Here is a 141,818-nt window from a genome sequence, read left to right on the forward strand (position 1 = left end):
CTTCATGATCATCCCCAGTGTCATTACTTTCAGTATCTGATTCAGCAGAGTCACAATCTTCACTAACTGATTCACTGGTTCTATTCTGAGAGCTGTTAACCTCTCTAACTGGTTCACCTTCATTTCCTTGTATTGTACTGTCATTTTCTTGTGACTGGTCTGTTTTCTGACTAGAATTTCCTGGCACAACCTTCATATACTTTCTAATGTCCATTGTTCTGTAATGTATAAATTTCAATAAACACACTGGGAAAAGTGAATTTCTTTTGTAAAGTACATAGTATTAAGCAAAATCACAGACAGCAATAGGCTACGGCTTTGCTGGACAACCTGGACCCATTTAGGTCTAACGTCAATAACTGTCTTCACTTGTATTATTCTTAACTATAACTTATGAATCCTAAATAATCCTAAATTAAGAATGTTTTTGCTTCTTTGTGCATTCCCTTAAAATTGCAAACTTGTTGAGCAGTATAATCAAGTGGTGGTATTATGACATGCTGAAACACACTTATTTTCCTTTTGACACACAGTTGGCTTACTTTGCTTCTCTTGTAGTCTTTTAGTTATGTAAGCCACAAAATGAAATGTAACACATAAGAAACAAACAAGGTATACCTGGGGACTATATAATTACCCACATTTCAGCTAGTTTGTTGTAATACTTGTAAACACTGGTGGGCGATAATAGGTTCCAGTGCACAATAACTGCCAAATATAACAGGATGTAAGATTTTATCGCTCCTGAATCTGCACAAAAGAGAATGTACATATGAACTAATGAACCAGAATGTACATATGAACTAAGAGTCCCCCATCAGGGGACAACAAGTATTCATAATAAAATAAAATTCATTGCTACTTTAACAATAAAAGTAGAACTGCCGGACTAGTCATGTATATTAACTATTTTTTTGGTTAGGACTAACCCCTTGGGTTCATTAAAAAATAATTTGGAACTAGCCCCATTGGGTGAGTCTACTCTCCCTACTGGATGGCACTAATTCACAGGTGGATTAGTTTACAGACTTTCTCCTTTCAAAACTAAAAGCCACTCTTCTTGAACTGATTTTCCTTCAGTGAAGTGAAGGCTTCACTTCACAGATTATAGAACTGGCTCTTGTCTTGCCTTTCTTTTAAGATGATATTTGTTGAGTTCAAGATCAGTTTTCAGCATTTTAACCCATGGCAAGATGTTGTATCCAGTGGGGCAAATTGAGTCTTCTGTCAGTTGAAATCTGGAATTCCTGGGGCAAATTTCTGACAGAGCTTCAATATCTATCTGACTTAGTTTGAGCCGTGTTACCAGTTCTGGCATCTTGTTGGTGATAACATCAATGTTTGCTGTCACAATGTTTACAAGTTTTTGTGTGTGTCTGGGCAACTTTTGGTTATAAACACTATTATTCTCACTTACAGTTGAAGTGGCTTGATTACAGCTGAGGTACGCAGAGCAGCTATTGAGGGACAATGTAGAGGGGCATGGGGACATAACTGTTAATTCACTATTTTTTACTTTCACAGAAGTTTGCTGTTACATTGTTATTATTACTCACATATAAACTATTTACAGGGGGGGGGCTTAAATGGTAGGAGGTAGTGGCTATTTTTCCATGCTCAAGCAGCTTGCTATAAGAATTGCTTGTGTTTGCCCATTTTTGTGATTTTTCTTTTTTAATCACTAGGTCTGTTTCTCTGCATGCCAGTCTCTTCTTCATCTTTTCCAGCAGGGTTTTTCTGGTGTTGCAACCTTCGTTGAAACTGTTGCTCTAGAGTCGATTTGTGCTGGTAGGATGCATCCAGGATAAGCTGCTTTTAAGTAGAGCCGGCTACTACGAATAAGACTGGTGGGTCTTGCAGTGGTTGCCCAGCCGTGAGGGCTTAGGCTGGTAATCTCTTCACAGTGAAAATTTTGGTTGCTATTTTGTAGGTATCCTGGAAATATTTGGCAAGGAAGTCTTTGTCACTTGCTTGGATTGGAATTCTGTATCTGCTGATGTTGAGTTTTTATTGCTGCCTGTCTTGCTTGCTTCTGACTGTGTGGTGTAGGTGTTCATCTAGTCCATCTGGTACAAGCTCTATCACTTGTGAAGTCATTGCCAAGTCAACAATCGCTTTTACCTTGCTAACATTGCATTTTGTGGCAAGTTCCTTGTGAATCTCTTGGAGGCCCTTGTTGTCAGTTGACATTATGCTAGCAGTATGTCAATATTTGGCAAGGAAGTCTTTGTCACTTGCTTGGATTGAAATCCTGTATCTGCTGATGTTGAGTTTTTATTGCTGCCTGTCTTGCTTGCTTCTGACTGTGTGGTGTAGGTGTTCATCTAGTCCATCTGGTACAAGCTCTGTCACTTGTGCAGTCATTGCCAAGTCAACAATTGCTTCTACCTTGCTAACATTGCATTTTGTGGCAAGTTCCTTGTGAATCTCTTTGAGGCCCTTGTTGTCAGTTGACATTATGCTAGCAATGTCGTCATGTACTTCTTTTTTGAAAGATTCATGAGAGAATATAATTTGAGTTTATGCTATCAAGTATTTCTAGTATACCCTAGTGTTACCAACAGAACTTGAACAAAATTAATGGTTTTACTGCTACTGCTACTAGCAACTCACCACAACACCAAGGCACCTGAGGCCAGCACAGCTGCACACTCTCCTCAATCCCAATCTATTCAAAGTCTTCCTCTTTTCCTCTTTATACCCTCCATTGAACTTCCAATCTCCCTTAAATCTTCTTTATAACATCCTCATATCCCAACTACAGACAACCTGCTTTCCATTTAGCCCTGGATGGTTGGCCAACAAGAACTATCTATGGCAATCTTTCATTACCAGAATGTGTCCTGGACAAGTCAACCTTTATCTCATTACAGCTCTTGAAAGTGGGATTGAACTGTATTTTTTAATGTTGATTGTTTGAAACATGGTTAGTCAGCTGGCTACCCAGAACAATCCATTGGCAATATCTGTGGAAAACATATTGCAAATTTTCATCTAGTTTTTGGAGTGCTTGTGCTTCAGAACCATATTTGATTACTGTCATCTCTTTAGCTTCCAAAATTCTAATGTTGGTTAACAAATTTATCTTCCTAACTTTTCAAACTTTTTTCAACTTAAAAAAAACACCCTGAGCCATGGGTAGTTTACTTTTAACGTAGTTAGTGCTCCCACTGTTTTTTCTAATAATACTGGCAAGGGAAGTGAAGCTGTTCACCTAATCCATTTTTTACTACCCATTTTCACCTTTTCATCTTGTCATATTTCTAGCCTTAGTGACCTTGTCTTATTAACTTTAATTTTTAAACCTATTCTAGCACACCAAACTTGCAAAACCTATTAAAGCTCATTCATATTGCTCAAACATTCATTTAGGACGGATGTTTTTCCTTCCCAGTTGATTCCGTGTTCTGAAATTGCCTTTCTTGTGCTCCTTAAGGCAAAGTCTATAAAATTGATCCATATTAAGGGGGATAAAACACAACCTTGCTTAACTCCCAATTTGATATTAAACAAGCTGCTAATCTCATTTCCTACCTTAACCACAGAAGTATTATTCTTGTACATAGCACTAATCACTTTAATATGTTTGTCTGGTATACTATACAAAGATAATACCTTCACTAAAGCTCTTCCATCAACAGAGTTGAACGCATGATCATAATCTATAAAACTGAAGACCAAAAAAGATAACTTCGAAGACAACAACTGAGGACCAAATGTGTTTGATAACTCAGGCTCTCCTCAATTACAAAACCTAAGGTTGGAAGTTTGGTTGGTACATCCTCTACCTTTTCTAAAACTGCACTGTTCTTCTCTTATCACTTGGTATATAAAAAATCTTAGTCTAAAAAGTATCATATTACTAAGTATTTGTTACCTACAGAGACCAGACTAATGTCTTGATAATTACCAAACTTACTCTTATCACTTTTCTTATGCAGTAGTTTATTTAGGATTTCTTAAAATTGCTAGGTACTTCCCCTTTTTCAAAAATCATTATTTAGTAAAAGTATTTTGTATAAACTTTGTATTTTGTATAAAAGAATTGATTGTACAAATTTTGTAGGGGGTTTATTGGATTCCTAGTTGGAAGTTGTAGTGCCATCTTAACCTCATATTATCCTGCAATGCATTGGATAGAAATTTGGAGATGGCCATTTGTTGTTGTAGAAACTTTGAAAACAAATCATTTGATTGGAAATCAAAAGGGTTAGTACCCTTTTTAATACTCAAAAGTGATTGGAGGGAAATTAACCACCCTCTCCTGTCCACCATTTCTCTAAACACATCCAAATTTTGAGATAGTCATTTTGTTGAATGCAACTGAAAGGACTGGAATTTAAGTCTTGGAGGATGACCCCCCACAGTCCCCAGGACAAGGTAAGTTATGTTCTGGGGGCATAAAGGCTGATTGCATGAACTTTGGAGAGGGAAGGGGGGGGGTTGATTAGTAATCAAAAGTTGCACTGCCATTTTTAAGATTAAAACATAAAATCACAAAGAAAGGATAAAACAAGGACAATAAACAGCTATTTTTTTAAATGTTTTTCACTGGGTTTATTCTGTCCTTGTTTCATTCTTTCTTCAAAATTTTATTTTTATCATGATTAGCCAGGGTGATATCCCCACCCCTGAAACTTTGTATTTTCCCGTAATACATTTTGAGATGGCCAGATGTTGTTGTAGAAAATTTCAAGAATACTCATTCAATTGGAAAAGGAAAGGGCTACTGCCCTATTTATTAGGCGAAAGTGATTGGAGGATAACAAGTCTCCTTTCCCTGCATGCCATTCAATTCCAAAAACACTTAAAATCAAAATTTTGAGATAACCATTTTGCTCTGTGTTGTTGAAAACTCTGGAAATTATGTCTTTGATAACTCCCACGCCTTCTCAAGATTAAATAAAAAAGAAAACAAGTTTTTTGAAATGAAAATGATATTTTAACCCATCTAAGGGCTAGAACTATCTCATATGTGGAGTAGTAATACAGAATCCACATATATGGGTTAGTACAGTACCCAGTTTTGAACCAACTCAATAATAGGGGTTAGTTATAAACAAACAGTTAGCAACTTAGCTAATGTACATAACTGCGTTGGGCTGGGACGTTGCATAGCAGTTGGCCCTCACATTACAAATTTGTTTGGAAAATTTTACCTTAGTTGGTCACATTTGAAAATACATTCGAAATTCTTGCCTGTCAATCTGATAACTTGCAGTCGCGGATTTTAAAAATCCCTAGAAGGCTAGAAACAACGAAGTCGGCACGACTTTGAAAATCCCTAGCAGCGAAACGAAACGATTTCGACTTGACTTGAAAAATTACCGAAAAAGTGCCATTTTATGGACAAAAAAGTACTACTTTCACAAAAAAGTATTAAAAAAGTACTACTTTCACGTAAAATATCCAAAAAGTACTACTTTGATCAAAAAGTACTAATAGTAGTACTTTCGTACTACCCGTGGCAACCCTGAATGAAACATTACCTCAGTTTATTAGTTTTTTTATAATAGAGTTTTACAAAGAGTTTATTGTAAATAATTTCTTTTTCTATCTCAAAATTTAATTCAAAAAGTGTACGCCGTTGTGTTTTATTGTGCAAAATATTTTTTTAATAACAATTTTTATAATACAAATTAAAATCATCAAATAAAGAGATTTTTTTAGTTTATTGCTTTAAACTTTGGACATTCGAAATGTTCAAAGTAGAAATTCTCAGGGAAATACACGGAATAGAACTTCAGAATGAAAATATGGGAGTTCAAACTGGCTTTAGCTTTGTTTTCAGGCTCCAGCAGGAGTTGGATCCACGTAGTGAATCAAGCGTTTTACTATGGTTTTTCTAGAGTTAAATTGCTGATATTGCAATTTGCTTATTGCTATTGCAGCAATTTATTGTTGATATTGCAGCAGAAACTTCAAGTTTGTTTTCAAAGTAAAAAGAAAAATGGCCGAAATACACTCTGATACTTAAATGACAAACTACCAGAAAGACTGGAAAGTATATTACTAGCTAACCATTAAATTAGATATCTGCAAATAATCACAGCTGCTTCTTCCGCAGTTGCATTATCCTTAACGCTTTTGTTTTTGTGTTCCCAAAATCAGAAAGGGAATGAACAGTTCGAAAAATGACAAACTACCAGAAAGACTCAAAAAGTGTATTACTGGGTTTTTTTTTTTCATTTTTGTTTCTATTGATTGATTATCCTGAAATTTTAAAATTCATAAAGTAAAAATGATGAGTGTATGCTTGTTTATGAAAATTTTAAAGTACTTAGACTGTTTTTCGGCAGAAAAATCGCATTAACAACAACATAAAGGTTTCTATAAATTGTGTGATCTACACATCTGAAGCCTTAAAAGCATCAATCCCTCCCTAATATCCCCCAAACGTACAAGTTCTTGACAAATTATTTTGACAATGGCTACCACCAGGTAACAGTGTTTGAAAATTACCCATGTGCAGTTGCTATTCCTTTTCAAGTTAACGATTTCCCAGAAATTTATCCTCCGACATTCTTTTCTCCAATGTCCTATCCAAACCCCTACTATAATCCTGCTTCCCAAATAGACTCCGATTAAAAAAAAAAAAAAAAAAGTTGGCTATTCTCCTTATCTTTCATGTTCCCCTAATTCCCATCTGGCTCCCGCTATTAACAAAGAAAACACTGCTCGTTTCAGCAATCATTATACTTTCCCAAACTTCCTTTTTACCAATGCCAAAAGCCTGATTTTTGACAAATTGACCTAGCTAGAGGCCCAATCGCAGTAAACATAATTCACATTATTGCTGTTACAGAGGTCGAAGTGCAGAATCTTGAATTATTGAAAATTAATAATAATAAAACTAAATAAACATAAGAAACTAAAAGAAAGCACTCATATAACTTCGCCCTCATGACCACCCCTTGGTTAATTTAGAGAAGACAGAACATTTTTATCTCTTTCGAATCATTTTCCCAAAAAACATAATACCCCCAACCTGTCAGATCATGATTAAATCTTTTCAATAAATCCTGTATATTTACCGTGTCCTTTTAGATTGATTGTGTTTTGCTGTTTTGTTATTTCCCAAATCCAAACACTGCACAAATAGAGTGACTCAACCAACAGTTACATAGCAGTGCTAACTTTGTCCTTTGTATATACCCAAATGTAGATGCTTTGTGATAGATGATGCTAATGATCTAAAATTAATATTCATAAGTAATTCACTTAAATTAAATCAGGTAGTAAAAAAAAACAATATCCAAAGTTAATTCTCCTCTTAACCTGATTTGCACAATTATACATACTGTTTATTGCCCACCAGTCCCTTTGTACCTTTTAGAGGGAAGCTATCATTTTTGTTTATTAATGAAACCTCTTTCCAGTTTTAACCTAACATTCTCTGTTTCTGAAGTCTTGTATCTGCCAGTTACCAATGAGGGTCTTCTTCGATTTTGGAACTTGGATCACAAATTAAAACTGATGTCTCTAATGGGGAATAAAAAAACTATTTTTTTTTTAACGGCAAGTAAGGAGCGATTTTCAAATTTAAGACGAACAGAAATTATTCCTCATATAAAAGGGGTTGTCTCCTCCTCAACTCCCCGCTCTTTACGGTAAAGTTTGACTCTTTCTCACACCTTTGCTTTTTAAAAAAATAAACAACTTCGGCGTAAAGAGCGAATTGTTGAAGAGGGGACAACCTCTTTCATATACGGAATAATAAATAAAGAATAGTTAATATTAAATTAACGGAATAGTTAAATAAAGAGCGACATGACATGATATTTACCGAAAACTAAACCTTGGTCGGTAAATATAGTATTTTACCACTCGTGCAGTGATTTTACGCATTGTGTTCGAAACAGACATTATACTATGTATTGACACAGAACTGCCGGTAAAAATGAACAACCAGAGGGGAAAATTCTTCGAAACCCCCTCCCCACATATTTGCCAGTGGCGACCTTAGATATGAACAGTATATTTTAAATTCGTTATAAAAATTCTGTCTAAGATACTTACTATACCAATACGCCTAATAACATTGCGCTAATACCGATACGCATGATATCGATGCGTCCGATACCGACCCAGCACACAGCCCTTTCCCAAAAGACTGTGGAGGGTCATATAAACACCAAACCATCGATATTTGACTTTAAAATTGTGTTGAACGAAATGGCTATCTCAAAATTTTGATTGGAAAACGTTGGATAGAGGGGGTCTTTTGGGAGGGGGGCTAGTTACCCTCAAATATTTTCGTTCACTTAAAAAAGCAACTAGAAAATATAATTTCTGTTCAAATGGGCCATTAAACATCTCTCTATGATGTTCTGGACTTTCGCTAGACCTGGTGAAAAAAAAAGAAAGAAAAAAAGTAGACATGCAAAAAATTGATTGACCTTAGTTTTCAAGATGGAGGACTGTAATTTCCCAACTAAAGGTTTTCAACCATACTGATTCTAATGGTGCCCTGTTTATTTCCATCTGACGCCATTTTCAAGATTTTTCAGGTCCTTTTTCGAATCACCATAAATTTCTTTCCGCAATAAACTTTATCCTTTAAAATTAACCGAAACTACAGTTACCATTCCTTTTTTCAGTGTAAAATGGCCATTTTTTTTTCACTAGACAGTTCTCTTAAGAGTTTGTTTTTCAACTTTTAGTTACTACGGGCCGCGGCTCGCTGTTTACTAGGTTGCAGTTACTGCTGCAGCCATGATTTTTTTATTCTTTTGTTTTTGAAAAATTAAATTTAGTAGCAATTAAGAATGTTGCTCCAGGCAAGCAGCTTCGGCACAAAAGGTTAAATAAGCAGACAGTTTGTATATCCAGCCACATTTGTACCAAATTTAGCTGATTTTTTATACCCCTAGTCTTCCATGTAACCAGTAACGTAGACAAATTCACACGAAGCAAAACCCTTTTTCTTTTTCTTACGACCTGGAAGAAAACCTGAATGACAATTTTTTTTTAGTTTTTTATAGTTTTATAAGACAATTTCATTATTTTTATAGTTTTCTCTTCCAAGCCCTTCTTTTACACTGAAACGATCAATAAACTTAGCATATCTACACGTACATGTGCATACAAGTCTATTCTTTTCCATAAAACGACCCGAAGAGCTTCTAAAAATTGTCCCTCAATTTTTTCAGGGCTTGAAAACAATCCAGGTGTCAAAATTTTTGGGTATAATCTCCCCACTTTCTACTAAAATATTTTTCTTAAATCTTTGAGTAACACCTCAAAACAAATCAAACTGTCAAATAAAGTTGTTTTTATCATAAAATTAAGAAACCAATGTTTAATAAATGCGAAAGAAAGTTTTGATTTTTGCAATTAACTGAGCACCGGATCTTCTTTTCTGATAGTAATCGGTCTGATAAATTTTCTTTTTTTTTCTCCTTATGACTACGTAATTTTACACAGTAATTTTACAGCATATAAGAATATTGACTAACTAAAAATTCTCTTTAGGATTTTTGCAAGTTCCTTTTACTTGTCAAGTGTAACAAATCTCAAGGCAGAGAAATGACTTGTTTTTTTTTTTTGGGGGGGGGTTAAGATTAATGTTGAGCAATTTTGGTTTCCCTGGTACTAAACACTGCACGAATGAAGAGAGAATCAAAGATCATTATTTTTTTCAATATTGTATTTACTATACCAGTAGTGATAGGGACAATACTACTACGAACACACCTTATTTGGGACTAAGGATAGCTTATACTAAACTAGAACATCCCAGACAGGTATCTCACAGTTTTGGGTGAATGACCTACATATTCTGCCAAGAAATTATTAGCAAATTTTCGATCTTCAGAGAATAAAATCAACGTCTAGTTACTATAATACTTAATATTCAAGTTATGACAATTGTAGGAAAGCATAGTTTGGCTTTTGAAAATATTGTTATGCCTAGAGCTAAAATTAATCAAGTCGTATATATTTTAAGAAATGATATGACAGGCCTTGGTCATCCTTGTACCAACCTACTAGGGTCCCAGCGCCCCCTCAAACTTTTTCCCACTTTTTTGTATTTTAAATTTTAACTTTAATCATTTAAAATTATTTTTTTTACTCAACAACTTTTCAACTTTTTTTTCCTGTCTTATAATGACATAAAATATACTTAAAACAAAACTTTCACTTGCGATATTTCCGAAACAAGAAACAAAGATGATGTAGATATGTTATTGGTGTTTTTCCTATTAGAAAAATAATGTTTGTAGTAACAATTTTTTTTTTTTACTTAAAATTTTTGGGACTTTTTCATGTCTTAAAATGACATAAAATATAAGTAAAAAAAAATATCCTTTGTGTTATTTTTGAAATACGAAATGAAGATGGTAACGATATATTAGTCGTGATTTTTTTATTAGAAAATAGCATTTGTATGGAATTTTTTTTACTGAGAATTTTTTGGAATCAGAATTTTTAGGCTTTTATATTACAAACAAATATTGGTCTAATAAGAGAGGCACACTTACTCCCGCTGTTTACCCGTGCCATTTAGTGAAACACTTGCAAAACTATAGGTTCCATCACTATCTTAGCTCTATGACTATCTACCTTTATTCTACTGACCTAGGGATGACGTATTGACGGAAGAGATATACTGATCACTATCAATACTGCATCTTGTATCCACTTGCTTTTACAATTATATTTTTAACATTTCGGTTTGATCCGGCCATAAGGCAACAGCTTTTCATTGTCAATAGCAGTTGTCAACAGTAAGCTTTTCACGTAAGTTGCAGTTTTTTCCTTGGATAAGCCTCAAATGATTCTTCTGACTCTTCAAAAGAATTAGCATCATTAACACTATTAATATTAAAATCATTTTCTGGTCCAGAATTTTCTTAGGTACCTAATTAAACTACATCACAAATTGGCTTTCTTGACTCTCCTCTTGTGACAAAATAGATAGACATATAATGTTTGTACTATAACTCTTTACAATAAAATTATCCTGCGTAACTGTCTGAACGCTCGTATTTACAGATAATTCTTCAAAAGAGTAAGTTACCTCTTTAACATCTTCAACAGCCTCACTTATAGAATTTTCACCAGGCCTTTTGCACAAAGTTGTTTCTTAAAGGGAACATTCAACAGGACTGGATTAGAATGCTTTAATTGTTTTAATAATAGTTTTCTTCCAACCTGACTAACTCTTAGTTTAGCAGCAGTGTATTTTTATATTCCTGAGCTTCAGCTACCTTCCCATCCACTCTACGCTCAAAAATTATTTCAGGTTTTAAACTTTGTAAAACAAATATTCCAAAGCGTCAGGAATTGTTAAACCAACTACTTTTAAACCAGATTCATCTATATTTCCAAACAAAAAAAATATAGTAACGACCTTAGACTGTCAGCTAAATAAACATAACTCTGGGGCATAATTTAGGGTATGGGGTAATTTCTGAAAGTTTGACTCTCGTATTGCAAATATTTTCTAAGGTACTGAGAAATCCCTCATCTAGAATTACACCTAATCCAGAAATTACTCCATTGCTACTTATTATAGTAGTTGCTGACTATAAATATGTATATAACCCACCTACTTGGGTGTTAAGAAGTGAATATAGGCAAAATAGAAATAATGTCTTTTCGCACCTGCAACAAACTTAAAACGGTGCTGCGTGTCATAGATCCTGAACCGTTTTCTATTACATTTTCTTTAATTTTTTTTCTTTGTTAATATAGGTTGTACGGCTTATGGTCAAATCCCCTTATCTTCTATTTTGAAGTTCAAAAAATTTGCTATTTACTGACAATCAAATCTTTTTCAACTGATTTGATTCTTAGTTTCAACAGATTTTATGTTTCAACAACAACAGATTTGTTTCAACAGTTGCATTAATAAAGTCGAAATTAAAACAGTCATATTTATTTTACGCAATGATACGACAGCCCTATTAAAGAAATGATACAATAAAGCATTTTGAAAGATATTGCTTAGTATTGAGGCATCCATAAAGTCAAAATTAATGAGGTCACATATATTTTAAGCAAATATACAACCCTATGAGGGAAATGATACAATAAAGCATTTTCGAAGTATTGCTCAGTATTGGGGTATGAATAAAGTCGAAATTAATAAACTTTTGTATTTCAAGGTAAGAGGCGACAGCCCAAGGAGAGAAATCACGCAGTAAAGACTTTTGAAAAATATTGCTTAATGTTGGGGTATGCATAAAGTCGAAATTAATAGAACCAGTATATATTTTAAGTGATGATCTGACAGCCCTGTGAGGGAAATGATCTAGTAAAGTAATTTGAAAATTATTGCTTAGTATTGAAGAATTTGTAAAGTAGTATACATTTTAAGCGATTATCCAACAGCCCTATGAGGGAAATGACTGAAATAACCTTTTGAAAAGTATTGCTTGGCATTGAGGTATGTCTAAAGTCGAAATTAATACAGTTGTATATATTTTAACCGATTTGAAAAGTATGTTTTATTATAAGTATATGCAAAAAGTCAGAATTAATAAAGTCTTATATACTTGAAGCGATAATACGACAGCCCTGTTAGGGAAATGATAAACTTAAACATATTGAAAAGTATTGCTTAGTATTGGGTATACATGAATTCAAAATTAATAAACTCGTATATATTTTAAGCTATGATACGACAGCCTTGTGTGGAAAATGATACAATAAAGGTTTTTAAATATTTTTTGGACTAGTCAATACGTTTCATTAATTTTAGTCTATGCAGCTACTCACGTAGTGCGCTATGTCTGTTCGTCGAAACAACCAAATTTATTGTTTGTTTTCAATCAGTAGTTTTTGTTCTTTGGAAGGATAAACACTTGCTTCATATTTTAAAAAGTAAGGATGGAATATTCAAAGAACGTGAGTGCACCTGATAAAGTTGTCGTTGCATTGAACGCTAATAAAGACAAATATTTGAATTAAGGAACAATTACCACTGGTGAGGCTATTGGAAAAATATGCGTGCGTTGTCAAGACAGCGAGGTACTAAATTCCTTTGGACTACTGAAAAAATTCAACATTGCTGAAATTGGATATGTGAGAATAGTTTTCCCAGAGAAACTATTGTTCAACGAGAATGCGAGCCTTAAAGTAATAGTCGATAATGAAAGGAAACATCTTGCTGAATGAAAGTTCTTGCTAGTGGTTATGTTTCCACGTTATCCGTTGACAAAACCTATCACCATCTTTCTGGTATTAGCATTCAAATGAAAGGAAAAGGGAAAATTAAGGCATACTGCTGAACCAATGTCATAATACATATCTTTTGTATTTTCCAGAAGTGAATCCTATTAAAAAAATTTGTGGAAATAGACAGTGAATTCGTAAGCAAAATAAAAAGGGCATTGGCAGATAATATAACAGGAGATAAAGAGGAATATAAGAAAAACAAAGTACATGTGAACATTTTCACTGCCATTGATCGTGTAACAGCGGATATGGTCAATGAATCCAGAAATACAAATGATGAAATGTGTGATGTGCTTGTAGCTGACACCATGTCAAAACTCATGTCTGACCCAAAATCGAATCAGTGCCATATCAAGAGAAAAAAAACGAAGTATTTTATGGAATGGATTCCTAAGATTAATTTTTATTTTTTTGATGAAATTCTAAATGTAGTTATTTCAATCAAAATAATTTATCCAATACCTTGTCGTGTCACCATTTTTTAGGGTAAGCCATCAAGTATAACGTTTAGAATGCTCATTAAAAATTCGGAGGTGTAAGAAAAGAATCGTCAGAGACATAGATACTACTAGCAGGCTAATCAGGGGTATATTAGGATCTGAGAAAGGTTAACAAGGCTTTTACCAAAGTCTAAGAGATGGGAGCTGGATTTTTTCCAACATACGCATAGGTAAGCAAAAATCCTGTCAGACATAAAACACACAGAGACAAACACAGAGACAAGCAAACACCTATTAAAACCACACAGGCGAACAGAGACAGAGAAAGTATAACACATACAAACACACAAAGTCAGAGAGACAAAAAAAAACAGACACAGAGACAAGCAAACTCCTGCTCAGACCCAAAGGCAAAGAGAGGCTAATAGAGAGAGAAACAGAGAAAAAATAAATACAAACATACAGAGCCGGTCAAAAAATCATGCAAAAACAAATGCATAGGCACCAAAAGAGAGTGAGAGAGAGAGAGAGAGAGAGAGAGAGAGAGAGAGAGAGAGAGAGAGAGAGAGAGAGAGAGAGTGAGAGAGAGAGGGACAAGCTAACAGCCACTCAAACACAAAAGCACAGAAAAGGGATAGAGAGAAACACATAAAAACACAAGAAAATTCCCGCTCAAACACAAAAGCACAGAAAGAGATGGAGAGAAACACATAAAAACACAAGCAAACTCCCGCTCAGACACACAGGCACAAAAAGGCTAAGAGAGAGAGAAATTGAGAAAAAAACGCATACAAACACACAGAGTCAGTCATTCAAACATGCAAAGACAAATACATTGGCACAGATGGAGAGAGAGAAATACAAGCTAACAGTTGCTCATACACAAAGGCACAGAAAGAGAGAGTTAGACAAAACACATAAAAACACATAGTGAGATCACAAGCACACAAAGACAGACACTGGAGAAGCAAAACCCCGGCCTATTATGTAATTATAGGGTTAAAGAGGGACGATCAAGCAGCCGCTCAGAAACACAAGAACAGAGAGAGAGAGAGAAACACATACAAACATAAAGAATCTGAGACACAAACACACTAAGAGAAACGAGCAAACAGCGGCTCAGACACACAATTGTACAGAGAGTGAGAGACAAAAACATATACAAATATACATATTCAGACATAAAAACACACAAAGATAGACAAAGGGACGAAAAAAACCCGGCTCAGACACAAAGGCACAGGGAGAGAGAGAGAGAGGGAAACATATACAAACACACAGAGTCAGAGATAAAAACACGCAAAAGTCCGCTCAGACACATTGATGTAGTGAGAGAGACAAACAAACATCTGCTCAGCCCCACAGGTGCAGAGAGAGAGAGAGAGAGAGAGAGAGAGAGAGAGAGAGAGAAAGACATAGAGTCAGACACACAAACACACAAATGAAATTTAATCTAGATTACATTGAGTGAACTGTTTGAATTTAGGTTCGTTTAGGTTCACTTAGCGTGGCATGTTGTGCTAAGTGAACCAAAACAGACCTAGCTTGAAAGCAGTTTGTTTAATGTAGCCTAGCGTCTGACTCAGGGAGTTTTCTCTGTCTCTCTGCGCCTGTGGGGCTGAGCAGATGTTTGTTTGTCTCTCTCACTACGCCTAAGTGTCTGAGCAGATGTTTGTATGTTTCTGTGTCTTTCTTTCTAAATTTGTCTGTCTCAATCTATATTTTCTATACAACTTTCTCTCTCTCTCACTATCTCTCTCTCTCTTTCCCATTTCCCCTCTCTCTGTCTCTCTCTCTCTCTCTCTCTCTCTCTCTCTCTCTCTCTCTCTCTATCTCTCTCTCTCTCTCTCTCTCTCTCTCTCTCTCTCTCTCTCTCTTTCTCTCCATCCCTCTCTCTGTGGCTATGTTTCTGAGTGGATATTTACTAGTCCCGCTATATGTGTTATAGTGTGTTATATATTCTGTTATATTGTGTGTTTATATGTGTTTTTCTCTCAGTCTCTCTCTCTCTCTCTCTTTCTCTCCCACCCTCTCTCTCCCTCTCTCTCTCTCTCTCTCTCCCTCTCTCTCTTTGGCTTCTTGTGTGGCTTTTTGTGTGTTTCTAGATGTTTTTTTTGTCTGTCTCTCTCACTCTCTTTCTCTCTCTGTACCTATGTGTGGGAGTGGCTGTTTGTTTGTCTCTGTGTCTGTCTTTGCGTTTTTATGTGTCTGACTCTGTGTTTTCATTAGTAGTTTTGTCTCTATGTGCGTCTGTGTGTCTTAGCAGGTTTGTGCTTGTGTTTGTGTCTTTATTCATGTGTTTTTCTGTCCGAGTGGGTGTTTTGCTTATCTGTGTGAATTTTTGAAAAATTTCAGCTCATTTCTTCCAGACTTTGGTGAAAGCCCCGTTAACCTATCTCAGATATTCTCTCTCTCTCTCTCTCTCTCTCTCTCTCTCTCTCTCTCTCTCTCTCTATGGCTTCACATCTAAGCAACTGTTTACTTGTCTCTCTCACTGAGACTTAGTGACTGAACAGGTGTTTAAAAGTCTCTTTGTCTGTCTTTGGATGTTTTGTGTCTGAATCTGTGTGCTTGTATTTATTCCTCTGTCTCTCTCTCTCTATCTCCCTCTCTCTCTCTCTCTCTCTGAGCCTGTGTGTCTGAGCAGATGTTTACTTTTTTGTCTGTATGTCTTTAAGGGTTTGGTGTCTAATTCTGTGTGTTTCTAGATGTTTTGTTTGTCTGTCTTTCTCACTCTCTCTCTCTCTCTGTACCTGTATGTGGGAGTGGCTATTTGCTTGTCTCTGTGTCTGTCTTAGTGTTTTTGTGTGTCTGACTCTGTGTGTTTATAAGTGGTTTTGTCTCTTTGTGCGTCTGTGTGTCTCAGCAGGTTTTTGCTTGTCTCTGTGTCTTTATTTGTGTGTTTGTCCGCCGAGTGGGCGTTTTGCTTATCTGTGTGAATTTTTGAAAAAGCTCAGCTCATCTCTTTCAGACTTTGGTCAAAGCCCTGTTAGCTCATCTCAGATTCTAATATACCTCCTATGAGCGTTCTAGTAGTATAGATGTCTCTGAAATTTTCTTTTTTTTACATCTCCAAATTGTTAATAAGCATTCTAATCGTTCGACTCGCTGCGTACCCTAAAACTAATAGACATAGCAAAGTAACGTAAAAAATACTTTTTATTGAAAAACAACATGTACAATATCATCATAAGAAATAAAAATAAATGCTTTGAATCCATTTCTTAAAATACTATATGAAGTTTCCTTTTGACATGACACTTATTGCATTTGGGTTATAATCTTATTTTAATATGGCTGAAACTACAATTGCTTCACACATTTAATGATTAGTATTATTGGATTCATTGACTATATCTCTTGGTTTACGATCAATGGTAGTAATAATGTTCACAACCACTTTGTTTTTGTTTGATTCATCGTTATATCCTTATTTTTATATTGTCTGGCAATTCCCTTTTTATTTTGCTTTCGATTTCACTGTCTATTATATCATGCACATAGAAAAGATATGCAGTATGACATTAGTGCTTAGTAGGCCTTTCTTTTCTCCTTTTCTTTCATTTGATATCTAGTACCATAAAGATGGTGATAGGATCTGTAAACAGATAATGTTTCATCAGAACCACTAACAAGAATTTTCCCCAGATCAGCCACATTTAGTGCCAGGTTTGCATTCTCTTTGAGCCCGAACTTCTCAGTAAATGGTACTCTTGCATATCCACAATGAGCAATGTTGAATCGTTTCGGTAGTCCAAAGTAATCTAATCGCTTGCTGTCGTGACGCTCACATATGTGTCCAATAGCGTTACCGCTAGTGCTTGTTTCATATTTTTAATATCTGTTTTTATTAGCATTCTACGCAAAAATAACTCTATCATATGCACACACTTTCTTGGAATATTTCGTCTTCGCTTTTTTTAAGATAATACAATTGTTTATCTTTCTAATGTACAAAAAATACTGACTTAAAACATAAAATAAACTAGGTAGAGTCGATGACTAGCCAAGGAGTACTATGGGGTCATCTGGTTAAAAAATTTAATAAAACAACGCTCATTAGTCCAAAAATTCTTCAAAAGGCTTTATTGCATCATTTCCCTCTTAGGGCTTACGTATCATAGCTTAAAATATATACGACTTTATTAATTTCAATTTTATGCATACCCCAATACTAAACAATATTTTCAAAATGTGTCGCTGTATGATTTTCCTCGCAGGGCTGTTTCGCAATCGCTTAAAATATATACAACTTTATTAATTTTGACTTTATGCACATCCCAATTCTAAGCAATACTTTTCAATAGGCATTATCGTATCATTTACGTCATAGGCCTGTCATATTATAACTTAAAATATATACAATTTATTAATTCCGACTTTATGCATACCCCAAATCTAATCAATGCTTTTCAAAAGGCTTTATCGGATCATTTCCCTCATAGGGCTGTCAGATCATCGCTTAAAATATATATGACTTCATTATTTTAGCCTTATGCATCCCTCAATACTAAGCAATACTTTTCAAAAGGCTGTATTGTATCACTTCCCTCTTAAGACTGTCAGATCTTTGCTTAAAATATATACGACTTTATTCATTTTGACTTTATGCATACCCTGATGCTAAGCAATTCTTTGCAAAGGCTTTATTGCATCATTTGCCTCATAAGACCATCGTATCGTCCATTAAAATATGTACAACCTTATTAATTTCAACTTTATTCATACCCCAATACTAAGCAATACTTTTCACGAGGCTTTATTGTATCATTTCGCTCATAGGGCTGTCGTGTCATTGCTTAAAATACATACGACTTTATTGATTTTTACTTTATGCATACCCCAATACTAGGCAATGCTTTTTAAATGGCCTTATTTTGTTATTTTCCTTTTTGGGGCTGCTGTATCATCACTTAAAATATATATGACTTTATTAATTTGGACTTTATGCATACCTCAATTTTTTTATTTTTAGATTTTGTTTTTATATTTTGTAATTTCTTTGTTTAAATTTTTTTCATATTTCGTTATTTTTTAATTTTTAAATTTGTTTTTATTCTATGTTTTTTTTCATTTTCAAATTTCTTACATTTTTCGTCATTTTTTCCATCCTTATTTTTTCTTTTTTGGGGGAGGGGGGAGTCAGGGGAGGGATATTGGGCCACTTGGAGGTTTTACATGAATGATTACTGAAGTATATGAACAGAAATTAATTAGTATATGAAAGGGGCTGCTTCCTCATCAATGCCCTGCTCTTTACGCCAAAGTTTGACTCTTTCTCTCAACTCTTCTTTTTAAAACAGTAGAGGAAGTAGAGTAGAGTAGAGGAAGCCTAGTTGCCCTCCGATTTGTTAGTTACTTAAAAAAGCAACTAGATGCTTGATTTTTTTATGAACATACGTAACTTAGGAATTAGCTTACGTAACGAACTTCTATATTTGTACATTTTTATTACGTATATGAGGGGGCTCACCCCTCGTCAATACCTTGCTCTTTACACTAAAGCTTAAATTTTGTACCAATTCCTTAAGAATGACCCCTGAATCACAAAAGCCGTAGAATATATAGTTACAATTATTAAAAATACTTTAGCGTAAAGAGCGAGGTATTAGGAGGAGGTGAGCCCCTCATAGGCGTAATAATATATGTTCGTTTTAAGTTTTAATGCTACTCCTTACTTCCAGTTGAAAAAACTTTTTCATATTTATTTTCATATATTATTGTTCTTTTTTTAAATAATGCTAGAAAATCCTGTGCTCCCTTCAAGGAAATTTTCTTCCCCCATGACAAATTCCTCGATGGAAAAGTTCCCCCAACATATCCCCCTCTCCTCAGCCCCTCCCCCCAACGAAAATCCCCCTGAAAATGTTTGTACACTTCCCAATAACAATTTCTATATGTAAGCACTGGTCAAAGTTTGTAACTTGTAGCCCCTCCCACGGGGACTGTGGGGGAGTAAGTCGTCCCCAAAGACATAGTTCTAAGGTTTTTTGACTACGTTCAATAAAATGGCTATCTCAGAATTTTGATCCGTTGACTTTGGGAAAATAATGAGCGTGGGAGGGGGCCCAGGTGCCCTCCAATTTTTTTGGTCACTTAAAAAGGGCACTAGAACTTTTCATTTCCGTTAAAATGAGCCATCTTGCAACATTCTAGGACCACTGAGTCGATACGATCACCCCTGGGGAAAAAAAACAAATAAACAAATAAATAAACACGCATCCATGTTCAGCCTTCTGGCAAAAAATGCAAAATTCCACATTTTTGTAGATAGGAGCTTGAAACTTCTAAAGTACGGTTCTCTGGTACGCTGAATCTGATGGTGTGGTTTTCGTCTATGACTTTTAGGGTGTGTTTTCCCCTATTTTCTAAAATAAGGAAAATTTTCTCAGGCTCGTAGCTTTTGATGGGTAAGACTAAACTTGATGAAACTTATATATTTGAAATCAGCATGAAAATGTTATTCGTTGACGTAGCTATTGGTATCAAAATTCCATTTTTTAGAGTTTTGGTTACTATTGAGCGGGGGCGCTCCTTACTACAGTTCGTTACCACGAACTGTTTGATTGGCAAGTCACTTCCAAAAATTAATCACAGACTTATAAATCTGCCTCGCTTTTATTAAAAGGAAGACTTCTTCACTCTGCGTTTAACGTCTTAAGATCGACATGAAGGGAGCATTCTTTAAAAATCTCATTAAGAGGAACAATGACTTTTTCTGCACGGACTTAGTGGCGCTTGGAGAAAGATTTTTAACTGCATTCGATATAGGGTCTTTTGAACTGATTGGCAATTTTATCTCGGCCTGGAGCTTGAAATAAAATGCTAAACAGCTTTTTCAACTCTTGCACTTGGTGCTCGTCAACCGTTTTCGATGTTTTCAAGCTCGTATAGTTGAAATTCTGCACCAAAATACATATCTTGTATAAAGTTTCGAGGATCTGAAAAATCAACTTTAAGTAAGCAGGTTTTTCCAGACCTCAGCAGACTTCCGCTAATGAAATTAGATCTTCTTTTTTGAAATAAGGATGAAATACTAGAATTAATCTATGGACTTTTTCGTCTGCAGTTTGGAATTTGACGTTTAGTCTATTAACAAAGGGTAAAACGTATTTAAGACACAAACAAAACAATTTTGCTTTTGGATTGAACAAACCCAAATAATGATTGAAAGTACTCATGTCCTTTCCTTCTAAGAATAGTATCTTACAAATATTTAAGATACCACCTTTCTAGTTATATTCTTAACAACCTTTCTAATAATATTCGTATCCACAATTATCTTGTTATCACTAAGACGAAACTGAATTTCTTTAAAGTTGAATTAGCAGAAACTCGTTTTAACAAGAAAGAATTTCATCATGAGATACAACGCAACACTGAAATGAATTTATACAGTCATTTAGGGGACCTCAGAAGAAAAGGTGTGGGCGGGGGGTACAAAGCCAAAAACTGAGCATGATGCTTGAAAATATCCTAGCATAAAATCGGAAACTTCGGCTTAACTAATCTCCCCCCCCCCACTCCTCAATGATTGGGTTTAGCCTTGGTTATAAGCAAATATTGGCTCATTTCGACAGTTTCAACTATTATCAGCTACTCATAATCCCATATAAAAATTGCAGTTTTGTTTATAACCTGATACTATGTCCAACCATTCGGAAGGTGGTTTTGTTTGTTACCTCAAGAAAAATACATTTATCATCTTATAATCACATACTTAAAAATTACTTAAATATAAAATAGCTTCGTTTAGTATCTACCTATGTTATTATTATTAATTTTTCTTCCTGACATCAGCCTTCTCCTTCATATAATTTTAGTACGACTGTTGACTGAATCCGATTCAAGTTCAACTGATGCAAGCTGGTGAATACTGAAAACATAGTGCAAAATCTATCTGCTTTCTCAGTACTCTCACATCATTGTAAATGAGAGTCTGATGAAAAAGATTGTTACCCTTGCCTACTATGCGAGTAAGCGAAGTGCATATTTTTTCATACTTATAATTGACTGGTAATATTAAACAATCGTGACGTGAAAAAAAGATGATACTCATGTCAGTGTAATTAAATTGGGATCAACAGATTTTTTCCGCACAAAAAAAAACGTTATTCTGAAAATGTTTAAGCTATTCATCATTTAATTCTATAACATAAATTCTAGAACGTAACAGAAATGTATCGTTTTTAGGACCGTAACGTAAAAAGTAATGTTTTACTTGAAATGTCATAAATGCTCCGAACGTAACCACGATGGCAACCTAATGTGAGTACTAGTTTTTGGTGACGACACCATTGGGCATGCTGACTGATGAAAATCAAGGTATCGACCTTCAGTCAGTTCAGCATTTCAAAAATTGATAGTATTGAAAATATTAGAATACAAAAAGAATAATTAATTCAATTGATTATTATTTTCTAATGAAAATCTAGAAATTGTATATTGTAATTAATTTCTTCTATTATACGAGGAATGATCTGAAAATTATACCAAGTTTATGCTGTAACGTGTAAAATATTTTTTTATTAATTATTTTTACAGTAAAATTCGAAATCTATCAATTAAGAGAGAATTCTTCAAGTTATTCTTTTAAACTTGGACATTTGAGCTGTTTCCGAATGCCCCTTTTTATATAAGCCAATGGAAATAAGTAAACGGTTGATGATTAAACGTTTCTTTATTAAGTAGAACCAATGAAAGATTTCTGAATAATTTGAAACACGTCAGAGTTGTTTGAAACCATTGACAGGCTATTTTAAAGTAGTTCGAACCATCCAAAATGGCAATTTTACATCCCCAGATGTATTTTTGTATAATCGATTTTTTTAAATGGCTACATATTTTTTTTTAAATTGGCACCTCAGAATTTTCTGACCTGAAAAAAAAAACAATCTAGATAGGCAAGAACGTATCGAGGATTTTTTTTTGGGGGGTGGAGAAAAAATGTACCCCTACCGCACAAGAAGATAAGCAAGGTTAACCCCAATAAAAAATACCTAAGAATGATAAAAAATATATATAAATAACACTTTAGAAACAAATTTAGGCTATATATTTGCACAATAGAGGGGGGGGTGTAAAGTACAGTGGGTTGTATGCAAAATTATGAAGAAAGAATTGTTTTCTGACGTCATACTTTCCAAATGCTTTACTCTCCCCCTCCCCCTAATTTGCAGTTATATAGCCCAAATTATATATTTCCCATCTATTCTGTCACTTCTCTTTGTCTTTTCTCATGCTAAGGATAAAAAAGCTAGCGAAAGAAATCGTTTTACAGTGCGTCAATGCATGAACAACTTGAGCAGTAGGGGGTATATCATAAAAATACCATATTTATTTTTATTGCAATTCTATGAGTTAAAAAAAACATTTCAGGGAGGGTTCAAATCCCCTAACCTCCTCTGGATGCGGCCTTATAGACAGGTCACGAGTTTAAAAAATCCTTCAATGGCTTTATTTTAGAAAAGAATTCAAATAAGTCCCATCATGTTTATGAGCACATTCCAAAACCACAAATTATATTATTCCCCTCCCCCTCACGCCCTAACGATTGTCACCTCACGATTGCCAACTAAGAAGTAGTGCAATGATTGTACTATTACGTTATTAGATAAACAAATATATAAAAGCCTGCCACGCGCTGAAAACCAGGGCTTGGGGGAAGCCCATGCTGGTACAATTGCTTACAATGCTCCGTTTCGGATTTTCAGGCGGGTCTCTAGCTCTCCCTTAGTGGTTTACCCTTATGGTTGGCTCCTTGCGGTTCTTCATGGCTGGATTCTTGGTTCAGATATATTGAAATACAAGCAAATAATTTTTAAAAGATGTAACCCCACCTAGTTGAGACGTATACATTGTCTCTTGACAAGTCCATAGCATCCAAACAAAGAATAAAATTTTTGCAGTTTCAAAATACTTACATAATATTAAGTTTAATTTATTTTTTGTGTGATCTTGATTTTGATTCATGGTGGTGGATAAGGTTGTTAGATGGTCTAGAAATTAGTAATCCCCCTCATGGTCACCTTGCGTTCACTTTACTTTGCTGTTTTGGGAATTGGTATTCCCTTGCTTTAAATCTTATGGGTTTAATGGTAGGGCTGAGAGATCATTAATTTTTTTTCTTTTCTCATATTTTTTTTGGCTCTTGACCGTGGTTCCAGCTTTGAAGGCTCGTGGTCGAGCCTATTATGAAGGGGGGAGGGCAGAGGGATGTAGTGAAGAATTTGTCCGCAATCGAATGACTTGTTTGGTGACTAGGACAGAATCAGGTCTGTAAGCCCTATCATTACAATCCGTTTATATTTATCTTATTACCTTCATCAAGTTATATATAGCTAATATTATCTAAATTATTATCTTATTATTCTAATAATAAATTAGAGGCTTCTTTGTGAGCTTTGCTTATTAAATTATGAACATGGAGGGCTAGAAAGCCGTTTGGCCATCCCTGGTCTATTTGTGCCAGGAGCCACTTTAATATGGTCGCCTTAAAGACTAGGGTAATTGAGTAATGGGTACGGGGCTTGTGATACAGCAATCTCGAATCGTATGCTTTTTATCAAGGCCTTGGCATTTAAGACAAAATCATCGATTTAGACATAAAGCTGTTAATCATCTTATAATATATTATTGTAAAAAACTTCTATTAACATTTACCTATGTTTTGTATTATAATTTAAACCTTTAACCTATATTTTGTGCATCTTCGAAATTGTATAACTTTCTAACTTCAGTAAATTCCTTCATCTTAGTTGATGCATGGCTGAACAAAAATGAAAATCCTGCAAGATCTTTTTGTTTTCTTTTTGTGGTTTTGAATGTTTAACCAAACTTGATGCCGGGTATATGAATGCCCACATCAACTAATCCAGAAACATTTTTTTTTCAGAGGGATACCAGTTGCAATCAACCAATTTGTTGATCCTTTAAAATATTTTTTTAGGACTTCAGCATCTATACTGTGACCTGCTCAATCCTTACTGAGTAATCTACAAAGTGTGGGCCTCCCCTTGGCCACTTTGCAGGTGGTGCCACCTGTCCCTAGGTGGTGGATAGGGGAATTCCCTGCAGATATAGGATCAATAGGATGAATAGGAACGCGGACAAATGGGGATCTAATTCCTGGGGGTCCATAATGGAAGATAAATTACCCTTACCCGAGGTTGATAGATACAGGTAGATTAGGAAGAATGCCCCTCTGATCCAGGTTGATCTAGGACAACCGGCGAGAGGAGACGTCCTATCAGTTGCAAACCTTCCCCTAGTAATGGGTTAAATTGCAAGGTACCAGAGGATTTCATCGTGGGAGAATAATCTTCAGGGGTACAACTGCGAAAAGGAAGATGACCTGGAAACGGATAACGACCCCTACAAGCTAACGCACAAGAATAGCCTACCTATGTCACCTTATCAGCTAAGGAACCTATTTTAACGTATTGATGATTTAAAAAAAAAAACGAGACGATAGCCAGTGCTACCACATCCGGGGTAACCGAATGAGACCATACGTTAAGAACTACCGCGTCCGGGGCAACTAACGATATGACAATCGTGAATAACATGAATATGACAATTTCAATCCTGGATACCATTGTATTACCAAAAGCAACCCTGTCAGTTGATACCCTCAATACCAGAAACCTTGCTAAACATGAAAAAACAGACTTATTTCTGAGAGAGATAAATCGGCATATTGGGACGTTACTGGTTTATCTGAAACCCACCTCCCATTCACTGGTGAAGAAAAACATGGCGAAACCACTCTTATTCTCTTTGGACACGATTATACAAATACCGACAGGGAGTCTGCTTTCTTCTGTCCAGAAGGGCTAGAAAATCTCTGATTTTTGCAAATCCCATATCCGAAAGGCTAATTATGCTCTTTCATGAAGGATCCCTGCTTAAAATCCCCTGGAAACATAAAGCCAGAAATTTCTCTCCACACAAAGAACTATTTCCACAGATACCCACGAAAAGCACAAAATCCCCCCCCCCAACCGCGAAACATGTCTGCATACTTTCCAATAACAAAGACAATGCGTAAACAGTTGGCAAACTTTATAACTTAAAGACCTATCTCCTGGGGCTTTAGGGTGTCAGGTTACCTCCAAAGACGTAGTTTTGCTACCTTTCGACTATATTTAAACAAAACAGCTATCTTTTTTTTCGGACGATTTGGGGGAAAAGGAGCATGGGAGGGAAGCTAGCTGCGCTCAAGTCTTTTTGGTCACTTAAAAAGGGGACCATAACTTTTAATATCTTGTTGAATGATCCCTCTCCCGATTTCCAGGATTATTGGTTCCATGTCATTCCCCTCAGAAAATAAACAAAAAACAGCAATAAACAAACACGCATACGGTGTAGCCATTTTTTATACCTGAAACAAAAAGTCGGATAATCGAAATTTGCTGAGTGCCGAGACTATGGCAGAAAGTGTGGAATCTAAGAGCAGATCCAAGAAACGTGTAGCATCCGTAGTAAAACATTATCTCTTGTAGATGAGACTTATGAGGGTAAAAATTAATGCAGTTTCTAAAGAATTTAGAGGCATACCTTTTATGAAACTTTAGTCAAAGTAGTTAAGTTCAGTGTTTTAAGAATTTGTTCCCAATGAAAAATAAGCGCCAAGTAAATCTTCCCATGTCCATTTTTTTTTCACAAGACTAAACTTCTATATTTATTACATTATTATCAGGCATCCAATCAAAGGTACTGTCAAACAATTTTCATTAACAGTCGTATTTCTGAGACAACAAAAATCCTATTAGAATTTCACCAACAAATCAAGCAACTGTTGGAGCAAATAGACAGTTCTGAATGTTCTCTAAAGACAAAGGTGGATCTACCGCAAAATCTGGGGGAGGGACCTGATTTGGCCAGGGCACCAGTAATTAACCAAAATAACATTTTTTATTTAAGAAAAAAGAGTAACAAACAGAAAAAAAATAAGGATGCCAGAAAAGATCTTTGGGGGTGCCTCTGGATCCACCCCTGCCTAAAGACGCTTAAATTTTAAACGTGTATTTAATAAGAAGCATCGTTTTTCGTGTTGGAAAATCATAAAATTATGGCAGGCTTCAAACAACTCAAGAATGTGATTGATATCTTTCAAAAAGGGCCAAATTCTTTTATATAATATCCAACTGAATTAAAACCTAATGCCAGCTGATAAACCGAGTGAAGTTACCTGTAAACTTAAAGTAAAGGCCAAACATAGAATTTATGGAAAGGTTTATTGTTAAGCAATCTAAAGTGAAATATCCTAAAACTAACCAATTTTGCTACTTATACAGACAGGTTTATTTTCTACGAGCACTAATTAGAAACCATGACTGCTAATATATTTTAAAATTGTTTCATTAGTTCTGTAGACATCTTCAGATACAGGCGAGACTTGAACCATTATGTACTCTTTCGAGTACCTCTTTTAGCTTTATACAGTGCGCCAACTACGATAGTTTTCGTGTGTCATACAGTTTCACCTGTTCCATGATAAAAATTGCCCTTGCTAAAAAAAGAAAAAAATAGATCATTTAAAAAAGGCATCAGTTTTTGGAGTCCATTTTAAGAATCTCCCAAAGTTTGTTTTGTAATAATACTGCAATGTCAAGGTCAATTGAAATAGCAGTTATTATTAATACATCATCTAGAAATGACAATGTTTACCATTAATTTTTTTTTTTTTAACCACATTTTCAAACTCCTGGTTACTATGGGCTGTGGATCATCCTTTACTAGGTTGGAACTTCCGATAGAAAAATGATAAAAGGAATAGACAAAAATAGAAAACAAAGATAGTAGGAAATGCCAGAAGCAAACGGGGCAATCAAAGTAAAAATTTTGGTTGCCTTCAAAATTAATCTAAATTTTCCCTGGTAAAATTTTTATTGTACCATCTGGATTCGTAGCAATAAATTCATCGTTGGGTTACACGGTGAAGATTTTTTTTTTTTTTTTTTTGCATGGACTTTTGTAATTCATGAGTATTTCATCTGCATATATTGATATTCCTAAACAAAGTTTTTATTTCAAAATCCACATACTGCCAAAAATTCTCCATGAATGCAACATTTTTATGTATTTTAGTAATTTCTTATGGAAAAACTACTGATAGAAAAGTTACTGGTCAGATTTTCTTTTTTGTAGTTTCAAAAAAATTATGTCTCTTAATCTTACTCTCTACATCTTAACTCTGATAAGTCAGTCACAAGTTTTATGCTCGAAAATAAGCAATGATCAATTCGAAAATCTCAAACGGCCTATATAATTTTCTCTATACATAATTTAAAGGCCTGTGTAATTTTCACTTTAGCGTGAGTAATTTCCAACTTATGAAAGTGTAACTAAAGTTTTACCTAAACATATCCTTCAAATAAGCTTTGAAATACAAAATAAGATTTTTCCCCTTTCTTAAGCAACTGTAGAGGGTTTTGCAAAATTCATGACTAGCGAAGACAGTGGAATGCATTATGTAGAAAGTCTGTATCTATTCCCTATACTAGACGCAAGCTACTATCTATGTTTGACAAAAGCACCCAGCTTGATTTTTTAAGCATTAACCATTTTTATTGTCTTTTTATGGCACTTGCCCGTCAGCCGAGTGCCACATAGCGATCATAATTTCTGTCCGTCGGTCTGTCGGTCCCGCTATTGCTAGTTCGGGCAGTTCCAGATAAGCTATGACGATGAAAGCTGGCAAGCGTATAAGAGACCCGACCAGATCAAATTAGAATATTCGTTCCCTCGATTCTGCTATCTAGGAGGGGAGTGGAGGGACGGTTAATACTAGACGAAAGTTACTATCTATACTTGACAAAAGCACCTACTTTGATTTTTTCAGCAGTAACCATTTTCTATTGTCTTTTTATGGCACTTGCCAGTCAGTCCAGTGCCGTATAGCGATCATAATTTCTGTCCGTCGGTCTCTCGGTCCCGCGTTTGCTAGTTTGGGCATTTCCAGATAAACTAAGACGATGCAAGTTGGTAGGCGTATCAGGGACCAGACCAGATTAAATTAAAATATTCGCTTCTCTGATTCATACAGCTGGGGGGGGGGCGGTTAATACTTTATTCTTGAATAAACCAATAACGTGTATTAATTAATAAACCTCGGTAGCTCAGTCGGTGGAGTGTACGTCTAATAAACCTCAGGTTCTTAATTCGAGCCTCAATCGGGGTGGGTTTTTTTTCCAAGTTCAAGTTGTCAGTAAGTAGTACAAATAAAAAATTTCTAATGTGAAGGAGGATCTAGTGTGCATTTTGAGATGGACGAATCTACTTCAGGACAAATAAGTTACTGATGTGTATTCCCAAAAAATATATGTCGAACAAGAAGAGACTACAGGAATACTGTATTTTAAAGTTTATCTGTGTAATAATTGCCAATAAACAAAGAACAGCAAAATCATTTTTGCTATTTTTTGTCGCGTCAAGAACAATTTTTGTCGCGTTTTTTTGGAAGCCTAACAATTTCTACTGCTTACTTGTTGAGACAAAAATTGCCCAATATCTTTTAAATCGGCCTAACTAATGCTTAAATGTTCAACCATAAAATAGAATTATTTAATTACTGCATTGTTTATATGTATAATCTATTTCTCTGTGGTATGATGACAATATCTTCCGTTATGACGTTACAGTTGCAAAACATATAGTAAAGGGAGCCTTGGATTCGCCCTGTTCCCGGTGCTCAGAACGTGGCAAGCTTGTATACATTTGATTCTTTAATTGAGTAACAGTATTAACATAGCGTTATTCCTTAGTTTTCAGTCATGAGGTGTCAAATAAGTAATTCAACTGAATTAAGATATCCCGGCGTGAACTGAATATCTCCTTCCTGTCAACACATCAAAGAATCATTCGTTTGTTTGAATCTGATTTTTCCACTCGTTGTGATTCTCAGTGTTGTTTCTCTTCTAAAGACAGATTTCATTTACGATTCAATATAATCATCTGTTTCGTTCACATTCTACCCACATATTTTTTTGGTCACAATTTGCATTTGGGATTTGCTGTGAAGCTCGTCTTCACATGTCTTCTTGTCACATATCTCGTTGCACTTCATTTTCTTGCATCATTAACTCACATATCTTTCCATAACTTTTGTCTTAGCTTTTTGGATTCATTCAAAATACTGCATAGCTTTACATGGCGTATAGATACAAAAAATCTTTTCCCAAACCTTTCCTCAGTATGAAAAAAAAATATAACACTTTAGAAACAAATTTAGGCTATATATTTGCACAATAGAGGGGGGAAGGTGTAAAGTACAGTGGTTTGTATGCAAAATTATGAAGAAAGAATTGTTTTCTGACTTCATACTGTACAAATGCTTTATTTTTATTTCAGGGGGGTTCAAACCCCCTAACCTCCTCTGAATGCGGCCTTGTCGACAGGTCACGAGTTTAAGAAAAATTAAATGGCTTTATTTAGGAAAGGAATTCAAATAAGTCCCATCATGTTTATGAGCACATTCCAAAAGCACAAATTACAATATTCCCCTCCCCCTCACGCCCTCACGATTGCCACCTAAGAAGTAGTGCAATGATTGTACTATTGCGTTATTAGAAAACCAAATATATAAAAGCTTGCCATGTGCTGAGTACCAGGGCTTGGGGGAACCCCGTGCTAGTACAATAGCTTACAATGCTCCATTTCGCATTTTCAGGCGGGTCTCTAGCTCTCCCTTAGTGGTTTACCCTTATGGTTGGCTCCTTGCGGTTCTTCATGGCTGGATTCTTGGTTCAGATATATTGAAATACAAGCAATTTATTTTTAAAAGATGTAACCCCGCCTAGTTGAGACGTATACATTGTCTCTTGACAAGTCCATAGCATCCAAACAAAGAATAAAATTTTTGCAGTTTCAAAATACTTACATAATATTAAGTTTAATTTATTTTTTGTGTGATCTTGATTTTGATTCATGGTGGTGGATAAGGTTGTTAGATGGTCTAGAAATTAGTAATCCCCCTCATGGTCACCTTGCGTTCACTTTACTTTGCTGTTTTGGGAGTTAGTATTCCCTTGCTTTAAATCTTATGGGTTTAATGGTAGGGCTGAGAGATCATTAATTTTTTTTCTTTTCTCATTTTTTTTTTTTTTTGGCTCTTGACCGTGGTTCCGGCTTTGAAGGCTCGTGGTCGAGCCTTCGAAAAAGGGGGGGGGGGACAGAGGGATGAAGTAGAGAATTTTTCCGCAATCGAATGACTTGTTTGGTGACTAGGACAGAATCAGGTCTGTAAGCCCTATCTTTACAATCCGTTTATATTTATCTTATTACCTTCATCAAGTTCTATATAGCTAATATTATCTATATTATTATCTTATCATTCTAATAATAAATTAGAGGCTTCTTTGTGAGCTTTGTTTATTAAATTATGAACATGGAGGGCTAGATAGCCGTTTGGCCATCCCTGGTCTATTTGTGCCAGGAGCCACTTTAATATGGTCGCCTTAAAGAGTAGGGTAATTGAGTAATGGGTACGGGGCTTGTGATACAGCAATCTCGAATCGTATGCTTTTTATCAAGGCCTTGGCATTTAAGACAAAATTATCGATTTAGAAATAAAGCCGTTAATCACCTTATAATATTTTATTGTAAAAAACTTCTATTAACATTTACCTATGTTTTGTATTATAATTTAAACCGTTTACCTATATTTTGTGCATCTTCGAAATTGTATAACTTCCTAACTTCAGTAAATTCCTTCATCTTAGTTAATGCATGGCTGAACAAAAATGAAAATCCTGCAAGATCTTTTTGTTTTCTTTTTGTGGTTTTGAATGTTTAACCAAACTTGATGCCGGGTATATGAATGCCCACATCAACTAATCCAGAAACATTTTTTTTTCAGAGGGATACCAGTTGCAATCAACCAATTTGTTGATCCTTTAAAATATTTTTTTAGGACTTCAGCATCTATACTGTGACCTGCTCAATCGTTACTGAGTAATCTACAAAGTGGGGGCCTCCCCTAAGCCACTTTGCAGGTGGTGCCACCTGTCCCTAGGTGGTGGATAGGGGAATTCCCTGCAGATATAGGATCAATAGGATGAATAGGAACGTGGAAAAATGGGGATCTAATTCCTGGGGGTCCATAATGGAAGATAAATTACCCTTACCCGAGGTTGATAGATACAGGTAGAGTAGGAAGAATGCCCTCTGATCCAGGTGGATCTAGGACAACCGGCGAGAGGAGACGTCCTATCAGTTGCAAACCTTCCCCTAGTAATGGGTTAAAATGCATGGTACTAGAGGATTTCATCGTGTGAGAATAATCTTCAGGGGTACAATTACGAAAAGGAAGATGACCTGGATACGGATAACGACCCCTATAAGCTAACGCACAAGAATAGCCTACCTATATCAACTAATAGGCCAAGGAACCTATTTTAACGTATTGATGATTTAAAAAAAAAACCGAGACGATAGCCAGTGCTACCACATCCGGGGTAACCGAATGAGACCATACGTTAAGAACTACCGCGTCCGGGGCAACTGACGATATGACAATCGTGAATAACATGAATATGACAATTTCAATCCTGGATACCATTGTATTACCAAAAGCAACCCTGTCAGTTGGTACCCTCAATACCGGAAACCTTGCTAAACATGAAAATACAGACTTACTTCTGAGAGAGATAAATCAGCGTAATGGGACGTTACTGGTTTATCTGAAACCCGCCTCCCATTCACTGGTGAAGAAAAACATGGCGAAACCACTCTTATTCTCTTTGGACATAATTATACAAATACCGACAGGGAGTCTGCTTTCTTCTGTCCAGAAGGGCTAGAAAATCTCTGATTTTTGCAAATCCCATATCCGAAAGGCTAATTATGCTCTTTCTTGAAGGATCCCCTGCGTAAAATTCCCTGGAAACATTAAGCCAAAAATTTCTCTCCACACAAAGAACTATTTCCAAAGAAACCCATGAAAAGCACAAAATCCCCCCCACCCCCAACCGCGAAACACGTCTGCATACTTTCCAATAACAAAGACAATACATAAACTGTTGGCAAATTTTATAACTCACAGACCCATCTCCTGGGGCTTTAGGGTGTCAGGTTACCTCCAAAGACATAGTTTTGGGACCTTTCGACTATATTAAACAAAACAGCTATGTTAATTTTTTTTATCAGACGATTTGGGGGAAAAGGAGCGTGGGAGGGAAGCTAGCTGCCCTCAAGTCTTTTTGGTCACTTAAACAGGGGACCAAACTTTTAATATCTTGTTCAATGATCCCTCTCCCAATTTCCGGGATTATTGGTTCCATGTCATTCCCCTCAGCAATAAAAAACAGCAGCAAATAAACACGCATACGGTGTAGCCATTTTTTATACCTGAAACAAAAAGTCGGATAATCGAAATTTGCTGAGTGCCGAGACTATGGCAGAAAGTGTGGAATCTAAGAGCAGATCCAAGAAACGTGTAGCGTCCGTAGTAAAACATTCTCTCTTGTAGTTGAGACTTATGAGGGTAAAAATTAATGCAGCTTCTAAAGAATTTAGAGACATACGTCTTCCGAAACTTTAGTCAAAATAGTTAAGTTCAGTGTTTTAAGAACTTTTTCTCAAGAATAATAAGCGGCAAGTAAATCTTCCTACGTCCATTTGTTTTACAATACCAGATTTGTATAATTATTACAGTCTTATCAGTCATCCTATCAAAAGTATTATCAAACAATTTTCATTAACAGTTGTATTTCTGTGAGACAACAAAAATCCTAAGAGGATTTCACCAACAAATCGAAGAGCTGTTGGAGCAAATAGACCTTTCTGAATGTTGTCTAAAGACAAAGGTGGATCTACCGCAAAATCTTGGGGAGGGACCTGATTTGGCCAGGGCACCATTAATTAACCAAAATGACATTTTTATTTCAAAAAAGAGTAACAAACAGAAGAAAAATAAGGATGCCAGAAAAGATCTTTGGGGTGCCTCTGGATCTACCCCTGCCTAAAGACCTTTAAATTCTAAACATTTATTTAATAAGAAGATCCCCTAATGTGACGGGCCATGGAGCCTTGTAGGGGTAGAGAGTTATTGTTGTCTATTTATTTTGATGTTAATAAACTGCACTGAACTGAAGAAGCATCGTTTTTCGTGTTGGAAAATCCTAAAATAATGGTAGGCTTCCCGTAATCCAAGAATGTGATTGAAGTCTTTCAAAAAGAGCTAAATTCTTTTATATAATATCCAACTGAATTAAAATCTAATGCCAGCTGATAAACCGAGTGAAGTTACCAGTAAACGTAAAGTAAAGGCCAAACAGAGAATTTATGGAAAGGTCTTTAATCAGAATACATTATGTACAAGCAGGTTGCCAAAAGAGTGTAGCTGCTAAATGACTGGGCATACTGATTTGAAACTTTCAGGAAATGATCAGGGAGATAATCAATTGACCAAAATGGAAATACTTGCGTGCTGCTTCTAATACATCTACCGCTACTACTACTGGTATCACAACTACCACTAAAATATTGCTTCTGTAGCGAGTGCTACCACGGCTAAGAATATCAAAATGAACATATGAAGAAATGTTGAGGGGAGAGTTAAACTGAATCAAAACATACTATGCATACAGATCGTCCAAATGGTGTATCAGTAATATTTTTGGAACGGCTTATCCTATCTAGATGACACTTCCGGCATATCATGAAGGGAATGTTCAATTTACCGAAAGACAACATGTACATGCTACTACGGCTATTGATACTGCTGCTACTACTCTTAGCAGTACTACTAATACAGCGCTATTACTGCTCGTACTGCTCCTACTACAACCACTACTGCTATTACACTAGTACTATTAAGGCTAATCATATGATGGTGAAAATTTGACATGATATTGAGGGGAATTTTGAACTAAACCAAAACAAACTATAGCCTATGTGGACCCATTATCAAAACGGCATATTTCAAGAATGGATTTGGGTTTTTAGTTGGAACTTTCAAAGAATGCTTAAACAGGGAGCTCAATAGACCAAAGGACCATAAAAGCAGGCTACTACTATTACCACTACCACTTCTGCTTTTACTACTACTACTGCTAAGCTACTACTACTATAACATGATAAATATTCTGAATACCAGCACTTAATTGGAAAAAAATGAATGTGGATTGACAGTTCAATATATATATATATATATATATACTAGCTGTTGGGGTGGCGCTTCGCGCCACCCCAACACCTAGTTGGTGGGGGCGCTTCGCGCCCCCCCCCAAGCCCCCCCCGCGCGCGTAAGTCGTTACGCGCCATATTAGTTACGCGCCATTGTAGTTGTGTCCCTATGTCCCACCTGTGAATATATATATACTACTACTACTACTAATAACTCACTGCAGCACCAAGCCGCCTGAGGCCAACACAGCTACGCACGCTCCTCCTCCAACCTAATCTATTTAAAGCCTCCCTCTTTACACCCTCCCAGGAAGTTCCCATTTCCTTTAAATCCTTATTTATGACATCCTCCCAACCCAGACAAGGACGACCTGCTTTCCGTGTAGCCCCAGACGGTTGGCCAAAAAGGACAATCTTCGGTAATCTATCATCCTTCATCCGTAGAACGTGGCCTAGCCATCTCAACCTTTCTTTCATTATAGCCCCAGAAAGCGGGATTGAACCACACTTTTCGTACAACCTACTGTTTGAAATACGGTCAGTCAGCCGGGTACCCAGAACAATCCGTAGGCAATTTCTCTGGAAAACATCTAGTAAATTTTCATCTGCTTTTCGGAGTGTCCATGCTTCAGAGCCATATTTGACCACTGTCATCACTGTAGCTTCCAATATTCTAATCTTGGTTTGTAGGCTTATCTTTCTATTCTTCCAAACTTTTTTTAACTGTGAAAAAACACCCTGAGCTTTAGCTATTCTACTTTTAACATCTTCACTGCTCCCACCATCTTTACTAATAATACTACCAAGGTAACTGAAGCTCCCAACCTGATCAATCTTTTCGTTACCTAAGGTCACCTGTTCATCTTCACTTATTCCTAACCTTAGTGACTTAGTCTTCTTAACATTAATTTTCAAGCCTATTTTAGCACCCTGAACTCGTAAAACCTCTAAAAATTCATTCATTTTGCTCACACTTTCATCTAATATGCTTAAATCATCAGCATAATCTAAGTCCAGGAGCGTTCTTCCTCCCCATTTGATTCCATGGTCTCCAATTGCCTTTCCTGTGCTCCTTAAGACGAAGTCCATCAAAAAGGATCCATATAAAGGGGGATAGAACACAACCCTGCTTAACTCCTGATTTAATACAAAACCAGTTGCTAACCTCATTTCCTACCTTAACCGCAGCAGTATTATTCTCGTACATAGCGCAAATCACTTTAATGTATTTTTCTGGTATACCATATAACGATAAGACCTTTGTTAACGCTGTTCTATCAACAGAATCGAAAGCTTGCTCATAATCGATAATTCGATATATATATATATATATATATATATATATATATATATATATATATATATATATATATATATATATATATATATATATATATATATATATATATATATATATATATATGTTTTTAACTACGTAAAACTTGCGAATATACAACATTCTTTGCTGTCCCATTGTCTGTGCATATAAATAGATTGTCAGGTTTACCGACTCTTGAACATGCAACATATAATGGTCCATGGGAAAACAATCCGTATTCAGATCTATACCTCATGATTCTAAATGATTGCCCTTGAGCTTTGTTGATGGTGATTGCTAATCGACTATTCCCTGAGTCGCCATCGTCATTTATATATCCCCCTGTGCACCCCGGCGTCCCCTTTGTAGTTATGTCCCTGTGTCCCGGTCGTCATTTATATTCCCTGTGTCCCGGTCGTCATTTGTGTCCCGGTGTTCCAGTCTGTGATTTCTCTTTGAGTGTCCCGGGCGTCATTTATATTCCTTGTGTCCCGGTGTCCCGGTCGTCATTTATATCCCCATGTGCCCCCCGGCGTCCCCATTGTAGTTGTGTCCCTGTGTCCCGGTCGTCATTTATATTCCCTGTGTCCCGGTCGTCATTTGTATCCCGGTGTCCCGGTCTGTATATACATTCGTTTTTTAGTTTTGTTTTTTTCCTTTATTTTTTTCCTTTTTTCTTTTTTTTCTTTTTTAGTTTATTTAGATTTTTAGATTTTTTAGTTTTTTTATTAGTTTTTAGTTTTTTTGTAGTTTTTACCATTTTTTTAGTTTTTTTAGTTTTTTTTTTTTTTACTTATGTCCTGGTCGTCATTTATACTCCCTGTGTCCCGGTCGTCATTTGTGTCTCGGTGCTTTGTTGATTGCTAATTTATATTATATTTATATTTATATTTTTTATATTTATTAATATTTTTTAGTTTTCTTTTTCTCTTATTTTTCAGTTTTTTCCTTTTTTTTTTAGTTTTTTCTTTTTTAGTTTTTAGTTTTTTTTTGTTTTTTACCTTTTTTTAGTTTTTTTAGTTTTTTTAGTTTTTTTAGTTTTTTAGCTTTTTTAGTTTTTTTATTAGTTTTTAGTTTTTTTTTAGTTTTTGCCTTTTTTTAGTTTTTTCATTTTTTTTTAGTTTTTAGTTTTTTACCTTTTTTTAGTTTTTTTTAGTTTTTCAGCTTTTTTAGTTTTTTTTTCTTTTTAGTTTTTTTTGTAGTTTTTACCTTTTTTAGTTTTTTTCTTCTTTTGTATTAGTGTGAAATAATTCAGACGTCATATGCGGACAAACATGACGTCACCTGATCCACAGATCCACACACAGACAACTTATTTTTATATATATGGCACTTCGTTGGAACACAGGCTCACATTTCCAAAAAGTTTGGAAGAAATATTCAATACCTCAGATGCCTAGCCTACTCAAGGAAAATCATCGGTCTTTTTGCAGAGATTAGCAAAAGCGCTGGAAGCGTTATTGAGTTTCTATCTAGCGAAAAGAACAGAAGATGGTTGTCTTTAGGTTACAGAGCATTCACTTTTGGCCGAAAGTGAACGAATATTTACCAAAATGAGAATTATCAAGAACAGATTGAGGTCAACCATGGGAAATGATCGACTTGAACATTTCATGCTTATGGTGCCAGAAATAACCTACTGGAGGAAATTAAGCACAACCTACTTGTAGAAAAGTGAAAAGTTGAAAAGCCACACAGCCTCTAAGTTTAGCTTATTTTCTTTGTCTTGATATTACTTTCTTTTTTTCTTTTTTTTACAATATATGGCAATTTTCCCTAACTAATAAACGTTATTTTAACGCATAAAAAACGAAGAGAAAATGGCGGTTGTTGTCGGCACCTACCTGAATTCGTTGGCACATTTTGGAAATCCCCCTCCCCAAAGGTAAAAGGCTGGTGACGCTCCTGATTAATACTTGAGAATCATAGAATACCTAAAATAAAAATAAGGAAAAATGGGATAGGGGGAGTGATAATAATATCAAAAAGGCTCTAAAATATGTTAAAACACTTAAAACTCGGAGAATTAAAAGGGAAAAAACTAACTTACAATACAAGAACAATTTAGTCTTGTGATTGAAATCTACAAAAATCAATTCAGTTAAAAAAAACCATAAAAAAAACTCGAGCTTTGCAAAATAAACATTAAACGTTTGTAAAGTAAACAAGGGAAGTGGGATTAAGTTATTTAATATATTCTGTCATTTGATATAATTATTTATTGTATTTAATATTATTTACAATATTATGGCAAACTTAATCTATATCTTTCAGTGGACAATTTATTGGGATAAGAAGGGACATTCTGTTCTCCCTTGTTCTGCTGAAGCAGACAAGGAAGGAGACATCGAAGGAAGGGGGGAGGGGTGGGATTGACTAGAAAAAAAGCGTAATGGGATTTTGGTTCTTCTTTTTAGCTGTATTTCTTGGTTTCAAGCAGATTGGCTTTCCGTATATGGGGCATATAAGAGACTTTACCCTCATTGAATTTTTGTCTTTCTTTTTCATTGGGGTAATAAAACCTATATCGGGGGGATTTGCTGGAATTCCTATACAAAAGTATTATCATTTGTCTTACTTTATCGTTGCTGTGTCAATTTTACACGTGGAGATGTTAAAAAGAATCGTCTGGGCCAAATTTTTACCGGGTTAGAATTGTCTAGAGTACCTTTCCGTAGGGGGAGGGGATTTTCCACGGTAAAAATTCTGCATAGGAGTTTTCTACGGGATAAATTTTCCATTGAGAGCTTTCTACTGGCGTTGGGGGTGGGGTTATTTGCAAGAAAACTTTTCCACAGACGAGAGGATTTCTGGTATGAATTTAAACTCAACCAGAAATTAGAGTCTTTTTCAGATGAAAGTGTTTTCAGAAAAAAAATTTCCTTGAATCGTCCGCAAGGAATTTTCAGCTAGAATGGAATTGTCTGGGGGGGGGGATTTCCATGGAGGAAGGATAGGGATGGTTGTGGTGTAAGTAGAAATAACTTTGCATGGAGGAATGTTCCGTAGAGGAAGACATTTTAAAGGAGAGAGCCGGATTTTCTAGCGTTATTTAAAAACGATCATAATTAAATATAAAACAAACAAATTTTTCAACTGAAAATAAGGAGCAACATCAAACCTTAAAACGAAGAGAAATTATTACGCATATGAAAGGGGTTATCCCCTCCTCCAGACCTTGCTGTTTACGCTAAAGTTTGACTTTTTGTTCCAATTCTTCAAGAACGCTCATTTGCTTGTCTGGATTTTCTTTGTTATACCTGCATTCCTTGTTCAATTATCCAACACCGAACCAATGGCACAGAAAACAGTGGCGCCTGTTTCCTTACGGCGGTTCTTAACATTTGGATAAGCAGTGGGTTGCTTCAGTAAACTTTTCAGGGGTTGGCGTCCCTGCCCGCAGAACTTGAATGATAGGTTTCACAAGGTGCCAAAGCCTATCCCTTTTTGGAGTCACGACCACCCTTACTGAGGTTAAGTATGAGGTATGTGACCGCTCTTTATCCTATAACACAGTATGTCCAAGGATATCGTCTGTTTGCTGTTTGTTTAAGCTTTCTATTCAGATGGTAACTGCATTTGTTTTGAAACCACAATAACAGACTCAGTTTAGACGTCCTTCCAATAAACGACCAAATTCGCGCCCCATTTTTAAGGATAAGAATACTCTGACCCCCTACAATATGTGTGGTCTCCGATTCAAATTAGATCACCTTCAGCATTTGTTGAATGAGGTGTCCCCCTTTGTCTTGTGCCTGGGATGTCTAACGTCATTGATAATGAAGTCAATATTCCTAGATGCACTATGCTAAGGCTGGATCGGAAAAATCCGGTAAGCTTCATTTCTGGTGGACGTTGAGTTACCGTTTGCCAAAAAATAACATTCCATTCATGCCACTTGCGATTCCTAACGATAAGGAGTATTGCAAATATGGTTTTGGAGGGGGGGGGCAAGGAGAACAAAAATTCTAGTCATCAAGGTATCTATCCAAAATGGTTGCTTGGTGTAAACCAAGCTTGGTTTAAACGACTTGGTTTAAAAGTGTAAACGACCTTTCAGACTAGGTTAGTTTCAACCTTTGCGGGAGAGGATGAGGAAGGGCTTGCCTCTAAATTTTTGTCACGCGCACATCTACTAGAGAGACTTTACATAACAATGAAAAGGAGCGAGAAGTAAGGCACAGAATAGCTATGAATTTCGGCAATCTGTAACAGGTCTGATATCTGAGAGTAACAGATTGAGGGAGCTATCAAAATATGTCTTCATTAACCTAAATACTACGCATAAGGCGTCCAACAAAACATACTCAATTAAATTGTTCTGATCCACATCCTTGAAGAGTTTGCTGGGCCCGCAATAAATTTAGTAAGGATTAAATGTTAAATTCGGCTTCTGCAAATCTGTCCATCAGCTTTTGCAGTTTTTCGAAACCAATCAAAGGTCAGTGAACTCTTCAAATTAAAGGGATGGGGGTAACCGAGGAATGTGTTATACCTTGAACCTACACTAACTACAAAACTGAGCAGCCAAAGAGAAAGTGTGATAAATATAAAAGAGAAAAAGGAATTTTGGAAAGTTCTACCTGTTTCCCATAATATATGCAGTAGGTAGGGTATAGTATACCCTATAGTCTTTATTTTTACTGATGGAAATTTTTCTTTTGTATTTTTGAGGGTTGGTTTATCAACAAGAGTAAAATAAAGGTTATAGAAAGTAATTTGAAAAAAAAAAAAAAGATGGTTCTCAGTACATACTTGTCTAAGTACTAATTGAACGCACGAAAAAAAGGGAAAAAATACACCTGATCATCTACAGTATTAAAAAAAGGGGCTGCTTCACCACTAGGGTCGTTATATTTTGCAAATTTTGAGAAGTAGGTGTTACTTAAGTATAAATAATATTGGAAAGTTCATCCGGGTAGGTATGGGGTATCGTGATGATTTTCTTACATAATTAGTTTTAGTGTCTTTTCAGTCTATGTTTTGTTGCTGTATTTTTTCGCTTGTTTTGTGTATGGCTCAATTGGGCTTTCGTGTGAATAAATCTATCTATCTGTATATCTATAAACTTCTTGGAAAATAATAATAGTTGTCAAACAAATGATCTGCTGTGATTGGGTACAAATCGGTCAGGAAAACTAAGAATCCCCAAATGAATCTGAGTATAAAAATAGTAAAACATTCAGGAACGACAGTCAACACTCCAAACTACATAATTCAAGAACTGCAACTGATGAGTTGAAGGTTACATATTTCGAGTAGAAGCTATATTTTTTTTCAAATTCTCAATGTGATCATGTGATTTTATTATGTTTGGTTTCAGTTTTTTTTTTGCTTTTCATGATTTTTTGGTAGTAGTAGTAGTTGAACAGTTTTATTGAAAATAATCATTTTTATATAATAGCACAACAAAAGCGGAGCTTGCGAGGATGTGCTAAAATAAAAAAAAAAGAAAAAGAAAAAGAGTATGGAGCATGAGACCATTTACCGAACCAACATAAAAATAGACAACGAAACACTACAATATAAATATAAATAAAATTACATTTAAAATTTGGTCTTGTTTTGTTTTTCAATGATTCCAAAATTCAAATTGGGCCCTTCGAGGCTTGTGATAAAAAATAATCGAAATAAATATTTTATCTCTTACATCCTTCTTTTTCTGAGAAAACTGGAATTTTTGGAACTATTCGGATGGGCAGCAAAGGTCAATCAGACGGGCAGCGAAAAGATCAAAGGTCGACGCCTATGTCGGAAAACATAGGTTAGAGAAAGAAATAGTCAATTGAAGCAGTTACCAACAGGCTATACTCACAGTCAAATAATTTTTAGTAATTTTTCAGCATTAAATCAAAAAATCATGGCAATTTTTGTCTATTTCTATAAAAAATAACCGTTTATGGTATTTCCATTGAAAGAATTGAAAATAAAAACAAAGCTAATAACCCTAGATTTTGAAAAATACCACTACCACCCCCTCCCCTCCCCCTCTGTTTCCATGAATTGACACCGCTTAATTCTCTACCAAATAAATTTTGAATAAAAGAATAATTACAATAAAAAGAGATTACTTAGCTGCCTATTAAGAATAAGAAAGTGTTTCGTGAGCAATGCAACTTATTCACATCTCAAGATATTTTATCTCCCACCGTTAATTCTTTGAATAATTTTCACAGAATCAATCTATAAGTAACAACAACTTTACCTTATAAATCAATTTTCAAAAAACCAAATCGTGGATTATCAAAGCCGATATCAACACCAACCATTTGGTTAACAGGGGTTATCCACTTTAGTGCATCTATTGGGGATGAAACGGAGAGATAAGCTAGTGCATCATGATCCAAAATATAAACTAGCTTCTGCTTCTCAACAACACCTGGAAAAGAACCGGAGCTTAGGGCATTGTGAATAGACCCGACAAACAGGCCCTGTATTTACTAATTAATATCAGTGAGAGAGTTAAACATCAGTTTGTTTCAGAAATCTGAATTTTCTTCATTTTAAAGCAGTAAGTAAATATACAACGTGTGCTCAACACCGAAGTTTTGGTGTACATCTCGGAGAAGCTCTTTTGGCGGAGTTCTGCCATACATGGCGTAGTTCAAAAAATTCTCCCAATGTGAAAAGGAGGAATTATGGGATATATTATACATAATGTGAAAAACAGGTAGAATATGTGGTGTAAAATAACCTATACGGTTTATTTTCTTTCCTTATGTTTTGGGGACTAGGGGTTGAATTATCATCAAACAGTTCGTGGTAACGAACTGTAGTAAGGAGCGACCCGGCTCAATAGTAAACGAAACTCTAAAAAACGGAATTTTGATGCTAAAATATACATCAAAAGAATCAGATTTTCATGCTGATTTTAAATATATAAGTTTTATCAAAGTTAGTCTTTGTCATCAAAAGTTACGAGCCTGAAAAAATTGCCTTATTTTAGAAAATAGGGGAAAACACCCCCTAAAAGTCACAGAATCTTAACGAAAATCACACCATCCCATTCGGCGTATCAGAGAACCCTATAGCAAAATTTCCAAGCTCCTATCTACAAAAATGTGGAATTTCGTATTTTTTGCCAGAAGACAAATCACGGGTGCGTGTTTATTTATTTTTTTTTTTTTTCCCAGGGGTCATCGTATCGATCAAGTGGTCCTAGAATGTCGCAAGAGGGCTCATTCTAACGGAAATGAAAAGTTCTAGTGCCCTTTTTAAGTGACCAAAAAAATTGGAGGGCACTTAGGCCCCCTCCCACGCTCATTTTTTCTCCAAAGTCAACAGATCAAAATTTTGAGAGAGCCATTTTGTTCCGCATAGTCAAAAACCATAATAACTATGACTTTGGGAATGACTTACTCCCCCACAGTCCCTGGGGGAGGGCTGCAAGTTACAAACTTCGACCAGTGTTTACATATAATAATGGTTGTACAGTCGTTTTCAGGGGATTTTTTTTGGTTTTGGGGGTGGGGTTGAGGGGAGGGGGCTATGTGGGAGGATGTTTCCTTGGAGAAATATGTCATGAGGGAACAGAAATTCAATGAAAAGGGCGCATGATTTTCTAAATTGCTATAAAAAAAACAATGAAAAAATAAACATGGAAAAGTTTTTTTAATTGAAAGTAAAGAGTGGCATTAAAACTTAAAACGAACAGACATTATTACGCATAAGAGGGGTTCTAAAAATACTTTAGCATAAAGAGCGAGGTATTTAGGAGGAGATAAATACCTCGCTTTTTATGCTATAGTATTTTTAGTAATTTCAACTATTTATTCTACGGCCTTTCTGATTCAGGGGTCATTCTTAAAGAATTGGTACAAAACTTACTATTTAGTGTAAAGAACGAGGTATTAACGAGGGTACAAACCCCCTCATATACATAATACAAATTGAAGAATATAAAAGTTTGTTACGTAAGTTAATTCTTAAGTTACGTATATTTTTACTAATAAAAAATTCGTTAAAAATAAAAATTTATAGTTGCCTTTTTATGTAACCGAAAAATTTCATGGCAACTAGGCCTCCTTCCCCATCCCTTATTTCTTAAAATCGTCTGATCAAAACTAAGAGAAAGCCATTTAGCCAAAAAAGGAATTAATATGCAAATTTCATTTTAATAATTTATGTGTGGAGAGCCAAAATCAAACATGCATTAATACAAAAACGTTCAGAAATTACATAAAAAAACTAGTTTTTTTAACTGAAAGTAAGGAGCGACATTAAAACTTAAAACGAACAGAAATTACTCCGTATATGAAATGGGTTGTCCCCTCCGCAATCCCTCGCTCTTTACGCTAAAGTTTGACTCTTTGCCACAATTCTGCTTTTTAAAACAATTAAAAGCTTTAGCGCAAAGAGCGAGGGATTGCGGAGGGGACAACCCATTTCATATACGGAGTAATTTCTGTTCGTTTTAAGTTTTAATGTCGCTCCTTACTTTCAGTTAAAAAACTAGTTTTTTTATGTAATAACAGGTTAAGATGAAGGTTAAGGAAATTAATTTGCTTGCTTATTTGAAATAAGGAGTTTTACCCGTTTCAAATTTCTTTGGCACTGACTTGGAGGATGACTAATGTTAAAGAAATTAAACTAAAATAAAAGCCTTATAGATATTTCAGACGGAAAAACCTTCTGAAGTTTGCAGGGAGACCCCCCCCCCATAATTTTTCTCAACAGTATGTGTTTTGAACTAGGAAGATCAAGTGCACAAGACAAAAACTTATGGGAGACGAATCAAAGGACTTTTTGAGATATGGGAGCATGGACATCAATTTCCACCAATAATCATGAATCTAGTAATTTAAGTTCATGTTTTTTTTTTCAAGTTCAGTTGACCTTTGATTTTGGGGGGGGGGGGTCATATTTGGTCTTAGGAAGCCTACAATTACTGAGTTTCTGCTTGAAGAGAGTGGCTTTGTGAAAGAAGAGCGTTTCTTCTAGTTAACTACTAGTTAAAAACTGAAGCCACAGCACACATTCTTTGCATAACTGGTTAAGAATTCCATCCAGCAGAGGCATTGCACATGAGTTTAATAATATCCTTATAAAATTTCCAGTGCCAGTTAGGTCTACTGTCCCTCCTCCCCCATGTACTTTGACTTTCTCCATAATAAATATTAAATTCTCGAAGTGGACAAAATTTACCCCATCCAAACTATCCAGAAAAAATTTACTAAACTTAAAGATTATATACAACGACAATTTCCCAATTTTTGTTGATGAGTCTAAAATGAATGAGAAAGTCTCATGTGGAGTTTATCACCTGTCCTTCAATATTGCAATAGGGGAGAGATCATTTGATAAATTTTCTATAATGTCAGAAGAGCTAAATGCCATAATCATGGCGTCAGAAAAGAATAATCAATCATTCAGCCATAATATAAAGAAGAATTATATTATATTCTGTCTATGTCTAGCCTGAGCAGCTGTAACTCCACCTCAATATAAGATGGATATGGATACATTATACTGTCTCGGTCTTACAGATACCCTGGCTTCAAGAGGCATAATGATATATTTCTAATGTTCCAAGCCACTCAGGCATCATTGGTAATCATCATGCCGATGAAATTACAAAAATGCCCCTAAATATTGACCAGCCAATTGGGAGACCAATCATCCTTAAGAGATATTTATCACTGGAGATTAACAGAGAACGTAGATTAATAAAAGAACAAATTCATCTCTTTTCCCCGATAAGTACCATTCTAAAATATATCATAGCATCCATTCAAGCTCAAATAAATTAAACTTTAAGGCCCCTTTTTATCAGTTTGGAAATAAAAATGTACCAAATAATTTGTGATAAAATCCAGAAATAGATAAAAAACTTTGAGTCAGCTAAAATAAAGCGCACAAGACCCGCAATGAACCGAGAAACTGTGGAGCTAATCAAGAGAAATCAGCAAGCTTGGAGAAAGTTCGCCAAAATTCGTGCCGACAAAGACTTTAAAACATTCAACCGCTTAAGAAATAAAGTAAGAAAACTAACACGTCATTTTGCAGCTTAAAGAGCCGAATATGTCACCAAGTATATAAAAAAAAAAATCCCAGGTCATTCTAGAATTATGTAAGTACCGAGTAACATGACCGACCTAGCATCCCAGCTCTAGTAGATCATTTATATGGAAAAACATTGGAAGACCCCACTGAAAAAGTCAATCTACTTAATTATCATTTTGCATCAGTTTTAAACGACAATCGGAGGATATGAGTGAAGCAGTACGAATAGAGGAAGAAAATGTCGGTTTCTCAGTGATAGATTTCAATAAAGGGTCCATCTACCAAAACCTTTAAAAGCTAAACACAAATAAATCTGAAGGCACAGACTGCATACACCCTTGCATTGTTAAAGAACTACAGTAAAACTCCCTAGTACTTGCAAAAAGGCAATCATCGCCTCAATCTTCAAGAAAGGTGAAAAACAAAACAAAATCAATTACAGGCCCACAAGTCTTACATGGATCACTTGTAAAATCCTTGAGTCCATCATAGGAGACAAATTACTAGAATACATTCTAACCGAAAAGTTAATCAACAAACATCCCAATCCCAGCTACTTCTAGTTACAAACGCCTGGAGACTAAACCTCGACAAAGGTATACAAATCGACGCAATATACCTTAATCTTAGTAAAGCCTTCAATAGTTTCTCACTCAAGGCTTCTTCACAAGTTAAGAAACCTTGGAATTGCGGGAAAAGCTCTTGACTGTATTAAGAATTTTCTGGCAGGCAGAACTCAGACGGTGAAAGTAGATGGCCCTATTAGCACAGTTGTGACAAAAGTATCTAGCGGTGTTCCACAAGGCAGCGTCATCGGACCCCTGCTCTTCAATCTTTTGGCAAATGACCTGTCTGACAATATTAATTCAAATATCGCGCTCTATGTTGAAGATACAAAGCTTTTTAGACCTATCAAATGCCAAATAATATTCAAGGACTGCAGACCGACTTGAACAAGATAGCCGATTAAGTGTGGGAACTGGTGGTCAACATAAACAAAAGCTCCCATCTCTGCCTTGGACCATAGAACTGCAAGTCAACCTATAGCTTTAACATGAGTCTAATACCAAAAACATCTTTTGAGCGGGACCCCGGAGTAATAATAGACGGTGAGCTAAAATTCACCTACTACTACGAATCCATCGTGAGCAAAGCTTCGAAAGTAGTTGGACTTATTCGTAGAAACTTTACCCTAAGCGATCTTCAGCTTTTTTCAACTCTATTCAAGTCTCTTGTTGGGCCAATCATTGAATATGGTCACACAACAATAAAACCTCACCTTCAAAAAGACATTGATGCATTTGAGAAGATTCAGCGAAGAGCATCAAAATCTGTACAAAAACTAAGAGGCCTCTGCTGCTGTGAACGATTAGAAAAGCTTGCACTTCCTTCCATCTCCTATAGACTCCTCCGAGGTGATCTTATTGAAACTTTCAAGCTATGTGACAAGTACTATAGCAATATTGAAACAGAGAAAAGACTCTTCTTCAACACAAATAATCTGCGAGGACACAACTTTCAGCTAACACAAAAAACCCACAAAATAAATTAAACCGAGTAGTCAAGAAATGGAACAACCTCCTCCGAAAAGTGGTTATGGCTGACCCTACCAATTATTTCAAGAATAGCATTGACAAGTTTTTTAGTGAAAGTAAATTTTTATGGAAGCGAAAGCCTTTTTATTGCAGTATATTACTATTATGGGTACAAGGCTACTTATTTCAAGCAAAAGTCATATTTTCTTTCAATTTTTCACTATAAACTGACTGCGGGTTCTCTAAATATGTTTGACTTCGGTTTTCTTGTTTTTATGATTTGTTTTTATATGACTGAAATTTTGATTTGGCCCTTTGGGACTTGTGGTAGAACTTTTTCGAAATAAAATTCTTTTCTTATCTCCAACATTTGTCTTTTACTGAGAAAACTAGAATTGTCAGAACCATTCAAATGGCCAGCAAAGATCGATCTAAGACAGACAGCCCATCATTAAATTCGCCAACGCCTATGTTAGCAGCGCCATAAAGAATATTTGGCTCATAGCCATAAAGTCATTCAAAGCTGCAGTAGCTTATACTTTATGGACCCGTTTAACAAATCCTGGTTCTAGCTCAACCTTGCCACGGCAATAACTACCCCTTAGCTAGCTGCATTTGACTTTTAATGTCAACAAAAGTAATTCAACTAAAAAGACTTCATATATCAGTTTTAAGTTCCTTTAAAACACTGGAATGGCACTTGGCAGCATGAATGTTTGACCTCAACAAGAAAAAAGTAGCACAAACAGCAACAGTAGTTAACGGGAATCAAAAATTGTTTTGATTGATTATTGATTATTTAATTGATTGAAATTGATTATTTTCATTAAAAAAATAGATAGAACATTAAAATTAACACCCCATAGATTTCGTGGATTTAGTATATAGAAAAGAGAAAATTGTAGTAATTTTTTTGCAATTTCTTAAAACAATTGACTTTTTTGGTATTTCCATTGACAAAACAGAAAGAACAACAAAATTAGCACCCATTAATTTGAAAAATCCCCCCCCCAGCTAATTTTCATGAATTGATGCCACTGAATTCTCTACCAAATAAATTTTGAATAAAAGCATAACTACAATAAAGAGATTATGTGACTACAAAACTACTTCTCACAGTTTAGATCATTTAAAAGAGTAGAACTAAGCATTAAACTGATTATTAAGATTAATGAAAAACAGTGTTTTAAGTGTTATGCAACTTAGCTGTTCAATTCACCAAAGCAGGCCCAGGGTTCGTCCAGTAAATATAATCCGGTGGTATGGTTTGAAAATGGTAATATTTTTGTCTGTTACAAAATTTACAATGTTAAATGTTGCTTAATCTAGAATCTTTGGAAAATCATTCAAGACTTACAAACATTTTAGTAAAATAGTAAAAAATAAGCATTAAGTAAAAATAAGTAAAAATAATTATAAAATTATTAGTAAAAATGAGCATAAAGCTGTTTATTAAGAATGAAAAGAGTATTTTAAGTGCAATACAACTTATCTACATCTTTCAGATATTTTATCCTCCGCCCTTAATTCTTTAGATAATTTTCACAAATCAATCTATAATTAAAAACAACTTTACATTATAAATCAATTTCAAAAATGTACCATTTGGTAAACAAAAGAATTCCATTTGAGAATTTCTAATAGGGATGAAATGGTGAGACAGACCAGAACATCATGAATTAAAATATGAACCAACTTCTTTTTCTCAACAGCACCTGAAAAAGAACCAGAGCTTAGGACATTGTGAATAAACCTGACAAACAAGCTCTATATTTACTAATTAATATCAGTGAGCGAGTTAAACATCAGTATGATACAGAAATCTGGATTTTCTTCATTTAAAAGAAATAAGTAAATAACAGTAAATACAGTTTCTACATTTATGCTGATTGGTGTTGGTTGTAAATACAACTTTTTGAATTAAAACAATTACTCAATGGAATTTTTTTTAAAGGATTCAGACATTATTTTTACCTTGGGTTTACAGAAATTAAAACAAGAAAGTTCGTTGTAACAAATGGTTATTTTTAATCTATCAATTGTCCAAAATTTATATTTAATCTCCACCTCACAATTAGTGCATCCCTAGCTCTAGAGACGTTGAACACTGAAGATATGGGAATAGGGCCACCAGATCCTGATCTCCAAAGGAGTCCAGAGTAACTCCATTTCTGTGCAGAAGATCAACAAGTTTAAGTTTTGAAAAGTTACATCACTGGAGATTATCAGAGGCCCAGTTGATCATAAAAAACAAAAAACCAAATTCATCTCCTTTTCCCAATAGGCAACATTCTAAAATCTATCACAGAATCAGTTCAGGCTCGAATGAGCTAAACTTTCGGGTCTTTTTCAATCAGTTATCAAATTCTACTGACTACCCTCTGTTCCCACTTTGCACACAGCAATCCAAAAAAAAAAGAAAGAAAGTTGACCATCACTTATTTGAATGTAACATGCAACCACCTGTACAGCTTGTCCTTGAAAATGAAATGTTAAAGTTCTCCAAACCCCACAAAATCTCACCATTAGCCATGAATAACAGAACTAACCTGTACACAGAGTACTGAAATCAAAGCTACAAACAGGCTAAACTCACTTTAAGTCAAATAATTTGCAGTAATTTTTAGTGAACAGCAAATTAAAAAAAATAATTGTAATTCTTTGTGATTTCTTGGAAAAAAGACCCTTTTAGGTATTTCCATTGAAAAAATGGAAAAAAAATTAACACTCCTAAATTTTGAACAATAAACCTTTCCCCTGCTAATTTCCATGAACAGACACCTCTGAATTCTCTATCAAATAAATTTTTCATAAAAGCTTCATTACCATAAAAAGAGATTATGTGACTGCATAGCTACTTCTATGAGTTTAGAACATTTAACAGTGAAACCAAGCATTAAACTGATTATTAAGAATAAAAAAAAAGTATTTTAAGTGCAATACAACTTATTCACATCTTTAAGATAATTTATCTCCCACCCTTAATTCTTTGGATGATTTTTACAAAATCAATCTATAATTAATAACTTTATGTTATAGATCAATTTCAATAAGGCAAATAATGAATTTTCAAAGCTCACATCAACATGTACTATTTGGTAATCAGGAGAATACCACTTGAGTGTTTCTCATGAGGGTGAAATAGTGAGACAGGCCAGCACATCATGAATCAAACTATAAACCAACTTCTTCTTCTCAGCAGCACCTGCAAAAGAACCAGAACTTAGGACACTGTGAATGGACCTGACAAACAAGCTCTATATTTACTAATTAATATCAGTGAGCGAGTTAAACATCAGTTTGATACCGAAATCTGGATTTTAATTCATTTAAAAGAAATAAGTATATAACCATTGTGTGCCCACTGAAGTTTTGGTCTACGTTTTGGAATATCTCTTATGCCAAAGTTCTGCCATGCATGGCATAATTCAGAAAACTCTCCCCAAATGAAAAGAAGGAATTATAGGATATATTATACAAATTACAAAATACAGGTATTTTTTATAATGCAAATACATTTTTATTTCTTTTGATTCTTTTCTTTATGTTTTGGGGGCTAAGGGTTAAATTGTCACAACAAGGTAATATGGAGGTCAAAGAAATTTGTTTACCAACTTGTTTGAAATAAGGAATTATGCTCTTTTCAAATTTCCTTAGTACTGACTTGGAGGGACTCCAAACAGTTCTCTACCAAACACATTTTTTTCTCTTAATTTTAATTCAATTTCGTTAACATTAGTCAACCTCCAAGTCGGTGCCAAAGAAATTTGAAATAGGTAAAACTCCTTAGTTCAAACAAGCAAGCAAATTAACTTCTTTAACCTCCATCTTAACCTATTATAATTCAACCCCTAGCCCCCAAAACATAAGAAAAAGAAAATAAATCAAAATAAACCTTATAGGATATTTTACACCATATTTTCTACCTGTATTTTGCACTATGTATAATATATTCCATAATTCTTCCTTTCCATATTGGGAGAATCTTTTGAACTATGCCATACATGGCAGAACTGTGCCAAAATAGCTGAACTGCACAAGTCAGAGTCTATGCTACATAAATTGAATTAAAATAAAAACCTTTGAGTATTTCAAATGGGAAAACCGTCTGAAATCTGCACTGAAAAAAAATGCCCTCCCCACCGAAAAAAAATCCTACAGAATGTGCTTTGAGTTGGGAAGATTACAGTACACAAGATCAAAACTTAGAGGAGAGGAATAGAAGTACTTTTCCAGGACTTTTCAATTCCCATTGTTTCCATCAATTACCATGGCATCAATTTCCATCAATTACCATGAATCTATTATTTTTGACATATGTTTATTTTAATGCACTATTTGTGTTACATTTAGCATGACTATATTCAAAGGGACCCAGGATGGTGGTTATCAGACACTCAGTTTGATACTGCAGTAATTACTTGTTTAAGATACATGTATAGAAATCTGAAGGCTGGAATTAAAGATGGTAGTCAACTGTTTCCAATTTTAAAAGGTGATCAAGGAGCTGTGACTTCTCTGTTTTTATTTAGTAATTGTGTTACTGGTGCTCAGGATAAGTTGAACTGTACTTTTATCTTCAAAGGGGTCGATGTTTTGTTAGTTATATTTGCAGATGACCTATAAAACCTTTTCTGCACTTTTCAAGGATGTTCTTCAACCTTTGATTTTCTCCAAGAAGGGTACAAACACACTGGTTTGAGCTTTAATTTTGATAAAACAGTTGTTCTACTATTCAATTATAAAGGGAATACAAACTCAATAATTCTATCTGGCCCTGGGGTTCCTTTTGCTAGCAGCCTTACTTACCTGGGCATGCCTATTGGGGCAAACCTAAAAGAAATTGTAAACCTAGCAATTAGAAATTATGCCAGTAACATCTGGGCTGCATATGCCTCCCTGGCTTCAAATGTCTTGTATCTAAGTAGAGTTCACTGTTCTCATTTATATAATAGCCTAACAGTTCCTCACTTAATTGCCCTTGCTCCTCTTTAGTCTTTCCTTAATTGTGGCAAGAGAAAGCAAATTCGTCTCCTTTACTTTATATTTGTAAAGTATTTAATGGAACTTCCAACTTGGACAAGTAACTCTTTTCTGCAAAGAAAGTATCAATTGGTAAACCCAGCTGGGGTTATTGAGAAGGATTTTTGTGATTTCTTTACCAAATGCTAGAAGTCTTTCCATCTTTGGTCATTTCTGTTTGTCCCTTGTTTGTAGTTATCAAAGTGTGTTTTTTTTTCTGCTGTCTTTTTTTTTTGTTTTTTTCTTGATTTTTACTGTCTTTTTTTGGGCTTTCTGCCCAGTTTTTTTGTGATGGGTTATAAATAAAATGATGATGATTAATAAAAAATAAATTCATCTCTTTTCCACAATAAGCACCATTCTAAAATCTATCACATAATCCATTCAGGCACTTTCCATTCAGCTTTCAAAATTCTCCTGGTCTAAACCCCCTCCTCCCCACTTTGCAGACATTGACATAAAAGAATGCAACAATTGACCATTGCCAATTTGAATGTAATATACTGGTGTCTGTTCAGCTTGTCTTTCAAAGCAAACAGTTGAAGTGCTTCAAACACCACCAAATCTCACCATCAGCCACAAGTCTAGCAGACCTAATCTACCTACACACAGAGTACTGAGCTCAAAAATTTTTTAACCTGATGTTTTAGTATCTAGACTAAAAAGAGCTGCTACAAGATATATAATCAAAATAAAGCCATCACAAAAAAAAATATGTAGAAACCACTTACAGTAGTCTGATTTATATTATATAGTGAGTCAAAAGGAAAAGGACTGATTCTTGAATGAAAAGCCCTCTCTCCCCACAATAGAAGAAGAAGATATAAATATGACATAAGAGTTTGCTTTCATAGCAAGCTAATAAGGGAGTTGAATAGACATGTCAAGTGTAACCTGTTAGATCAACATTATTTAGTGAAAGAAATAGTAAATCAAAGCAAAATTACCAACATACTGTAATCATTTATACTCAAATGGTCTTTAGTAGTTTTTAGTATATAGTAAAGGGAAAATGGTAGTAGTTTTTTGGCAATTTGTTAGAAAAATTAACTTTCTTTGTATTTCCATTGACAAAAATAGAAAGAACAATAAAATTAACACCCATAGATTTCAAAATACCCCCCCCCCCTAGCTAATTTCTATGAATTGATGCAACTGAATTCTCTATCAAATAAATTTGAATAAACGCATAACTACAATAAAAAGAGATTATGTGGCTGCAAAACTACTTCTTCTAGTACAGATCATTTAAAAAAGTGGAACTAAGCATTGAACTGATTATTAAGAATAAAAAAAAATGTATTTGAAGAGCAATGCAATTTATTCACATTTTAAGACATGGGAAAACCATCTGAAGTCTGCAAGGGGGATTTCCCCTTTTCCAACGTGTGTAGGGGGGGGGGTCTCCCTCCCCCTCAACAATTTTTTCTAGTGAATGTTTTTTGAAAAGGAAAGATCACGTGCTTTGTAAACCACATTGGCCTGCCATAATATAAAGAAATAAAACAAAATACAGAAATGGGGTTTTTAAGGCCAAATGAGAATACTGAAAGTATTATCATTTGGCCTTAAAACACCCATTTTTGATTGTTTTCTTTCTTCATATTGTATTGACAAACTTGACAAAGAGTGGGACCAACTTGACAAAGAGTAGAAGACCAACTTGACAAAGAGTGGGAGAAGAAGCAGTGGAGGTTCAACTGGAAGCATCAACTCAAGAGCACTACAGGTCCGGAAGACCTTAAAGCTCTCAGATAGATTCAGGTAAGGTGTATGTTCAAGTTTTTTCACACACAAGAAGAAGAAATATTATTTAATCCAATATACAGCAGGCTAGATCAAACAGGTCTAACAAAATAGATATTTAAATTTTGTTTGTGAATCTATCATTGTATATGTATTGTTAAACATTTATTTTAGAATAAATTAGCTATAGGGATTGGTAAAATTTGTAAAAATAGGGACAGTTCATGTAACTGACTTACCAATAAAGTGAATATACCACTTCATCATACCACCACTTCATGAATTTTCAAAAAATTATGACAGTTCATATAACTGACTTACCAATAAAGCAAACATACCACTCAATGCCGTTTTTCATGTTCTTTACAAATATAATAATTGCTTCTACTGCAAATTCAAATTTAAGCACTTTTGAGCTCTTAAAAATGATGAATTTTCAATTAAAGTATGAGTTATTGCTTGTTTTCCACAAAATAATACTATGTTTTCTCAGCTCCATCTTTTCTTGGTTGTTAAAAAAAAAAATAATGCTACATTTTTTCAGTGCTAAAATTATTTATAAAAATGTTACTTTAGGTTAGGTTAAATTGCTTAAAATTTGTGGCAGAAGCAACAATTATATTTGTAAAGAACATTAAAAAAAAAGGCATTGAGTGGTATGTTCACTTTATTGGTAAGTCAGTTACATGAACTGTCATAAATTTACCTAGGGATTTTCTACTGTCTAGTTTTTAGCTAGGCTAAAAACGTTAGCTAACAAATATTTGTTTTCAGATCCATACAGCAGAAAATCCATACAGCATGACTAGAAAAGTGTTGAGATGTGCACTGAGCAATTTCCTTTATAAAGATCTGAAAAACAGCAGTGGATTTAAAAATGATAATCAGGAATTGCAAATTCAGTTTTGTTTTGTTTTGCATGGAAAGTCTTGAAAAACCATGCTTTTCCTGGTCAGCAAACCAACTAAATCCATACTGTTAATAGGGGCAGAGATTAATGTTTTGTTAGTTCACTGAGATTGATACCTTCACTAGCCAAGCTTCCAAGGGATTTGTAATCACAGTCTATAGACCTGTCAAGTAGGCAAATTTCTAAGACTTAGAAATCAGAAGAGCATTAGATCATTAGAAAAGGGCAGTATTCTACACCTTTAGCTAATGTAAAATGACATGCTTTTAGGAAAAATAGGCTAGGTCTATAGGTTACACAAGATTTTCAAAGTTGCTATCAGAACTTTTCATGTGTTCCTTCTGAGTAGGCCTAACTTTAAACTAGTAACTTAGAGCTACCTAATAAAGGAAAGCAAAGCAAGAAATGACAAAAATATGTAATCAGGAATTTTCTCAAGTAGGCCTACATTTACCAGGATTAAATTGCCTTCTAAATGGTAAAACCAGTGAGCTTGTATTATTTTTCGCAAAGCTAAGATGAGTAGGGACCTGCATGGGAAAAGTTACTTGCCAACTAGATGGTTAATAGAAGTGTTTCTGGGGTAATTTTTGTTTCTAGCTAATTGGAAAGAAAGTGTTGATAGGGAGAAATTACTTGTCAACTTACATATTAATACAGAAATTATTTGAGGTTTGGTTAGGATTCAAGTTAGGCTAAGAATCGTAAAAAGTTAAGCTAGTATACATTTCACCTGAAGAAGACAAGAACTGGCTAACTACTGCACAGCCCGGATGCAGTGTGTGTTCAAACCTCAGGATGAAGCATTAACTTTGCATCCACCTAGCATTCTTTGTAGCATTACCAGTTTGGACATGTGTAATTATCATAGGGTTAGGGATGTCAAAAACCCTAAGAAGAATTCCTCCAAGTTGCAGCATTTGAATGAGGTTTCTCAGAAGAAGCCTAGAAAATGCAGGCAATCCTATGACAATCTGTTTTTGGTTTGTATTTATGTAAATAAAGCATTTTTATGCCATGAAAATGAAGTTGCAGAAAATCTAATACACAAATTTAGAAATTTCTGACCAAAGGGACTTCCCATAGAAGTGGCTAAGGATAGCCTTTTTTTCAAAGCTTAATATTTCAAACTTAAAAGCAGCAAAAAAAATCAAGGGTAAAATTCTAGCTTATTGACTTTTGGCTACCTTGGAAAGGGTTAGGTTAGGAAAATGAAACTTTCAGGGATGGGTCTACAGGCTAAAGTATAACCTGGGAAGGTATTTTGAAGTACCTACCTCCACTCCTTCTCCCTCTAGAGGGCCCTGAAATTTGTCTACATGACAGGTAGACCTATTGAAATTTTGACAAAACAACATTTTACCATAATTTTCAGTTACTAGTTGCTTTTTTTTTCTGCCTTTAGTTCTGAAAATGCAATTCCTGTTATTTGAGCAGAATTTTGAGCCATATCAATTTTTTTTCAAAATTTAGGAAATGCATTTTCATATCTTTAAAACCTTATAAAATAGAATTGAGCTAAGTTATGAAGCTGAAAACAATTTTGTTGTACTTCAATTAAGCAGAAGATCTATTTTGCAAGGTTTCACTTTTATAACACATATATTTTTAAAGGTCATCAAAGGTCACCTAAACCCTTTCTGAGATAGCAAGAAGTCAATTAACTAGAATTTACAGTTCATTCAATGCTCTCGTCAGAGTAAGACGCATTTAAGACCTATGTGTGGATTTATGTGAAAAATATTATTTCATGATCTTTTGGATACTCATTCAATGCTGAAAACATTAATATTTGGATATTAGTACAATTTTAATGTACAATGGGATGTAAAAAGAAAAATCTGAAACGAGAAGGTATGAATATTTCATTAGACACCTCAGATGATAGCTCTAGTTTGAAACTGGAAATATCAATACTAGCTGCAGATTTTAAGCAAATTCTTGAAATCATAAAAGAAAATGGCAATAAATTAGAAAGCTTATGCAATCAATTAGGTACTCTTACTACAAGGGTCGATAATCTGGATAAAGAACATTGAATCAAAAATTGGAAAAATTGAAAATGATATGTCCTGCCTCAATTTGCAATTAAAAATTTGTACTGATGAATTAATAAAATTAATAAGGGTCAATAACCTGGATAAAGAACATTTGGTTCTTAAAAATAAGATGGTTTTACAATCTTGCAATATGACAGAAATCATAAATTCTTAAAGGTGACAATAAATAAAAAAGGACAAGTTTTCTATTATAAAAAATGCCAGCAAGCTGAAGCACAAGACATTTCATGGAAATAATAGCAACTTGTTTATTAGTGATGATGTGCCAGCTGAAATTTGTAAAATATGTAAGCTGATTTTAGTGAAACAGGATAAATTGCGGAAGATTCCTAGATATGAGGCATGGATATCAAAGGGGATTCAGACAAATTTGTTTGTGAAAAGACCTGATGGCTCAATTACAAAATATTCATTTAGTGATAGCATACCAAAGGTTGATGACTTTCCAAACATCCCAGGACATGTACATCATAGTTTTCCAAGTGATGTTTCAGTGAAATAAAATCATATCATCTAATAGTAAAGCGCCCTGTTAGTATGTTTCAAAATATACAAGTAGGAAGCATTTAATCATGTTTTGTCTCATATTTATTTGTTTTTTAGTTATCTTCTCACTAATTTTTGTTGCTCTACATATTTATTATGATTCTTTCTCTTTGGTTATCTATTTTTTTTATGTTTTTTTTTTACTGCTTGTTCTGAAGCACACAGAGGTCTTTATGAATAGCAGTAGAATATTGAAAGAATTTGTCTTAGAATGAAGACATTTCTCTTTCCTTTTCTTAGTTGTTTCTGTGTGAGTTACCTTTTATTTTTGTTTGTTGGGCACATGGGTCATGGTGTGGTTATTCTTGACATGGTGGTAATATTTGATAATGGAAAGACATAGTGATGGAATTCCATCATCAAGGTTAAAAGAATTTGAGTGAGATTCTCTTTTGTTTCATTCAGTTTTCAAAAATATTGTAGCTAGTGATAATGAGGATAATAGCAGCATATTAGATATACCAAAAAATCAATATTTATTTTTGAATGGATTGGCAAAGAAAAATTCTAGAACAAGGAGGAAATCGTTTTGGAATTGCCAGGGCTGGAGGACTACAAGGGATACAATTGACACTTTTCTATCGACATCAGATACAGACATATTTGGTTTATGCAAAACTTTTTTAGATGAGTTTTCAATTGAAAGTATTCATGTTGATGGTTATCAATTGTTTCATGTTGGAAGGAGTATGCAAAAGAAAGGTGGTCTTGGTGTTTTAATTAAAAGTTGCATACCAGCCCGTGCAAGACTAGACTTTTTGCCAATGAATATTGAAATGTTATTTGAATCTTGTGTTGTTGAATGTTTTTTTCCAAATAATGAGAAGATCCTAATTGCAGTTATTTACTGTAGTCCGTCAGCTAGTCAGATGGAGTTTAGGAATTGTTTTGGAAAATTCATGGATATATCAGCTAGTCTTAATACTTCTTATCTAGTTATGGGAGATTTTAATGTTGACTTAATGAACCTTGTTTCTGCTAATCACAATAGACTGGATAGTAACACTTTGAAGTTTTTAGAATGTCTGCTATCTCACGGATTATATCCTGTATGTCTTGTACCATCCAGAATAACTGATATGTCATATTCACTAATTGATAATATTTTTTCACCTGAAAGTGCTGTTAGTACATATGTCATTCCTGATGATTCATCTGATCACTACATACTTATGGCTGATTTTTTGTGATATTTCCTGTATAATGAAAAGAAGTCAACAAAGCAAAGAGACTTTGGGGAAAAAAATTTGTTAAAATTAAAAGAAGCACTTGGTGATGTATGGTGGAGTTCAGTAATTGATGAAATGGATCCAGATCAATCCTTAGATAACTTTTATAATATATTGACTGAGAAGCTTGATAAATTTTGCCTGTATAGAAATCTGAAAGGAAGGAGACATACACCAAGAAAACCATGGGTAAATGCATCACTTTTGAGGTCTATTAATGAAAAAATTGCTTATATAAAATTAAAATGAAGTATCCCACTGAAATAAATATAATACATTTTACAAACTATAGGAATCTGTTAGTAAGGATTCTTAGAGAAAATGAAAGTGTATTATGAAAATTCATTTAAAAATTCTGATTCTCCTTGAAAAACTTGGAATTTAATTAAGGAGAAAATTGGAAAAATAAAAAGCTATCACATCCTGAGGTATTAATTAATACAAATGGTGTAGAAGTTAGAGAACCACAAGATGTTGCTAATATGTTTAGTGATTACTTTGCTGGTGTTGGTCAAGTGATTGTTTCAGCAGGAATAGATTTGTCCCCTTACAGGTTGCATAAAGAATATTTTTAACCCTCAATGAATGTACAAGCATATTTCTGGTCCCTGTTAGTTTTGCTGAATTCCATAAGATTATCAAAAATATAAAAAATGGTAATTCAGTGGGACATGATGAATTATCAACAAATTTGTTAAAGAGCATTGCCAGCATTATTTTTGAAAAACTTATCCACATTTTCAATTTGAGTATCAACTCAGGTGTATTTCCTAGTAGATGGAAAATTGCCTGAGTAATTCCATTGTATAAACAAGGTGATAAATCTGATGTAAGTAATTATCATCCAATTGCAATTTTATCACCATTATCAAAAGTGTTTGAAAAAATTTTTAAAGAAAGGATTTCTAGCTATTTAGATAAAATAAATTTCTTTACCAAATATCAATTTGGATTTAGGGCAAACCATTCAACAGACCAAGCAGTTCCAGCTCTTTTATTAGAAATAAATGATTGTTTAGATGATGATTTCCATATGGCTACTGTTTTCTATGATATAAGAAAAGCATTTGACACTTTAAATCATGGAATTCTTCTTGACAAAATGATATATTCCAGCATAAGAGGGAAAGAATTGCAAATTATTAATCATACCTATGCAGATGCAAAATTACAGTAAATGTCAGTGGAAAAATGACTAATTTAAAAAGTCTTATTGATATTGGTGTCCCCCAAGGCTCAGTATTAGGTCTACTTTTATTTTTGATCTATATTAATGATCTTCCCCAAGGTTTGCATGAGAATATTAGCCATGCAGTTCTATTTGCAGATGATACAGCTATAACAGTTAAAGCTAGGGATTCATCAACATTGATTGAAAATCTGACTATAAGTGTTACCTCAGTTAATTGATGGTTTGTTTCTAATAATCTAGTACCAAATTTTAAGAAAACTAATTTTATGGCTTATGGTTGTTAAAAACATTCCACTCAAGAGATTTCTTGTGAGGAGCTACAGGTTGGTGATCAAAAAATTTGTAGGGTCTAATCATATCATTACTTAGGAGTTTTTGTGATCCCCTTTTGTCATTTCATAATCATATTGAGTATTTAAGATTAAAACTTGCTCAAAATATTGGGTCAATGTACCATGTGAAGAATATTTTTCCTTTTACCATTTTAAAAATAATTTACCACTCTCTAATTACTTCTTATTCTAATTATTGCTCAGTTGTATATCTTAATACATTTTGGAAGCATATAAAACCCTTACAGGTACTACAAAATAGGGCAATAAGAATACTTGGAAATTTCTTAAATCAACCTTCAAAACTTGAAAATGTTTTGGAAACTAAAACATTATTCCTCTTCTTAAATTTGTCAGATTTAAGTGATATACAAATATTAAATAATTCCATATGGCATTTTCAAATACAAAATTCTAAAAATTATTTCTATAACAAATCTCTGTTAATTTTACTTTCTTGTTTGGATTGTCAGAGGTCTAGGATGTATTGAATTCCTTTTGTAAGTTCTGAAAGGTCAAGGTTTTCAATTAGATACCAAATACCCTTCATTGCTAACAATTATAAGCTGAATGATAAAATTCTGTTTGATCCATCCCAAAAATCTCAGCTAAATTTAAAAAAGCAAATATTAAAGATTGTTTGCTAAAATTTTGACTATTCACCTTTGATGATGGAAAATTAAATTATTTGATCTTCTTATATGTGTGTTTGTTTTTGTGTCCCTGTGTCTGGGATGGCCTCCCATGCCCCTCCTGTCTGATATTTATATATTTACTTATCTTTTATGGGTTTTTTTCTATTTTGTTAGCCTTTTACCGTATTATATTTTGAAATCATTATTATGATGAGATGTTGATGTTTTTGCACTGTCCTAGCCTTATGAGCTCTGCTCTCTGTTGGGGCATTATATTGTTTGTGTATTTTTTGAGTTGAATAAAGAAAAAGTTGAGTTGAGTTACTGAAAATTTTTCTGGGGAAAAATTACTTGTCAACTAGATAGTTAACAGAAGAGTTTTTGGGGTAATGTTGGTTTCTAGCTAGTTGGAAAGAAAGTGTTGCTGAAGAGAAATTAATTGTCAACTAGTTTATATAAGCCTATATGCATATTTTTTCTATTTGTCAAACACATATATTTTTAAAGGTCATCAAAGGTCACCTAAACCCTTTCTGAGATAGCAAGAAGTCACTTAACTAGAATTTTACTGAACATTTTTCTGGGGGAAAATAACTTGCCAACTAGATGGTTAACAGAAAAGTTTCTGGGGCAATGTTGGTTTCTAGCTAGTTGGAAAGAAAGTGTTGCTGAAGAAAAATTAATTGTCAACTAGTTTATATAAGCCTATATGCATATTTTTTCTATTTGTCAAGCTGTGGTTTCACACATCCTGTCTTGTGCATAAGTTCAAAAATTGAGACAAACTGATAATCTAGCCTATTAAAATAGCTTATAGGCAACCTATAACTTTGACTTAGATTTTTGCCCAAGCTAGTTGGTTAATGAAAACTTTATGGGGAAAGTTAGCCTACTTGCCAACTAGGCTAGATGGTTTACAGAAATTTCTGGGACAATGTTGTTTACCAACTAGATGGTTAACAGAAGGGTTTCAAGGAGTAATGTTTTGTTTCTAACTAGTAGGAAAGAAATTCATGCTGGGGAAAAATTACTTGTCAACTAGTTGGAAAAGGAAGTTTTCTAGGGCAAATTTTCTTGTTAACTAGTTGACAAATTTGATTATTGCTAGAGGACTAACCAAATTATCCATCTAAACGGCAAAAATATTAGTCCTTATAGGAAGATTTGATAGTACCTTTTAATATAAGCCTATATACTATTTTTTCCCATTTGTCAAAGTGTGGACATAATTCTAGGCAATTTGAAAGGCAGGCTTTCTAAATAGCCAACCAGTCTATTTATTAATGAATACACATATAGCTGAGCAGGCAGCTTCCATATGATACTTACTTAAAGGATTAAAATGGAAATGACAGTGTACTTCTAGACTAGAAATCTCATAGACTATGGCCAATACGACGCCTTCCATTATTTTCGTCTTTTCTTTAAAATAGTCTCATTGTTGCCGGAATTTTTTTAGCAAAAGGCAAATATAATCACTATACTGAGACAATGGGCGAAATTCAGCGAAATAACATATTTCAGGACCTGTGGGTCCAACTAATGCTCTTAGGAGCTTTAAAGTAAACTAACCTAATTATGGGTGAAAAACTTTGATATATTGCTACGGTTGGAAAATGACGCGTCCTGTCAAATACGTTTGTAGTAATTGAACCGTGTGATCTTCATATATTGAATAGTTTGCTTGGCTTGGGTACCGCTTTAAATGATAGTCGCTAAATTCATCTGTGAAGTAAATGAAGAAGTATACCATCCCATTTTCAGATGCTGAAAATATGATAAGGGAAAGAAGTATTCAGGAGTTGAAAGAAGTCATTTAAACTATTGACAATGCGCGCTGGATTGGGCACAATCCTGGGTCATAATAAATCAACCCTTTGGGCTAGAAAAATGAGCGCAAACTTCCTAGGTCTATTTAATCGCACCATTAATATACTTTACTCCCTGTAAGTTAATTTTAGAACTATTTTGTTATTTGCTTTTTATTTTGATATTATTTGTATATTTAAACAATAATTTGAAAAAAAGTGATTGAGAAGAGTGTGTTTTATTCGTATATTTTTAATGTACCTATGGGCATAGCTCCAGTAATGTTATTAGGGGGAGGTGAGAGGGGTCTAAATCTGAGACTCATGGGCATAGGATATACTTTAGGGGACAGGGGTGAAAGGGTGGGCGTAAAGGGGATTTCAAGATCTCTGAAAATTAATTTTCGGAAACATTTTTTAAAACGGACACTGAATACCCAATGAAAAAAAGTAAAGGTGGTATGTTCCTGCCTTAAATCTTCGACATCCCTTTTGTCGTAAGGGAAAAAAGTTTACCATTTAGCAAAGACGCTACTCGGTTGACTTCAAAACGAACATAATGCATAATAACAATAGACATACATCCAACAAACATACAATTAGATACTGGTGCTCATTTTTGCTCAAATTGTCAGCAATTAGTTGCTGCAAACGACAATAATGCAGTGAAAACACTTTCCTGAACTCCAGTTCCCAGTACATGAGACTGAATCTCAAAGTTGAACTAAGCGCTATTCCAACATCTCCTTGCATTACCTCAATCAGTTGCATGCGAGTAGAAAATGGTGTCGCAGCGAACTAAATAGTGGACCCTTTGAATTGCCATTGTCAAAACCAAAGACAGGAAAATTATAGCCCCTCTCCATGAACAGGAAGAAAAATCACTTTTTTTGCATGGACACCAATGATGTGTCCTCTTTAATTGTCTTCTGTATTTTTTTTCTTCGTCACTATCAGGGGACTGGAATATCAAATAGAACTGTTTACGTGAATTGTTTCCACAATGGGATTTTGTTTATAGTGCTAACGCTTTCACTAACTTCCGAACGTCAACTTTTGAATGCAGTACATGTACATTACAGGTTTGAATCCAGGTACAAAATTAAGAAAAACAGCAGCAGAAACAGTTACAGTCAAGATTATAGTAATATACACGTCAGCAGTAATAGTTGTAATTACAAGTTATCACGGTCATAAATTGTCGCCGAAACAATAAGTCGTAGTTGTAAGTGGTCACAGTCGCAAGAAGTTGCTGTCGCAGGTGCAAATATTCACAATCGCAAGTAGTTGGTATCTCCGTCACAGCAATAGTCACAGCAGTAGTAGAAGCATGATTATTAGTAATAGCAGTATACACATGGTGTCTTTTGCTAGTTCAAAATCCCCCTCAACATGCCCTAAAATTTTCATCTTAATAATCTTAAGCATTCCTATGACATTGCTATTTTGTCCTTTCAACAAACCACATGTATATAATGCGTTTTGATTTACTTCAATCACACTCCGCTTCTATGTGATTTTCTTAACTTCCAAAAACAGAGAAACAGAAAAATTTCCAAAAATATTTGTATTCTAACAAGAGACGAGATTGCAGAAAAAAACTTAACCCAACTTTTTATTCTGACTCTGGAAGCGATGAAGACCTTGCTGTGTCGGCTATTGTTTTAGATGAAAATTAAGGAAAATTGAAAAACTGGACGACCTAATGGTGGTTGAAGTCTAATAGCGCGTTTACACGGAGAGGAAAACTTGACGGGAATCCTGTCTCGGAGACAGGATTTATGTTTACACACAGAGGGAAAAGTGGGAAAAGATTCTTGTCCTTTTGGCAGAAAATTTGAAAATTTTGTAAGCATGGATGAAACCAACAGGAATATTATGATGTTTGTATGATGGAATGTTATGTTTTCTTGTAGTCTTGGTGAGCAGTGTCATAAATACAAGGCTTGTCCTGCACCAAACAGATTAAATCAGTAATTTTGGGATGATTCTTTACTGACATGTTATTTGTTTGTCGGCCAAAATCAACAAAACTGTAAATATTCTCGTTCTTCTTGCCCACACATCAAGCAGAATTGGTCAAAAACGGTCTCGGTGAAAGGAATCCTTGCTGGTCGCTAGACTTTTTTTCTACCCAGATTCACGAACGGAATCCTTTCAAGTGGACCAGAATTCCTTTGTCCGCGACGGGAATTCTCGTCCGTGTAAACGCGCTATAAGGAGGCTTGGTTGGATAAGTGATACCTTCACAAAATCTATTATTCGACGTTGGTATATATTTTTTGTTTAATATCGCGCACTTAAGACAGTCAGGCGGAGGTCTTGACCGAAATTTTTGTATTGAAATCTTGGCTTTTCACTAGCTTGTCTTAATTTATTTTCTCTCTTCTTTAAGGCTTCTTTCATGCGATTTTTCAGGGAGACAGTTGATATTAAAAAGCATATTCATCGAAAGGTAGCTCTAAATAGAGATACCGGAGGAAACCAAATTAAGCACCATTTATAATGAACTAATTAATTCTGACTGTTTCTATACAAATCAACAAAATCATTTTTTGCAACCTTGCAGAATCTGTGAAAAAATTTTACGTGGGAAGGGATTGGGTTTTAAAAATGCTCTGCATAAACTGAAAAATTGAATTGCTATTCAGTATTGTATTTTTATTCAGTTACCCTTTTACCGTTACTTAGCTAGAGTCTTCATATTTTAGTTTTTGTTTTAAGATTTGGTTTTTTATACATTATCTTAAGATTTTCATCAGTAATTACTTTTCAATATTGTGCACTGAAGACGGTCAAGTGGAGGTCTTTATCGAAATATTTGCATTGTAATTTACGTTTTTCACTGGCTTGTATCCTCGTTTCTCTCCTTTTTTTGCGTTTTTTTTTCATTTGACCCTAATAGCGAATTTGGTAATTTTACATAGCAAATTTTTTGAAAGAAATATCTAATTTTATCTAGTAAATCTCACACTTAACAAAATAATTCATTGGCAATTACTTTTTTTCAGATAATAATAGAAAAAAATGTAGATTTGATTTTTCTCTTGCAGATTCGAAAATTACAGAATTGGATGTTTCATTGCAATAAAGCTCGAGCAAGAAAAGCAGATTTTCCACGTTTCCTTACTATCATCATGGCATCTAGTAAGGGACAATGGTTTTTTACCAAAGAACAAATTATGAACTCACCTAGCCGTCGATATGGCATGGATTATGATAAAGAAATGTCACATCGGCAGCAAGCTGCTAATTTGATCCAGGATATGGGTCAAACACTTCAAGTGTAAGTGTGTCCTGAATGTCCCTACAACTGCAAAAATTGATCAATTAATTGATTGGCAATGGGACATAGTAAATCTAGTATTATATTACCTTCTCTACATAAAAACTGTTGAAAATAAATCTTGAACTTGGTCGTTGGCTTTGAACATGTAAAAATTCTAGCCTAGGCTAGTAGGCTATATATTGGTTGTAAAAAAACTAAGGAAATTGTTTGGGAAATTATGAGATAGCCTAAGCCACATCTAGTTGCCTTGGCTGGTGATGAATTGTCACAAACACAACTTTAACCTGAAATAAATATATACCTAATCTTGACAAACAAGACTTTTTGATCTTAGAGAGATGCTCTTCTTTAACTTTATCCCCTTTTCCAATGTTAGCCCACTAAACATATTTTGTCAAGAATTTTACCAAATTTCAGTATTTGCCTAGCCTACTTGACAGTTACTATACCTACTGAAATTTTGACTAAACATGATTTTACCTTAGTATTCAGATATTGGTTCCTTTTTCCCTGGTTTTAGTTCTGGAATGCAATTCCTGTTGATTGAGTAGAATTCAAAGTCATAACAGTAGGTTTTTCTAGATTTAGGAAATATATTTACAGATCCTTGAAACCTCAAAAAATGGGATTCAGTAAAGTTATGAAGCTGAAAAAAATATTCTTGTACTTAACTTACACAGAAGATTGCTTTTGCAAGGTTTCACTTGCATAACACAATAAATTTTAAAGGTTATCAAAGGTCACTGCCCTATAGAGAGAGAAGGAGTAGGCCTAAAGGTAGGTACTTCAAAATATCTTTTTATACTTTAGTCTGTAGACTCATCCATGAAGGTTTCATTTTGCTAACCTAACCCCTTTCCAGGATTGCAAAAAGTAGCTAAACTAGAATGTTACTTTTTTGTTTTCCTAATCTTGCCACTTTCCAAGATACAAAAAAATTAGCTTGTCTGGATTTGTGCTGAAAAGGGTTAGGTTAAGAAAATAAAACTTTCAGGGATAGATCCACAGACTATAGTATGTTTTGGGAAAGTGGGCTATTTTGAAACACCTACCTCCTCTCCTTATTTTTCTAGAAGACACTGACCTTTGATAACCTTTAAATAGCTTTGTGTCATAAAAGTGAAACCTTGCCAAATTGTTTGTGCTCAAACCCAATTTATGATGTTACAAAGATCTGTAATTACATTCCCTAAATTTAGGGGAAAAAACATTGATGGATTAAAATCCCACTCAAATAACAGGGAAGGTTTTTTTAAAACTAAAACCAGAGAAAAAGAAACAGAAAATTAAGGTATAATGTTATGAGGGTCAGAAATCAGAAGAGGATTGACATAGTAGCTTGGCAATACATTTCTAAAGTATGTTTTTGGCCTTGTATTCATTACCATACTGAAAGTTTCATTCTCATAACCTAGTCCCTTTCCAAGATAGCCAAAACAGGCTTGTCTATAATTTAACATGATAACCCTCCTGTATATAGTAGGCTTTGATTTTGTTTGAGACCCCCTCAACATTTTCTAAAAGCCTTACCTTACTATTACTAGCCTAAAAGGAACTGTTCTTTTTAAAGGAACAGCCTTCTTTGAAGTTAGCATCAGTTTGTAAATAATTTCTTAGGCCACACTATTTTTTTAAATACATAATTTATGAGAGAGAAAAACAGGTATGATTTAAATAAAACAGTGAAAATAATGAAGAAAAAAAAAATTAAATAATAATTATCATCCAAATACTTTAATGAAACTTTTGGGGAAAAAAGGTAAGGGGGCTGGTTGCCCTCCAATCACTTTGATTCTTAGAAACAGCATTGAAGATATCAAGCTCTAATTGATTAACTCTCCTTCAAAATTTGTATGGCCACCCCTTCCATGAAAAACTTCTATGCTAGCAATGGGCAGCTTGCATAGCTTACAACCCTTGTCCTATGGCTAGGGGGGAATTAAACTCTGGAAGCATAGTTATTTTACCTTTAGACTATTTTGAATAAAATGACAATCCAAAATTTTTGAAATGGTGTTTTAATTGCTGTTATTTATTATTTATTATTAATACCAAATATGGTAAGCTTTCAAGCTTGTCGCAATAAACATAATAAATAGAAGTTATGACAATACTGACAACATAATACACACATACAAATCAATGAAAATAATGACTACAACAAACACTGACAAATAATACTATAAATTATTTAAAAATGATTTACTTTGAAAATTTGTTTCTGCTAGTCTTATTTTGAATCTGTTTATGTCATCTGTTAGAAATGTTTTGGGTGGAAGTTCATTCCATGGCTTCCACACCCTGCTGTAAAATGAATTTTGTCCTATTTTCCTTTTTGAGAGTGAGGGGTACAATTTATGTGGGTGATAATGGGTCCTGTTAGTGTCATTAAATATGAAGAACTGTGATGGACTCAATGCCTTTGATTATACAGAATGTGTTAATAATGTCTGCCCTATCCCTTCAGAATTGAACACTTGACAATCCTAGCCTATGCAGTCTATTTTCATATGGCAAATGTTTCAAATAAGGTACAAGCTTAGTTGCTCTTTGCTGTATTTTTTCAACCCTTGCTCTGTCATTTTTATTCAATGGATACCATACTGACGAATTGTATTCAAGTATTGGTCAAACTGTTAATTTATAAATGGCAATGAATGAACAGAGATTAAATTTACAGAAATTCCATCTAAGACATAATAGCTGATAGTTTGCCTTACAAGTTACTTCAGAAACATGCTTGTCAAACCTAAGACTAGAATCCAAATGAACACCAAGGTCATGGACATTTTCAACAGGTAAGATTGAATGTCCAGCAAGATGGTATTGGTAACTTTGTTCTACTTTGCCAAAGTAATGGACAACCCTACACTTATTTTTGTGGACAAACATGGAGTTAGCATTACACCAATTGTGCACTGCATCCAAGTCTTTTTGAAGCAACAAAGCTTCATCTGAATTTGTCAAGGAGCAGTAGAGCTTTACATCATCTGCAAACATTTTAATAGTGGAATGGTGGACAACAAGAGGCAAGTCATTGATGAAAAGGCAGAAAAGTACTGGACCAAGGTACTTTGCAATTTTGTAGAATACTGTTGCTCTCCCTCACACCCTCTACATCAGTGGTTCCCAACTGGGGGTACACATACCCCAAGGGGTATGCAAAGGTTCCAAAATCAATTTAGTCTGCAGCTTTTTGCTTCTGACTTGGTTCCAACATTTTCCTTACAATCAGATACCCTACTTTACTCAACTTCCAAAACTTTTGTTTTTAGTGACCTTCTAGTAGCTGAGTAAAATTACTCTCTGTTCATTGTTTATCCACCCTCTGCTAATTAAGTCCCTTGTGGATTAACTGAGACAAGTCTTGTCATCTTATCATCCATTGAAACACAAAGTGGTTACAAACAAGAATGGATAGATTCCTGATTAGGAATAACAAGCAGACAAATGTTGGTACCCTAGACCTAGAACCTGCATCTAAGAAGAAGAAATGTGATGAATCATGTTTAGTCAAAGTGCATTGGTCCTTGTCAGAATACTTAGGACTCAGATTTAGTGTGACAAAGTCTAATCCACTGAATGCTCAGTGTGTTCTTTGTGGGCAAGTCTTGGCCCACAGTTCCATAAAACCTGCACATATGAACTGGCATCTCAGCACTGTGCATCCTTCTCAAGTTAGGAAGCCCATAGAGTTTTCCAAGTGTAAACAAGAAGCATTTGATAGTAACTGTTAGGAAATTATATAAGTGGTATCAGTTTTGTCTAAGGCTCTCTGGGCTCCATATGCTGTTTCCTATTTATTTGCAAAACAGAAAAAACTATACACCATTGCCAAAAATCTTATATTACCAACCCTAATGAAAGTCAGTGAAATAATGCTTATATGAAAACAGCTACTGCCCTCAAATCTATACTCTTTTCAAACAATACTGTTTCAAGAAGGATAGAAGACATTGCAAGTGATATTGTCATACAGGCTGTTGAGCAAATAAAGGTGACAAAGACATTGCATGGCAGCTTGATGAAAGCACCAATGTGTCAGTTGAATCCCAGATAATTGTTTTTGTCCAATATCAAGATCATTCTGACATAAGAGAAAATATTCTGTTTTTTCAAAACCTAGAGTCAAGAACAACAGAAGAACTATTCAAGGTGATTGACCAATTCTTCTCAGAAAGGGGCATCTTGTGGGACTGGTGTCTATCAGTTTGCAGTGATAGGGCTGCTGCCCTAATAGAGAATAATAATTGACTCATGGCTGGGATAAGGAAGAAAAATCCCAAAGTGAAATGGATGCACTACATCATTCATAGGTAAGCTTTTTCATCAAAAAGGATGAATGCACATCTGCACAAGATCATCAACAAGGCTGTAAAAGTGATCAACTTCATCAAAGCCTGACCACTGAACCCAAGACTGTTCAAGTTGCTGTGTGAAGAGATGGGTTCAGAACATCAACATTTACTTCTGCACCCAGAGGTTTGGTGGTTGTCTCATGTGAAGATTTTAAGCAGACTTATTGAGCTCCAAAAAGAAGTTTGTATGTTTCTTCTATATCAAAAGTCTGACGGCATGCTGGCCTATCTTGCAGAAATTTTTGACAAACTGAATGATCTGAATCTCTCAATGCAAGGTTTCCAGATGGACAAACTGTCTGTGAATTTGAAGGCATGTGATATCTTCAAAAAATTGGGAGTTCTGGCTTAAAAGGGTTCAAAGAAACAGTGTTAGTGTCTTTCTGACCCTTGATGAGTTTGTGGACAATAGTGAAATTGACAACCTCAACACAATCTGTTATTGTATTTGGGACCATCTGACTAAGTTGCAAGATGAACTTGTGTCATATTTCCCATCAATGATGGCCCAAGATAGAACTCAGGATTGGATCCAAAATCCATTTGTTGGAGATGTGACCTCAAGCCCCAATATTAGTGACAATCTTACAGAGAATTAGTTGAACTTGCCAGTGGTTGTGCCTTAGAACTGAAGTTCCAAAACATAACTGTTTTCCACTTTTTGTTGGAGGTGAAAGGAGAATATAAGGAGCTAAGTGCAATCACCATGTCTGTTTTGTTGCCATTCAGATCTACTTACCTTTGTGAAGTGTCATTTTTGGCAATGTCATTGATCAAAACAAAAACACAGAAACAGACTGAGTGTACTAAGTGACCTTATAGTTGCCATTAGTGACATTAAGCCAAGATTTGATAGTATTTTACCAAAAAAGCAGTCTCAAGTGTTTTTTAATTTTTAATTTTCAAGTGTAATTTTTAATGAGCAGTCTCATTAATTTTTGTATGTACTTGCAGACATTGATGCAGTGTTGTATATGACAATAAATATTGTGTTTTGAAAATCCAATCTTACTTGAGAAGACAGTAAAACAACAATTCTAAAGTAAGGGGTACACAACCTTTTGGGGCCTTGATTAGGAGTATGCAGACTAAAAAAGGTTGGGAATAGCTGCTCTACATTGCACCTATCCGGAAAATTCTTATAAATGTTGATAAATCAAAAATCTGCTCTACTTTTTTCCATTTTGAAAAATACCTACTGAAATATCCAACTTGGACTGGTAATTTAAAACTCATCAGCAGTCTTCACATGGTAGATCCTACTACAGCTGTGGCTAAACCTCAGGAGAAATGTAACCACAAGATTTCAAGAGATGCTTGGTGCCAACTTCTTCAACTATGGTTACCTTGTCATAGTTGTACAGTGATATGTTTTTTCTCTCTGTAGTGCTCTTGTCATTTTCTTTTTGTACAATGATGGGTATTTAATAAATAATAACAATAAATTATTGTCAGTAAATCTGCCAGACTTAAAGCCATGTTGAGAAGGTTGTTTGCCTCTCAAGTTTCTGAGTTATAGCCTTGTTCCTGTTTTTCTCAAGCCCCTTTCCAATTTAAGAAGTGACCCTGATGGGGTGGTAATTTTCAGTAGTCTTTAGGTCCTTTTTCTATAGACTGGAATGATGTATTGTATTTACTAATCAGAAGGTAGTTCATCCTAAGTATCTAACCTATTCTTATAAACCAACCCTCAAGAGATCCAAAAGTTCATTTATTTTGCTGATATTTTGACCAAGGACACTGAAATCACTTAATTAATGTGAGTCTAGGAGGGTTTGGCCTTTTCATATGATATCTTCTTATTCACTTATTGCCTTTATTGGAGTACCTAGAAGAAAGTAAATGAAAATAAAGTGCAATAAAGGATGAATGGACACATCCTGATGCATCATCAAACCAACTTCTTCCTCACCTTACATGTCTTAAAAGAGCTCCTTGATCCTTACTATTTTCTTACATAATGCTAATCACCTTAACATAGTTATTTAGTATGCTGTATAAGATAGGACCTTCAGTGAAGCTTTAGTATCAGCCTAATCCAATGCTGTTCTTCAAGACCAAAAGACTGATAATTCAGACACAGCTCAGTTTTAATCATAGCATTAACATTCAGTTATTGCATCTTCTGCCTTTCTCAAAACTGCACCATTCTTCTCTTAAAGCTTTGTTTACACTATCTCTTCATCTGATGAAATACAGTGGCATCAATAAAAGGATGGTTATGTGACCTCTTCTCCCTCTATAAATACAACAGGATCAATAAGGGGATGGGTATGTAGCCGTATGTTTTCATCAATATGTTTCTTGGGTATGTTTTCATTGAAAATTGCCTTTGTATTAATGCCACTGGATAATCGTAATGAGAAGTGAATTACCTACCTCTGAAATCCTGTTTGTACCTCTATTATCACCATATTCATTTGATTCAGCTTTTTTAGTGAAGGCTAAAGGGCCAAAGTCTCTCACCAAGAAGCAATTCTTTTCAACCAAACATTTCTCTGCAAATACATAAGAAAAAAAATGTAGCATTGTTGGTTGACTGGTTTGTTCTTGGGACAAACTCATCATGTAGAATATCTTAAAAAAAGATTTGACCATCTTTTTCATTTTATCCATGTTTGACATTTATCAAAGTCTGTAATTTCAAATCCTACTGTTTATCAAATATATGGCCTGAGGCTTTATTTTGGCTGCTGCTGGGCTGGGAAACATGCTCAGTTCTTGTCCCTGTTGAAATGACCTAGCAATAATAATCTAAACAGTTACTTGCTGATCTCCTGTAACCTATAATTCTGAGAGATTCTTATCTTTAATTCGACTCCTTGAAAATTTTCAAATTCTGATCCTAAAGTTAATAAAAACAAACCTAATGACAACATAAATATATCTGTAACCCCATGTGGGTATGTCTGTTACTGACATGTATTAAGAGGGGAGACAGAATATTGTTTTTATAGGTTAAAGCATATTTTAAACATTTTGCAGCATTTTCTAAAAAAACGATGCTGTGAAGCCCTGTGTATTGTTCTTATGGGGAATTGCAAAGAATATGGGAAGCTGGAGAGAAGGTGTAGTCTAATAACTTTATTTGTCTCTTTTAGGAATTTGTGGAGGATCAGCTCTTCTAGCAGTTTAGCTGTACTATGGGTTGATTTTAGATGGTTTTATACAATTTTATAAAGTTTAACTTCACCTTTTTTTTACCCATTGATAAAGGCTCCTGGACATGGTGTCAAAATATTTGGATTTTTTTTTTTTTTTTCATTATTTTCACTGTTTTATTTAAATCATACCCTTTTTTGTCTCTCATAAATTATGTATTTGGAAATAGTGTGGCCTAAGAAGTTATTTACAAACTGATGCCTACTTCAAAAAAGGCAGTTCCTTTAAAAATTTGACAAGTTTAAGACTACATGATACTATTGGGCAAGGGATCCTTGAAACCATTATGAAAAGTGGTATCAAGGTTTCACTCTAGAGTTAGTTCATGGCCAATACAATTCTTTCCATAAACTCAGTTCAAAGGCTTTCTCTAATTTTAATCACAAAATCTGTCTGTACTGCTCAAACTGACATAACATCATTAGCAGGAGTTTTACCAATAGATTTGAGAGCTAAAGAATTAACAATTATATGCTATGCAAAAAAGGGTAGACCATAATATTGGCCAGAACTGTCTGCACCAGTCATGCTAATATCCAGCATGACAAAGTTGCACACATGACAGTATATACATGACAGTATATACATAGATGAGACATATACATGACAGTATATACATACTGTGTATATACATGACAGTATATACACAGATGAGATTATAAAAGTTTTTTTGGATGTTCAATCAGATTATAGCTCAGCCCCCTTTCCCTTAGATAGACATTGAAAATTGCTCTGTGTGAAAAGTGGTATGAAGGTTTCACTAATAGAGTGAGTTCTTGGCCTATACAATTCTTTCCATCAAAACAGCCAAATTCCATCCACACCAGCTAACACAAGTTTGTTGGATAAATTATTTCTTAAATAAAATTGGAAAAATTAGAAGTGGAGAGTGCATTTGTGGTGAAAGTGAAACTTGTAGCCCCTTCCTGTTTGCTTGCCCTGTTTATTTTTTATAACTTTTTGGTATGGAACTAAAACTCCAATCTCTAGGAATTAATTTCCCATTTTGTCCTAGTTTAGTAGTTTCTGATAAAGTGTTAAGGGGATGTTTGAACATATTTTTTTATTCAACTAGAAGACTGGTTTGATGTTAATATTTGACATTTATACATGATTGTTTCCTTTGATTGTAGCATTTATTAGTTTCATTTATTCTAGTTTTTTCTTTCTTTGTAGTGTTAGTTTGTAGACATTTAGCAGTGAAATACTTGTAAAGGTTTAATCTCTTAATATAATCATCATCATCTGGGGATTGAGGGGAGAGATTAATCAAAATAGAAGAAAACTATTGTTTTGTTTCAAAATAAAAATATATATATATATATATATATATATATATATATATATATATATATATATATATATCATGAAAAGAGAAATCACCAATGCAACAGCACAAACACAAAAAAAAAAAAAAAAAAAAAAAAAAAAAAAGAGAGAGAGACAGAAGGAGAAAAGGAAGACTGTTTTCCTAAATTAGTTTAAATATATATATATATAAAGACTGAGGGCTTTCAAGGAAAGAATCCCAGATGCCAAGGTTCTCAGCAAAATCTTTACCATCCTCACCGCTGCTACAGATTTTGTTAAATGGGCTTTCCTGTTGTAATATTTTAAACGAGAATAATACCTGAGCAACAATGTGTTGCAACAGGGTTAAAGTATGACTTTCAGAATGGACCAGTTCATAAATTTCCCCTGTTCACAAATTGATTTGAATGGAGGAAGAAGAGTAAAACCCAAAAATTGAACTTCCTCAATTTTTAATTATTTTTTTTTGGGGGGGGAGGGGTTAGATTAAAAAAATTATCTGGGTGGAAAAATAGCAAAAAAAAACTTTTTTGGTGCCTCAAAATAAATGGTATTTCAAAATGTAGATGCATTTTAAGCTGAAGTGTTGGTTTTGAATTGGTAATGAAATAAATTAAAATGCATTTGAAGTTTATCTTCATTACGTTTTTCTGCCCCTTGCTCAGCATTGGATGAAAATATCCCCCATTCATTAGCTTTGGATCACCACAGCAATAGCAGTATTGCTTTGCACCACAGCTATAGTAGTAGCAGCTTATACCTGTATAGATTATACATATTTCATTCCTACAGTGAATTTCATTGAAATTTTGTAGCTGTAAATCTAATATTTTGGCAATGTCTTTTTCCTTCCCTTCCAATTAGTTGGACCCCTCCCAAAATAAAGCTCTGATTCTGCTACTATCTGCTGTGCTGTGCAAGGCCATCCAATCTTAAAATCATATGCTGGTGAATAAGTAAAAGTATACCATGGATGGCAGCCCTGAACCCAGTCACATAGATAATTTTTGAAGGAATGTATTTAATATGACATTAGGCTTTTTGTTTTCTCCCTAAAGTTTTCGTTGATATTAATTGGAGGGGTTTGGGCCCCCTCCTTTGTTCTAAAAATGGTGTATTTTCACTGAAAATGTCTTGTTGGATTTATGTTGAAAATGTAGAAAATTGACAGATTTTCCCCCTTCCCTCTAGAAATAGAAAAATATGGCTAAAAAAAATTACACAAGCATTATAGTTTGCAGCAAAAATTTTTATGGGTACTTGTGTATTATATATCACTCAAGTCACTCAAGTTTATGCTGTTTAAAACTTGAGAGCAACCAGTTTCTTTGTTGGTTTCTTTCAGCTTAGCTTGAGACAATATAAGTGAGAGAATAGATGGGAAATATATAATTTGGGTTATATATTTGCACATTAGACAAGGGGGGGTAAAGTATTTGGACAGTTTGAAGTAGAAAACAATTCTAACTTCACAATATGCAGAATAACTGTACCTAACACACTTTGAATGCAGACCTGCTTTGCTTTACCCCCCCCCTCTAATGTGCACATATGTAGCCCAAATTTGTCTAAAGTGTTGTTTTTTCATCATATTTGGTGATATTTCACTAGGATTGAGTGTCAAAGAAACAGTTTCTAATTTTATGAAGCACCAGAGTGAGTGGTATATAATTCACAAGTACCTTTTTCTTTTACCTTTGTACAAGTTGGACAAAAATTTTGAGGGGATTCAAACCAGGTATCCTCTCCTCCTCTCCACCCCCTTTGATATGGCACTGCATGCTAGTATACAGCTAATGTCTTTTGTTTTCTCTGTATTACCAATTATTATTATGAACTAGAATTTTTGTTTTTTTCTTCTTTTGGTGTTGCTAGTATATGTTTTGTTAATTTTTAAGGCTAGATTTTGGAACCCCTATGCTAATATATATTTATCAAACAAGATTATTTTTTAAAAAGTTTTTTATGCTTCTTTTATCAAAATTACCTAAAGTATGCTTATAGGGGTGGCAACCAACCCAAATTTGGGGTGGGGGAGAGCATGGATTTTTGTTTTCAAAAATGAAGTTACTAGACGTATATTTTCCAACATCTAGACAGACATATTTTGTTTCTTTTATAATTTTTTTTTAAATGAACATACAAGTTATTTTTCTGAATAAGGGAGTGGGGTAATTTTTTCGATTATCTTTGATTAAAAAAATCTCTATGGAATAAAGTTTAAAACCTAGGTTCCTCACTAATATTTCTTAATGAATTTCAGGAATCAGTTATGTATCAACACAGCAATAGTATACATGCACAGGTTTTACATGTTTCATTCCTTCACTCAGTTTCATAGGAATTCCATAGCTGCAAGTGCAATATTTTTAGCAGCTAAAGTAGAAGAACAGCCTAGGAAATTGGATCATGTTGTTAAAGTAGCTCATAAACTTACAAACAGGGAGCAGCCTAGTCTAGAACCTAAAAGTGAGGTATGTATTTATTTTAGAAAAATTGTTTATATTATATTTTGAAAATTATAAATATATTTTCATATCCTCTATATATATATATATATATATATATATATATATATATATATATATATACATATCTTTGTCAGTCTTGACTTGTCTATATGCTATGTTATACAGATGACATTCTGAATTTCAGTCGCACTATCCAGTATATTATCGAGATTTTCGCAACGCTACAGTCTGAGTATGCAAAACTAGGTCTTCAGTTCGATGCTGAAAAGTCCAAAGTTGCATTCTTCAACTGGAAGCAAGTGTTGCCTGGGGTTATTCCTCTCAGAAATAGTAGAGTTAAGCCAGTAGATCATATCATCTACCTTGGTCTTCCCATTGGTTCATCATTAATGCACACGCAATAAATATTAATTGCTCACATTGAAGGTAGAGTTGGGTTATCTCTTTTTTAATAAACAAGTGCTGTTTAATTAAATCAACAATTAAATTAAATCCACTTTTTAATTAATTAAACAAGTGCTTTCTTTTTTAATAAACAAGTGCTGCTTCAAACACCATCTTCTTTCGAAACCTTTCAATTCTGTCGCTCAACCACATTATCTGTACATAACGCCATTTTGGAAAATGCTCACAAAATCTGACAAGTCAAAAATTTGTTCAGTTTTCTTCTGGTTCGCAAAATATCTTTTGTTTCTCCCCTTGGATCTGGAACTCTTCTCTTAGTTAGAAAATTCAGGATTGTTGACCCCATTATAGCTGTGGAAAAGCAAATTCATGCTTATAATTCCCGTTTAAGGAAGTTGAACCATCCCTGGTCATTGGTACTTGCCCAGCAGTTAAGATGTATTTTTTTTTTAACGTTTCTTTTTTCACTTAGTGTGTATTTCTTCTTTTTTTTTTATTGCTCCGTCTTTTCCTTTCTCTGCATGACGGGTTTTCCAATAAATAATAATAGTATTATATATATATATATATATATATATATACATATATATATATATATATATATATATATATATATATATATATATATATATATATATATATATATATATATATATATATATATATATATATATATCTTTAAACAGACAATAATTGTGTATTTATGTATTGATTTCTCAAAAACAGCTCTATATATTTTTTTTTTGAAAATTGGTATCCTGGGATTTTTGGCCTAAGAAAACGATTTATATGGGTCATGAGTTTGAAAATTTTTTAAGGATCATTAATTTTGGAAAAAAATATTCATGTGAGTGACTTCTTATTTATTAGCACGTTTTTTAATCTTCCTAATTCACAACAACGTATAAGGCTGTGTAAGTTTCAACTTGATCTATTTAAACAATCAGTTTTCATTATCATTGCCCTTGGTACTTCAACATTTTCCATACTAATTCTGGTTATACTGTCTATTTCAATATTTCTCAATATAGAATGAGCCTATTTTCAATATTTATATTCTGTAAATATAGATTGAGCTTTAGGGAATTGTTGTCTAATCTCGTTTTATTCCCGCGAATATTTGGGTCTATGTCTTTATTATTGGGGTGGGGTGGAGAGGGCTAATAGTGTTTCCTATAGATGAAAGTATTACATTCACGTGCTTGTGAAATTTAATGAATGAAAATATAGTAAAAATGGGTATAATATTTTAAAGAAAGCAGTGGGAAAAAAGCAAGCTTTATAATAAATAGAAAAGGAAAACAATAAACTAAACTCGCATCATAATTTCCAATATCACTTTGCAAATAGCATGAATATGCACTATAAAAATAAAAAATTAGTACAACTGGAGCTTGAAATATTTTAAGAACTTCCAATACCTCTTTTTCTTAAAGAAAAGGAAACCTCCTTTTCTTTAAGAACCTCCTATATAATCATGCAATTAGCACAAATACACAAAACATAACGACGAGTTAGGTTGTATGTGGTACAGTTTGAGTTTGGTAATAGATTTTGAAAAAATGAAATAATATATTTCTTTATAATACCTGTTTAAAAGATTTAAATGGAACAGCAGTAAGTTCTAGAAAATTATTAACTCTAAAATTGTCATTTTCATCCAGTGTTTTAGTGTACATTGGAAAGACTATATACACTGAATACAGTGTTCATCATCAGCAGTAAAACTGGTGATGATGATGATGACTGGAGTTTTACTGCTGATGATGAACACTGTGTATGTGTTAGAAATATCCAGTTAAGAAATTTTATATCTGTTCACTGTCAATAAAAATGTTTCATCCCTATTTTGAACTGTTTTGTCATGGAAAGGCAGTGTGGTCTTCGAAGCTATCTACACTGAAAACCCATGAAAAAGGAGTGCATACTTCTCAGTCCTTCCTACAAGCTGATTGTCAGAGTTTAGTTTATGAAGTTATGAGCAGTGCTAAAGTTACAAAGTAAAAGAAAAAAAAACACTTAAAACTGACATTTAGTTCTCTTAGGGTTTCTTGGAAGGTGGTCAAAGTTCCAAAGATAGAAATAAAGAAAAGTAGATGTTTAAACTGATCAAGAGGATGCTGAGACAATCTTAATGAGGGGGGGGGAATTAATGCCAGGTCTTCTTCTCACTCAATCGGACTATCTGTCTTGGCTTTTTCTACAATTAGCCATGACAGGATGCCCCCAACTATTCCATTTTAATTCAAAAATCAACGGGTGTGGTTTTTATTTGAATTAAAATGGAATAGTTGGGGGCATCAAGTCATGGCTAATCGTAGAAAAAGCCAAGACAGATAGTCCGATTGAGTGAGAAGCCAACCTGGCATTAATTCCCCCCTTATTAGGATTGTATGAAGTAGCTGCGCGCAAGAATCAATAGAATATTATTTTTTTATGCCCGGGTTTGTGCAACCTGGGACGAAAATGTGATACTGCTCTAAAGAATAATCATTTTGAAATAAGGAAATAGTTAAGAAATTGTGATTTTTAGGATTGAATGGACCTAAGGTGGGTCAAAGGAAGGCTGGGATTTATCAAAAGGACCACTAGGCCCGGAGCCTCGGGGTGCTCAATGTCCGGGGGCTCAGTAAATTATCACAGAGGGATATTTTTCTTAACTAAAACTGGACTGCTATGATTTATTCTCAAAGATCACTCCACGGCCGCACTACTTATTCACAGAAAAGTCATTTTAAAACAACACAGAAATTCTGTGGCCACTTATGAACTGTCAGATGTCTCTGAAGAATGTCAGCTGAGAGTTCGGTATCACCTCTATCTTTCATTGTTTTTTTCTCATCGGTTGCATTCTATTCAGTGCTTCCACTGTCCCAAAATCTTTGGGAATATCCTCGAAAATCTCGTAAAAACGCTTCGGTCTAGAAGCGTCGAAGCTTTAATTCCAGTCCTGGTTAAATGGGTGAAAATGTTTTATTTCTATCTTAATGATATATTTAAATCGCAGTGTTGTCAATTTAAAAAAGTTTGGGGGAAGACAAAATGTATTTTCGATATCTATGGGTGTTTTCCAGTTTTATAAAAAAAAAAATTCCAGAATAACATTTTTCAATGAAAACACTTCGAAAAGTTATTTTCCAAAGCCGTGGGGAGGGAGATAAAAATCTAGGGGACACGGTGCCTTCCTCCCCATGTCCGATGGTTTGTTCACCACGTCTGTTCAGTACTGGAACAGTATGGTAGTAGGTTAAAATCTGTGAACAAATTAGGCGAAAGTAAAGATGTCAATAAGGCGTGTTTTTTTAGACAGTTTTAGGGCCTATCAAGCTTGATGGCAGAGGCTTCACCTAACCCACGGTTTGTAGAATTTTGTATAAAAATTGTGTGTTATTATCATGTAATTTTCTTGTTTTTGTCGATTTGACGTATCTACTTTTCTCTTGAATATTCACCAGTACATAAATTCCTCTCCACTTGTCTGAGTTTCTTGCACCCTAAAGCCCTGCTGTTTGTCCTACACCAGCAATCTTTCTCCCTTATCCTTTGATAGTATTGCAATATGAGTGGTATTTATGTTTTGGAAAAATACTTTTATTTTGTATTTTCACTGATGAAACTTAAAAAGACAATTTAATCACCCGCCCAATAGTTGATAAAACACACTTGTAGAGGGTAGAGGGTTGCCCACTTAGATCAAGTTTTTCCCTTTGATTCGGCTTATTTGTTAATATTTGAGTCGGACGGGAGTGCTGTAATTAATTTTCCTCGAACATCATCAGCCCTAGGAACGGCTCTACCCCCTAATTTTTGTGAATTGACGGTACTGTATCTGTGTTCTAATTCCATAAATCACATTTATGGCATGACTGAGGCCCAGATTTGGAGCCTTGGAATTGTATAATTCCTATCATTCAGGATTTGCTATAAATCTTGACCTAAATTTTGTCTTGACGAAATCTCCCCCATCCGGCTATTCCTAAAAGACGCATCTACAAAAGCAATTTGAGACTTAAGTTCTAAGTTCATGTCATTTTTGAATAAGGAGGGGTGGGGGAATTAAGTGTTAAGACCTTTTTTTACCATTTCGTTTATATTAGTTCAATGCTAAAGAATTTTTTCTTCTCTATTTTTAGGTATTTTTGTTTATTTTTTTACTTATTTATTTGATTTGATATATTTTGATATATTTTATTTTATTATCTAAGTTACAGTTGAGTGAAACGTTGGGCTATACAGTGTTTCGAACTTCAAACTCCGAAAAACGCGCGGGTAATTGTCTGTTAGACAGAACATTCTCAAGCATTACCCCTGGTTCCCACTGCTGCTATTTCGCGCAAAATCCTGCGACTTGCGACAAATGACACAAATTGTGCGACAAACGACGCAAAACCATCCGTTTTGCTACAATGTCGTATGCGTTGAATAATTTCAACTCATACGACAAATCGCATGCGTTGTTCTGATTTAAATTAAAAAATAGATCATAACCAAAGTCATGGAGCTGTTTGAAAAGCTAATTTTGACTAATTTGAATTCTTCTAGAGTTTGTCGCAGCGACGCAAAAGTCTACGTTTCTTTGTGAACCTCCATCCGATTCTGTCGTACGTCTGTTCCACCAGAAAAAAATCGTGTCGGGATTGACGCAGCAGTGGGAACCAGGGGTTACATATATTTTACTGAATGTAACATCAAAGAAAACCGGTTTCATACCTGCAAATGAAATGACGCGTCCCAGAATGCATTGGACTTGTATAATTCGGACTATATATTTACACATTAGTAGGGGTTGGGGGCAGTTAGGCTACTTTATCCGCCCCCTCCTAATTTTTGTGCAAACACATAGCCCAAATTGGTACTTGTGTCTTATATAGCCACCACACTCAAGGTCTGTCGAGAAGTAAAGTTTGGTTAATGCTAATGAATGACGAAAATATAACACTTTATCAATAAAATCATGAAAACTATCACAAAGAATTTGGAGGGGGGCCAGACCGCATTATATTAAATACGTAACCAACTAAATATTTAATTAAAATATAGCTACAATGTTGTTTTCCACCGAGCCGAAAATATTGTCTGGTAGAAAGACCATGAAAACTGGTTATTGTCTAATGTTCGCGATACAAGATTTTCAGTGGGGTGGCTATAAGACAAAAGTACCCCCAAATTATATTTTTCATATAAACAAAAGCATTGTATAAACTGAAGTATTTCATTATGATTATCTAACCACATTTTTCGAGGATGCTCTGTTTAACAGACAAGTATCAACATGCGTAATAAGTTTTTTTTTGTTTGTACATGAGTCATAGAGTAAGGGTAAGTACTTATTTAAATCATGCCCTTATGAGGCTAAAATTTGTTTGGTAATTTTTTATTATAAGCCTTCGATAGCTCAGTTGGTAGAGCGGTGGACTGTAGAGGTAAAATTGTCATCCATAGGTCGCTGGTTCAAATCCGGCTCGAAGGAATTTTTTCATTCGGGAAGTTTTTCCGTGTTTAAAAATATTATTTGTAGTGATTCTGTATATTAACTGTCATTAAGTTTTTACCTTTCTCTCAAAACCATGGGATCTGGTCTTCAAAGCGCTAAGGAATATTAGCCCTCATTTGCTTATTGGTATTGACTTCTGTTCGTTTCAAACTGGAATTAAATTATAAAAAAAAAATTTCAACTGAAAGCTAGGAGCAACATTAAAACTAAAAACGATTTCGTATATAAGGGGGGCTACCCTTTTCCTCAACCATCGCTCTTTATGCTAAAGTCTAAATTCTTTGAAAATACTTTTCATTGAAATTGAGCGACCCTTGTATTTAAGCAGTCTTTCTAAAGAATGTTGGCAAAGAGTCAAACTTCATCATAAAGAATCTGGGATGAGGAGGGGGTAGCCCCCATCATATATTACATAATTTATGTTCCCATTAAGCTTTGATGTTGCCCCTTACTTCCAGCTGAAAGAATTTTTTATTTAATTTCTGATTACTTTTTAAATAATTCAAGGAGATCTCCCTTCTCCCGTACGAAATTTTCCCGTAGAAAATTCTCTCGAAAACTTAACTTTTTTTTCCAGGTTTATAACGACGCTGCCAACAAATTAGTGATGCATGAGAATATTTTACTTCAAACATTAGGCTTTGATGCAGTAATAGACCACCCACATACGCATGTGGTTAAGTGTTGTCAGTATGTTCGCGGTAAGTTTATTCACAGCTCTGGTCTCACCTTCTCTTTCCTTCCAAATCTGTATAGAGTAGCAGTACTTGCATGATAGTCACGAATTTTCCAGGTGGAAAGAATTATAATAATATTTCCTTTAATGTTGAAGAGACTATGGCAGTAAATACCCTTTATCATAGCCTAAATATAGTGCATGATATATTGAAATAATTTTAAGTTTATAATATTCAAAAGTATATAGTATAAAGGGATAAGATCAGGCTTTGTCTCATAAAATACAATTTTCACCAGTCCTGACTTGAATTCGTATTTTGAGTCAAAACAGACACAAAAAGAAACTTAAAAACTGTCACAAAGGCGTCGTCAAGAGGGAACCGAAAATTCATACGAAATGTATGTAGGGAAAGAAAATTCAAGAGCTTCGAAAACATGGTAAAAAAAATCACATAAAGAAAAAAATAATGAAAACGAAATTTATTAATAGGTAACAAAAAGGCTACTATTGCTACAACTAACAACTCGCTGAAACACGACGCTATCTAGACCACCACAGCCACGAACGCTCCACCTCCATCTCAATTTAATCAAAGCTTCCCTATTTGCATACCTGCAAGTAATTTTTAATTTTCCTATTCCTATAGTCTTCCTATTCTTCCAAATTTCGATAAGTTTTTCATTCGGTGGCTCGAAATCACTTTCTAAATTATATAAGAATATAAAATTACTTTCTAATTGAAAATATTTAGGAAACCTCTTATGGTGAAATCTTTTATTCAAAAATACGACATATCTGAAGAGAGAGAGAGAGAGAGAGAGAGAGAGAGAGAGAGAGAGAGAGAGAGAGAGAGAGAGAGAGAGAGAGAGAGAGAGGAGAGAGAGAGAGAGAGAGAGAGAGAGAGAGAGAGAGAGAGAGAGAGAGAGAGAGAGAGAGAGAGAGAGAGAGAGAGAGAGAGAGAGAAAGAAAGAATAGGAAACAGAGAGGAGATAAATCTTGCCAGAATATTTTTTTTGTGTTCAAAAAATCGATCATACTTTTGTTTCGTTGTTAGCCTATTGTGTATCTCTTTTTCTCTGTCTAACCAGGTGTCCTTAGAATATGTGATTCTTTTTAGTATTATATTGTAGTTTTTTTTATTTATTGGAATTTTTTGAAGTAGTTGGTTTTCGTTTCTGATCTCCTAATGTTTGTCTTTACTCCCTTTTCATTTTGTTCTCGAATTTTTCTTTCATTTTCCTTTCCTTTCCTTTCCTTTTTTCTTATTTCGATTTTTTTTTGTCTGTGTTTCACTCATGAAATGTTGTATTGTTGGCTCAGCCATGAATGTATATATGTATATATACATATACTAACTGAGACATATCTAGATTTGTCAAATGTAGTCATTATAGAATCTTATAAGATCGTACCGGAGATATACACATTGACTCATTAAAATATATTTTAAATATTATATAATTACTTTTGAACAATTCGACAACTAGTATATTCATCCTAAATCAGAATACATTAACCACACTGTATTAGCTAATGTTTTTAAAAAAAAACATTATTGTTTTTTTGTTTTTTTTTCTAGTTCACTGTATAGCTACTTCTGTGAAATAATGAATAATAAAAAGTTTATGTTACTTTTCTGTCTTGAAAAAATATATATTATATTTCTAAAATATATGAGTGAAATGCACTAACCTTTTTTCTTCAAAGTAGTTTTCATATCTTTTCAGTTGTAACGTTCTATCGTAATTTCTCTTGGTACTCGATGAAATTGCCATTTTGAGATGATTTAATCTGCGATCTAACTATTATATCGATTCGTGATGACTGAGAAACTACATAACTGTTATCATTTGATGTTGTTTTCTTGCTAGTTTCATCATACACCATCTACAATGTTAAGTTTGAAATCAAATGTTTAAAAATAGCCTTCTGCTAATATCCCAGGTTCACACAGGTTTTTTTTTTTTTTTTTTTTTTTTTTAAGAATCGTTGAACGTAACTTCAAGCAAAAACTGTGATTTTCCTTGAGGAAATATTTTCAAGTTAAAACCCAAAAAGTCTAGGATGCATTAGAGGGAAAACTTGACATTGTGGAAAAGAAAAATCACCAATGCCATCTGAGTTCTCGAGTTGGATCGGCTAATTATTCACCTATTTCCATTCTTTTAGTTTTTTCAAATAATTTAGAAAAATCTACGAAGCAGTAGCTATCCCAGTTTCAGGAGAGGAAAAGATTTCTTAATAATCGCCATTTGGGTTTAGATCAGGCACTCCAATCGAGATGCAATAATGGCATTGACCCTATGGGTAAACGAAGTGCGTAATTCTAACCTACTACCTACTGTGGGTCTCCTTGGTATCAGACTAGCATTTTATAGTATGTACGATTCAATTCTTCTTGCGAAGCTGGAACATGTTATTTAAAAGAAGAAGTTCTGGGTTGGTTCAAGTCATTTCTGAAGAATAACTAGATTTATGCGGGAGAAGATAGAGGAAACGGTGTGCTTGCCAACTTTGGTGTCCCACAGGGCTCAATCCTACGACCACCGCTGTTTTTGGTTTACGTTTATGATCTGTAGTATTGAGCCTGGTTCGCAAAAATCTACACTGCTATAACTAAGCTGTAATGAAGACTTATTTCAGTCCGAAGCTGACGATAAGGAGCTCATAGCGTTTGCCAATGATACTGGCTGCTGTAATAACGATAAGATAACGCTCATTTCTAAATTGAGGGATGTCCTGGAGGAGGCTCATCTCTGGATGAATGATAACCGGTTTCTTATTAATTTTGGAAAATATGTTTTGTTCTTTTCCCGCGTCGGGGGTGTGCAGCCAGAGATGTATGGTATTCAAATATCCAGAGATCTATTAGAAGACCAGAAATTAAAAAAAAAAAAAATACTCAGTACTCCTTGATGAGAAACTGTCATCTCTGCATCACATCAAAGCAGAAGAATTGAATCTGTCCCGGGATTTTTAAATAATGGAAAAAAAAAATGAAGAACACCCTACAGCAAAGAAGACTGATCCTCCTATACAACGCTGTTATAAATCCCTATTTACAGTATTTTGTATTGATCTGGATGTCCATTATCAATTCTCACCTGCAAAAGCTTAACCCGATTCACAAAAGATGCTGTTAATTGGAAAAATTGAAGAGAATTTGTTAGAGGATTCACTTACGAACTGGTATACCTGACTTTTGTATTTATGTTTTCAGCTGGCACGGTGCCAGCTCCATATAATACATTATCCCGATCTATCTCGGACCAGTGTAGTTTGTATAATTTTGACCCCCCCCCCTCTATTTGCTGTCAGTGGTTCTGGAGGATCATTATCCTTTTCAAATGCTTTGGCTAATCATCAGAGTTTTTTGGACTTCAACCGATGGTAATTTTTGTAGTATTTTACTTTTTAAATGAGAAGGTGTGATCTTTCAAAATGCAGAGTGAAAGGTTAAAGTTAGGGTACAATGGCAAATAATGTAGGGAAAATATTACAAAATTTGTCGTACCAAAAGGCTCCCTAAACCCAAGAAGAAAATCTTGAAAAAGAAGGAAGTACCTAGTAGGAAGAAAAAGAAGAATAATCAGACTTATATGTCCTTAGCAATGAGGAAAAAAGAATCCAAACAACAACAACTTAAATTAAAGAAAAAGGAAGAAAATTGAAATCAAAGAAGAAATCGAATTCTCCTTTTTCTTTACTACTACTACTAATAACTCACCGCAGCACCAAGCCGCCTGAGGCCAATATAGCTACACATGCGCTCCTCCTCCAACCCAATCTATTCCAGGCATCCCTCTTTATACTCTCCCGGGTTCTAATGTTTTGTTTTAGATTTTTTTTTCTTCCTCTTTTTTTGAGCTGTCATGGTTGTTTTGCGATTCTCATTCTTTAAGTCAATGTGCTGTTAATGGCTCTGGAGGATCTTAATTTTTATTTTAACCAAAAGGCTCCTTAAGCCCTAGAAGAAAATATTAAAAAAGTAGGAACTAGCTAGAGGGAAGAAAAAGAAGAATAATCCGACTCACATGTCGCCTGTATACAAGAATATATCCTCCTTTTCTCCTTCTTTGTTTTGTTTAGATTTCTTCTTTCTTGTTTTCTTCTTTTTTTTAAACTGTCATAGTTGTGCTGTTAAGGGCTGTGGAGAATCTTAATGTCTATTTTATTCTCTTTAGCTTGATTTTGCAATTTATCGTTGGACTTAAAATTAAACATTTTTATTATATTTTTGAAGTAGTTTTGGTAGCATTTTGCTTTTTAAATGAACAGATTTCATCTTTCAAAATGTAGAGTGGAAGGTTAAGGATAAGAAAGCCTTACGAAATTGTAGGACCAAAAGGCTCCCTAAACCCAAGAAGAAAATATTGAAAAAGTAGGAAGTAGCTAGAAGGAAGAAAAAGAAGAATAATCAGACTGACTTGTCGTCTCTGTACAAAAATATATCTTCAGAAATGAGGAAGGAAGAATCTAAATAATGAGTACTTAAAATAAAGAAAATGAAGAAATATGGATTCAATGCCATAAGTCATAAGGCTTTTGGTAAATTTTTATTTTTTGTATTTTTTTGTGTTTTTTTTTATAAATTCTTTCTCTTAAATGAAGAAATTCTTTCTCTTAAATGAAGAAATTTTTTCTCTTTATAATATTTTAGATTCCTTCTTTATTTTGTTCCTTTTTTTCTTCTTTTTAAACTGTCATAGTTGTATGTGGTTTTCATTCTTGAAGTCAGTGTGCTGTTAAGGGCTCTGGAGGATCTTAATTTCTATTTTATTCTCTTTAGCTTGACCTTACAATTTATTGTTGGACTTAAAATTAATCGATTTTACCATATTTTGAAATAATTTGGTAATTAACCACAAAATTTAGTGAGTATGCGATAATCACCAAACAGAACTAATTACTGTTTCGTGGGTAATATTGTGGTTGTGCGAATCCTGGGTAACATGTTTTGATTTTTACGACCGATTAGGAGTGACATGTTCAAGAAACAGACGTATACCCTTTAGTCAGTTTAAGAGGTACACGCAATTGCGCAATTAATTTGAGTTACTGTGAGAACAGTGGGTACTTTAAAATTGAGTTGGTTAAGATTGGCGTTTCCACGTAATGTGTTTTATTTTCGACAATAGAGTGAGAGAGTGAAGTGTATGAGTTTAGTTTAAGAGGTGCACCCAAGTACACAATTAATTTGGGTGCTTTTTTCCCGGGCCATTTTCCGATTTGGCTGTACTTGTGGCGACAATCCATGGACCACCATGCAGCGAGCAAAGATTTGGCCCAGACATCCTACTTCATGGCCACAAACAGGTGGTTATATTTTATTGCCTTGTTTCTTTAATTTTTCAGCAGCATAAGTTCATTTCTACACTCCTAAAGGGAATAAGTGGGTTCATTGGTTCGAATCTCAGTAGCTGTGTTCATAAGTATTTGCTGAAAGAAGAAATTAAATCTTGAATAATTAATTCTGAAATTTCAAAAAAAAAAAAAAACAGTTAAGATTGAACTCCTCTTTCTTTTTTTAAACTCTTAAAAAGTTTAGACAATTAAAGTGATAAATAAATTAAGATGAATACAATTGCAAAAAATAATAAAAATGAATGTATATTTAGAAACTAAAATAGTATATGTAGTATTAAATGCCTTTCCCTACTATTAACTTTTTTTTAATATACTTTATAATAAATAAGAATAATAAATCTATAAATTAAGATGAATACAATCATATAAATAATGAAATCTATGTAATTCATTATAATTTAGAAACTAAAATAGTATAGATAGTACTAAAGGGACTCGCCTACTATGAACTTTTTAAAAATATATTTTAAATAAACGTGAATAATGAATCTGTTTTTAGAATAACAATTATAAATATGCGACTTTCAGTGGAAGATACTATTTTTTCTTACTTAAATGGTTTTAAGCAGTTGTAGTAATATGGTACATAAAATCTAGAAGTGTAGACAAAAGAATATGAAAGCCCAAGAAATAAAGAGTACAGAAATGAATTTATGGCGTTGAAAATGCAAGTGCATAGCTCAAGTGTCTATTTATACAGGAATTAATCATAATAGGTTTTTTTTTCATCCAGGTTTTTTGAATAGGTTCATAATCTGCATTTTTTAACTCTCATCTATGATGATAGTTAAAAGCTAATATACCTTATTTAGATTTGTTTTAATGTCAAATAGATTTGGTGTAAATTTTGTTCTTAATATTTGGTCTTTCGTTATCAGACTATAATCACAAGTTAGTATTTTTTTAATTATCACAAACACTAATTTTGGGCTTCGTTCATCACTTATTTTTCTTCTTTTCAGGTGTATTGCTTAATCTGATGTTTTAAAGCACTTTCCTTAGATTATTTTCTGAGTGTAGTGGGAGAAATTTATGCTGTAGCTGTCCAAACTACAGTGTATTTAGAGCACATTTGAATTATATCATAGTATAATCATGCTATTTTCAGACACAATGTAAGGTGACTTGGATTTTAGTTTCTGGAATCTGGGATTTTGGGTATTCGGGAATTTGGGATTTTGGGTATTCGGGAATTTGGGAATTGGGGGATTTGGCTATAGTAACCACAAACTAATCCCATTTTCTCTTTTATCTTATATACTTTATGTCTGATGTTTTATAAAATCTTCATATCAAAACATTTTAAGATTAAATATAAAATTTAACTTTTGAATTTTAACGTATTTGGAGCACATATGGGTTATATTATAACATAATGAAATACATTGTCAGGAGCAAGTCTAAAATAGGGACATTAGAGGTGGTTGCAACGATATTCGTGCTTATAAGACAAAATCATCTTTATTCTGACAAAATAAAGGCTTTATTTTGTAAATACCCAAAAAGTGAATAGCATTCCAATACAGATTTTAGAAGAGGAATGATTCTACCCACATGATAGAATTTCGTTCTAGATACGAGGTACGTTCCGGAGGTTAGTTCCGTTTCGATTACTCTCCGCGACTGGTCTGCGGTTGTAGTTCATTACATAAGTGGCAATTATTCTGTGTTAAGCAGAGCGCCTCTAAGCTCATTATCAATAAAATATATCAAAATATTGATTTTTAAACATAATATCAAGTAACATGGAATCATTTTTCTGAATGCCGAAGGGATTATGAGTTTAGTTGCTTAGAGCTGTCGACACCGCTCCGTTAAATTTAATTTACTCAACAATTTTCGTTTCTATTTAACCGTTTTAAATATTATAGCCAGGTACCTACGTTTTTTTTTCTTGGGAGAGGGATTGCAAGTTTGTGGAAAACATGAAAAAAAACAAAAGAATAATTGGAGTCAGGGGGTGACTAGGTGCTTTAACGAACTTTTTCCACGTACTTCCTTATCTGTGCTAAGTTAGGGTGCATCACAGTCCCTTGTAACAAAAAAAAGAACCTGTTTGTAAGTAGATTTCAGGATGTAAAAGAATCACCACTTGTCACTGATTCTAGAATGGTGATTATTATAGAATGGTCAATATTATAGAATGGTCATTATTATAATGGTCAATATTATAGAATGGTCATTATTATAATGGTCAATATTATAGAATGGTCATTATTATAATGGTCAATATTATAGAATGGTCATTATTATAATGGTCAATATTATAGAATGGTCATTATTATAAAAATTGTAAAAAGTAACAACGGAAGCAAATTTATAGGAATTACAATAAAATTAGTATCTCATTGGAATGATCATAGTCGAAAACCTAAAAACGAAAACTTCTTGAAGTTACTTAGCGATTTGATAAACAGTGTAGAAACGCATTCAGGATAGATAACATTGAACAACCAAGAGAGATAAAACTCTACAAAAAGAAAACTTCAAACGAGACGACGGCCAGTAGAATTGAAAGACTAAAACAGCGCGGATATTTCGCCTGTATCCAAACAAGGCAAAATTAAAAGAAAACTAATCTAAAAACAAATAAAAACCACCACCAATAATAATAAATACAATTGTCGCTGCTTATCCATACAGGGAAAAGCAGCTATTTGAGTTACTTCAATGAGAATCAAGGAGCAACTGAGGAAAAATTATGAAAATTGAAACTTAGTTAATTATTCTGTTGCGAAATAATCCTCTTGTAAGCTAACAATGAAGCAACTCTTTTTGGTCTAGTGGGTAATCTTGTCCCCTGGTGATTGTGTAAAATTTTAATTCCCCCATCGACTATTGGTTCATTTTTCAAAAGAATATCATAAATTGGGTCAATACTTAAATTCCCTGTGTCTCTATTTATTGAAATATTAGCAAATATGTGTTTTTTAATTTCTATAGCCTCCCTCGCCCACTGAGAAATCTCTATCATTAGAAATAGCTGTAGCCTCATCAAATTGTATAAAATGTTCGGGATAAAAGAATGTATATTCAGCTACAGCCGAAACAAAAGTTTCGGGAGGCGAAATATTCGTTTGACTTCACTGGCCATATACGCGTTTGTCTTTTACAGGCTCTTTTCTCTTGTTCTGTAATGGGCGGTCAGTTCGGCTTTGGATCTTATACTGAAAAGCATGTACATAAATCGAACGTTCTACTAAAAACATCATCAGTAGAATAGCAATAACATTGTAACACTTAAACGGACTATGATGATTGATGCTATTTTTGTTTCAATCACTCGTTTGAAAAACACTGTGATTATTTTACACGTTGGTAAATTTTCCAGGGTGTATTGTTGGGGAGGTGGGGGGTTTATCATATTAAGTCAAAAAAAGGAATTTTTCTGCCCGACTGTCGTGCGAATGTTTACAATGAAAGATAAGGATATCCTTTTTTGTCTCTGTGAGTGGTATTTAAGGGTTTGCGGGTTGGAGGAAAAATCATTTTGGGAGCTTGTATTGGAGATTGGCCAGGGTCAGAAATCGATTGAGCCTACCATTCTTCTCATTTAAAATACAATAACGAATACAATTTCTAATAAAGACAGTGAATATTGATGATTTTCTATTTTCTTTTCATAAATAAGGGTTATAGCTTCTCATCAGAAAACCTTTATCTATGAGGAAAAATCGAAAAGTGAAAAATAAACAAAAAACAACTAGATATTTTAGTATTAGAAAAACGATGTTAGCGTCAAAAAAAACTTTCATTCATTTGTGTTCAAAATATCTATTTGTAACTGTGCTTTTTGTAAAGGTTATAAAGGCAGTGATTAAAAAGAATATGGAAGTGGTTTTGATAGTATCGCTGGTATTTAGCAAAAAGGTTGTCTGCTCATTCTGAAAAACAAATAAAACGAATAGTGTATCCGGACACTAATTCAAGATTTTTTCTGGGTTTTGGGTGGATTAAAAAACAACAACAAAGAAACAACGTGTATGGGGCATATATTTAAATTCTTGAAATATTCTGGGGGACGGGGTCAAGCCCCTCCTGTTTAAGTGCCTGGATGTGTCTGTTAATTTGTTTATATCCTTCATTATACTAGGGTTTTATGAATTGTATTCATCCTTATACCATCGCTATCTTACCTAAAGATGGATCTTGCACTTTCATTTTTCTAAGACAATTGAAAAAGACTGTTTGCTAAGTTGTTTTCAGAAGGAGAACATGATTAGTAAGACAATTTGTTTTGACAATTATCCTAGAAGGGTGAGAACTTCTGATGTGACCTTTAGTCATAAAAACAGAGATGTGCCGTACGCATCTTTACGCATATATCGTAAACCATTGCAAACTGTACTGAGTGGTGCGGTGATAAAATGTTCAAGTTGTGACATCATTTAAACAAACAATTTACGTTTCATGCGAAACGTGTGTGTAATTAACCTATACTGCAAGATTATTTTTCCCATCCGACGTACAGGTAGGATTTTTTTTTTTTTTTTTTTTTTTTTTTTTTTTTTTTTTTTTTTTTTTTTTTTTTTTAGGTCTGGGTGTAGAATTTAACAAAGGCATTAACACTAGTAGAAAGTAACAGTTTATATGGTAAAGTATTGAGATTAGGAGGATCCCAGAGCTTCTTTCGCTCGTGTGCCCGTTTCGAGGAGCTGGGGGGGGCAAACTTCCTAATCCCTCCTGGACACGGCCTTGTTCACAGTGCTTTTATTTTTGATATGTTTAATAAAAACGATAATATAAAAAATTTTGCAGTTTGGCGGAAAATGAGCTCATCATCATGATACTGGTGTGCAATATTATAAGCGGTGGGAGTGCAATCAAGGGTTTTATGGCTACGAGTTTTATTTCTTTTCTTTCTTTGCACTTTACTTTTCTTTATTTAATTTTATTTTCTTTTTTTTACTTTCTTTTCTTGCACCTATAGACTCCTTTTCCTTAACAACCCTTTATCAGATTCCTGTAACTTCTTTGCCATATGTCCGTACGACAAGAATTTAGAGACTGCCCCAATCCCAGCGTGTTCTATTCCGGGGGTTGTTCAACTGTCATTTGTATGGCGGACACGTTTACTTCCTTCCCTCTGACCAATTAATTCTGTATAACCGGGTGTCGCTATTTCTGCATTTCAGATTTACTGCCGCGGGTTTCATAAAAACTGCATCAAGACGAGTATCTCTGGCGCATTTTCTTCTTATTCAGTAATAGAGGATGTCGGGAATAAATCCATTTGGCCGCAAAAATGTCAAGAACTTTTCTTTCATAAACCGGAGCAAGTTGCCCCTAGTGCAATCAAGAGAGTTTACGGCCAAGATTCTTTATAAGGTGATTGAGTTCGTTCTGTACTAGGTTGTGGCAAATGCTGCAACCATGAAGCCATTTGTTTCACATAATATCAAACCCGTCACCCCAGCCCCTGTTTCATTGCAACGCTTTGATGAATTAAACTGAATCGTCTGTTTTCAGCCGCAAGAATGGAGCTCTTACCCCCGTTGGTGCCCATTTTGCATGCTTTACCCATAAATGAATATTTATTTTCTGAATGAAAGGGGATCAGATTTCTGGTTCATATTCAGCGGAAGCATAGCTACCAAAATTTCTTTCACTCATGTGAAGTTAGTATATATTTAGCTCCATATTGTGAGCTTTATGCTTTTTCATCCATATATGTTTATATTCTTCCAGAAAAAAAAAGTCAGGGTTAAATTTATGTTCGCCCGAGGCATTTTTGTTGGGAATATACCCATCTGGCTTCAAAACTGTCAAAATATTTTCTCTAAATCCATTTGGTAGTTTAGAATTTTAGGCTTTTCAACACTGAAATGTAGCCATTCTCAAGCTTGCTGATTTGTACCGACTAGTTCCATGCTCATCTGTCCCTACATCACCGGGGTTCTGCATCGTTTTTAGGCAAAACTTTTCTCAAGATCAGTTCGGTATTTAGAATCCTATGATTTCCAAGACGCTGAACTGTAGCCATTCTCAAGCCTGCTGAACTGCAATATTGCTCCTTCCCTCTGCTAATTCCAAGCTCACATGTCCCAGTGATACCAGTTTTCGGCATTAGTTTTTATTAAAATTTGTATTCGGACGAGTAAGTGTCTCTCAAGCGCCTTCCTCTTCATTAGTGGGGGATCAACCGAATTTGCTTCAATACTTTCAAAGACTTTTTTCTCAAAGTTGATTCGGTATTTTCAATCCTACGCTTTTCTACAGCTTTTCCCTTGTTATTTGGAATCCTAACGCTTTTCCGCTGGGCTCTGGTTGCACTTGCATTGTGTTAATATGGTCTCACTATAATATCTATTTACCATGCTAATGTAGGTGATTGAAGTCCAGATCCTTGGGGGTTAGAAAATTTTCGGTGGGGGGGGGGGCTAGAGCTTCAAAAGAAAAAAGCACTTACCGTACAAAGATCTTTATTTTATGCATTTTTATTTTAACTGTTTCAGGGATTCTGGAAGCATAATTGCGAAATTTTTTTCATATATATAGGAATGCTTACCATTATGTCTTAGCTTTTAAAATTGCTATTATAATGAATCGTAAAAACTCAGCTAGGCAACACTGTTATTTATCAGCGATACTGAATTATTTGTCGAAGAAATTAATGATCTAATATTATGATTTCGTTTGGTGACGGACTATTGCCTTTTTTATTTTCGCTCATACATAAATGCTTATTGATTGAGTCTTCATCTGCATGGCTTACTGGTTGGTTGTTATTTATTCAGCTAATGTGAAAGTTTTAACTTTTTTATGCAATCCAAGTCTTAGTTGTGTCCAATCAGTTGCAATGCTGTCATGTCTGTAGTGAGGAATGTATAAGCTAAAAGATGATATCTTTTTTGTTTCAGCCTTCATCTTACCACTATGTGCCTTCAGTATTCACCCACCGTTGTAGCCTGTGTGTGTATACACATCGTTTCCAAATGGACAAATATTCAGGTATTTTAGATAAATTTTTAATTCGGAGCGTACGTGCGATAAGGGAGCAAGTACAAATTTAATTGGAAGGTAAAAGATAAACTTTGAAGAATCTTTTTGTTGAGATTATAATAATCTTATAGAACTAAAAAAAAGTTGAAATATTGATTGGTTAAATCTCTATTTATTTTACTTTTGCTAACCCTTTTGCTGCTCCGGACGTACATATTAGCAAAAAAATTTATGCCCTATACGCTCCGAGCGGGTATTTTCGCTGCTCGTTTCTATATAGTTTGCTACTCAACACGACTATTTAAACCTTACGTTTGAAAACTTGGGAACGTGTTCCAACCGGGTAAGTTAACATTATGGAATATAATTGGTTCACTGCTTCATACGACTATATTCACCTAGTATTGTTTACGTCTGCAGAGTTAACATTTTATGTAAAATGATGTAAGCACATATTTTTGAAATAAATTCTCTTTGTATTCGAGTAATTATTCTTCTTTCACCCCCTTTGCGAATATTCTTATTTAAAAATAAAGAATTAGAAATATGATTGTTAACTGCTAAACATGAGCAAACTGCCTAATCTAAGTTTGTGAAACTGCTCTACGTGAATAAATACGCAACGCTGAAATTATTGCGTACAGTTGGCACGAAATCTCAAAAAGCTTGGCGCAGCCAATTTCAAAAGAGGACAAATGCAGTGTTTTCTGGAACCATGGATTTGCATCTTCTACAGATTTTACATTCGACATTTTTTTTTTTTTTACGTCTTGCTTCTTTTACACTATTTATTTATTAATGTTACTTTTTTCTTTTCATATTATTTATTCATCATTTTATCTTTGTTAATTTTCATTCAAGTTTATTTCATCTTCATTTTCACGATTTCTGGAAAAATAACTAAACTGTTCATATCTTATTAATTATGCGTAAAAAGAGATTAAACACAATCATGTAAACTTCAATTTTTTTCCAGTATTATTTCTCTCCTTACCGCTCGGATGGAGTCATATGTAAGACATGTAAATAGTGAACTATACTCGTATAAATAAAAATAATTCAAATAAATTCTTCTAAAAATTCTAAATTAATTCTTCTAAAAAAATAAAAATAAAGAAATTTGAAAATACGTTCAGAAAAATCTATTTTGTATTTGTATTTTGTGTTAACCCCCGTGTATTTGTGAACGTTAATTGTATGGGAGGTTTGGAAGAACCCAATTTTCTTTGGAAATTTGGAATTTATCGTTTGGGATATTCCCTAAAGTTTCGGTGATAATGGAAGTTCCCCGAGTCGAAAGCCTATTGTATGGGCTTGTGCCTCCTCCTACTCGTGCTGGTCGGTAATTTTTTTTCATTCGATCCTCGCGTGACTTTTTTTCCTATAAACCTGTAAAAAAAAAATTGCTCCAAGATTATCCTGGTGAAATGTCACCTTTCTAGTTTGAATTGGTTAGTTCATTTTTCAGTAAATTAAGACACATGCTGAAAGGTTTTTTTGCAAAAAAAAAAAAATCAATGAAGGAAAATTGGCACTTGTAATATATACGCCCTACCTAAGGTTTTGACACTCAATCCTAATGAAACATACCAAAGTAAGAAACAAATATAATACTTTGGAAATAAATTCGAGCTATATATTTGCGCAATAGGAGAAGTATAGCGGGTCTACATGCCTAATGTATTAGGTACAATTATTCTGCATATTATGTGGTAAGAATTTTTTTCTAGCTTCATACTGTCCAAATATTTTACCCCAATCCCCCTTCCCCCGACCCTTAATGTGAAAATTTACAGTACAAATTATATATTTTTCATCTATTCTGTTACTTCTCTTTATCTTGTCTCACGCTAAGCTGAAAGAAGCTAACGAAAAGAAAAACAGGTTTCTATAAGGCATCAATGCCTGAACAACTTGAGCGGTAGGGTATTTATCATACAAGTACAAAAAAATGAAACAAATAATTCGCCTGTATATAACAAGGCGTCTTTCGCAATCAAAAAAGTTCTGGGAATTTTTTTTTCTAAACACTGAAGACGCTTTGTTGGAAACAGGCTAATGATTCTTTTTCTAATTTTCTTTTTCCTATTCCCCATGAATTTAACCTTGATTTTCTTCTTGAGTGATTTTATTTTCTCTTCTATAGATTCCACCATCCAGTGAAGGACGGAATTGGTGGTATTACATTGACAAGAGCGTGACATTAGAAAGACTCGAAGCGTTGACAGCTGAATTTTTAGAGATTTTTAATAAATGTCCAGCCAGATTAAAGAAGAGGATACAGAGTGGGACGCAAGGGGTAGCTGGGTCTTCTTTCCCCGGCTCACAACTCCCCCTATCTGTACATCCATCTGCTGGAGTCAAAGTTCCTACTCATAAACCTCGTAAGTTCCTTCTTTGTTTTGTTTTCTACTTAAGGACATGTGGTACCTAAAGCTTATGGTTTGATTTTCAATCTCTCTCTTGTTGGTAAATTGGTGAAAGGACAAAGCTTCCATTAGCTACCTCTCTAGGAGACCTATTTGTCAAGATCAGTCAAGAATTTGATTTGTGTCTCTTCTCAAATTTGAAAAGTTGACATTTTCAAATGAGCAGGTTTGTCTGTACGGATACATTGCACTTTGACAGAAAAAAAAAGTACAAGAGACGGAACCTTGATTGAACCGGTAATTTTATCAAATGAGGAACATTTTATGCACAGGGAGAATTTTCCGAAGGGTTACCGTCAACGGAGGTTAAATTAGAAAATACTGCTCCGATTGATAGAAAAACATCGAACTGGGAAATTCGGTGTTGACTTTTAGTTTTCTCTCGTTTATTTAATCTATTATCTTAGTTCTTCAAGCTATATAAAGACCGCCAACATAATTATAAATAGTTTGACCACACAAACTAAAATCATTTATAATGGACGAGATAGGGCAAGTCTTTTAGGTACCCTTAACCTTCCTTTTTTCCCTTCTTGTCTGACACTATCAATTTGCCTAGCTAGATTATTTGATTGCTCAAATGTTAGATTGTGATACTATAAAAACCAGATTATATAATTACTCAATCTTTTTCTTAGATAATGAAGTAAATTTCCTTAAAAAAAAGAAAAAAAAATTGCAGCCGGATTATGTTATTACTACAAGTTTTTCTAGATAATTAACTACATTTGAAGAAAAAGAATAGGAAAATTGACCTAATTTTGTATATCTTTCCCCACCTTTTTTGAGTTATTTTTATTTTGCGACAAGTCTAGAGCTTTACCATGCAGCATTAAATCGAATAATTATATTATTCGGTCAATTCATTTGACACTGTCATTTAGCCTAGCTAGATTAGGTTGTTACTTAAACTTTTTGTTGTGGGTTGTAAGGAGTACTCAGTGCCTTGTTAGGAGTTTTCTACTTTTGTAAGTAGTTCATAAACTACCCGTCGTTAACTGAGTTAGTTTATTTTACATTTAACTAATTCAAATTTTATTTATTTTTTAAGTTTATTTGATACTTTAAATTTAACTAAACCTAGTTTTTAAACTAAATTATTGAAGGTCAGACTCTTTAGGGTCTTTGTCAATCGACCTTGTGTCTCCGGCTTGGCCCTTTTTTTTTATATATTGTGTGTGTTGTGCAGAAGTTTAAATAAAATCTTGAATCTTGTAAGCTTCCCACTGTCTTTCGGGTGAAAGAAAAAATAAAGAAAAAGATCGAGAAATAGAAAGAAGAAAGGGGGCATGGATGACGCAAGGACGTCGACGTTTAAGCTATTAGGTCTGCTTTACCGGGATAGGTAGTATATTTATTCCCCAATCTTGTGGTACATGGGACTAAACCCTGGACTCCGTATTGCCAAACAGTGATCAATTCACTGCGCTACCATAGGCTAGATTAAGTAGGACTGTTTTTTTTTTTTTTTTTTTCAAATATACTTGAATATATAAGTATATTAGAATATATAACATTTATGATATATTATTTGTAAAATATTTTTATTATTATATAAGTTTATTCACTTTCATCAGTCATTCAAGCATTACCTAATTTTTTCAGTTATCGAAGAAATATCTTTTTTGCTTTCCTAATTAACTCTAATGTTTAGTCCAGAATATAAAAAAGTGACAAAAAAGAGGAAAAAACCTAATGAAGTGATAAGACGTTTATGTGGTAGAGAAAGGTGGGGGGAAGATAGGTATAAAATCTCCCCCTCCAAATTTTGATTAGCAGATATTAATATAGGGAGAAGTTAGTCCCATCCTATCAAGTTAAATCGCTAAAGATCCGACTTTCATAAGTCTCTCATTCTCGTTACTTTATTTATGATGTGATTTTTATTTTCTTAGAATTTTCAGTCTATATTTTTATTTTACTTATTTATTTATTTTACTTCATTTTTCTTTCTTTAGACGTACCTGTAGAAGAGCATGGTGCATCAACTTTAGTGCATAGGGAGCGTAGTGGTCAGGTAGCATCCAGCCATAGACAATCTCTACCGAAGCCACAGTCTCAATCTCAACCAGTACCTGCTCTTCAGCGCCAGATGAATGGCACAAAGCCAACGCCGCAACTGGTCAAGCACCCTACGCAAGCGCCAGTGCCGCCACATACGAGACCTCATCCTGTACAGCCATTGGCTGTTGGACATACGCCAGTCGCTTCAGGGGAGGTAAGGAAAATACACTTTACGCCATGCCGTTTTTCAACGATTGTGTACTTTATTTTTTTTTTTAGTTTATTTATTTTTTTGCCAAATGACGCAAACTTTATTTAATTAATATGTTTTTTTAAATCTTATATATAATTTTAAATAAATAAATATAAAATTAAATAATAAAACATAGTAATTTATCGAATATGAAATAACGTTTTATTAAGTTAAGAATAGCCAACGCTTGCGAAGGAACGTCATGTTTACAATCAAAACTATGACATCGTCTGGGAAACATCAAATAGATCCTGAAGCTTTAAACTGCCGAGTAAAATAAGTGACAAATGGTTTACGATATCTCTCGGTACTAGAAGCTAGGTAAATCACTAATTGTGTACAATTTATTGGTAAAATTCTAGTGCTTGGACATTCAGTAGGAGGGGTTCTCAAGGGAGGGTAGCAAATTGCGATGAGTTGAAGAGTTCAAACAATTTAGCTCAAATCGATATGTCAACTCAGGTAGCAAGGGAATCTGAGTGGAGTTGTTTCAGTACGGAGTTGTTCAGTAATATGTTAAATGATTGTTTTTATCAAACGTTGAAGTTATAATTTAGTAAATCTGCCCTTTTTGTATCACAGCTGGGGGTTCAAGTATGTATTTTTTTTTGGGGGGGGGGTGTGTGACTTGTTTTTTGTTTGAGGATGGCAAGGTAATTTGTATTCCATCCTCTTGAGGAATGGATGTCGTCCATCAAGTTCCAGTATTGGTAATAAATAATAAAAAACAGTTTTCAAGATTTAAGTAAAGTGTTTAAACACAAATATATGCAAGCTTGGCATATAGTACACGTGCTGCAAATAGTAACCTGTACTTCAGTGCTTCGTTGAGGTGCTGCAAATAAAATGGAGAGAGAAGCCATCTCAAACTATTCGTCTGTTTCAAATACAAAGAAAAAGACGCGTTCTCCACCAAATTGAACTTTCAGATAATTTTGTTAGAATCTCTTGTTACGGATTTCAGCTGGGATTGGGTTTCAGATATTTGGCGAAATATAACAAATAGTGAAAAAAATCTTTTGGTTTGTGACAAATTTTATATGAAAAAAATCAGAATAAAAGATGAATAGGAGAGAATAAAAATAAAGAAACTATCAGTTCGTAAAATATACTTGAAAATGTTCAGCAAGAACAGAATCTAAAAAGGGAAAAAACTATCTTGATTCTTCTAAGTATATTTATATGAATTTATCAACATTCAAGAATGTACCTCATTCGAAATAAAAGTGAGCCATATGGTAGTTACAATTTATTTTATTTTTTATAATATGAGAAATAACAAATTTTGAAAACAAAAACGAAAAGGGTCACAGAAAAAAAATACCTTACATAACATTTAATATGATAAAGCAAATAAATGGAAATAGTTATGGTAATTGATTTTAGAAAGCGATTGTCCAGGCTCTACAAAACAGACAAATAGAAAAAATGAAAAGAAAACGAACTATACGATCGAATTATAAATAAATAAAAAATTATTAGTGAAAAAAGGATCAAAGAAAAGAAAACTCTTTCCTTTAAATCACGCCTTTTTAACCTTCTTTTGCTATGTCAAGTTCTGAGCCATTAAGAAGAACTAATCTGCGGATTAGCGCTTTAGTACGCGTGGAATCTTAATCCAATAAGAAGAAGTTCTTGAGCCACAATGTTTTTACAAGTAGACTCTTTTTCTGTGATGTTGTCCACAAAAGGGCGGAGAAGGAGGGGGGGGGTGTAATTAGTATGTGCACAATTTGAACAGAAGAAATACGTATTACCCGAAATAGTTCATTAATACAATAAGACAATATGTCATTATAAAAAGAGGAATGTGAACCTGAAGTCCTGTCTTTTATAGTAAACCGTAATTTACTTTTCTTTTTAGGGATTTTTCAGAAAAGTTCTAGGGGCTAGAAGAAGGAAGGGGAACTATTGTTTGAAAGCGTACTAGTTAAGATTTTCAATAAATTTTTTTCTTGGATTATGAGGCCAGTTTTGTTGCCGCTAATATCTTGCATTAAAAAAATTATTTGTGTTTTATATCCATTCTAAAAAAAAACAAAAAAAAACAGATTCTTTAAGTATAAGATTTTATAATAAATTCGATAGTTGTTAGAAAAACACGATCAAGCTAATTCTAAAAAAAACAAATGAATTTGTGTATATAGAGTATTTAATTTTGGAAAAATTCTAATTTTATATGCATGTAAATTTTCTAAAATGAGTAGCTGTATTTCAAGCGGGCCAGGTGGGCCGTGATCTCGTCTTCCTGATCTTAGTCATAAAGGTTAAAATTTTCTATTTGCCCTATAGGACATTGAAGAAAGAAAATGGGGTATATTCTTATCAAAGTCTTCAAACGCTCAAAGTAGAATGAACTTAAAAAAAACATCCCATATTTGCTTAAACAATACTTTCTGTAAATAGATGTACTATCCTTGAAGATTGATTTGTCTATAAAATAACTGATATCCTTCCTTGTGCAGGACACGAAATGACGGATTATTTTTCTTTCTTTCAGGTCAAACCTCAGCCTCCTTTACCGCGCATGAAGACCTACTCCAACATTCCACCCAATCAGCCACCACCTCCTCGGAATGAAACAGCTCAAACCATCCTTCAAGATCTGACACAAACTCTAAAACGACCCGAGATGGTTGCAAAACCTGAACCAAAACCACAAGTCAGGCCTGACCCGTCCGTGAGGCTGCAACCTCAGCCACAGATAATTAACAGACCTGAACATCTGAAGCGAGATGGACAGACTTTACCGTTGCGTCCAGACCATCCATTTCAAGCCTTACGGGCCGAGCTGCGGGCTGAGTCTCAGAGGCACCAATCTAGTCACACTAAAGTGGAATTATCGCAGAAAGTCGAAATATCAGCTACCAAACATATACACAGTGAAAGTAAACGGGTGACGGCCGTAAGGACCGAAGTGCCACCAGCTCCTCCTAAGGAGGTACCAGCACCGCCCCCGCCTTTGCCAAAAACTAAACCTCCTGAACCGCCAAAACCTCCGAGTTTATTAGGAACAGCAAATCAAAACATGCCACCTTTGAATCAGGCTCAATTTACGCCAGGCATTCTTGGTGATTTCCCAGTAAGCATGGAACAAGAGGTGATGGACACTAACTGGGATATGGATTTTGGAGACCTATCCCCTCCTTTCAGTGCCCTTCTGGGAGAAAAAGCTCAGCTGAAAAACCATCTTCCAAAGGCAATGCCTAGTCTTTTTAGTCCAGAAGATGATCGGCGCTCTGAACCACCCCAAAGTGTTCAAGTTGAAAAAACAGCCGAAGAATCAAAGAAGAGGGAGGAATCAAGCATAACTAAAACTAGTGAAAATATAACTGTAAATGTGGCAAAGGAGATCAAAGAAGTGACTAATAAAGAAGTGAAAAAAGATAAACCCACTTATTCGACAATTGACACAAAACAACATGAAAACTTATTTAGTACTTTAATGGTATCTCCTGCTACTAGTATCTTTGGAATACCTCAAGTTAAATCTCCCGAAAAACCCAAGGAAATGAAAGCTGAACGGATGACTCCCCCTCTCCCTCCTCCACCACCTAAAGCTCCACCAATCCCAAAAATAGAGCCTTTAATACAAGACCCTATAATTGAAGCAATAAAGGAAGACTTGAAATCAGTGACTATTGCGAACAGCTTACCAAGTGCAATTGACATTAAAGAAAGTAAAAAAGAAGCTAAGAGTGAAGATATTGACAAACATCATAAGAAGAAGAAAAAGAAAGAACACAAGAAGCATAAGAATAAGGAAACTGATGAAAGTAAAAAGGAGAGAAAGAAACACAAAAAAGAAAAGGACAGACAAAAGGAGAAGACGGAAGAATCACCCAAAAAGAAGGCGAAAGTTGAAGATCTGCCAGTACCTTCTGAGAAACCGATCATTCCCAAACTAAAAATAAAGGCTCCAAAGCCACCCTCCCCAGTGAGCGCATCTTCGCTGAAGTCGGCGGAGGTGATACCTGCATCTGAGGGCTTAAAAATCAAAATCAAAATGCCAAAACCACCGTCAGATCGGAAACGAGATCGAACCCCTTCAGTTAGTGAAGGCAGCTCAAAATCACGAAAGTTGGAGAATGGTGAGCATGAAAGAAAGAAGGAGAAGAAAGAGAAGCATAAAAGTCATAAGAAAGATTCGTCAAGGGAGAAGAGTAGGGTAAGAATTTCCTAGATTTGTGTTCCCTTCTCTGCTTCTACTCCTGTTTTAATTTCTGCCCTTATTTGCCCATTCGTGATAAAGTGATTAAATTTAAAAAAATAAAACAAAACAAAGTACTTTACTATTAAAATGTTCAGTCTTCTTGTACCCAAAACATAAGAGCAAATTTATTTTTATTATTTTTTATTTGTTTAATGCTTAAAATAAGGCCCCATAATCAGACAATTTTTTTCTCTTTTTTTTTTTGCTTGGTTTTCAAATTTGTTGTAGTTACGTCGAATTAGTTTCGAGATTCAAAATTAATTAATTAATGTTATTAATTAATGTCAAAATTAATGTTGAAATTAGCTAAGCTAAAGATAGCTAACTTCTACTATAAGTCTGGAAATATCCATTTCCAAAAATATTCAGTTCTGGGACTCATCTAACATCCGCTAAAATGGCGTAAATTCCATCTCTAGCTCGTTTGACAAATTAAGCCAAGGTTTAATTAACAAAAAGTTTAACCACGGTTTGATCATTATTAATTGATACGGTTCAATTAATATAATATATGATTTAATTAATGTGGATGGAAGCCGTTCATCACGGTTTAGTTAGCCTAGATACGTGTGAAATTTGCTTAGTCAGCAATATATTGTAAATTATCAAAATTATAACTATATGTAATTTACGGACTAAAATGACCTAATCCAAGTTGGTCGTTTTTGTTTTGTTTTTGGCTCAGATTCAATTTCCGCTCTACATTATGCTCATTAATTATTTTGAGCTAGCTCTTTACTTTTTGTCGGAAGCAGCGTTTTTTGTTATTTAAACACTAAAAAAACTTTTCTAATTCATTTGATCATTTCATATTGAAAAAAAAAAGATTCATTGAGATTCATTTTCCACTCTATATTATGCTCATTAATTGTTTTAAATTCGCTCTTTACTTTTTGTGCAAAAGTAGTGTTTTTGTTATTTAAATACTAAAAAAAAACTTTTCTAATTCATTTGATCATTTCATAATGAAAAAAAAGAAAAAAGGCTCTATCTTATAATTATTTTTTTTCCTATTTTCTTTTTTTATGGCACTTGGTATCTACCAAGTGACATATAGCGATCGGAAATTCTGTCAGTCGGTCGGTCTGTCTGTCTATCTGTCCCAGTTTTGCTACTTTAGGCACTTCCAGGTAAGCTAGGACGATGAAATTTGGCTGACGTATCAGGAACCAGACCCGATTAAATTAAAAATCGTCGTTTCCCAGATTCGACCATCTGGGGGGGGGGGGGGAAGGACGGTTAAATCGGAAAAATTAGAAACAATGAGGTATTTATAACTTACGAATGGGTGATTGGATCTTAATGAAATTTGATGTTTGGCAGGATATCGTGTTTCAGAGCTCTTATTTTAAATCCTGACTGGAGCCGGTGGCGTCTTGGAAAACGCTTAGAGTGGAGGGATCGAGATGAAACTTGGTGGGAAAAATAAGCACAAGTCCTAGATACATGATTGACATGACCGGAACCGATCCATTCTCTTTGTGGGAGTTGGGGGTGGGGGTTAATTCTGGAAAAATTAGAAAAAATAAGGTATTTTTACTTACGAGGGAGTAATCGGATCTTAATGAAATTTGATGTTTCGAAGGATATCGTGTCTCAGATCTCTTATTTTAAATCCATACCGGATCCGGTGACATTGGGGGAGTTGCGGGGGAACCTAAAATCTTGGAAAACGCTTAGAGTGGAGGGGTTGGGATGAAACTTGGTGGGAAAAATAATCACAAGTCCTAAATACATGATTGACATAACCGGAACGGATCCGCTTTTTTGGGGGAGTTGGGGGGATGGTTAATTCTGAAAAATAAGGTATTTTTAACTTCCAACACAACCCCCAATGCCCTGGGGATAGGTAAGTCATGACATAAACTCCAGATGGGGCTCATTTGATTTGAAATTGAAAGTTATAGTGCCCTTTTTAATGGTCAAAAGTAATTTGAAAACAACCAGCCCCCCCCCCACACGCTCATTTCCCCCCCCCCCCCCTAAGACATGCAATCAAAATTTGGAGATAGTAATTTTGTTTATTGTAGTTGAAGAGTTTGGGAGTTATGTCTTTGGGAAAGATAGCCCTGCCCCTACAGCTTCCAAGGCGAGGGTTGTAAGGGGTGGTTGAATATACTTCGGAGGGGACTCATTGAATTGGTAATCTGAATTACTAGTGCCCTCTTTAAGAGTCAAAGGGATCAGAAGGTAGGTATTCCTCCCCCCCCCCCGACACGTCGCGTTTTTTACGAAATGCATAGAAAAAATTGGAACAGTTATTTTGTACAGAGTAATCTAAAGGTCATATAACAAGGCTTCTGGGGCTGATACAAACCACCCGAGTCTAGGGGCGAGGGTTGTAAGTTATGCGGCGGGGCATTTAAGATTTTTATTGAAGGGATGGTTGTTTAACTTTAGAAGAGGCTCATTTGGTTGAAAACAGGAAGTTATAGTTCCTTTTTAAGCGTTAAAAGTCTTGAAGGGCATTTAGCCCCCCTCCTCCCGTTACTCCTTCTTTTCATCAAACGTATCTTATTGAATTTATGAGACAGAAATTTTGTTCAAAGTAGTCCCAAGAATATATAATTATGTTTTTAGGGGGTAAAACAACCTCCCAGCCCCCTGGGGATGGGGTTCTAAGCTATGCCATGAGGGCATATAATGTTTTAATGGGATGGATGGTCGTAAAAAGTTCAGATGGGACTTATTTGATTTGAAATTAAATAAGGGTTACAGCTTCTCACCAGAAAACCTTTATCTATGAGGAAAAATTGAAAAGTGAAAAAAAAAACAAAAAAAAAACTAGATATTTTAGCATTAGAAAAACGTTGGTAGCGGTAAAAAAAAATTTCATTCATTTGTGTTCTAAATATCTTTTTGTAACTGAAGTGGTTTTGATAGTATCGCTGGTATTTAGCAAAAAGGTTGTCTGCTGATTCTGAAAAGCAAATAAAACAAATAGTGTATCCGGCACTAATTCAAGAATTTTTCTGGGTTTGGGGTGGATTAAAAAACACCAACAAAGAAGCAACGTGTATGGGACATATATTTGAATTCTTGAAATATTCTGGTGGACGGGGTCAAGCCCCCCGTCCCTGACAACCCTTCTTTTCATCAAACGTATCTTATTGAATTTATGAGACAGAAATTTTGTTCAAAGTAGTCCCAAGAACATATAATTATGTTTCTAGGGGGTAAAACAACCTCCCAGCGCCCTGGGGATAGGGCTGTAAGCTATGCCATGGGGGCATATAATGTTTTCATGGGATGGATGATCGTAAAAAGTTCAGATGGGACTTATTTGATTTGAAATTGGAAGTTGTAGTGCCCTTTTTAAGAGTCAGTGATTCGAGAGAAACCAGCCCCCTCCCTCCACGCTCTTAATTTCCCTTAACGCCTCCAATCAAAAGTTGGAGTTAACAATTTTGTTCGCGTAATTGAAGGTCTCGGAAATAATGTCCGCGAGGAAGACACCCCCCCCCCCTTCAGCTTGCAGGGAAAGGGTTGTAAGTTATGCTCTGAGAGCATATAATGTTCTTATAGAAAGGGTAGTCGTATATCCTTGGGACTCATTGGATTGGTAATCAGAGGTTTTAGTGCCCTTTTTAAGAGTAAAAGTGATCGCAGCTACTCTCCCCCCTACACACACAAACACATCGTGTTTTCCCGATAGGTATCCAATAGGTATTTTGAGTCAGTTCTTTTATTCAAAATAATCCTAATATCATATAACAAGGTTTTTATATGATATTATAAAAATATTATATCATAAAACAACTGAAAAAATATTTTAAATATTTTCGCTATTGTAACTTTATGAAATCAAAAATTAATTAAGATTTTAAGGAATAAATATCAGCATATGTATATTAAACTGACAGTGCGCTTTCATTTCAATTTTTTCAGTAAAGTGCAAATTATATTCTGGCTTTTAGAAAGCATAGGGGTTTTGAACCCTACTCATGTTACTTTCTGCTCGTTTTGAGTTGGCTCAAATTTTTTTTATCCTATTTTTGTTTATCCTTTTTTTTTTTTTTTTTTTATATTTTTATTTTATTTTTTTTTATTTATATATTTTTATTTTATTTTTTTTTATTTATATATAATATTTTCCTTTTTTTCAGGAATCATGACCTTGAAAGGTGGAAGTTCCGAGGATTTCGTCGAAATTTCTCCAAGAGCTTTTGACCTGTAACCAAGCATAGGTGTGATTAGCTGTTATAAACGTTATTGTTATTAGGTGATATTTTTTTCAATTTTGTCAAATTATTTTTTAGCTTTTTAATTATGAGTCAGGGGGCTGAGCAAATTATTGCAATCCTATGGATTGAATTAGGAAGGCTGTTCATGTACATATATCGTTTAAAATTAACTTTTTGTAATAAATATTTTTTAAATCTACTTTTCAACTTCTTCTTCGCAAAAAGTTCTACAGGGTTATTCTGCAGTAATAAGTGTGATGAGCTGTGGTAAAGATGGTATCTAAGGAAATTGTACTTTTCTGCATTGAACATTTGAGTGAAATGTTTAATGTACTTAGCTGAAAATTTGAAAAGTAATGTCAATGTTCAAGTCGAATTCAGTCCAAGACCAAAATCAGGAGGATGTCGACTCTTGTTGGGGTATCTTAATATTAACCAGCGAGTCTCTAATTCCGATCTTTCACGGTAATATAAATCAACTTTATTAGGCTTTAGTTAATATTTTAATTTTACATGAAAAACATAAATCTGTCAAAGAAAAAATTAAGAAAAGAAAAAAAACTGTAAATAATCTATACTAAAATGAGTTTATGAAAAGTGACGTGTGTAAAGTTTGGAATTAATAAAGATTACGAATGTGATTTTGAATAAAATTGAAATCCTTACTGATCATAGAAAAACTTTGATTAAAGCCAGTGACTTCAATTGGGAGGTGGGGGGGGAGCATTCACCCTGATTATTTTGCCCCCTCCAAGATTTGAAAAATACCTTTTTGGGGAGAACTCTTCTTGCAAAATGCTTTCTTTTATATTTTTAAAACCACACCTCTCATTCGCTTGTGTATTTAAGCCTCTGTGAATTGACACTTCTTTCTTATAAAGTTGAGAAAAAGGGTCACAACAATGAGTGTGGTAATTACATAGGTATATGGGTGGTAATATAGGTATAGGTATGTAGGTGGTAATTACATAGGTATTGGTTACAGCACGCAAATTACTTAGCATGACGATACCTATTAGACATAAAGACACTGTAGATAATGTTTTAGGAGAAGAACAGGGGGGCTTTAGAAAGGCGAGGAATGCAACGAACGTCTTTTTACTACTAGATCGATAATTGAGCACTGCCTGAGTCATCAGGCTCCTTTGGTCCTCTGTTTTACAGATTAAATAAAAAAAAACAAGTTGTTTTTTTTTAACTGAAAGGAGCGAAATTAAAATTTAAAACGAATTGAAATTATTCAGTATATGAAAGGGGCTGTCCTTTCCTCAACGCCTCGCTCTTCACGTTAAAGAGTCAAACTTTAGCCTAAAGAGCGAGGTGTTGAAGAGGGGACAGCCCCTTGCATATACAGAATAGTTTCTGTTCGTTTTAAGTTTTAATGTCGCTCCTTACTTCCTGTTAAAAAAAATTGTTGTTTTTTTTATTTAATTTCTAAATATTTTTGAATTAATGCATATTTTGATTTTGGCTCACCGTACATGAATAATTAAAACGAAATTTGCATATTGATTTTATTTTTGGGCTAAATGGCTTTCTCAAAGTTTTGATGAGACGATTTTGAGAAAAAGGGCTGGGGAGGAGGCCTAGTTGTCCTCCAATTTTTCTGGTTACTTGAAAAGGCCACTAGAACTTTTAATTTTATTTACGACCGTTTTTGTTAGTAATAAATATACGTAACTTACGGAATGAACTTCTATATTCGTATATTTTTACGTATATGAGGGGGTTCGTCCCCTCGTCAATACCACGCTACTTACGGTAAAGTTCGAATTTTGTTCCAATTCTTTCAGAATGATCCCTGAATCACAGAAGGTTTAATTAGAATAAATAGCCCTTATGAAAGTACTAAAAACTACTTTAGTGTAATGAGCAATGTATTGACGAGGGGGCGAACCCCTCATATACGTTATAATTTCTTTTTCGTTTTAAGTTTTAATGCTGCTCCTTATTTTCTGTTGAAAAATTTGTTTTTTTTTTATTTAATTTCTGGTCGTTTTCAAATAATGCTGAGAAATCTGGCACCCCTTCATGGAAGATTCCCTTCCTCCATGGAAAGATCCTCCCACGTAAACTTCTCCCCTGAATCCCCACACCATGAAAAATTCACAACTAGGAGTTCACAACTTGCAGCCCTTTCCCTGGGGGCTGCAGGGGATTAAGTCATCCTCAAAGACTTAGTTTTTAGATTTTTAGACTGTGTTGAACAAAATGGCTATCTCAAAATTTGGACCCGGTGACTTTGGGAAAAAATGAGCGTGGGAGGGGGTCTAGGTGCCCTCCAATATTTTTGGTCACTTGAAAAGGGCACTAGAACTTTAAATTTCCGTTTGATTGAGCCCGCTCGCGATATTCTAGGACCACTGTGTCGATACGATTAAAAAAAAAAACACCCTGGAAAAAAAAATACGCATCCGTGATCTTTCTTCTGGTAAAAAATACAGAATTCTATAGTTTTGCAGACAGGAGCTTGAAACCTCTACAGTAGGGTTCTTTGATACGCTGAATCTGATGGTGTGACTTTCATTAAGATTCTATGACTTTTATGGGGCGTTTCCATCTTTTTTTTCGAAAATAAGGCAAATGTTCTCAGGCTCGCAACTTTTGATGGGTAAGATTAAAATTGATGAAACATATATTTGAAATCAGCATAAAATCTGATTTTTTTGATGTAATTACATAGGTATTAGTTGTAGGAAGCAAATTAGTGAGCATGACGATACTTATTAGACAAAGATACACTGTTAAGAGAAGAACAGTTGGATGTTAGAAAGGCGAGGAGTGCACCAAACATCGCTATCGCTATTACGGTCACTATTAGATCAATAATTAAGCAGTGCCTGAGTTATCTGGCTCCTTTAGTCTTGGGTTTTACAGATTATGAGAAAGCGTTCGATTCACCCAATAGAAGAACTTTAATGGAATTGAAGTTCTGTATGGTATATCATTAAAGTGATTAGAGGTTTTTAGTTTTTAGAATTTTTTTAAGCATAAAGCTACCATAAATAACCACCAATAATTAGGTGGAACCAAAAACGAACATAAATTAAGATAAACAATCAATAGTCAAATAACCAAATAGCCAAACTCAAAACGAGCAGAAACTAAGAGGAGTATAGCTGACGCCCCCCTTGCCTTTTAAAGACCAGAGAATAATTTGCTCTTGACTGGAAACAATCCTTGCTTCGAGCTATGAATTTTTATTTCTAATGAGGTTGAAGAAAAAACACCATTATCACCAAGATTACTGTAAAATACAAATTAATTTGAATTGACAGTTTAATATATGCATCATATCATGAAGTCTTAATAAATTTGGATTTAATAAAACAAACAAAGGGCAAACATTTAAAATGAATTTTGTTCTTAGTAAAATAAAAAATGTTCCGATTTTTTAGATGGCAAAGGGACGTTAGCCGTCGACAAAGGACGTTAGACGGCATGGGGATTCCTCTTAGCGTCTGCTTGTTTTGAATTTGATTCTGTTGTTTATTCTAAATTCTGTTCGTTTTGGGTTTCATCTATGTATTGGTGATGGCTTATTGTAGTTTTATATCTTTTTTTTAATGTAGCTCTTTGTTTTCCTTTAAAAAACTTCTTTTGTTATCAATGTTTTTAAATTCAAAAACTTTAAATGTTTTTGTACACTTTAACTATTAATGTTTTTAAAGTTGAAGTGTTAACTTTAAACTTTTAATGTAGCTCTTTACTTTCCTTTGAGAAACTTCTTTTATTATAAAAATTTTTAAAGTCACTAAACTTTTTTACACTTTAACTTTAAATATTTTTAAAGTTGATGTTTTAACTTTAGACTGTTATTGTTGCTCTTTACTTTCAAGTTCAAGTTCAAGTTCCTTTTATTACCAATATCCATCCATTTATAAACAAAAAATATCCCAAAGGGCTCAATGGCCCGTTATTTGGGAAAAAAAACAACAAAACAAAACATAAATAACTATTAATTACATTCACACTTAAAATATATTTAGAGTCTACTCACCAATCCTCACCCGAGTATAACCGGTCTCCGCACCACCTACTTACAAAAAATAAATAAAAAAAAAAAATATATATATACATCGAGGATCCAACACTCACACCACTCAAATCTAAATAAATAAATTCAATCTAAATAATTAAATAAATAAATTAAATCTTGATAACTAAACAATATAAATAACTGATCAATATTATAATTTAATTTATTTAATTAAGTTTCTTTTGAGAAACTTCTTTTGTTATAGAATTTTTAAAGTCAAATGTTAGCAAAGACAGTGAATGGCAGTCAGATGTGAGAAACAGGGTTCTCTTCTTGTTCGAAAATGGCTTAGGTGTATAGGCAGTTTAGTTGGCAACTTCAGATTGGATATTGAAAGCCACGATATTGACAGTGCTTGAGTATGTCTGGGTGCTTCCAAAGATGAGGTGCTTCCACCTGGGTGCTTCCAAAGATGAGGAAGGTTTGTTTAACGTCTTCCATTGTAATTGTTTAAGGATATTGGCCGTATAAAGCAATCAATTTTGCAAAAAATATAATTCAATTTCACTTTCTATGGTTAAAACAACATATGGGTTAAGATGATTAGGGCGTGTTTTGGCGAATGGAGGATGGCAGATTGCCAAAGATTATGCTCTTTTGCAATCTATCTGGGTAAACGAAAAGTAGGACATCATCAAATAGGTAGAAGAAAGGTCCTTAGAAAGGATTTTAAGGCAAAAGAAACCTCATGGGAGGACGTGAAGGGTGAAAAATGGTATTTATTGAGGTGAAGGAGGACTGTGTGCAGCTATGCTCGCCTCAGATGGCTTGGTGCTGCAGTGACTCGTTTGAAGCAATAGTAGCGTACTAAAATGGATTTTGGTTTACTAAATGATTTGTTTGTAGCAATAGTAGCATACCAAAATGTATGTAGCATACATATTTTTTTTTACATACATATATTTACATACATACATACATATATTTTTACACCTGAAACGGTTTATTTGAAATGATGCACAGTTTTCATACAGTAAGATTTAAGATAATTACGGTACTTTATCTTACATAGAAGCTGTCACAGAAACTAGCAACAAGTGTCGCATCTCTGGATAAACCTTAAGTCAATGTTAAATTATGTACAAAAAATAATTTTATAAAAGCAAAAGTTATTTATAAAAGCAACTTTTGACAAATCGAGAATTTCTAACTTTTCAAAATATCTTTTTATGTCAAGATGAAGCAAAAATGCATTCCATATCAGTATTTTTTGTCTGTTACTAGCCTTTTTGATTGTCAAGAATGGTTGGTGCTTCTGTAAATTTCAAATTGATCCCTTTTCAATCCTACCCCAGTAAGACAACGCGATAGCTAGTGTTCAAAAAGTTTTTTCCTATGAGGGAATCCCTCTGTTCATAAGAAAATGTGCTCTCATTTTTCTATTTTTTCATTTTTCTCAAGATTCTAGTTGAGTGACTTCTTGCTATCTCAGAAAGGGGTTAGGTAAGGAAAATGAAACTTTCAGGGATGGGTCTACAGGCTAATGTATATCTGGGGAAGGTATTTTAAAGTACCCATCTCTACTCCTTCTCCCTCTAGAGACCCCTTAAATTTGCTTACATGACAGTTCTATGCCTATTGAAAATTTGACAAAACAAAATTTGGTAGAATTCTAGTTGATTTGACTTCTTGCTATCTTGGAAATGAGTTAGGTTAGGAAAATGAAACTTTCAGGGATGGGTCTACAGGCTAAAGTATGTCCCAGGAAGGTATTTTGAAGTACCTACCTCTACTCCTTCTTCCTCTAGAGGGCCCTGACCTTTGATGACGTTCAAAAATATGTATGTTTTAAAAGTGAAATCTTATAAAATAGATCTTCTGCTTGAATGAAGTACAACAAAAGTGTTTTCAGCTTCACAACTTTTGCTATTTTAGAAACTTTTGCTTATCTCACACAACATTTGCTATCTTAGAAAGTGATTAGGTTAGGAAAGTGAATTCTCTAGAGGGAGAAGGAGTAGAGCATGGTACTTCAAAACACCTTTCTGGGACATACTTCAGTCTATAGATTCATCCCTAAAAGTTTCATTTTCCTAACCTAACCAATTTCTGAAATAACAAGAAGTCAATCAACTAGAATTTTGCCAGATCATCTTCAGACTAGATATTGGTAGATTTGTAACTTTACCTGGGTCTTGGAGTGATTTCCCCTGAAACCTCAAATCATCAGTTGATTACCACCATTTCTATTCGGCTCCTAGCCTAACCTGCTTTTAATGGCTATACCAGTAAAGGGACTGCCATCCAGGTCTTGCTATAGATTTAATGGTCAAAGAAAATTCAACCCTTGAATCTAGTGACAACCTTTGATCTCTATTGCTGTCATAAGAAAGTTGTGGGCCCCACTCCCAACTTTAGATACTCCATGTCAAATGCTGATGGCCTTCTGGCACCAGGACCCTGACCTACTCCACTAGAGATGTACTTTGATTAGTTGGTCTCCAAGTGTTACTCAAATTATCAATTTTATGTGTTAACATATTTTTCATTAGGCATAGGGTTTTCCAATTGCAAGATATATCCATCACGTTGGTGCACTTGGTCCAGTGCCCCCCCCCCCATGATTTTTTTTCTAGATCCACCCCTGGCCCTAACTGCCAGATCTAACCAGAGATTAAATGCATAGGTTTTGTGTATGTTTTTTCTTTCTTGGTTACATTGCCTTAATTTGGTAAAATGAACAGTTAATCCGTGTATATGCCTAGTGTGGAGCTATACTTAGCTCCATTTAGAGGGGGCTGTTGTTCAATTGTAATGGTATTTGTTGTTATATTTTAGAAGAGAACAGAATAGATAAAGTGATAATATACATGTTTTTCCTCCTATCTGATTTCTGCCCTATATTAAATCTTAGCTAGCAAATTGACAAAGTCAGCAATGTTAGTAGCATATTCTAGGGTATGCTATAGTATGTTGTTTAATTGTAATGGTAGTGGTTATTTTATTTGAAAAGAGAACTGAACAGATAATCTAATAATATACATGATTTTCCTCCTAACTGATTTCTGCCCTATAGTAAACCTTAAGTAGCAAATGTACAAAATCAATTCTCTTCTTGTGAATGGGTTTCTTGGCATATCAAAACCTTTAGACCTATATCAAATTGCATATTATTATTTTTTTTTATGTAGGCTATTGGATTTAAATAAATGAAGGAAATTTTATAATTTAATTAATAGAAAATTTGTTGCATATCATTAGTACAAATCTTGCTATTTTACTGTTTTCTTTTAGTTGTATATTTCTTAGGGAAATACAAAACTTACCTGGAACCATCAGGGGGTGAGGTATATTGTTAGAAAAGTAGCTATGATATTTGGAAGGAGCATAAAACAAGGAATTTTATGACACTAGTTTTTTTGTATTAATATGTTTCCTTCAGAGGAGCCCTAGCTCTATTTCTTACTATTCTAGGGAACTAAATAGTAGATGTAAAGAATATCTCATTTTTCCCTTATCTAATTTCTATCCTATAAGTAGGCCTACCCATGCTCCTTGTTTTCTATCTAATATCTGCCCTGTACACAGAATTAGCCCAAAATACTCTTTTTGTGCCTTGTACATGAGGCTGGTTTTTGTAGCCTAAGATTCCTGGAAACACTTTCCTGCTTCATCATAAATCTTGAAAACTGCTGAAAAGCAGAAAGGAAAAAGTTGCATACACAACACTTATAGCACAAAACCTAGTGGAAAATGTTTGTTATAGTGTAAGATTTAAATATATCTAACAAGGATGTAAGTAATTCAAATAATAAGTGTCATGGATGATTGTCACTCGGCTGTTTGCTTATATTTTGCTGCTTCAGATCAACTTGTATTATACAAAAAAGAAGGAATGCACTGAAAGGAAGAGGAGAAATGATGCTCTGAGCATATAACCAAGAACAGAACTATGTACATAAATAGGCCTACTGAAAATGGAGAAACTAAGCATGAGAATATTATCCAAACAGGTGCTCTTCCTGCCATGGTAGGGCGCCCTGCCCTGAATTGAAGTATTTCAGAAATTTCGTCCTTATTGTCATGGGAGTAACTGCGAAATTGTTTGCTCCCTGACGTTGCTGCTGCTGAAGCCAGTTATCAGAGACCATGTTTCTCCAGGCTCCAGGGATAATCTTCCTGTTTCCACTCTGGGCATCTACGAAGTTAATTGGACAATACTGCGAGTTCTCGCTCATTACGAAATTGTGCAAGCAACAGTAAGCTTTGACTATTGAATCAACTGTTTCAAGTTTGCAATCAATAGGTGAGTTAAAAATACGCCAGCGTGCAGCTAAGATTCCTAATGCGTTTTCTACAACCAAGCGAGCTCGAGACAAACGGTAATTGTAGACCCTTTTCTGCCTGTCAGCTACACTCAAGCCACCTGGAAATGGTCTCATTATGTTCATTTTCAAGGGGAATGCCTTGTCAGCTACGAAACCATGTTTTAAGATGGTCCCATTAGGGATGGGCTTAGGCTCAGGAGTTTCAATTGTTCCGTTCAGAATGGCAAACCCAAATGATGACCTGGCAAATATACTTGCATCACCAGCACTACCCTCTGCTCCAACGTCTACAAACTGAAACTTATAGTCAGCATCAACAACTGCCATCAGTACAACACTAAAGAATCTCTTGTGGCAGAAATACGTAGAGCCACTGTTTTCTGGGCATCTCAACGTGATATATTTTCCATCAATTGCTCCTATGCAATTTGGAAAGTTCCACCGCCTCAGAAACTTATCAGCGATTGTCTGGAACGTGGATTGGGTTGGTGGCTTCTAACATTGGCTTTTCATGCTAGTCCAAATGGCCTCTGTCGTTTCTGCCACTATAAGAGTCACTGTCGAACGGCCAATCAAATACTGGTAGGACAAAGACCTCTTTGACTCTCCTGTAGCAAGATGCCTGATCGTCAGTGCAAGTTTCGTAGCTGCTGAAATAGGTCTCCTCCAATTGGCATGTTTTTTCTCAATCTTATTTTTAACAATTGCTAAGAGTTCCTTGAATTTTGTAGGAGTCATTCTAAGGTATTCGAAATACCATTGTGGATCTTCCTTTTCTAGATCCTGCACCAATTTGCTGAAGGCACCATCTGTTTCTCTTTTTCGAAGGACTGGTCTGACCCACCACCTCCGTGTAGCTTGTTTTGCACTTCCATATAGCTGCTCCTATAAGAAACAAAGAATATAAACATAGGTCTCTATTAAAAGAAAGCTGGAATAAGTCTTTGATAGTGAACATTTTCAAGCCCTTGACAAGCATAGTGAAACAGGAAACACTTATAATTGTTGCAAAATAGCAAAGGGCAAACTAAAATTTTTTTTAAATCCATTATTTTTCTTAGCTGTTTTTCTGCAGATGAGGTTATTATGAGCCTTTTGTAGCATAGCCTGTACCCAGCTTTGCTTAGTGATTTATACCGGGATGTAAAGTAGTAACTTACTTTCAAGACTTAAGAGACTTTCATACATTTAGCATAGCCTGTACCCAGCTTTGTTTAGTGATTTATACCGGGATGTAAAGCAGTAACTTACTTTCAAGACTTAAGAGACTTGCATACATTTAGAAAAAGCTACATGCAACCTGATCTAAATAAAGATGCTATTGTAGAGTATCAAAGAGAAGCCTACAAGTATATCCCAATTGCAGTAAAGGCACATTACAAAGAACAAGAACAGGTTCATAGAATACCGTTGGAGTGGTAAAGAAACTAGAAAATTGCAAAAATTAAGATAAAGAACTGCAAAGAAGATTAAAAAGAAACTTTGAAAATTGCAAGTACAGTACTAAGTGCATTCAGCAAGTAATATTAGCAAATTAATAAGATCATAGCTGCACTTTTTTTTCTCTCATGCTTGTTAAACTAACACATCCATTTTGCAACAGTTGTGCACCAGGCTCTTTGGATGATTCTTCTGCCCAGGGAAAATCCATAGAGGATTAAATAATTACTGTCTAGGAGAATCTGATTTTGGAAGGAAAACCCTTGAATATCTCTGTCTAGAAAACTGCAAGTCCTGTTACCTATTCTATTGAACTATAAGAGGGCCAGGGAGGTGTCACTGACCAAGTTAATACTTTCTTAGGTCTGTAGAACCAGTGGGGTCCAGAAGGTTTTCTGGATGACCACTTTTTTGATAGGTGATAATTCCAGGAGCTGATGGCCTGCTGTAGGTGACCTCTCTATGAACTAATAACCCAGATAGGGTCATCAGTCCATAGAGATGTTACCAAGATTTAGAAAATAAGCCATCACTCTATAGACTGATCACCCATATTCCAGACTAGGTCAACACTTTATGGAGAGATCACCCAGACTTCAAGAATGAGCCACCAATCCCTAAAATAATGACCTGTTAAATGAGTGGTTACCCAGAAAAACTTGTGGACCCCACTGTCTAGAACAAATATTTCTATTTTCCAGCTTCATTCATCCCTGTCATACAAGATTCTAAAAAAAAATGGTGACCCAGCTTTAGCTATATATCCTACGTAATCCTAAAAGCAACAGCTTGCCTGCTTTCTTTGTTTACTCAGCAGATAAAGTGCAATAGCCTTTTCTGAATTTGGCTTAACACTCTCATTGCTTCAGCTTGAGAACCTGATTTGAATTCTTCTAGAGTTTTAAATTCTTCTAAGGAGTTATGTTAATATTCTTCTTGCTGATCATTATAATTGTTTTTTTTTTAAATTTCTTCTGTTTAAAGCATTTTAGAGAGATTCTAAGCCATCCATGGGCATATTGCTGCCACAAATAATTTTGCTCAAATGAGCTGGTGGAAAACAGATAGAACATAAAATCTTTCTTTTTTTTTTTTTATTTCAAGACTAGAATATCTCAAAACTAAGCATTGATATTGCTGATTGTGTCTTAAGTAAATACAATCCCTGATGGAGTTTTGTTGATATCTGTCTTAAAATTAATTTGTTTAAATAAAATAAACGTTGTTTATGGGACAACAGTGAAAATGGCAGAAAAATATGATTTGAGTTTTTTTTCAATATTTACTTTTTTCAAATAATTGTTGTTCTCTGGTCACATTTGTGTTCCTTCCTAAAGTGGCTAGCACTCTAGTTTGAGAATCCTTTGTCCAAGGGGCGCATGTTGAATTCCTGGCATCACCAATTTATTTGGTTTGGGACAGGGGTCAGTGATGTGACTCTCTAAGCTCAGCCAGAATTGGCCCAACTTTAAAAGGGTACCTAGAGAACTCTTGGGACAGCAAGCAGGAAGGGCATGCAAAAGCATTGAATGGCTGGCACCTAGCTTCCTATTGTACTTCCTGGCTAAAGGAACTCCTGGTCCTTTACTGGCCTACTGACTTAGCCGTAGAAGCTTTCTTTTAAACCCATTAAATATATGTACAAAGGAAGAAATGCCTGTACAGGGGTCTTCCTTTCCAATGAATTGTTGATGTGTAGACAAGAGTGTGGGTCATGAGAGATGGCTGGTGAATGTAATGGGGGGGGGGTGAGTGTTTTGCAAGGTTTAAAAATTTAGAGCATTGCTCAGGTTGGCAACTGAGCACAAAAGTAAAATTTTGTGGATGGTTTTTCTTTGTGACTGTTATACTTATGTAATGTCAAGTATTTTCAAGTTGATCTTCATTGTTTTGTTTTTATTGCCATGGCCCTAGGACTTTAGTGTAGTAAAACCTTTTTATGTCCATCCATTTTCTTTAAACAGACATGAGTTCTATGTTTCCTAGCTTCAATAAATTTATATGCAAGTTTGAGACCACGGGTTAAAAATTAGGTCAAAACTTGCAAATGGAACTATGATATGACTAATTAATTTGTAAGGAATGTATATCAATTTAAAGATTAAAAAAACAATCATACAGACAACAACTCGAGAAATAAATAAAAGTATCCCTTCACCACCATTTAATTACTTATTACAAATGTAGGTCACTCTTAAGATTGAAATGAACAAAGCTGCAATTATGAATATTTTTCTTTAAAGAAACTGAAGGGGGAAACCTCGAAGCTTTGACAAATTCAATCTGACTTTTGGGCTCTTTTCAATGGGAACTTTCTTTGGATTTTTTCCAACCAAGTAAAAACAGCAGAGACAGCATAAGGTATAAGTGACTTGCTAACATTTAGAAAAAGCTACATGCAACCTGATCTGAATAAGGATGCTATTGTACAGTATCAAAGAGAAGCCGACAGGTATATCCCAAATGCAGTAAAGGCATATTACAAAGATCAAGAACAGGTTCATAGAATTCCATTGCAGTGGTAAAGAAACAAGAAAATTACAAAAATTAAGGTAAAAAAGAACTGAGAAGAAGATTAACAAGAAACTATGAAAATTGCAAGTACAGTACTAAGTGCATACAGCAAGTAATATTAGCAAATTAAGATTATAGCTGAACTTTTTTTCTCTCTTGCTTGTTAAACTGACTTATCCATCTAGCAACAGTTGTGCACCAGGTTCTTTAGATGATTCGTCTGCCCAGGGAAAATCCATAGAGGATTAAATAATTACTGTCTAGGATAATTTTATTTTGGAAGGAAAACCTTTGAATATCTCTGTCTAGAAAACTGTAAGTCCTATCACCTATTCTATTGAACTATAAGAGGGTCAAGTAGGTGTCAGTGATCAACTTAATACTTTCTTAGGGTCTGTAGAACCAAGGGGGTCCACATGTTTTTCTGGATGACCACTTTTTTAATAGGTAATAATTCCAGGGACTGATAGCCCATCCTTCAATTGTCCAAATCTAAGATAACCTCTCTAAGAACTGATGGCCTGGACTAGGTGACCTCTCTGTGAGCTGATAACCCAACCTGGGGCATCAGTCCATAGAGAGGATTTAGAGAATAGGCAATCACTCTATAGACTGATCACCCACATTCCAAACTAGGTCATCAGTCCATAGAGAGATCACCCAGATTTTAAGAATAGGCCATCAACCATTAGAATAATGGCCTGTCAAGAAAGTGGTTACCCAAAAAAATTTGTGGACCCCACTGTCTAGAGCTAAAATATTTCTATTTTCCAGCTTCATTCATCCCTGTCATACAGGATTCTCCAAAAAACTGGTGACCCAACTTTAGCTATATATCCTATGTAAACCTAAAAGCAACAACTTGCCTGCTTTCTTCGCTTACTCAGTAGATACGCTGCAATAGCCTTCTTCTGGATTTGGCTTAATGCTCTCATTGCTTCAGTTTGAAAATCTGATTTGAAAAATCGAGTCCGATTTGACGCAGCAGTGGGAACTATGGAATAGAGCTTGTTGCAGCGACGCAAAAGTCTGCGTTTCAGTGTGAACACTCCATCTGATTCTGTCGTACGTCTCTTCCGACAGACAAAAAATCGTATCGGGATTGACGCAGCAGTGTGAACTAAGGGAACACTATATATGTGTTCGGAATAACCAGTTTTAAAATTTTTTATATCTGTTCACTGTCAATTAAAAGGTTTCATCCCTATTTTGAACTGTTTTACTTTCGTTATTAAAAACCACGAATGTTCTTCAGCTACCATCACACATCCAGGCAGTTTTACCAAAAGATTGAAAGTGGTCAAGTTTTTCATTTTGTGGAAGAAAACACCAACTTAGTTTTGGATAGAGAAAACCAGGCCGTTTTTACTTCCCCAGATTGAAAACATATCCACTGCCTTTTGAGAAGCTGTTTTCAAACATAAAAAGTCTCTCGCTACAACTGCGATAGCAATGTCATGTACATATTAGAATTACTTTGTTACTAGGTTATTATTTAAACTTATCTCATGACAATACATTGAGAAAAGCAAAAGGTTTAGGATAGCATCTTGAGGGAGTCAAACTTCATAAGGTTTTTTCTTGAAAACTGACCAAAGACCTCAAAAAGAAGATCAAACTTATCTAAATTAAAAAAAAGTAGATCCAACTTAGCAATATGTCTGGTAAATCTGGTACTGACAACTTTCCAACTACTTGTCCTATATTAAGTCGATCAACTGCTTATCCGTTTTGAAAACTTAGTTTTATCATATACTCCAGTCTAACCAAAGTGTCTACAGTTTTCCTTCCTGAAAATAAGGACAAGTGGCTGAATCTGGATATGGTCTGATAAAGAGGTTAGATAGTCATCTCAATTAATTTTGCAACACATGAAGTAAGGGATATGGAGTGGTAATATTGAAGTGTAACGTTGTGGAACCACTATTACTCATTTCCACTATTACCCATTTATCACTCTGTGAAAGATCTGTTGAATAGCTGTGTCAATAGTTTAACGAAGACATCTGGCAGGTTTTCATTATCAAATTGTGAGTTCCGTTTAGATCAGTTGCACCAGATTGGAGCTTGAAAATCGTGTCCTTAACTTTTTGAATAATGAAAAGGGAAATGGGAACTGGATTATTTTTATGAGTGTGCTGGATTATGGATTTCTTTCATTTTTGCGAATTTCTTCTCTGTCTTATGTAAAATTTCCACTCTTCTTTTCAAATATTTAACTCACGGTGAAGAAGTTTCTCTAGCACTTTATAAATTAGATGTCACTACAAGAGCATCAAAGTTTTAAACCCAGGGAATGTGACAAGTTGAATTTCTGTTAAGAATTAGATGAGAATAAGCTGGATAAGCTAGGATCAACATTGAGAAAAATAATGAAATTTAGTTTCAAGGCAAGAAATCAATCATGGGTAGCTGGAGCCCAATCAAATTTTAGAGTTTATTGCTCTTCTTCAAGCAAAGAAAGCACTGGCACTAATATCTATTCTGTAAAACCTTTTGAGCTTGGCAATTTATCATGGTCTAGATGGTCTTGCTTTCAAAAAAATTATGGAGGAATTTTGGAAAAAGTACTGTATGCCTTGATAGTCCAGATACTAAAGGTACATTGGGTTCAAATAGGTCTACAACAGTTAAAGGTAAGGAATTAAAAAATAGCTTGAACTAGAAATTATAGTAAATTTGCAGAATAGTAGCTCTCCAAAAGAAGACATGCAAGAACAGAAAGAAAGACAGTTTTAGTAACTAGTGCAAGCCTTAATGTGACAACAAAACATACAAGACAAGCCCTAGTAGCCTAGAAATGAAATCCAGTTAGATTCTCTCTCCTTGGGTCTTTGCTGGTCAACAGTGGAGCTAGTCAACATCCACTCCACTCTGCAAGTCAACATCCCTCTCTTGATGTTTAAATTCTACTCTCAACAACTGAGTAGCCTACAGTTACACAGGTGCATAGCTCATTATTATTATTTTATCTTTTTCTTACAGTTTATCCCAAGTCCCCCTCCAACTGATTACATATGTAGGTCTAGCCCTAGACAATGAAAAAACTAACATCAAGATTCACATTAACATTATAGGGCAAGGAATAAGTTTACTTAGAGTCAATCTTGAAGAGCTGGAGATGCATATTATTCAATCTAGTAGTAGTATCTTATGAAAAATTAAGAAAGCACTTATGAATTATAGCATCACTTTAAGCATCACCCAAAATATTTTGGAAGTCTATTCCAGAGTTCTGAATTGAATTAATAGAATGGTGCTGTTTTCTTAGTATATTTGAGATGTGTTAATTGACATTTAATTTGGCCATTAAAAAAGAATGGCATCAGCAAGAGCTGCCAATATAAGCTACAAAAAGTAAACAGTTACCTTAATTTGATCCTTTTTTCTTTTGGTTTTACTTTTACTAATTTTCTTCATATATTGGCAACTGTTGGTGATACTGTTCTAGTCAAAAGACAAACCCTTCTATTGCTGTTTTGAATTTTGTAGAATGCCTCTTAAGAATACATCTTTTCATTTATTCAGCTTCAAATACCACAAAGTTTTTTTTTTTTTTTTTAACTAGAATCCTCTATTAAATAAAATGTAGATAGTAAGGTGGTACTATTAGAAACAGCACATATATTTAGAAATAGCATTAAGTAAATAGTCTAATGAGGCTTTCTTTTGTTTAGCAAGTTTCTTTCTGGAGTGGCCTACCACTGAATGCTTACCATGGAAATAGTTGATTTTGAAATTTTCCTATTACTTAGCTGGGTAGATGGTAAGCTTACATCTTTCTGTACATTTTTATATCCTTTGGAAATATACTAATTGCTTCCATTACACAATTTATTTTGAGCTCTTGAAGTGACACCTTGTTTTTTATTTGAAAATAATTTCTGGAAATGCTTAAACTATCTTCATAAAGACTGGAAATAGTCACTTGTCCCTTTTCCAAACTTTTATCACTTCACTGAAACCCCTTCCCTGATTGATAATTACACAGTCAACTTTATATATTTAAACAATAAATTTCTGTAACACAATTTTTTTCTTGTTTATTACTTTATGAAGAATGATAATCAATCAACTGGCAGGAAGAACTCCACTGTTCTAAAAATAGTGTGAATATTTGGTGTGTGGTATAGGCTGTATAGATTCATCAAAGGAAATTTATGGCTAAGCCAAGTAATGTAATTTTAGTAGTGATATAAGTAAGTATTCCTGATTGTATTAATGTAGTTTTCAGATTTTGTAGTGATTATTTACTGTTGTCTCATTGAAGTGACACAGTATATTATGTCTCTTTAAGGGCTCAAAATGAAATTCAGAGTGGAAAAAATTAGTATATTTTAAGAGCATCAAAAGATACAGTGAGTAGTGTGTTTACATTCCACTTGCCTAAGTAATGGAAAAACCTCCAAATTTACCCTTTAAATTAAAACAGGTATATTTTGGTTGGCTATAGACAGAAATCAAATGTTATAAAAAAATGTAGTATTTGGAACAACATACTAACAAAATGATTGCACCATTTCACTCCCCAATAGATACTCTTTCCAAATATATATTTGCTACTTTGATAATGCCCCCTTGCCCCATAATGGCCTCATATATGTACAAAGCTAAAAATGATAAATTGCTGAAACAATGAAATTCTCACCTTATCCTATGCACCTTGTTGTTGTTTAGTTGACGTTTGAGCAAATCAACTGCTTGTATGCATGTGATTGTCTTTTAAAACTTGGGCTTATGAAGCCACTCTGAGAAACACACAAATAAAATTTTGGCACAGGCCACATCAACACTTAAGATATCTTGGGAGAGTACTAGGACGTTGTACAGAGTGTTCTTGCTTAAATCACTGGCACTAATATGTATATCACACCTCTATTCTGCTAATAATGCTTAAAATATCTGTGAAAAGAAACATACTTAGATTTAAATAAGGCTAAAATACAAGAAGAAATAAATAGATTAAAGGCCAATGCAATAAAAATAAAAGTTAATACAGTTACTTCACTTAAAGCATCTATAAAAGGAAACATTAGTACGAAATAGAAAGGTCAATATAATGAACATAAATGTCAATACATTATAACTTCAAAAAAATTTGGAGAATGTTATGCAGATTACAACTCTTTATATACTTAGTCAACAACAACATAGTCCTTTCTATGGACCCACTAGGGGACTTACACATTTCTAGATACAAATTATATAGAAACAAATTTCTTTGTACTTCATATTTTGTGCACTTCATGAGAAGTGCTGCGTCCCCGTCGTCATTTATATATCCCCCCTGTTCCCTTCCAGCGTCCCCGTTGTAGTTGTGTCCCTGTGTTCCGGTCGTCATTTATATTCCCTGTGTCCTGGTCGTCATTTGTGTCTTGGTCTGTAATTTCTCTTTGAGTGTCCCGGTTGTCACTTATATTCCCTGTGTCCTGGTCGTCATTTGTGTCCCGGTGTCCCGGTCTGTAATTTCTCTTCGAGTGTCCCGGTCGTCATTTATATTCCTTGTATCCTGGTGTCCCGGTCTGTAACGTCTTAAAGTCTTCAATGGCTCTGGCGGTGATTCCTTGGCATGCTTTCTTTTGGCATTATCTCCTTGAGCCGCAATCCTGTTTTCACGTTGCTCTTGTGATTCCTCGGCATGATTTTTTTTTGGTAATTTCTCTTTGAGCCTCAAGACTGTTTTCATCGGCACGCTTTCTTTTCTTACTTTCTCTTTTAGCTGCAAGTCTTTTGGCATTAACTCTTTGAGTCGCTTCCTCGGCTGTTTCTACTGCCATTGTAGGATTGATACTAAAATTTCTCTGTCAATTAACTCTCTGAGCAGCTTCCTCGGCTGTTTCTTCTGCCATTTTGATAGTCCTTTCAACGTAGTTTTTTTAATCATCGGTATCACTTTCAAGTTGTTTGGTTTGTTTTACCTTGGCTTGTCTTTTGTCACTATGAAATACATATCGCCGAACCTTTGTTTTTTTAACCAAAATCTGGTAGGTATTGATGACCTTATCCAAGTCAAAATCCGAAACCCAATCATCATCACTATCATTTTCAATTTTGATACGTCTTGATTCTCGCTGTCCAGGTTGATTTTCATCTAAGTGCGCGGTGATTCCTCGGCACGCTTTCTTTTGGTGATTCTCTTTGAGACGCAAGCCTGTTTTCACGGTGTTGTTGTGATTCCTCGGCACGCTTTCTTTTCATACTTTCTCTATTAACCGCAAGCCTGTTTTTACGCTGTTATTGTTATTCCTCGGCACGCTTTCTTTCTTAATTTCTCTATTAGCCGCAAGCCTTTTGGCATATACTCTTTGAGCAGCTTCCTCGGCTGTTTCTTCTGCCATTGTAGGTTCTTCTGTCATTTTAAGTGATTCCTCCGCACGCTTTCTTTTCATACTTTCTCTATTAGCCGCAAGCCTGTTTTCACACTGTTGTTGTGATTCCTCGGCACGCTTTCTTTTCTTACTTTCTCTATTAGCCGCAAGCCTTTTGGCATAGACTCTTTGAGCAGCTTCCTCGGCTGTTTCTTCTGCCAATGTAGGTTCTTCTGTCATTTTAAGATTTATATTAAAAATTTCTCTTTGAAAGGCCTTCTTATATACTTCTAATGACGTCATATACAAAGCCTTTGACGTCATAACAAACATGACGTTAGTCGATAAACAACTTCATGACGGCACAATGCTCAATCCTTGTAGTGACGCCAGTCGACAAACATGACGTCAGTCGACACACAAACAACTTATTTTTATATATATAGATCTAGGAGGTTTTTCATTTTATCATCTGGATCTGTGAACACCATGCCATCCTTTTTGAGGAGAATAGGGATTTTGGGGATTTTTTTGGCCTATATAAATTTTGAAATTTCCCCACACATCTTTTACATTTATATTACTTGAAAATTTTTCTTCAATTAGTTTTTGTTATCCTTCTCTTATTTCTTGGAGTATTTTTTTTAATGCAGCAGCCCTATTCATCTCTATTTTGTTATTTATTGTTGGATTTCTTGCATATTGATTTCTCCTTTTTTTCTTGTCCAACCAAGCTTTTTCACATTTTGCATTCTAACCAGGAATTGAATTTCTTTTTCTTTCCTTGGGCTTAGAGAACCCAAAAATATCTTCACTAGTCTTCACTAGCAAATCTGTTACTTGTATATTTAGTTAATCAATTGAATTATCAGTCAATATTTTTTGTAGTCTATATGCTATTGTACTTTACCAACTGGGCCATTTATTGCTACAGAAATTCTGCATTTTTGTTCTCTGTAATTCAAGGTAATCTATGGATTCCTCTAGTTGCACAATTAATGGAAGGTGGTCAGATTCCACAGCTCCAGCTAGTTCATAATGTTGGTTTAGGGCTAATGAATAGGAAACAAGTGATAAATCTAAAGTCGAATGTTGGTCCTGTTGTGATGTCATTATAAGGATTGAGCTGTATGCGTCATGAAGTTGTTTGTCGACTGACGTCATGTTTGTCAACTGATGAAATTACATACCAGGACACAAATGACGACCGGGACACAGGGAATATAAATGACGACCGGGAACCTCAAAGAGAAATTAAAGACTGGAACACCCGGACACAAATCACGACCGGGACACAGGGAATATAAATGACGACCGGGACATAGGGACATAACTACAACGGGGACACCGGGGGCACAGGCGGGATATATAATGACGAACGGGACACAGGGATTGCTCGAATAGAAATTACAGACCGGGACACAAATGACGACCGGGACACAGGAAATATAAATGACGACCGGGACACTCAAAGAGAAATTAAAAACTGGGATACCGGGACACAAATGACGACCGGGACACAGGGAATATAAATGACGACCGGGACACAGGGACACATCATTAGAATAATGAGGTATAGATCTGAATACGGATTGTTTTTCCCATGGACAATTATATGTTGCATGTTCAAGAGTCAGTAAACCTGACAATCTATTTATATGCACAGACAATGGGACAGCGAAGAATGTTGTATATTCGCATGTTTTACGTAGTTAAAAACATATATATATATATATATATATATATATATATATATATATAATATATATATATATATATATATATATATATATATATATAATATATATATATAAAAATAAGTTGCCTGTCTGTGGATCTGTGTTTTGTTTTGGATCTTGTGTTTTTGGATCTGTGTTTTTTTCTTTGTTTTTTTTCTTTTTAGTTTTTTTGTAGTTTTTACCTTTTTTTTAGTTTTTTTTTCTTATGTCCTGGTCGTCATTTATACTCCCTGTGTCCCGGTCGTCATTTGTGATGGTTTGTTGACGGTGTTTTGTTGATGGTGATTGCTAATTGAACATTCCTTGTGTCCCGGTCGCTTTCTCTTTGAGTGTCCCGGTCGTCATTTATATTCCCTATGTGCCGGTGTCCTGGTCGTCATTTGTGTCCCAATGTAATTTCGTAATTTCGTCAGTCGAAAACATGACGTCAGCCGACACAGAAACATGACGTCACCTGATCCACAGACAGACAGACAACTTATTTTTATATATATACTAGCTGTTGGGTGGCGGCTTCGCGCCACCCCACTACCTAGTTGGTGGGGGTGCTTCGCGCCCCCCCAAGCCCCCCCGCGCGCGTAAGTCGTTACGCGCCATATTAGTTACGCGCCATTGTAGTTGTGTCCCTATGTCCCACCTGTGAATATAGATATATATATATATATATATATATATATATATATATATATATATATATATATATATATATATATATATATATATATATATATATATATATATATATATATATATATATATATATATATATTATATATATATGTTTTTAACTACGTAAAACTTGCGATATACAACATTCTTTGCTGTCCCATTGTCTGCGCATATAAATAGATTGTTAGGTTCCGTATTCAGATTTATACCTCATGATTCTAATGATTGCCCTTGAGCTTTGTTGATGGTGATGCTAATCGACCATTCCCTGTGTCGCTGTCGTCATTTATATATCCCCTTGTGCCCCCCGGCGTCCCCTTTGTAGTTGTGTCCCTGTGTCCCGGTCGTCATTTATATTCCCTGGGTCCCGTCGTCATTTGTGTCCCAGTGTCCCAGTCTGTGATTTCTCTTTGAGTGTCCCGGGCGTCATTTATATTCCTTGTGTCCTGGTGTCCCGGTCGTCATTTATATCCCCCTGTGCCCCCCGGCGTCCCCGTTGTAGTTGTGTCCCTGGTGTCCCGGTCGTCATTTATATACCCTGTCCTCGGTCGTCATTTGTATCCCGGTGTTCCGGTCTGTATATACATTCGTTTTTTTAGTTTTGTTTTTCTCCTTTATTTTTCATTTTTTTCCTTTTTTATTTTTTTTCTTTTTTATTTTTTTTTAGTTTTTTAGCTTTTTTAGTTTTTTTTATTAGTTTTTAGTTTTTTTTTCTTTTAGTTTTTTGTAGTTTTTACCTTTTTTTTAGTTTTTTTAGTTTTTTTACTTATGTCCTGGTCGTCATTTATACTCCCTGTGTCCGGGTCGTCATTTGTGTCCCGGTGCTTTGTTGATGGTGATTGCTAATCGAACATTCCTTTGTCCCGGTCGCTTTCTCTTTGAGTGTCGTCATTTATATTCCCTATGTGCCGGTGTCCCGGTCGTCATTTGTGTCCCGATGTTCCGGTCTGTAATTTCGTCAGTTGAAAACATGACGTCAGTCGACACAGAAACATGACGTCACCTGATCCACAGCAGACAGACAGACAACTTATTTTTATATATATAGATGTAAAACCCAATAAAAAACTAAAAAGAAAAAAAGGAAAAAAAAAACTGAAAAAACTAAAAACTAAAAAAAAACTTAAAAAAAAGGAAAAAACTGAAAAATAGAAGAGAAAAAGAAAACTAATAAAATTAAGAATAAAAAAAAAAAAAAAATAAAAAAGATAAAAACTAAAAAAAAAGTAAAAAGAAAAACGAAAAAACTAAAAAAGCTAAAAAAAAGGTAAAAACCAATAAAAAACTAAAAATAAAAAAAGGAAAAAAACTAAAAAAAATTTTCATCTAAAAAACTAAAAAACTAAAAAAAGGTAAAAACTAAAAGAACTAAAAAAGAAAAAAAAACTAAAAAAAGGAAAAAAACTGAAAAATGAAGGAGAAAAAGAAAACTAAAAAAATATAAATAAAAATAAAAAAACTAAAAAGATAAAAACTTCAAAAAAAACTAAAAAGAAAAAAGAAAAAAACTAAAAAACCTAAAAAAAGGTCAAAACCAATAAAAAAAAACTAAAAGGGGAACACTGGGACACAAATGACGACCGGGATACTGGGAATATAAATGACGACCGGGACACAGGGAATATTCAATTAGCAATCACCATCAACAAAGCTCAAGGGCAATCATTAGAATCATGAGGTATAGATCTGAATATGGATTGTTTTTCCCATGGACAATTATATGTTGCATGTTCAAGAGTCGGTAAACCTGACAATCTAAATAAATGACGACACTCAAAGAGAAAGCGACCGGGACAAAAGGAATGTTCGATTAGCAATCAACAAAGCACCGGGACACAGGGAGTATAAATGACGACGACCGGGACACAGGGACATAACTACAAAGGGGACGCCGGGGTGCACAGGGGGATATATAAATGACGATGGCGACTCAGGGAATGGTCGATTAGCAATCACCATCAACAAAGCTCAAGGGCAATCATTAGAATCATGAGGTATAGATCTGAATACGGATTGTTTTCCCATGGACCATTATATGTAGCATGTTCAAGAGTCGGTAAACCTGACAATCTATTTATATGCACAGACAATGGGACAACAAAGAATGTTGTATATTCGCAAGTTTTACGTAGTTAAAAACATATATATATATATATATATATATATATATATATATATATATATATATATATATATATATATAATATATATATATATATATATATTCTATCTATATTCACAGGTGGGACATAGGGACACAACTACAATGGCGCGTAACTAATATGGCGCGTAACGACTTATGCGCGCGGGGGGGCTTGGGGGGGCGCGAAGCGCCCCCACCAACTAGGTGTTGGGGTGGCGCGAAGCGCCACCCCAACAGCTAGTATATATATATATATATCATATATATATATATATATATATATATATATATAATATATATATATATATATGTTTTTAACTACGTAAAACTTGCGAATATACAACATTCTTTGCTGTCCCATTGTCTGTGCATATAAATAGAATGTCAGGTTTAACGACTCTTGAACATGCAACATATAATGGTCCATGGGAAAACAATCCGTATTCAGATCTATACCTCATGATTCTAATGATTGCCCTTGAGCTTTGTTGATGATGATTGCTAATCGACGATTCCCTGTGTCGCCATCGTCATTTATATACCCCCCTGAGCCCCCCGGCGTCCCTTTTGTAGTTGTGTCCCTGTGTCCCGGTCGTCATGTCCCGGTGTCCCGGTCGTCATTTGTGTCCCGGTCTGTATATACATTCGTTTTTGAATTGGTCTGTTTTTAGGTTTTAGTTTTTTACCTTTTTTTAGTTTTTTTTTTCTTTTTTTTAGTTTTGTTTTTCTCCTTTACTTTTTATAAAAATAAGTTGTCTGTCTGTCTGTCTGTGGATGGATCAGGTGACGTCACCTGAAAAAACTGGATCAGGTGACGTCAAAACTGAAAAAACTAAAAAAAGGCAAAAACTACAAAAAAAACTAAAAACCAATAAAAAAAATAAAAAAGCTAAAAAACTAAAAAAACTAAAAAAAGGCAAAAACTACAAAAAAAACTAAAAACTAATAAAAAAGCTAAAAAACTAAAAAAACTAAAAAAAGGCAAAAACTACAAAAAAACTAAAAACTAATAAAAAAAATAAAAAAGCTAAAAAACTAAAAAAAGGTAAAAAACTAAAAAAACTAAAAACTAAAAAAAACTAAAAAAAAGGAAAAAACTGAAAAATAAGCTAAAATAAAGGTAAAAACCAATAAAAAACTAAAAAAAAAACTGAAAAAACTAAAAAAAGGCAAAAACTACAAAAAAACTAAAAACTAATAAAAAAAGTAAAAAAGCTAAAAAACTAAAAAAACTAAAAAAAACTAAAAAAAGGTAAAAAACTAAAAAAAAATAAAAAATAAAAAAAAACTAAAAAAAGGAAAAAAACTGAAAAATAAGCTAAAATAAAGGTAAAAACCAATAAAAAACTAAAAAGAAAAAAAGGAAAAAACTAAAAAAATTTTCATCTAAAAAACTAAAAAAAACTAAAAAAGGTAAAAACTAAAAGAACTAAAAAGAAAAAAATAAATGACGACACTCAAAGAGAAAGCGACCAGGACAAAAGGAATGTTCGATTAGTAATCAACAAAGCACCGGGACACAGGGAGTATAAATGACGACCAGGACATAAGTAAAAAAAAAACTAACAAAACTAAAAAGAAAGTAAAAACTACAAAAAAACTAAAAAGAAAAAAACTAAAAAAAGGCAAAAACTACAAAAAAAACTAAAAACTAATAAAAAAGCTAAAAAACTAAAAAAACTAAAAAAAGGCAAAAACTACAAAAAAAACTAAAAACTAATAAAAAAAATAAAAAGCTAAAAAACTAAAAAAACTAAAAAAACTAAAAAAAGGTATAAAACTAAAACAACTAAAAACTAAAAAAAACTAAAAAAAAGGAAAAAACTGAAAAATAAGCTAAAATAAAGGTAAAAACCAATAAAAAACTAAAAAAAAAAACTGAAAAAACTAAAAAAAGGCAAAAACTACAAAAAAAACTAAAAACTAATAAAAAAAGTAAAAAAGCTAAAAAACTAAAAAAAATAAAAAAACTAAAAAAAGGTAAAAAACTAAAAAAAATAAAAAATAAAAAAAAACTAAAAAAAAGGAAAAAACTGAAAAATAAGCTAAAATAAAGGTAAAAACCAATAAAAAACTAAAAAGAAAAAAAGGAAAAAACTAAAAAAAATTTTCATCTAAAAAACTAAAAAAAACTAAAAAAGGTAAAAACTAAAAGAACTAAAAAAGAAAAAAATAAAATGACGAGACAAAAGGAATGTTCGATTAGCAATCAACAAAGCACCGGGACACAGGGAGTATAAATGACGACCAGGACATAAGTAAAAAAATATAAGTAAAAAAAAAAAACTAACAAAACTAAAAAGAAGGTAAAAACTACAAAAAAACTAAAAAGAAAAAAAAACTAAAAACTAATAAAAAAACTAAAAAATCTAAAAATCTAAATAAACTAAAAAAGAAAAAAAAGGAAAAAAAATAAAGGAGAAAAACAAAACTAAAAAACGAATGTATATACAGACCGGGACACCGGGATACAAATGACGACCGGGACACAGGGAATATAAATGACGACCGGGACACAGGGACACAACTACAACGGGGACACCGGGGGAAACAGGGGGATATAAATGACGACCGGGACACCGGGACAGGGAATGGTCGATTAGCAATCACCATCAACAAAGCTCAAGGGCAATCATTAGAATCATGAGGTATAGATCTGAATACAGATTGTTTTCCCATGGACCATTATATGTTGCATGTTCAAGAGTCGGTAAACCTGACAATCTAATTTATATGCAAAGACAATGGGACAGCAAAGAATGTTGTATATTCGCAAGTTTTACGTAGTTAAAACCATATATATATATATATATATATATATATATATATATATATATATATATATATATATATATATATATATATATATATATATATATATATATATATATATATATCTATCTATATTCACAGGTGGGACATAGGGACACAACTACAATGGCGCGTAACTATTATGGCGCGTAACGACTTACGCGCGCGGGGGGGCTTGGGGGGGCGCCACCCCAACAGCTAGTAATATATATATATATATATATATATATATATATATATATTTTCTTTTTAGTTTTTTTGTAGTTTTTACCTTTTTTAGTTTTTTTCTTCTTTTGTATTAATGCTAAAGCCAAGGTTCAAACCTGGAGCCTCTCGGACCTAGAACCTGAAACATAACGCTTTACCAACTCAGCTACTTCGGCTTGAATACATTCGTTTTGAGCAGCTTCCTCGGGTGTTGCCATTGTAGGTTCTTCAGTCATTTTACAATTAGAAATTTCTCTTTCAACGGTCTTCTTACAATTAAAAATTTGTCTTTGAACGATATTCTTAAATACCTGTGTCCTGGTCGTCATTTATATTCCCTGTGTCCCGGTCGTCATTTGTGTCCCGGTATCCCAGTCTGTAATTTCTCTTTGAGTGTCCCGGTCGTTATTTATATTCCCTCTGTCCCGGTCTGTAATTTCTCTTTGAGTGTTTTTTCTTTTTAGTATTTTTTAGTTTTTTACATTTTTTCTTTTTTCAGTTTTCTTTTTCTTCTTTATTTTTCATCGTGTCCTGGTCGTCATTTATATTCCCTGTGTCCCGGTCGTCATGCTTTTTACATTTTTTCTTTTTTCAGTTTTCTTTTTCTTCTTTATTTTTCAGCTTCACTATGAAATACATATCGCCGAACCTTTGTTTTTTTTAACTAAAATCTGGTAGGCATTGATGACCTTATCCAAGTCAAAATCCCAAACCCAATCATCATCGCTATCATTTTCAGTTTTGATATGTTTTGACTCTCGCTGTCCAGGTGGATCTTCATCTAACTGCGCGGTTTTGCGTTCTTTAGCCTCAAGCCTGTTTCCTTGCTGTTCTTTTGATTCCTCGGCACGCTTTCTTTTCTGACTTTCTCTATCAGCAGCAAGTTTTTTGGCATAGACTCTTTGAGCATCTTCATCGGCTTTTGCCATGGTAAGTTCATCAGTCATTGTAAACTTAAACATTAATAGATTTCTACGTGAACATATGTCTTAAATATCTTGAATGACGTCACCGTCAAAGCAAAAATGACGACAACTAATTTCATGACGTCAGCCGACACAGAAACATGACGTCACCTGATCCACAGACAGACAGACAACTTATTTTTATATATATACTAGCTGTTGGGGTGGCGCTTCGCGCCACCCCAACACCTAGTTGGTGGGGCGCTTCGCGCCCCCCCCAAGCCCCCCCGCGCGCGTAAGTCGTTACGCGCCATATTAGTTACGCGCCATTGTAGTTGTGTCCCTGTGTCCCACCTGTGAATATAGATAGATTTATATATGTGTTTCAAACTACGTAAAAATTGCGAATATACAACATTCTTGGCTTTCCCATTGTCTGTCCATATACAAAGCCGTATGTACTAATAATGACGTCATATGCAAACGCTCTTTTTACAAACAAACAAACATGCATACACACAACTCGTTTTTATATAGATAGATAGATAGATAGATACAATACAAATTAACTACGTAAAACTTGTGAATATACAACAGTCTTCGCTGTCCCATTGTCTGTGCGTATAAATAGATTGTCAGGTTTACCGACCCTCAAAGATGCAACATACAATTGTACATTGGTAAAGCAATCTGTATTAAGATCTATACCGCATTTTTCTAGTGATTGCCCTTGAGCTTTGTTGATGGTGGTTGCAAATGCTAATCGAATTGGGAATTGCAATCTTTTAAATTGAAAAAGCAGATCCGTTGGAACCATGGGAATGCGAGGAATAAGAACAGCCTCACCCTCATAAGGCCCTGTCAAGATTGTGGCCTCTATTAGGTTTTCCATTGTTTTTTTTACGGCAAGTCGCGTGCCATTGCAAAGCTTTGGTGGGTTGATGTTTCTTAAAAGTATTATTGGCACGCCTATTTTTAGTTGTAGCACGTGTGGTGGAAACCCTGAAGGATCTATGGAATTTAAAAATTCAGATGGATAATTAACCGCTTCATTTGGTTCCAAAATACAAATTAACTGCGTAAAACTTGCGAATATACAACATTCTTCGCTGTCCGATTGTCGCTGCATATAAATAGATTGTCAGGTTTACCGATCCTCGAACATGCAACGTACAATTGTCCATGGGAAAAACAATCAGAATTAAGATCTATACCACATTTTTCTAATGATTGACCTTGAGCTTTGTTAATGGTGATTGCAAATGCTAATCGAATTGGGAATTGCAATCTTTTAAATTGAAAAGGCAGATCCGTTGGAATCATGGGAATGCGAGGAATAAGAACAGCCTCACCCTCAAAAGGCCCTGTCAAGATTGTGGCCTCTATTAGGTTTTCCATTGTTTTTTTTACGCCAAGTCGAGTGCCATTGCAAAGCTTTGGTGGGTTTATATTTCTTAAAAGTATTATTGGTACGCCTATTTTTAGTTGTAGCACGTGTGGTGGAAACCGCTTCATTTGGTTCCAAAACTGTGTCGACTGACTTGTAAAGGACTGCCTGGTCTCGAATCCTGGTCAAAACAATATTGTTGATTTCGTGGACGTCTATATTTTTGGGTGCGAGAATCGCTCTTTTCACTTAGCCATTTATCATTTTTATAATTTTTTAGAATATTCGGAAATACTTTTTCAATCAATTCATTTTTGGACGTCACTAAATTACAGAAATCAGCAGGTAGTTGTATACGTCCTGAAATTGAGTCTACTGGGAGCTTTCCGTTTCCCATTGCCAGCAATTGATCTGAAAATGTTTGACCAGAGTCATCGTTTTGCAATCGGACACGCATATTTGTAGTTAATTTTAATGTTTTTACGTGTGCCCATAAATTAGTATTTTTCAGGCAAGCATTCATTTCGTCTGCAGGAGTTGATCTAGGTATTATAGGTAATGTTTGCCTGAAATCTCCCGGAAGCAATATTAAGGTGCTGCCAAAGGGTTTCGACTTCCCTCGCAAATCTTTCAAGCATTGATCCAGAGCCTCGAGCGATTTTTTGTGTGCCATTGTGCACTCATCCCAAATAATAAGTTTGCATTGCTGCAATACTTTACCCATCCCAGATGATTTGGAAATATTGCACGTGGGAGTTTCTGTAGAATGCAAGTTCAGAGGCAATTTCAAAGCGGAATGAGCAGTTCTTCCACCAGGCAGCAATGTTGCGGCTATTCCGGACGACGCAATTGCCAACGCTATATCATTTTTTGATCGAATTGATGCCAGAATCAGTTTTATCACAAACGTTTTACCAGTACCTCCTGGCGCATCCAAAAAGAAAATTTCTCCAACGTTGTTATCGACACAATGCATTATCGTATCATAAATGTCTTTTTGTTCCGACGTTAACTTGGAAATGTTATTTTGTACATACGACAATAGATCACTCGTACTGTAACTTTGTTCACGATCCAATTCTACACATGTCGAAACAGCAGCGATACGGTTAGGTGAAGGCATTCCCAAATCCTGAAGAGGTTTGTTTGCCATACTTACGCACAAATCTTCTATAACAACTAAAGTGTAGTTATAAATTTCTGATGTAAAATCAAAAGTCATATCTGACGTCTCTAACTGTTTTCGATGGAGTATATCTTCGGACATTTTTGACTTATATTTTTCCCATAACTCTGTAGGAGCTGATGGAGAGCAAGTTGTTAAAATGATGCCAACAATGCACGAATTTGACTTGGGGTTGACGTTTCGCACGCGTCATTGATGCAGTTATCCCAGTGTTGGTCATTCTCCAATAAATTCAGAGCTGGGCATGCACTACGGTAAGTGTCATGTATAGTACCATTTACAGTCCTCAAATACTCAAAGGATGTCGGACCGGGTACATTCACCAAAAACAGGCGTAGAAAGAAGCATTCATGTTGATTGGGGTGAACGGTGTAGAGTCTTCCTATCGTGGTATCTTTGAAGATGGTTGGCCGTCGACTGACTTACCCTGTTTTCGACGTTCAAATACTTTATTTTTAGTATTCCACGTGTAATACGAAGGCACTTCAGTATACAGCAGTTTTTTTGCAAAAGAATCATTTTTGCAAAGCGAAAAAAAAGCTGTTAATGTTGTATCCGGTGGATTCAGGACTCTTTGTTGCACGTTGGTTTCCGTGAAATAAACACGTTGACCATTATGTAAATGTACCGCTAAGTGGACAACAGCTGGACTACGTTCATGTATCGGAAATGAAAGAATTCGCCAAACAGCTTCATTACTGCTTATGTATCTTCCAGCCTGATATTCTACGATTTCATCGAAATCTTTGATTTCGGGCTGCAAGCCAAAAAACTGCCATGTCACTGCCTTTGTTGACGTATTTACATATGTATTTGATTGCCTTTACGGAGTTACAGTATTCAACGTTTATGTGTGCATTAAATGTTTTTGATAATAATGGGGAATATGGAACAACCCACTGGTTATCTACTTCGATGGTGGTACCGTTACGCTTCTTTATTATTGCTGTTTTACCGCCATCTTCAGTAGATCTTCTTCTATATTGTGGGTAACCATCATTGCCAGTAATTGTTTTGGGGTACTAAAAGTCGAGGATATTGCTTTGTGCACCTTCCTTTGGCCATGCATGGTGAATTTTCGTTCAGTGCACCGCAAGGTCCATGTATCATATTTTTTACAATAATATCGACATTTTTATCAGGTATTTCAGCGGAAATCACATCATCAATTTCGTTCGAAGTAATTTTTTTATGTAGCCAGATTAGTATATGTGCGTGTGGCAAACCTCGTTTTTGCCATTCCACTGAGTACATCCAGCATCGCACTGACCCAAACACTTCATGTTTTACAAGGTAGTTTATCAGTGATTTCAACTTTTGCCGGAAAACACGTGCCGTAATGTCATGCCTATGAACCGCCGATTGTCCTTGAAGTAAAAGCTGCAGTATCTCGTCCCAAGATTGATTACATGTAAATGTAATAAATAAATCTGGACGACCATAGAGACGAACATACGCAATAGCATCTTGAGCATATTCATGCATATGACGGGGACTGCCAGCATATGACGAAGGTAAAATTGTTAATCTTCCAACGTTTGTGGTATTACCGTCATTTATAACTGCATCTCGCAAATGAATGTATTGTTCAGAGCGGAGCTTGGTCTGATTCAGGCGGATATATAGCAAACGTTCTGATTCAATTTTAGCATACATATCCACGACGAATTGGTGAAACAATTCACGGCATTTTAAAATATAATTTTCTTCATCCTGCCGAATCATTAGTCTATAGGAATAATAATGCATTGCACTGCATTTCTTATTCATTTCTTTGTTAGTGGCTGGATTCATCAATTTAATATTAAAGTGATAGCCGTCGGCTCCATCCCAAAAAATGATAGGATATTGTAGGGCATCGTAGCATCGATGAGTTTCAGCAATTCTTAACAACTGAGCGTTTCGCTTATGAAGAATAATATCTCGAGGTAAAAACTGATCACCGACCATAACGATTGCCACTTCGTCGATAGTCGGAGCATTGTATCTACGCACATGTTGGCCAGGAGGCGTTTTGTCAGCGGAAATAACAATTTTATGCGTATCAGTAGGCATCAAATCGATGGCTGTTTTGAACAGACGCACTAAATTATTATTTTCGTGGAAAAGATGTTGCAATTGGGAAACGAATGTCCTTTCAACGTTGGGAGAAATTTCGCAACGTGCATTCAATTCAGAATTTCTATCACTGATGAAGTACAATTGTAAAAATTTATGATTCTCGCCTGAGAATGGTAGAAGGGACCCTGCTTTATGATAAATTTGCCCTTTTACTTTGAAAGTAGACATAAATTGATCTGGATTTTCGATTTGGGCTCCAAACGACGTCATTTGGAAACATGAGTTGTATTGTCTGATTTTGACAAAAAACGCTTAGATTCTGACGTAGTTCCAGTAAGGAAAGTCTTCAATGGCTCTGGTGGTGCAGCCAATAGAGGAAGTTTAACTTTTCCTGAGGCGGAACACATTCCCATTGTTTCACCATTGAATTTCAAGGCCTTGCAATAGGACAAATTTTAGACATTGTCCCGATTTGAACACATCTAAGTATA

At 34.6% G+C, this 141,818-nt stretch overlaps 1 protein-coding gene and 1 non-coding gene across 3 annotated transcripts; both read left to right on the top strand.

The window, feature by feature from the left end:
• The first annotated feature begins 66,205 nt into the window (after positions 1–66,205).
• On the top strand, positions 66,206–109,849 carry LOC136040846 (cyclin-K-like). Of its 2 annotated transcripts, XM_065725210.1 has the most exons (9): positions 66,206–66,375; positions 77,473–77,683; positions 84,157–84,280; positions 89,529–89,574; positions 96,486–96,576; positions 98,714–98,951; positions 100,955–101,214; positions 103,754–105,421; positions 109,573–109,849. In XM_065725210.1, exons 1-9 carry the CDS (start codon positions 66,227–66,229, stop codon positions 109,579–109,581), a joined length of 2,796 nt encoding a protein of 931 aa, XP_065581282.1. In that variant the 5' UTR covers positions 66,206–66,226; the 3' UTR covers positions 109,582–109,849. The 2 variants fall into 2 exon arrangements, with proteins under 2 accessions (XP_065581282.1, XP_065581283.1); XM_065725211.1 differs by lacking the exon at positions 89,529–89,574 and having other exon boundaries at positions 66,242–66,375.
• Positions 83,470–83,555, top strand: Trnay-gua (transfer RNA tyrosine (anticodon GUA)). Its single transcript is given in 2 exon segments — positions 83,470–83,506; positions 83,520–83,555. It is a non-coding gene; the product is annotated as a tRNA-Tyr (tRNA).
• Positions 109,850–141,818: the final 31,969 nt, after the last annotated feature.

The sequence above is a fragment of the Artemia franciscana genome, chromosome 21 (genome assembly GCF_032884065.1).
Source record: "Artemia franciscana chromosome 21, ASM3288406v1, whole genome shotgun sequence".
In the NCBI taxonomy this organism is placed as follows: Eukaryota; Metazoa; Arthropoda; class Branchiopoda; order Anostraca; family Artemiidae; genus Artemia; species Artemia franciscana.

What these genes read in the sequence shown, in the direction of transcription:
- LOC136040846 (XM_065725210.1), top strand. Translation starts at nt 66,227, where the DNA reads ATGGCATCTAGTAAGGGACAATGGTTTTTTACCAAAGAACAAATTATG. An exon ending in GTCTAGAACCTAAAAGTGAG is followed by an intron (nt 77,684 to 84,156) that starts GTATGTATTTAT and finishes TTTTTTTTCCAG; the next exon opens with GTTTATAACGACGCTGCCAA. An exon ending in TACTTCATGGCCACAAACAG is followed by an intron (nt 89,575 to 96,485) that starts GTGGTTATATTT and finishes TTTTTGTTTCAG; the next exon opens with CCTTCATCTTACCACTATGT.